Genomic DNA, 110,649 nt, shown 5'->3' on the forward strand with positions numbered 1-110,649 from the left:
TCTCCCCTTTACAACAGCTCCGCCCGTCCCGCTAGACCCCCCCCTGAATCTCTCCCCACCAAAACCACCCCTACCCCCTTCGCACTCCTTTCCTCCTCGAGTGACTCTCCACCCCTGTTCTCCCCCCGGCCCCCTTCTCCCTTGCTTCCTCCGCAGGGCCCCGCGCCGCCCGCCGACCCCGCCAAGCTGAAGGCCTCGGAGAAGAAGAAGCAGGAGTCTCGCAAGGATAGGAAATAGGATACGGGGCGGGGCTGGGGCGGGCTCGCAGGCCGGCTGCTCCAGCCCCTGCGCCAGGCGGTGGCCAGGCCCCCGCCTGGGCGTGGCGTGGCCAGTAGGGCGGATAACGAGGAGGGCGGCGGCCGGGTGCTGATGACCATCGAGCTGGAGATGACCCGCCAGAACGGCGCGGAGGGGCCCGGCAAGGGGAGCGCCCGACCTCCAGGCCTCCTCTCTCGGCTCGCCAACCAGCTCTCCTTCAAATAGGCGGGGGTTGGGGGGGGGGCGGGGGTGTTGATGCAGGGGCCGCCACCTATAATAAATGAGTCCAATGGTATCTCATCGACTGTACACGCAGATTTATGGGCCCCCTGTCGCCATTATCTTGTCGACTGGTCGTTTGATAACACCTCCTCGCTTAACCCTCCCCCTCCACACCCCCACGAGTGTCCGATACGCATCATGACGCCACTCCTCCAATTCCCCCCGCCAACTCCCTATGCCAATGTTTTTAACTGCTGTCCTATCTCTTTGTCTCACTCCCCGTCCCTTCTTCTTCTTCTTCTTCTTCCTCTTCTTGTGCTCCAGATAAAGGTCTGACTCCTCCGTGACGCCTCCGCCTCTCTAGCCTGCTCAACGCCACCCCCTCCCCTTCTGCGCTCTGCCGCCATTACTCGCCATTATCTCTCTTCCTTTCAAGCAGGCTATAAGAGGAATAGTCCCGCTCCGTCGGTGGCAGCAGTGTCAAATAATTCCCCGTCGCCTCGCCGCCGCCGCCCCTTTATGCACTCGTCGGGCAAAGTGTAAAAAGTGTTTAAGGCCTAACTGCGCTCGTAACCTCCGCCAGAGGAGCCTTCTAGGCGTGCCTCGGGGTTTTCCTCAATCTTCTCCTCCCCCCCCCTTTTTTTTTTTACGACTCAATCTGGCGCACATAGCGAGCCTCGACCGCACCTCCGCTAGAGAAATACGACGCCGGCTCGCAGCCGACGGGAGACGGCGGACGATCGGAGCTGCCGGCCGAACGCAGCTAATGGAGGTCGTTTTCCCCGGCTATTTCGGGCCTTACTGTAACAGCTGCGCATTTCTTGGAGGAGAGTGATCTTTAAGGGGGAGTGGGGGGGAGGGACAGCGTGGAGTGGGGGCTGGCGACTGACGAGCGGGGATGACGTCACAGGCCAGAGGGCAGGCGGCGGACGCCCCTCTGGGATCTTACAGTAACGAAGGCGCCCTCTTCAGTTCTTGAAGGTCCTCTTTGTGTCTTCACCTTTTATCTCTTCCACTTCCTGTCGTCTGGCATTATTAGCCCACAGAAAAGTCCGCCACACAATCCGCTCTGCTCGTTAAGCCGCTCCTTATCTGACCTCACAGCCCCGCCTCCCTCCCCTTCGTTGTCCTTCACCCCCCCACCCTCACCCTCGCAAGGCGCCATTTCAACCTCACCTTCCTTTTGAACTTTCTGTTTCCGCTGCGCTCAAATGCCGGAGCGCTCACCTCTGCCCCCTACTGGAAAAAACAAAACCCACCAGAGCGGGAACCCTTTGACTGAAGAACCCCGTTCCGACCAATGGCGGGATGTCAGGAATCGTTGAGTTCCGGAAGAAAAACCATGCAGAACTGGCGCGGACGTCATTTTTGTCGAGTAGAAACACAAACGAGCTTGATTCCTTTTCGTTATCGTCGTGGACAGCGATATTTTCTTTTAAAATGGTAAATTCTTGTATAGCGCTTCTCTACCTACAAGGTACTCAAAGCGCTTTGACACTATTTCCACATCCAACCATTCATTCACACACTGATAGCGATGCAAGGCGCTAACCGCGACCCATCAGGAGCAAGGGTGAAGTGTCTTGCTCGAGAACACGACGGACGTGACTGGGTTGGTAGAAGCTGGGGATCGAACCACCGACCCTCTGGTTGCTGGCACGGCCGCTCCCCCAACCCGCACCACGCCCTCACAAAGCGCCATTTCAACCTCAGCTTCCTTTTGACCTTTCTGTTTCCGCTGCCTCAAATGCCAAAGCGCTCACCTCTGCCCCCTACTGGAAGAAACAAAACACACCAGGGCGGGAAGCCTTTGACGAGGGTCCCTCCTGACTGACCAATGGCGGAATGTTAGGAATCGTTGTTGAGTCCCGAAAGAAAAACCATGCGGAATAAGCGCGGACGTCATTTTTGTCGAGTAGAAACACAAACTAGCTTGATTCCTTTTCGTTATCGTCGTGGTCCGCGGTATTTTCCTTTAAAAACGGTAAATACCTTTCTACCTTCAAAGTACTCAAAGCGCTTTGATGCTATTTCCACATTCACCCATTCATTCACACACTGATAGCGGGGAGCTGCCATGCAAGGCGCTGACCGCGACCCATCAGGTGCAATGGTGAAGTGTCTTGCTTGAGAACACGACGGACGTGACTGGGTTGGTTAGAAGCTGGGGATCGAACCAGGAACCCTCGGGTTGATGGCACGGCCGCTTTCCCAACCCACGCCACGCTGTCCCCAAACGAAAATTGTTCTGACTTGTGTCGGAACCCTTCAGAAACCTGGACAATTGAAAACCGAACTATGCTTTTTGGTGGAAACTTGGTCAAGCTAAGCTTAATGTAAAACAAAGCGACAAAACAAAAGTAGCTGACCCGAATAAAGATTAAAAATAAATAAACACGTTTTACAAGATGGAGGGCGGAGGTGGGACTAAGATCGGACATTCGTCTGCACACTTCCCTTGTCACAGTGCTCCCCACCCCTCCCCCCCAACGTTCACCACGAGCCACAGACGGATGGCGATCGGGGTGGACGGCCGAGACTTGAATGTTCCTTTCTAGTTCCCTAGCAGGAGGCGCTACGAGACGTCGTAACTGGAGATGTTTCTTTGACTTTTCACCCGGGCCTCATTTTTAAGGACACCACTGGCTTCGAGAACGCTCCATGCTTGACTTACCGAGCGTAGTCCAGAACCTCATCATTCATTTGGTCCTATGAACTGTCGCACCACCCTGATAGGACTTTCTAGAGCAGGGATATTCAAATTTTTTGGGGGCGGGTTCCACATTTCTATAAACCTAAGGACCAAGGGACCTTAGGTTTTTTGAACTGAATTCTCGGTCCACCAGTTGAATAGCCTAAATGATGAAAAAGAGAGGAACTAAAACGTAATTTTGAGGAACAACACCAGTATAACTAAAGTTGAACAAACAGCTACTGACTGCATCTCAACACCTTCGTTACGTAAATCACGTTCCGAAAAAAAATGTGCACCTGCCAAAAATGAGGGGATGCCCTGAGGAATGTCATTCACAAGTTTGAAACCCAGTGTTCTTTGTTTACTAGCAAAGTTGGATCTGCCAATGTGTTCATAGTGGTCCGAGTTCCTCTGTATAAAACGAGTACTCTAGTGTTTTTAGGGGTTTATTGCAAAAAAGTTTGAATTCTAAGTTTTGAGCTGAACTATTATAGTCCTGAGCCCCCAATTGAATAACCCTGTTCTAGATCCATCAGTACAGTATGAATTATTCCCAACATACATGAACATATGTAATTGCGTCCATGGAAACCGGACCTGTCCTGTATTTTAGCTTTAGCCCTCCAGCTAACAAATGAGAATGTTCACGCTAATTCCATTAAAACTTGTTTTCTTTGAATGTTTTATGAGCTGTGTTAAATAGCAATGTAACATTGACCCTCATTTGAAATTTGACTGGAGCTTCTGTTATGATTATTATTATTTTGACCTTTGTTTTAATGCTTGTCGTCATTCTTAATGGATGTGTAATATTATTGTAAAAAGAACGTGAATAAACATTTAAGTCTTGAGACACACGAGTGCACTTTGTTCCTCGTATGGTTCAAAATAAATCTGTATCTTTGAAATGTTATTTTAAAGGCATCAACACAACAGCAGCTTATTAAATGCTAAACATTCCTTTTCTTTTTTTATTTGGAAAGACTGATTTTAAGCCTGTTGCGTCCGACCAGTCTTCCTCTCAGGGAATATAACACACTTGTCAATCCCAAATTCTTTCAGATGACGTATACGTTGAGTAAGAAGGACAACAGAGAAAGAATAGCTATATTACCAAATTTTACTAAACCTTTAGGAGACCAGCCCTTACAATGCGTTAATAGCATTATTAAGAAACGGTCTGAAAATCAAACGGAAAGAGTCAGCTTATTTAGTACAAAAACAGCCCATTTTGTCCAGAAATAGTCTTTTTGTTCTAAACCGATAAGGAGTCCTCCACAAAAAGGGAGTATATTATACCCCACGCGGACATTCCAGGCCTTCAAGGTGAAACACAGAGTTCACTAACGATCATAAGGTAAAAAACACAAAGTGTACTCATGGGAAAATATGAGCTGCTTCAAACATGATTATGGACAAAGAAAGAACTCTTAAAAATATATATGCATTCTCCATAAGCCACACCCACTTTTTGTACACCCACGTGTCAAAAGAACTTATCATTTTTGTTTCTAGTTTGTATTTTTTCCCTCTTTGTCTTCTACCCCTGTAAATAAAATAGTAATATAAAAAAAGCAGACTGAAAACATCAGGAATAAAATTTTCAACGATCACATTTGCATGGTCACCTGGGCAGAATTCCATCCTTTGTGCCCTTCCAACTCCGGATTTGAACACCGGTTTATGTTTCCTTGGCAACTTGAGGCAGAGGGATGTGCTGCCTCACACACTGAGGAACGGATAGGGAGAGTCGTCGAAAACGACACCACTCTTTGGGAATAAAACCTAAGCTTTCTTCCCACCTCCAAAGACATGCACCTGCTGGGGTTAGGCCAGGGGTGTCAAAGTTGAGGCCGGCGGGCCCGATCAGGTTTGATCCGGCCCGCGGAATGAGTTTGCTAAGTATAAAAATTAGCCAAAATGTTTGAATGAAAGAAATTGCTGTTCTAAATGTGTCCACTAGATGTTGCAATAGCAATTGTTTATATCATTGTAAAAAAAAATAAACCACGTTAGTGCACCAGTCAAGGAAAATAAGCAAACTACATCAATAACATCCTGTAATTTGATTTTTATATTATTTTTTTCATCATGATAGATTGAAAATGAACACCAATGAGTTTATTGATGAACATTATCGCATCATTTATTCAGAAAATATATATAACGACAATTAAAGATAGGATACTATTAACCACAGCATATAAGCGTGAAGAAAAAAAATAAACATTAAGATTTGTCCATTTTCAGAATGTGCTTGTTCAATTTTTAAACAAAGAAAACAATCTAAAGTTGTCGTTATTTTTAAGTTATCATGCTGTGATTTTACCAATCCGGCTCACTCGGGAGTACATTTTCCTCTCCATGTGGCCCCTGATCTAAAATGAGTTTGACACCCCTGGGATAGGCTGATTGGCAACCTTTGAACAGGTTTTATCCGGCCCGCGGGATGAGTTTGCTCTGTATAAAAATGGGCTGAAATATTTGAATGAAAGAAACAGCTGTTCTAAATGTGTCCACTAGATGTCACAATAGCTATTATTTGTATCTTTGTAGATGATGATACATATGTAAAAAAAAAAACACATGTTAGTGCACCAGTCAAGGAAAATAAGCAAACTACACCAATCACATCCTGTAATTTGATTTTGATATTTTAATTATCATGATAGATTGAAAATGAACACCAATGAGTTGATTGAAGAACATTATCACATCATTTATTCAGAAAATATATATAACAACAAATAAAGATAGAATGCTATTAACCACAGCATGTAAGTAAATAATAATAAAAAAACATTAAGATTTGTCCATTTTCAGAATGTACTTGTTCAATTTTTAAACAAAGAAAACAATCTCAAGTTGTCTTTATTTTTGAGTTATCATGCCAGGATTTTACCAGTCCGGCGCACTTGGGAGTAGATTTTTCTCCATGTGGCCCCCCATCTAAAATGAGTTTGACACCCAACCCCCTCCTACGCCATCCCGTGAGTGACAAGCGGTAGAATATGGATGATATTTATTTTATTGTGCAACTTAATTAGAACAACAGTTTTTTTCCACCACACCTTCTGGCGACGTGGATGCAGAAATTATCATTGCAACTCACCTTAAACTGCATTTCTTTTTGCACGTTGAAACACAAATCTTCAGTTAATAATCAATACTTCACAAGAAATCAAGCGAAAGCAGTATTTTATCTAAGGAGAACGTGAGTTTGTGAGTGAGAACCACACTGGTGGCGCCTTATTGACGACACTAGTGGAAGTATGTTTTACAGGGAGCGCGGAAAGTAGCGAGTGGTGTGAAAATATGCATCGCTGGTGTCACGGTGGCACCTGCGGCATCTGCCGTGTGGGCCCGCCGGCGCTGCCCGGCTCGCCGTATGCTGCTCGACACGCGGCGCTGATATCAGCTGCTCTTGAGCACGCACAAATAAACTTGTCGGCATGTTTGAGACCCACTGTGGTAAAAGAAAAACCAAAAAAAAACCTGTAAATTTGGACAGGTTGTAGAAGTGCATTTATAATGTTTTAGCTGCATTTAAAATGTGTTTAGGTGTGGTAAGTGACCCCCTCAGTCGCCTTTGACATTTTCTGGTCTTTGAGGAAATGGATGTTGTCATCCTCAGGAACCTGGCAAGTAACTCCTCTGACACCTGGTTCTATTGATTAAATTTGAGCACTTCTGGTTTCTGTCAGCTTCAAACACTGATGACATCTATTAAACAAGACAAGAAGCAAGGAATTGAACAGAGACGTAATCAAATTTGGCTCAATTGAGGAGAGACGTCTGGGCTGTACTCAATAGTTCCTCAGGAACATTGCAAATCACTCCTCCTACACCTGGTTCTATTAATTCAATTTGTGCACTTCTGGTTTCTGTCCGCTTCAAACACTGATGACATCTATTAAGACAAGAAGCAAGGAATTGAACAGAGACATAATCAAATTTGGCTCAATTGAGGAGAGACGTCTGGGCTGTACTTAATAGTTCCTCAGGAAACTTGCAAGTCACTCCTCTGACACCTGGTTCCATTGATTCAATTTGAGCGCTTCTGGTTTCTGTCGGCTTCAAACACTGATGACATCTATCAAACAAGACAAGAAGCAAGGAATTAAACAGAGACGTAATCAAATTTGGCTCAATTGAGGAGAGACGTCTGGGCTGTACTCAATAGTTCCTCATGAACCTCGCAAGTAACTCCTCTGACACCTGGTTCTGTTGATTAAATTTGAGCGCTTCTGGTTTCTGTCAGCTTCAAACACTGATGACATCTATTAAACAAGACAAGGAGCAAGGAATTGAACAGAGACGTAATCAAATTTGGCTCAATTGAGGAGAGACGTCTGGGCTGTACTCAATAGTTCCTCAGGAAACTTGCAAGTCACTCCTCTGACACCTGGTTCCATTGATTCAATTTGAGCGCTTCTGGTTTCTGTCGGCTTCAAATACTGATGACATCTATTAAACAAGACAAGAAGCAAGGAATTAAACAGAGACGTAATCAAATTTGGCTCAATTGAGGAGAGACGTCTGGGCTGTACTTAATAGTCCCTCAGGAAACTTGCAAGTCACTCCTCTGACACCTGGTTCCATTGATTCAATTTGAGCGCTTCTGGTTTCTGTCGGCTTCAAACACTGATGACATCTATTAAACATGTCAAGAATCAAGGAATTAAACAGAGACATAATCCAATTTGGCTCAATTGAGGAGAGACGTCTGGGCTGTACTCAATAGTTCCTCATGAACCTCGCAAGTAACTCCTCTGACACCTGGTTCTATTGATTAAATTTGAGCACTTCTGGTTTCTGTCAGCTTCAAACACTGATGACATCTATTAAACAAGAAAAGAAGCAAGGAATTAAACAGAGACATAATTAAATTTGGCTCAATTGAGGAGAGACGTCTGGGCTGTACTCAATAGTTCCTCAGGAACCTGGCAAGTCACTCCTCTGACACCTGGTTCCATTGATTCAATTTGAGCGCTTCTGGTTTCTGTCAGCTTCAAACACTGATGACATCTATTAAATAAGACAAGAAGCAAGGAATTAAACAGAGACATAATCAAATTTGGCCCAATTGAGGAGAGACGTCTGGGCTGTACTCAATAGTTACTCAGGAACCTTGCAAGTCACTCCTGACACCTGGTTCTATTGATTCAATTTGAGCGCTTCTGGTTTCTGTCAGCTTCAAACACTGATGACATCTATTAAACAAGACAAGAAGCAAGGAATTAAACAGAGACATAATCAAATTTGGCTCAACTGAGGAGAGACGTCTGGGCTGTACTCAATAGTTCCTCAGGAACCTTGCAAGTCACTCCTCTGACACCTGGTTCCATTGATTCAATTTGAGCGCTTCTGGTTTCTGTCAGCTTCAAACACTGATGACATCTATTAAACAAGACAAGAAGCAAAGAATTAAACAGAGACATAATTAAATTTGGCTCAATTGAGGAGAGACGTCTGGGCTGTACTCAATAGTTCCTCAGGAACCTGGCAAGTAACTCCTCTGACACCTGGTTCTATTGATTCAATTTGAGCGCTTCTGGTTTCTGTCCGCTTCAAACACTGATGACATCTGTCAAACAAGACAAGAAGCAAGGAATTAAACGGAGACGTAATCAAATTTGGCTCAATTAAGGAGAGACGTCTGGGCTGTACTCAATAGTTCCTCAGTAACCTGGCAAGTAACTCCTCTGACACCTGGTTCTATTGATTTAAATTTGAGCGCTTCTGGTTTCTGTCCGCTTCAAACACTGATGACATCTATTAAACATGACAAGAAGCAAGGAATTAAACAGAGACATAATCAAATTTGGCTCAATTGAGGAGAGACGTCTGGGCTGTACTCAATAGTTCCTCAGGAACCTTGCAAGTCACTCCTGACACCTGGATCTATTGATTCAATTTGAGCGCTTCTGGTTTCTGTCAGCTTCAAACACTGATGACATCTATTAAACAAGACAAGAAGCAAGGAATTAAACAGAGACATAATCAAATTTGGCTCAATTGAGGAGAGACGTCTGGGCTGTACTCAATAGTTCCTCAGGAACCTTGCAAGTCACTCCTGACACCTGGTTCTATTGATTCAATTTGAGCGCTTCTGGTTTCTGTCCGCTTCAAACACTGATGACATCTATTAAACAAGACAAGAAGCAAGGAATTAAACGGAGACGTACTCTTTGTACTGTCACGTCTGGGTCGTTCCTCCAATGCAACACGGACACTCCGGACGAAAATGTAAAGATAGGATATGATTTGATAAATAATACACCGTATCAAACAGACAGGAACACAAACAAAAGAAAAGCATGCCGAACGCACAGGAAGCTAAGGCAACAACTTAGCACAGAGTGTAGAACAGGAATACGTGACTGTTGCTTACCGCAAACAAGGAAGCCAGGACGAGTGATCAAAAATGCAGGTGTGTCCCCAAAAAACGAGGCAGGTGAAAATCATAAGTAACCATAGTGACAAAACAAACAAGGAAGTGCAACCAGGAACTAAAGAAGTCCAAAACTAACAGAACATAACTAAGCTGAACATGATCCGGACCACAGATCAGAAATTGTACTGTGTCCCATCACTCTCTGACGTAAGATTGTACGCCTCCTCTTTTATTTGGACTTTCCCTGATGACATGGCAACAGCCGTTTCTAAGGGAGTGGGGTCATAAACAGCTGTCGCCTTTGGTTACAAAACAGTTCAAAGAAAAGTTTGGTTTAAAGAAAATGTCGTAAACAGCCGTTGCCCTCGGTCACAAAACAGTTCAAAGAAAAGGTTCCTGGAGCAGGGGGGTCAGGCCCTGCCTCCTCGCCGCTTTGTAGATCTCTGGTCAAGACAAAATCAATACATTTTTATTCATATAGCCCTAAATCACAAGTGTCTCAAAGGGCTGCACAAGCCACAACGACATCCATGGTATAGATCAATCAATCAATCAATCAATGTTTATTTATATAGCCCTAATTCACAAGTGTCTCAAAGGGCTGCACAAGCCACAACAACATCCGCGGATCAGCGCCCACATAAGGGCAAGGAAAAACTCACAACCCAGTGGGACGTCGATGAGAATGACTATGAGAAACCTTGGAGAGGACCGCAAATGTGGGAGAATGACTATGAGAAACCTAGATCCCACATAAGGGCAAGGAAAAACTCACCCAGTGGGACGTCGGTGACAATGACTATGAGAAACCTTGGAGAGGACCGACGTTGTGGGCAACCCCCCTTCACCCCCACTTCTAGGGGAGACCGAAAGCAATGGATGTCGAGCGGGTCTAACATGATATTGTGAAAGTCCAGTCCATAGTGGATTCAACATAACAGTGAGAGTCCAGTCCATAGTGGATCCAATAAAGTAGCGAGAGTCCCGTCCATAGTGGAGCCAGCAGGAGACCATCCCAAGCGGAGATGGGTCAGCAGCGCAGAAATGTACCCAACCGATGCACAGGTGAGCGGTCCATCCCGGGTCCCGACTCTGGACAGCCAGTACTTCATCCATGGCCACCGGACCTGTGTCCCCCCTAAACCCCCCTCCACAAGGGAGTGGGGGGCAGAGGAGAAAAGAAAAGAAACGGCAGATCAACTGGTCAAAAAAAAGGGGGTCTATTTAAAGGCTAGATTATACAAATGAGTTTTAAGTCTTTCTGTGGATTACAATACATGAAAGAAACCGACACCATCATGTCGCTTGCCATCCTACACAGTGGAGTTTGACAACCCTTTTGATTAGTAAGATCAAAGACAGCTTTTGCCTGCTCGCCGGGAACTCATTGAAACACCAAGTTTTCGGATAACTTCGATACAATTATTCTGACAGTTTCCGTAGTAAATCATTTTTTTTCCGGGACATCCAGTCATTGTCTACCGCTTGTCCTTTTTGGGGGTCGGTGGGAGGTGCAGGAGCCTATCTCAGCTGCATTCGGGCGGGAAGGCGGGGTAGACCCTGGACAAGTCGCCACCTCATCACAGGGCCAACACAGATAGACCATCCAGTCCGTTTTCATTAGGGTCGCGGGTAAGCTGGAGGCTATCCCAGCTGACTTCAGGTGTTATTGCAAAGTAATATAATAATTATTACCTTAAAAAAAATTTGTTATGTGGAAACACACCCCCGGAAGTTTCTTCAGTGCAGTCATAGGATTTCAGTCAAGAGGGCCCCCCTTCCATCAATCAATCAATCAAAGTTTATTTGTACAGCCCTTAATCACAAGTGTCTCAAATGGCTGCTCAAGCCACGAAAGCTCAGATCCCACGTCAGGGCAAGAAAAAACTCAACCCAATGGAATACAACGAGAAACCTTGGAGGGGGATCGCAGATGTTTACACAAATTGAATTCTGTCTCTGTTTAATTCCTTGCTTCTTGTCTTGTTTAATAGATGTCATCAGTGTTTGAAGCTGACGTTTAGTAAACATAATTGCCTTGTTTTTAATGAATACTAAGGCCTACTATGGTACTTGAATGTGAAAAATTTGGGAATGTTATATAAAGAAAGTAGGTGGGTCCGGGGGGGCTCCTTATTGCCACGGTAATTTCTGCATGCCTGCTTCCATGTGATGGCATGTTGTTTTCTGAAGTGTGTGTGTGTGTGTGTGTGTGTGTGTGTGTGTGTGTGTGTGTGTGTGTGTGTGTGTAGGGCAGGGGTGTCAAACTCATTTTAGATGGGGGGGGCCACATGGAGAAAAATCTACTCCCAAGTGGGCCGGACTGATAAAATCACGGCACGATAACTTAAAAGTAAAGACCACTTCAGATCTTTGTTTAAAAATAGAAAAAGCACAATTTGAAAATGCCCAAATCATAATGTTGTTGTTTTTTTACACTTACATGTTGCAGTTAATAGTATTCCATCTTAATTTGTCGTTATTTATGTTTTCCGAATAAACGACGTGATAATGTTCATCAGTCAACTCATCCATCAAGATAAATTACAGAATGTTATTTATGTGGTTTGCTCATTTTCCTCGACTGATGTACTGACATCACGTGGTTTATTTTGTACATATGGAGCGTCATCTACAAAGATACAAAGAATTGCTATTGTGACATCTAGTGGACACATTTAGAACAGCAGTTTTTTTTTGTTTTTTTAAATTTATTTTATTAAAGGCCTACTGAAAGCCACTACTAGCGACCACGCAGTCTGATAGTTTATATATCAATGATGAAATATTAACATTGCAACACATGCCAATACGGCCTTTTTAGTTTACTAAATTGCAATTTTAAATTTCCCGCGTAGTGTCCTGTTGAAAACGTCGCGGTATGATGACGCGCGCGTTTGACGTCTCGGGTTGTAGCGGATATTATTTTCCAGCCTGATCCAAGCTATAAGTAGTCTGCTTTAATCGCATAATTAAACAGTATTCTTGACATCTGTGTTGCTGAATCGTTTGCAATTTGTTCAATTAATAATGGAGAAGTCAAAGTAGGAAGATGGAGGTGGGAAGCTTTTAGCCTTTAGCCACACAAACACACGGTGTTTCTTTGTTTAAAATTCCCGAAGGCGAAGCTTTACCATGGATCAGAGCGGTCAAGCGAACATGGATCCCGACCACATGTCAACTGGCAGGTTTTGGTGAGAAAATTGTGGTAATAAGTCGGCTCTTACCGGAGACATCAGCGGAGCTTCCGTCCTGCTGCGGCTGCGTGACTTCCCTCAGAGACTCTGGCCGTCCGTGGCCACTCCCCTCTGACTTTCACGTACTATTTAATCTCACTAAAACACTAGCAACACAATAAGCAGATAAGGGATTTTCCAGAATTATCCTAGTAATTGTGTCTAATAACATCTGAATCGCTCCCACTGCAATCGCCTTTTTTTTTCTTTCTAGTCCTTCACTCTAAATTTCCTCATCCACGAATCTTTCATCCTCGCTCAAATAAATGGGGAAATTCTCGCTTTCTCGGTCCGAATAGCTCTAGCTGCTGCTGGCTATGATTAATAAATACATAAATAAATGGGTTGTACTTGTATAGCGCTTTTCTACCTTCAAGGTACTCAAAGCGCTTTGACATTACTTCCACATTTACCCATTCACACACACATTCACACACTGATGGAGGGAGCTGCCATGCAAGGCGCCAACCAGCACCCATCAGGAGCAAGGGTGAAGTGTGTTGCTCAGGACACAACGGACGTGACGAGGTTGGTACTAGGTGGGAATTGAACCAGGGACCCTCGGGTTGCGCACGGCCACTCTTCCACTGCGCCACGCCGTCCCTAAACAATGTGCGGATGTGAGGAGCCCTACAATCCGTGACGTCCCAGCACATCGTCTACTACTTCCGGTAAAGGCAAGCCTTTTTTTTATTAGCGACCAAAAGTTGCGAACTTTATCATCCTTTAATCCTTTCAGCAAAAATATGGCAATATCGTAAAATGATCAAGTATGACACATAGAATAGACCTGCTATCCCCGTTTAAATAAGAAAATCTCATTTCAGTAGGCCTTTAAAGCATTTCAGGTACATTTTTATACTTAGTAAACTCTGCCCCCGGGCCAGATAAAACCTGTTCACGGGCCTGATACGGCCCCCGGGCCGTAGGTTTGACACCCCCGCTGTATGGGCTTTTTTGAACAGGTGGAGGTATATGTCACCCCCCCTTGGGAGTGATGAGATTCATGTTACCCTCACATGCCGGAGGGGCTAACTGTGTGTGTGTGTGTGTGTGTGTGTGTGTGTGTGTGTGTGTGTGTGTGTGTGTGTGTGTGTGTGTGTGTGTGTGTGTGTGTGTTTCCAGGCCCCCCCCCAAAAAAGCAACAAGTCTCTCCCACACGTGGTGGTGGTCAATGTCAGACGTGGGTCTCAGCCGTGTGCCCTTGTTGTCTTCCTTCACGTCCTGACCTGCCGTCTTGTGGATATCCAACATGGGCGGAGGGGTGAGTGCTTGTCTATATTTTTTGATTTCACGTCATTATTTGTCAAATAAACAAGCAGGGGGGGTTGAGGCCGTAGGCTTGTATAAGATGTTTTTGTATGAGTAAAAAAAAAAGAAAGAAGTTATCTTTAAAAATGTAATGTGAGGCAAATGAGCGAAGTTTTAGATGCGGGGATCGACAGGACGGCGTTGTTTTAATGAGGGATCGGTGACCGCGTTCACCTCCTGCTGCACGCGCCGGGCCGACATGCGCACGTGTGTCCTGGTGACGGCTGAGTGTCAGCAGCAGGTGACTTCAATGTGTGTGTGTGTGTGTGTGTGTGTGTGTGTTCCTGTATTTCTACCCTTCTTGAGACATCAACAGGGAAAAGTACCGTCCATATGAGGACCGGTGGACAAGTGAGGACCGCAATCGTGGTCCCAATACGGAAAAACCATTGCATCTAATAGAGAATGTCTCATTTGCACCCCTGGTGGTGAAATATATATATATACATATATACAGCTGTATGAATAACATGCAACAAATCATTTCAAACCATCCATCCATCCATTTTCTACCGCTCTTTCCCTTTCGGGGTCGCGGGGGGCGCTGGCGCCTATCTCAGCTACAATCGGGCGGAAGGCGGGGTACACCCTGGACAAGTCGCCACCTCATCGCAGGGCCAACACAGATAGACAGACAACATTCACACTCACATTCACACACTAGGGCCAATTTAGTGTTGCCAATCAACCTATCCCCAGGTGCATGTCTTTGGAAGTGGGAGGAAGCCGGAGTACCCGGAGGGAACCCACGCATTCACGGGGAGAACATGCAAACTCCACACAGAAAGATCCCAAGCCTGGATTTGAACCCAGGACTGCAGGACCTTTGTATTGTGAGGCAGACGCACTAACCCCTCTGCCACCGTGAAGCCCATTTCAAACCACAACAAAGCAATTGCAAAAGGACTGCCTACCCCCAGACTAAACGACTCTGAAACCAATAATGAATGTAACTGTCGCAAGAAACCTGATTGCCCTCTCAACGGAAGGTGCTTACAGACATCAGTCGTTTACCAAGCAAAGGTAACACGCAAGGACATTAACACATCCGACACGTACGTAGGATTAACCGAAGGAGCGTTCAAAACAAGATGGAATAATCACAACGCCTCCTTTAGAAACCAGACTTTGCAGAATTCTACAGAACTCAGCAAACACATTTGGAACCTCAAAGACAATAATGTTGAATATTCAATAACATGGCAAATTCTTGCATCCAGCACACCTTACAACAGTGGTAATAAAAGATGCAACCTATGCTTAAAAGAGAAACTGTTTATTATATATCATCCAGATCTATCATCCCTCAACAAGCGCAGTGAAATGATTTCAACATGCCGCCATAGACGGAAACACCTCCTAGGTAACACATGAGCCAATCACCACACCCTACGCCTGCTTGTACCCACCCACTCTGTGCCCTATATAAACTATTGTATGTGAATGCTTCCATTAAAATCTCCTGATGATTGAGGGAACCCCTCATGAAACAGATCTGTAGAGATGAAGTAGTCTTGTGATTTTTTCCCACACCTACATATATACATATATATAATTTAAATGGACTGTGTGTCGGTTTTAAAAGTGCTCCCCCTCTGGTCAACATATGAAATAACAAGTGTGCGTAGACATTTGAAATGCTGCCCCTTAGGTCAACATATGAAATAACAAGTGTGCGTAGACATTTGAAGTGCTCCCCCTCTGGCCAACATATGTACTAACAAGTGTGTGTGAGAAATTGAAATGCACCCCCCTGTGGCCAAAATTAATAAAGGAATAATGTGTGACTTTTGTCATAATTTTGACATTTTTGTCATATTTGACCAAAATTATTACAAAAATGTTGACCAGAGGGGGAGCACTTTTAAAAAATATACATATATTTTTGACAAAATGTATTACAAATTGTGCCAAAAAACAACAATTTGTCATATTCTTTCTGGTTCTGTATTATGGCATTATTTTCTCATAGAATTATTACTTTTTTTATTTAAAATTGTGACAAAAGTCCTAATTTTACTCAAAAAATGTCAATTTTTTTCACAAGATCCACAAGAAAATTGGCAATATTGTGATTGAAGTCAGAATTTTATATGGCAAATGTCACAATTTGTGTTAAAAAGTAACTATTTTAAATAAAAACGAAAACATTTTATGAGAAAATACTGCAATATTACAGAACCAGGAGGAATATGAGAAATTGTTCCCAGTTTTACAAGAAAGAAGTGAACACACTGTGAGAAAAAAACTGCTTTTATTTTTTATTTTTTTTAAATTGACTGTGTCGGTTTTAAAAATGCTCCCCCTCTGGTTATCATATGTAATAACAAGTGTGTGTAGACAAAATTATGACAAATTGTGACAAAGGTCATAATTTTACTCAAAAAATGTCACTTTTTTAAAAAGAACAACAAACCAATTGGCAATATTGTAATTAAAGTCAGAATACTATGTGACAAATGTCACCATTTTGCATTAAAAAGTAACCATTTAAAATAAAAAAGTAATAATTTTTTGAGAAAATATTGCAATATTACAGAACCTTGTTGTTGTTTTAAATTGACTGTGTGTCGGTTTAAAGAATGCTCCCCCTCTGGTCAACATATGAAATAACAAGTGTGCGTAGACATTTGAAGTGCTCCCCCTCTGGCCAACATATGTACCAACAAGTGTGTGTGAGAAATTGAAATGCGCTCCCCTGTGGCCAAAATTAATAAAGAAACAATTTGTGACTTTTGTCAAAATGATGACAAATTGTGACAAAAGTCCTAATTTTACTCAAGAAATGTCAATCTTTTTACAAGATCAACAAGAAAATTGGCAATATTGGGATTAAAGTCAGAATTTTATGTGATGAATGTCACAATTTGCTTTAAAAAGTAACACATTTCAATAAAAAAGTAACAATTTTCAAAAGAAATAATGCAATATTACAGAACCAGAAAGAATATGAGAAATTGTTCCCAGTTTTATAAGAAAAAAGTTGAAACATTGTGAGGAAAAACGGCTTTTAGTTTTTTGTTGTTGTTTTTTTTAATTGAATGTGTGTCGGTTTTAAAAGTGCTCCCCCTCTGGTCAACATATGAAATAACAAGTGTGTGTAGACATTTGAAGTGCTCCCCCTCTGGCCAACATATGTACTAACAAGTGTGTGTGAGAAATTGAAATGCACCCCCCTGTGGCCAAAATTAATAAAGAAATAATTTGTGACTTTTGTCATAATTTTGACATAATTTTTGTCATAATTTTGACAAAAATTATGACAAATTGTTACAAAAAATTAATTTGTCATATTCTTTCTGGTTCTGTAATATGGCAATATTTTCTCATTAAATTATTGCTTTTTTATTTAAAATTGTGACAAAAGTCATAATTTTACTCAAAAAATTTCAATTTTTTTACAAGATCAACAAGAAAATTGGCAATAATGTGATTGAAGTCAGAATTTTACATGGCAAATGTCACAATTTGTGTTAAAAAGTAACTATTTTAAATAAGAACGTAAACATTTTATGAGAAAATACTGCAATATTACAAAACCAGAAGGAATATGAGAAATTGTTCCCAGTTTTTTAAGAAAAAAGTCAACACACTGTGAGAAAAGGACTGCTTTTAGTTTTTTTTAGTTTTTTTTTAAATTGACTGTGTGTCGGTTTTAAAAGTGCTCCCACTCTGGTTATCATATGTAATAACAAGTGTGTGTAGACATTTGAAGTCCTCCCCCTCTGGTCAACATATGTAATAACAAGTGTGTGTAAGAAATTGAAATGCGACCCCTTGGGCCAAAATTATTAAAGAAACAATTTGTGACTGTTGTCAAAATTTTGACATCATTTTTGTCAAAATTATGACAAATTGTGACAAAAGTCTTCATTTTCCTCCAAAAATGTCTATTTCATTACAAGATCAACAAGAACATTGGCAATATCGTGATTAAAGTCTGAATTTAATTTTATGTGACAAATGTCACCAAATTTGCATTAAAAAGTAACAGTTTAAAAATAAAAAAGTAATAATTTTATGAGAAAATATTGCAATATTACAGAACCATAAGGAATATGAGAAATTGTTACCAGTTTTATAAGAAAAAAGTTGACACATTGTGAGAAAAAGACTGCTTTTCGGTTATTGTTTTTTTGTTTTGTTTTTTTTAAGTTGACTGTGTGTCGGTTTTTAAAGTGCTCCCCCTCAGGTCAACATATGAAATAACAAGTGTGTGTAGACATTTCAATTTGCTCCCCCTCTGGCCAACATATGTAATAACAAGTGTGTGCAGGTAATTGAAATGCGCCCCCTGTGGCCAAAATTAATAAAGAAACAATTTGTGACTTTTGTCATAATTTTGACATAATTTTTGTAAAAAATTATGACAAATTGTAACAAAAGTCATAATCTTAATCAAAAAATGTCACTTTTTTGAAAGGACAACAAAAAAATTGGCAAAATTGTGATTAAAGTCAGAATTTCATATGACAAATATCACCATTTTGCATTAAAAAGTAACAATTTAAAATAAAAAAGTAATAATTTTACGAGAAAAAATTGCAATATTACCAAAACAGAAAGAATATGAGAAGTTGTTCCCAGTTTTACAAGGAAAAAGTCGACACATTGTGAGAAAAGGACTGCTTTTAGTTAATTTTTTTGTTTCTTTTGGCCAAAAGGGGTGCATTTCAAGTTTTAACACGATATTGCCATTTTTTTTGTTTTTCCTGTAAAAAAAGTGACATTTTTTGAGTAAAATTATGACTTTTGTCACAATTTGTCATACTTTTGACAAAAATCATGACAAATTAGACAAAAGTCACAAATTGTTTTTTTATTAATTTTGGCCGAATGGGGCGCATTTACATTTCTAACATACACTTGTTATTACATGTGTTGGCCAGAGGGGGAGCACTTAAAATGGCAACACACACTTGTTATTTCATATGTTGACCAGAGGGGGAGCAGTTTTAAAACCGAAAATATTGCTACTATGGTAAATTTTTTGTCTACTTTATACCTGCATTGTACTTTCCACCCTTTGGAACTGAGCTACTGTTCGGAACAATTTCCCTTGTGGATCAACAATGTTTGTCTAAATCTAAATCTAAGGTGAATCACAACATCTAAGTGTGCCTCTTAAAGAAGCTATCATCAAAAATCAAAAATAAAAACAGTGACAATGATTGCACATCACGCAATTAAGAAAATACCGACCGGCGAGGGGACGAAGGATCCTGACGGCCATGTTGTTTACGTCCCTTGCAATAATGCTGACTCAGCCGTCTGCTTTTACAACATTGGTTCTGTTGCTGCCGCTGATGATGTGTCCTTGTCCCGGTGTGCAGCGTGGTGCGGAGAATGGCGGCAAGAAGAAAAAGAAGGCTCGGGATTTAGAGGAGCTGAAGAAGGAGGTGTCCATGGTAAGTTGTTAACTTTGTATTTTACTTCCTGGAATGTATTGACCCTTTCGGCTTGTTCGTACCCTCAAAGATTCTACTTTTCTATACACTTCTCAACTTTCTCGTACCTTTTGGGGCCTGGAAAAAAGTAAAAAATAAGTTCAGTAGTTTAGATTACATTTCTTTTGAGGTGCGGTGTTTCCATTGCTAGTATTTAGTTGAATCAAATAGCAAATATTAGGGAAATTCTGATCAGGGTTTTAATTAAACGGTATTTGCTGTACTGGAGAGGAGGCTACGCCGGATAGTCGAACCTCGGATTCAGGAGGAACAGTGTGGTTTTCGTCCTGGTCGTGGAACTGTGGACCAGCTCTATACTCTCGGCAGGGTTCTTGAGGGTGCATGGGAGTTTGCCCAACCAGTCTACATGTGCTTTGTGGACTTGGAGAAGGCATTGGACCGTGTCCCTTGGGAAGTCCTGTGGGGAGTGCTCAGAGAGTATGGGATAGCGGACTGTCTTATTGTGGCGGTCCGATCCCTGTATGATCAGTGCCAGAGCTTGGTCCGCATTGCCGGCAGTAAGTCGAACACATTTCCAGTGATGGTTGGACTCCGCCAAGGCTGTCCTTTGTCACCGATTCTGTTCATAACTTTTATGGACAGAATTTCTAGGCGCAGTCAAGGCGTTGAGGGGTTCCGGTTTGGTGACCGCGGGATTAGGTCTCTGCTTTTTGCAGATGATGTGGTCCTGATGGCTTCATCTGACCGGGATCTTCAGCTCTCACTGGACCGGTTCGCAGCCGAGTGTGAAGCGACCGGAATGAGAATCAGCACCTCCAAGTCCGAGTCCATGGTTCTCGCCCGGAAAAGGGTGGAGTGCCATCTCCGGGTTGGGGAGGAGACCCTGCCCCAAGTGGAGGAGTTCAAGTACCTAGGAGTCTTGTTCACGAGTGAGGGAAGAGTGGATCGTGAGATCGACAGGCGGATCGGTGCGGCGTCTTCAGTAATGCGGACGTTGTACCGATCCGTTGTGGTGAAGAAGGAGCTGAGCCGGAAGGCAAAGCTCTCAATTTACCGGTCGATCTACGTTCCCATCCTCACCTATGGTCATGAGCTTTGGGTCATGACCGAAAGGATAAGATCACGAGTACAAGCGGCCGAAATGAGTTTCCTCCGCCGTGTGGCGGGTCTCTCCCTTAGAGATAGGGTGAGAAGCTCTGCCATCCGGGAGGAACTCAAAGTAAAGCCGCTGCTCCTTCACATCGAGAGGAGCCAGATGAGGTGGTTCGGGCATCTGGTCAGGATGCCACCCGAACGCCTCCCTAGGGAGGTGTTTAGGGCACGTCCAACCGGTAGGAGGCCACGGGGAAGACCCAGGACACGTTGGGAAGACTATGTCTCCCGGCTGGCCTGGGAACGCCTCGGGATCCCCCGGGAAGAGCTAGACGAAGTGGCTGGGGAGAGGGAAGTCTGGGTTTCCCTGCTTTGGCTGTTGCCCCCGCGACCCGACCTCGGATAAGCGGAAGATGATGGATGGATGATGGATGGGTATTTGCTGTAATGGAGGGGATTATTGTTAACTTGGTTAGTTAGTTGCTAGCAGCTTCTTGTCAGGCGAGGATAGTGTTGTCCTGATACCAGTACTTTGGTACCTGTAACAAAACAATACCGGTACTTTTTAGAGGTGGTATAGTACCGAATATGATTCTTTAGTATCGCGGTACTATATTAATACCGGTATACCGTACAATCCTAGTCGAGGACCAACAGTAAATCGACATTTAAAGGCATTAATCGGCAATGCCCCATCATGTACGTTTTTCTGGAAAAAAATGTGGTCGTCTTGGTTTGCTTAATCCAGTGTTTTTCGACCACTAGTGTACCGTGAGATACAGTCTGGTGTATCAAAATTCACCTATTTGGGTTAGAAATATTTTTTGCAAACCAGTAATTATAGTCCCCAAATGATGTGTTGTCGTTGAGTGTCGGTGCTGTCTAGAGCTCGGCAGAGTAACCGAGAAATACTCTTCCATATCAGGAGGTGGCAGCAGGTAGCTAATTGCCTTGTAGATGTCGGGAACTTAGTCGGTCGTGATCACAATATGCAGACGACAGCAGGAGGCAGGGTGCAGGTAAAAAGGTGTTTAATGCTTAAACCAAAAATAAACAAAAGGTGAGTGCCCCTCAGAAAAGGCATTGAAGCTTAGGGAAGGCTATGCAGAACCAAACTAAAACTGAACTTGCAACAAAGTAAACAAAACCAGAATGCTGGACGACAGCAAAGACTTACTGTGGAGCAAAGACAGCGTCCATAATGTACATCCGAACATGACATGACATGACAGTCTGCAAATGATGTGTTGTTGAGTGTTGGTGCTGTCTGGGGCTCGGCAGAGTAACCGTGTAATACTCCTCCATATCAGTAGGTGGCAGCAGGTAGCTAAATGCTTTGTAGATGTCGGAAACAGCGGGAGGCAGAGTGCAGGTAAAAAAGTGTCTAATGCTTGAAACAAAAATGAACAAAAAATGAGTGCTGCTAAGAAAAGGCTTTGCAGTTTAGGGAAGGCTATGCAGAACCAAACTAAAACTGAACTTGTAACAAAGTAAACAAAACCAGAATGCTGGACGACAGCAAAGACTTACAGTCGAGCAAAGATAGCGTCCACAATGTACATCCGAACATGACATGACAGTGTGCAAATTGTGTGTTGTTGAGTGTCGGTGCTGTCTAGAGCTCGGCAGAGTAACCGTGTAATACTGTTCCATTTCAGTCAGTGGCAGCAGGAAGCTAATTGCTTTGTAGATGCCGGAAACAGCGGGAGGCAGTGTGCAGGTAAAAAGGTGTCTGATGCTTAAACCAAAAATAAACAAATGATGAGTGCTGCTAAGAAAAGGCATTGAAGTTTAGGGAAGGCTATGCAGAACCAAACTAAAACTGAACTTGCAACAAAGTAAACAAAAACAGAATGCTGGACGACAGCAAAGACTTACAGTGGAGCAAAGATAGCGTCCACAATGTACATCCGAACATGACATGACAGTGTGCAAATTATGTGTTGTTGAGTGTCGGTGCTGTCTAGAGCTCGGCAGAGTAACCGTGTAATACTGTTCCATTTCAGTCAGTGGCAGCAGGAAGCTAATTGCTTTGTAGATGTCGGAAACAGCGGGAGGCAGAGTGCAGGTAAAAAAGTGTCTAATGCTTAAACCAAAAATGAACAAAAAATGAGTGCTGCTAAGAAATGGCTTTGCAGTTTAGGGAAGGCTATGCAGAACCAAACTAAAACTGAACTTGCAACAAAGTAAACAAAACCAGAATGCTGGACGACTGCAAGGACTTACAGTCGAGCAAAGACCGCGTCCACAATGTACATCCGTACATGGCATGATAGTGTGCAAATTATGTGTTGTTGAGTGTCGGTGCTGTCTAGAGCTCGGCAGAGTAACCGTGTAATACTGTTCCATTTCAGTCAGTGGCAGCAGGTAGCTAATTGCTTTGTAGATGTCGGAAACAGCGGGAGGCAGTGTGCAGGTAAAAAGGTGTCTGATGCTTAAACCAAAAATAAACAAATGATGAGTGCTGCTAAGAAAAGGCATTGAAGTTTAGGGAAGGCTATGCAGAACCAAACTAAAACTGAACTTGCAACAAAGTAAACAAAAACAGAATGCTGGACGACAGCAAAGACTTACAGTGGAGCAAAGATAGCGTCCACAATGTACATCCGTACATGGCATGACAGTGTGCAAATTATGTGTTGTTGAGTGTGGGTGCTGTCTAGATCTCGGCAGAGTAACCGTGTAATACTCTTCCATATCAGTAGGTGGCAGCCGGTAGCTAAATGCTTTGTAGATGTCGGAAACAGTGGGAGGCGGTGTGCAGGTAAAAAGGTGTCTAATGCTTAAACCAAAAATAAACAAAAGATGAGTGCTGCTAAGAAAAGGCATTGAAGTTTAGGGAAGGCTATGCAAAACCAAACTAAAACTGAACTTGCAACAAAGTAAACAAAACCAGAATGCTGGACGACAGCAAAGACTTACAGTCGAGCAAATACGGCGTCCACAATGTACATCCGAACATGACATGACAATCAACAATGTCCCCACAAAGAAGGATTAAAACAATACGGGAAAATGGTGGTGACAGTACACCTACTTTGAGACAAGAGCTACAATGATGCATGCTTTGTTATGGTTTTAAATTCAAACCTAATATTTGCGACAACAACTTTTGACTGTCAACTTAGTTTCGTTTTTTAAGGATTTCTGCAGGTGGTGTGCCTTCAACGCCAAAAATATGCCTCGGCTTAAAAAAAGGTTTTTTTGATCGGGCTTGAACCCTTTGAGTGCAAATACGCTCTGTGACAGGATTAGCATGTAGTATTTTCCCCTGGTAGTTCGGCATGAAGCCAGTTATCATGGACTCGCAGTCGGCGCAAGAAGTCTGCAAACAAACACTGTCCTGCCATCCGAGGAAAAGCAACCAACCCTCCGGCTGGGCGTCTCTGTGCTCGCACTGCGGCTGAATAATTTGTGATGCCACCAGCGGCGAGCCGGCGCTCTCCGAGCTTCTGTCAAAACGTGGCCTCCCCGGCGTCCAAATGCGTCATCTTTGAGGCGAGCGAGACGCAGGGAAGTTTGTGACAAGCTGTTGCGCCGCACTTTCGTCAGGCTGTCGTCGCCTCCGCTGACTTTTTCCCTGCGTTGTCTGTCAGACGTGATTTATGGCACACTTTAAGACCGCCGACGCTGTCGAGTGTGGTTTCAAGTTGGAATCTCCTGCGAGCGGCGACAAACTACAGTTTTCCACGTCAACATGAGGTGCACGAAAAAGCCAGCGCGGCGCTAAAAGCCGTCGAGTTAACAAGAGTAGGGAACATTTACAAACGTATATGCATATATATGTATATGTGTATGTGTAAATATGAATACAGTATGTATAAAAATGTCTATGTGTATGTATGTATATATGTTTATATACAAACCCTGTTTCCATATGAGTTGGGAAATTGTGTTAGATGTAAATATAAACGGAATACAATGATTTGCAAATCATTTTCAACTCATATTCAATTGAATGCCCTACAAACACAACATATTTGATGTTCGAACTCATAAACTTAGGTTTCTTTTGCAAATAATAATTAACTTAGAATTTCATGGCTGCAACACAAGCCAAAGTAGTTGGGAAAGGGCATGTTCACCACTGTGTTACATCACCTTTTCTTTCAACAACACTCAATAAACGTTTGGGAACTGAGGAAACTAATTGTTGAAGCTTTGAAAGTGGAATTCTTTCCCATTCTTGTTTTATGTAGAGCTTTAGTCGTTCAACAGTCCGGGGTCTCCCCCTGTCGTATTTTACGCTTCATAATACGCCACACATTTTCGATGGGAGACATGTCTGGACTGCAGGCGGGCCAGGAAAGTACCCGCACTCTTTTACTACGAAGCCACGCTGTTCTAACACGTGGTTTGGCATTGTTTTGCTGAAATAAGCAGGGGCATCCATGATAATGTTGCTTGGGTTAAACAAATGTTGCTCCAAAACCTGTATGGACCTTTCAGCATTAATGGTGCCTTCACAGATGTGTAAGTTACCCAAGCCTTGGGTACTAATACACCCCCATACCATCACAGATGCTGGCTCTTGAACTTTGCGCTTATAACAATCCGGATGGTTATTTTCCTCTTTGTTCCGGAGGACACCACGTCCACAGTTTCCAAATATAATTTGAAATGTGTACTCGTCAGACCACAGAACATTTTTCCACTTTGCATCAGTCCATATTAGATGAGCTCGGGCCCGGCGACATTCCTGGGTGTTGTTGATGAATGGCTTTCGCTTTGCATAGTAGAGTTTTAACTTGCACTTACAGATGTAACGACCAACTGTAGTTACTGACAGTGGTTTTATGAAGTGTTCCTGAGCCCATGTGGTGATATCCTTTACACACTGATGTCGGTTTTTGATGCAGTACCGCCTGAGGGATCAAAGGTCCGCAATATCATCGCTTACGTGCAGTGATTTCTCCAGATTCTCTGAACCTTTTGACGATTTTACGGCCCGTAGATGGTAAAATCCCTAAATCCCTTCCAATAGCTCGTTGAGAAATGTTGTCCTAAAACTGTTTGACAATTTGCTTACAAATTGGTGACCCTTGACCCATCCTTGTTTGTGAATAACTTAACATTTCATGTAAGCTGTTTTTATACCCAATCATGGCACCCACCTGTTCCCAATTAGCCTGCACACCTGTGGGATGTTCTAAATAAGTGTTTGATGAGCATTCCTCAACTTTATCAGTATTTATTGCCACCTTTCCAAACTTCTTGGTCACGTTTTGCTGGCATCAAATTCTAAAGTTAATGAATATTTGGAAGAAGAAAAAAAATGTTTATCAGTTTGCACATCAAATATGTTGTTTTTGTCGCATATTCAACTGAATATGGGTTGAAAATGATTTGCAAATCATTGTATTTTGTTTATATTTACATCTAAGACAATTTCCCAACTCATATGGAAACGGGGTTTGTATATGTCTTTGTGTATGTATGTCATGTTTTGTATAGTTATGTTCTGTTTTGTTTACGACGCCATTGTTTCCTGTTTTTGCGCTTCCTTGTTTGCTTTGTTTCCATGCCAACCCGTTAGTTTTCACCCGTCCCCATGTCACGCACCTGTTTTGGTTTTTTTTGTCCATAGTTCTGCCTTTGTGCTAGTTTTTGTTTTTATAGCCATGTTTTGTACTTCCGCCCTTGTGTGCGCCTTTTGTTTATTCCTTTTATTAGTGTTAAAATAAAGATGTCATTACCTTCGCACCAAGTTCACTTGCATCTCGGGAAAATAACCACCCCATAGTCCACGTTCTGACAATATATGTATTTGTATATGCATATATGTATAGTTATGTATGTTTACATATTTGTTTTTATTTATATGTATATACATGTATGTGTACATATGTTCTTTTTACATAAATGTGTATAATGTACACATATGTATGTATATGTTTTTATATATAAAATGCATATACATGGGGCGGTTTAGCTCGGTTGGTAGAGTGGCCGTGCCAGCAACTTGAGGGTTGCAGGTTCGATTCCCGCTTCTGCCAACCTAGTCACTGCCGTTGTGTCCTTGGGCAAGACACTTTACCCACCTGCTTCCAGTGCCACCCACACTGGTTTGAATGTAACTTAGATATTGGGTTTCAGTATGTAAAGCGCTTTGAGTCACTTGAGAAAAAGCGCTATATAAATATAATTCACTTCACTTCACATATGTATAGATATAATGTATATATTTATATATCAATCAATCAATCAATGTTTACTTATATAGCCCTAAATCACTAGTGTCTCAAAGGGCTGCACAAACCACCACGACATCCTCGGTAGGCCCACATAAGGGCAAGGAAAACTCACACCCAGTGGGACGTCGGTGACAATGATGACTATGAGAACCTTGGAGAGGAGGAAAGCAATGGATGTCTAACATGATACTGTGAAAGTTCAATCCATAATGGATCCAACACAGTCGCGAGAGTCCAGTCCAAAGCGGATCCAACACAGCAGCGAGAGTCCCGTTCACAGCGGAGCCAGCAGGAAACCATCCCAAGCGGAGGCGGATCAGCAGCGCAGAGATGTCCCCAGCCGATACACAGGCAAGCAGTACATGGCCACCGGACTGGACCAGACCCCCTCCACAAAGGAGAGTGGGACATAGAAGAAAAAGAAAAGAAACGGCAGATCAACTGGTCTAAAAAGGGAGTCTATTTAAAGGCTAGAGTATACAAATGAGTTTTAAGGTGATGTATGTATATATGGTAGTGTTTTTGGCTCATCCATAAACATGTTGTAAGTTATTGATTATTCATTTGTCAAACCTGGAAAACTCATAGAACTTATGAACCCTTTTTGTCTCTTCAGGATGACCACAAAATATCAGTGGATGATCTTGGGAAGCGTTATGGACTGAGCCCTACACAGGTACACGGACTCCATTTTTTTCTGCTGACAATTTTAAAGCGGAAACAGTTGATCAGTCCTCACGGGGATTGTCTGCAAATCAGAGCATCACACACACACACACACACACACACACACACACACACACACACACACACACACACACACACACACACACACACACACACACACACACACACACACACATTGACAAAGGCAAATTTACATTTTCCAGCTGATTTTATTGTGCATAAAAAGCGTGCAAAATGTTCAATAAAGTTACATGCAGCAGTTTTACGGCGCAGACGGGAAGCCTCGCCAGTTTATGACAGTCGGGCTGTTAAACAGGCCGGGCAGGAACAGTCGTAAAGTGCTTTCTAAGCTCAGGTAAAAATGGTCCCGGTCTCGCTTCTCTCCTCCAGGGCCTCACCAACGCCAAAGCCGCAGAGGTTCTGGCTCGGGACGGACCCAACGCGTTGACACCTCCCCCCACCACGCCCGAGTGGGTCAAGTTCTGCCGCCAGCTGTTTGGCGGATTCTCCATGCTGCTGTGGACCGGCGCCATCCTCTGCTTCCTGGCCTACGGCATCCAGGTGGCCACCGAGGACGAGCCGCCCAATGACAACGTGAGGGGAGAACCACCATTTTTTTTTTTTTTTCATTCAATGTTTACTTATATAGCCCTAAATAACTAGTGTCTCAAAGGGCTGCACAAACCACCACGACATCCTCGGTAGGCCCACATAAGGGCAAGGAAAACTCACACCCAGTGGGACATCGGTGACAATAATGACCCAGTGGGATGCAGTCATGCCGATGCTGCACATTATCACACTGCAAAAACGGAAATCTAAGTAAGATACTGAAATTAGCCGACTGAAATTAAATGTTCTTATTTAAAAGGGGATAGTACGTCCATTCAATGTCTCATACTTGATCATTTCGCGATATTGCCATATTTTTGCTGAAAAGATTTAGTAGAGAACATCCACGATAAAGTTCAAAATTTTTGGTCGCTAATAAAAAAGCCTTGCCTGTTCCGGAAGTCGCAGACGATGACGTCACAAGTGTGAGGGCTCCTCACGTCCTCACATTGTTTATAATGGGAGCCTCCAACAAAAAGAGCTATTAAGACCGAGAAAACGACAATTTCAATCAATCAATCAATCAATCAATCAATGTTTATTTATATAGCCCCAAATCACAAATGTCTCAAAGGACTGCACAAATCATTACGACTACAACATCCTCGGAAGAACCCACAAAAGGGCAAGGAAAACTCACACCCAGTGGGCAGGGAGAATTCACATTCAGTGGGACGCCAGCGACAATGCTGACTATGAGAAACCTTGGAGAGGACCTCAGATGTGGGCAACCCCCCCCCTCTAGGGGACCGAAAGCAATGGATGTCGAGCGGGTCTAACATGATACTGTGAAAGTTCAATCCATAGTGGCTCCAAGACAGCAGTGAGAGTCCCGTCCACAGGAAACCATCTCAAGCGGATCAGCAGCGTAGAGATGTCCCCAACCGATACAGGCGAGCGGTCCATCCTGGGTCCCGACGAGCGGTCCATCCTGGGTCTCGACTCTGGACAGTCAGTACTTCATCCATGGTCATCGGACCGGACCCCCTCCACAAGGGAGGGGGGGACATAGGAGAAAGAAAAGAAGCGGCAGATCAACTGGTCTAAAAAGGAGGTCTATTTAAAGGCTAGAGTATACAGATGAGTTTTAAGATGAGACTTAAATGCATCTCGAACTGTTACCGGGAGGGCATTCCAGAGTACTGGAGCCCGAACGGAAAACGCTCTATAGCCCGCAGACTTTTTTTGAGCTCTAGGAATCACTAATAAGCCGGAGTCTTTTGAACGCAGATTTCTTGCCGGGACATATGGTACAATACAATCGGCAAGATAGGATGGAGCTAGACCGTGTAGTATTTTATACGTAAGTAGTAAAACCTTAAAGTCACATCTTAAGTGCACAGGAAGCCAGTGCAGGTTTCCTCATTATTCTGAGCGAGGATTAAAGATTTGTGGCTGAGGATATTGATAGCGAAGGACTACAAAAAAAAAAAAAAAAGGCGATTGCATTGTGAGCGATTCCATCCATCCATCCATCATCTTCCGCTTATCCGAGGTCGGGTCGCGGGGGCGACAGCCTAAGCAGGGAAACCCAGTCTTCCCTCTCTCCAGCCACTTCGTCTAGCTCTTCCCGGGGGATCCCGAGGCGTTCCCAGGCCAGCCGGGAGACATAGTCTTCCCAACGTGTCCTGGGTCTTCCCCGTGGCCTCCTACTGGTTGGACGTGCCCTAAACACCTCCCTAGGGAGGCGTTCGGGTGGCATCCTGACCAGATGCCCGAACCACCTCATCTGGCTCCTCTCGATGTGAAGGAGCAGCGGCTTTACTTTGAGTTCCTCCCGGATGGCAGAGCTTCTCACCCTATCTCTAAGGGAGAGCCCTTAGAGAGCGATTCAGATGTTTTTAGACACATTTACTAGGATACTTCTGGGAAATCCCTTATCTTTCTATTGTGTTGTGAATGTTTTTGTGAGTTAAATAGTACCTGATAGTCGGAGGGGTGTGTTGACGCCAGTATCTGAGGGAAGTCACGGCAGCTACATGGACGGCGCAGGCTCCGCAGATCTTTGGTAAGAGGCGACTTTTTACCACAATTTTCTCACCGAAGCCTGCCGGTTGACAAGTGTTTGGGATCCTTGTTCGCTTGACCGCTCTGATCCATCGTAAAGCTTCACCTCTGGGAATTTTAAACAAGGAAACATCGTGTGTTTGTGTGGCTAAAGGCTAAAGCTTCCCAACTCCATCTTTCTACTTTGACTTCTCCATTGTTAATTGAACAAATTGCAAAAGATTCAGCAACAAAGCTGTCCAGAATACTGTGTAATTATGCGATGAAAAGAGACGACTTTTAGCCGCAAGTGGTGCTGCGCTAATAGGTCCCCTACAACTCGAGACGTCATCATTCCGCGACGTTTTCAACAAGAAACTCCGCGGGGAATTTAAAATTGTAATTTAGTAAACTAAAGCGGCCGTATTGGCATGTGTTGCAATGTTAATATTTCATCATTGATATATAAACTATCAGACTGCGTGGTGGGTAGTAGTGGGTTTCAGTAGGCCTTTAAATATCTCAAATAAGGGTGATATTTGCTTATTTTCTGTCTGATAAGATAATTCTTCTCGCTAGGCAGATTTTATGTCAGAGTGTTTTACTTGTTTTAAGTGTTATGGTCCTAAATGATCTCAATAAAATATTATAGCTTGTTGCTGAGATTTGATGACCTATATCAGGGGTGTCAAACTCAAATACAGAGTGGGCCAAAATTTGAAACTGAACAAAGCCACGGGCCAAGGCTGAACAAATTACCTTTTTAAAAGGGACCTGCGGGGTTTGGTGGTAGTGGGGGGGTGTCCAGGAAGAGTTAGTGCTGCAAGGGGTTCTTGGTAATTGTTCTGTTGCGTTATGGTGCAGGTGTTCTCCCGAAATGTGTTTGTCATTATTATTTGGTGTGGGTTCACAGTGTGGCGCATATTTGTAACAGTGTTTGCATTGTTAATACGGCCACCCTCAGTGTGCCCTGTATTGTTGATCAAGTATGCATTGCATTCACTTGTGTGTGTGCTAAAGCCGCATGTATTATGTGACTGGGCCGTCACGCTGTTTGTATGGAGGAAAAGCAGACGTGACCACAGGTTGCAGAGAACGCTAAAGGCAGTGTCTTTAAGGCAAGCCCCCAATATTGTTGTCCGGGTGGAAATTGGGAGAAATTCGGGAGAATGGTTTCCCCGGGAGATTTTCGGGAGGGGCACTGAACTTCGGGAGTCTCCTGGGGAAATTGACATGTATGAGTATTAGCAGTGAATGCGGTGTTACAGCGAAACTGCCGCTCTAATGTTAATTTGACATTGCCTCAAGGGCCAAATGAAATTACAGGGAGGGCCAAATTTGGCCCGCGGGCCAGAGTTTGACACCCATGACCTATATTGAGTAAAACATGGTTGAAACTAGAATATCAACTGTTGCAAAGCTGTGTCATCAACACTCACAAGGGACGGCGTGGCGCAGTGGAAGAGTGGCCGTGCGCAACCCGAGGGGCCCTGGTTCAAATCCCACCTAGTACCAATCTCGTCACGTCCGTTGTGTCCTGAGCAAGACACTTCACCCTTGCTCCTGATGGGTGCTGGTTGGCGCCTTGCATGGCAGCTCCCTCCATCAGTGTGTGAATGTGTGTGTGAATGGGTAAATGTGGAAGTAGTGTCAAAGCGCTTTGAGTACCTTGAAGGTGGAAAAGCGCTATACAAGTACAACCCATTTATTTATTTAAGTATAAAACTACTGTTTAAAAGTAATTTCTTCCTTCAAGCATGAAAAAAAAATCAGGATGCCGAGCGCATATCATTATGTCCAGATGATGGCACTTGCATTTACTTAATTTAAGAATATTTTTCATTATATTGAGCGAAAATGTCTTTTTTTTTTCCACCAAAAAAAGGTATTTTTGGGTTCATTGAGGTTAGCTAATTTGACTTGTTTTGGAAAGTCTTGACATGCCCAATTTTTTCGTTCTATTGACGGATAAGTTTGCTTGGTTCAAATAAAATACCCCTCATTTTTGTATGTTTTCCCCTTGTTTTTGAACACTGACTTTTTGCTGTGCAGACACACTTGCTCGAATCAAGACAAGGTTAACTTCAAAGTCCCATAAGAAGGTGATAGACTAGATAAGTGCAAGTGTTGAATTCTGGAATTTAGACCGTTTAAAGTGGCTTTTAATAAGCCTGACTGGGAACACACCCTTTTGTGTGTCTGTCCCTTTAATGCTAATGATCTATTTTTATCACTGACAAGCGCTATAGTGCAGTGGTCCCCAAGCACCATTGGTACCGGGCCGCAGAATAATTTTTTATTATTTTATTATTATTATTTTTTAATTAAATCAACATAAAACACAAGATACACTTACAATTAGTGCATCAACCCAAAAAAACTCAATTTTTAATGAAAAAACAAACAAAACAAAAACAAATAAAAAACAAATAAAATAAAAAAAGGTTGGGGACCACTGCTATAGTGTAGTTAAAGTACCAATGATTGTCTCACACACACACACACACACACTAGGTGTGGTGAAATGTGTCCTCTGCATTTGACCCATCCCATTGTTCACCCCCTGGGAGGTGAGGGGAGCAGTGAGCAGCTGCGGAGGCAGCGCCCCGGAATCATTTTTGGTGATTCAACCCCCAATTCCAACCCTTGATGCTGAGTGCCAAGCAGGGAGGTAATGGGTCCCATTTTTATAGTCTTACCGATCTCAGGGCGGACACTCTAACCACTAGGCCACTGACTAGGTTAGTCAATCTATTTTTAACACATACACTTTAACGCTGCACTTGCCCAACATAATAGATGCCATATGTCACAAACAACAATGTAACGCTAAGGAGTAAACACAAACGTTAGTGGCAGTAGCACATACTTGCCAACCCTCCCGGATTTTCCTAGAGACTCCCGAAATTCAGCGCCCGGAAGAAATTTTCTCCCGAAATTCAGCCGGAGCTAGGGGCCACGCCCCCTCCAGCTCCATGCGGACCTGAGTGGGGACAGCCTGTTTTCATGTCCGCTTTCCCACTATATAAACAGCTTGCCTGCCCAATCATGTTAAAACAGGATTGCAGGATGGACCGCTCGTCGGGACCCAGGATGGACCGCTCGCCTGTATCGGTTGGGGACATCTCTACGCTGCTGATCCGCTTGAGATGGTTTCCTGTGGACGGGACTCTCACTGCTGTCTTGGAGCCACTATGGATTGAACTTTCACAGTATCATGTTAGACCCGCTCGACATCCATTGCTTTCGGTCCCCTAGAGGGGGGGGGGTTGCCCACATCTGAGGTCCTCTCCAAGGTTTCTCATAGTCAGCATTGTCACTGGCGTCCCACTGGATGTGAATTCTCCCTGCCCACTGGGTGTGAGTTTTCCTTGCCCTTTTGTGGGTTCTTCCGAGGATGTTGTAGTCGTAATGATTTGTGCAGTCCTTTGAGACATTTGTGATTTGGGGCTATATAAATAAACATTGATTGATTGATTGATTGAAACATCTACAGATATTAATAAAAAACTGCACACACAAGGAGACGAAGTATAAGAACGAGGAAGTTACAGCCATGGCGACGCCGTCTGTAATAGAGCGATCTATGTTGTCTGTTGCCACCTCCTGGTGATTGTTGGCTATAGCGTTATGGGGTTGCCTTTTGATTGGCCAACGATTTATGTGGTGTTGCGCACCTGACTGCAAGTGAGGGAGTCTGTTCTGAAGCCCACAGTGAAGAGACGTAACTTCATCACCTCGCCTGGTTATTGAGTACAGTTAGTAGAACAACTGTGGTTTTATTACTGTATATTTGATAGGTGCCGTCTGAAATTCAACTATATATTTTATTTATATATATAATAAAATAAATATATATAGCCATCCGGGAGGAACTCAAAGTAAAGCCGCTGCTCCTTCACATCGAGAGGAGCCAGATGAGGTGGTTCGGGCATCTGGTCAGGATGCCACCCGAACGCCTCCCTAGGGAGGTGTTTAGGGCACGTCCAACCGGTAGGAGGCCACGGGGAAGACCCAGGACACGTTGGGAAGACTATGTCTCCCGGCTGGCCTGGGAACGCCTCGGGATCCCCCGGGAAGAGCTAGACGAAGTGGCTGGGGAGAGGGAAGTCTGGGTTTCCCTGCTTAGGCTGTTGCCCCCGCGACCCGACCTCGGATAAGCGGAAGATGATGGATGGATAGCTAGAATTCACTGAAAGTCAAGTATTTCATATATATATATATATATATCTATCTATATATATATATATATATATATATATATATATATATATATATATATATATATATAAATATAGATATATAGATATAGATAGGCTTCACGGTGGCAGAGGGGTTAGTGCGTCTGCCTCACAATACGAAGGTCCTGCAGTCCTGGGTTCAAATCCAGGCTCGGAATCTTTCTGTGTGGAGTTTGCATGTTCTCCCCGTGAATGTGTGGGTTCCCTCCGGGTACTCCGGCCTCCTCCCACTTCCAAAAACATGCACCTGGGGATAGGTTGATTGGCAACACTCAATTGGCCCTAGTGTGTGAATGTGAGTGTGAATGTTGTCTGTCTATCTGTGTTGGCCCTGCGATGAGGTGGCGACTTGTCCAAGGTGTACCCCGCCTTCCGCCCGATTGTAGCTGAGATAGGCGCAAGCGCCCCCCGCGAACCCAAAAGGGAAGAAGCGGTAGAAAATGGATGGATATATATATATATATATATATATATATATATATATATATATATATATATATATATATATATATATATATATGTATATATATATATGAAATACTCGAGTTGGTGAATTGTAGATGTAAATATACTCCTCCCCTCTTAACCACGCCCCCGCCACAACCACACCCCCAACCACGCGTCCCCCCCACCCCCGACCACGCCCCCCACCTCCCGAAATCGGAGGTCTCAAAGTAGGCAAGTATGCAATAGCAAACAGTAGATGCGATCGCCGTCGACCTATGAATGGTAAATGGGTTGTACTTGCGCTTTTCTACCATCAAGGAACTCAAAGCGCTTTGACACTATTTCCACATTTACCCCTTCACACACTGATGGCGGGAGCTGGCATGCAGAGCCCTAACCAGTACCCATCAGGAGCAAGGGTGTAGTGTCTTGCTCAAGGACACAACGGACGTGACGAGGTTGGTGGAAGGTCGGGATTGAACCAGGAACCCTCAGAGTGCTGGCACGGCCACTCTCCCATTATCTTGGTCATGATATTGGCAGCATAAAACCCTGTTAAAAAGTTTACATACACTTGTAAAGAACATAATGTCATGGCTGTCTTGAGTTTCCAATCATTTCTACAACTCTTATTTTTTTGTGATAGAGTGATTGGAGCACATACTTGTTGGTCACAAAAAAACATTCATGAAGTTTGGTTCTTTTATGGATTTATTATGGGTCTACTGAAAATGTGACCACATCTGCTGGGTCAAAAGTATACCTATGGACAAAGAAAAAAACCTTCTGGAGGAAAGTTCTGTGGTCAGATGGAACAAAAATGTAGCTGTTTGGCCATAATACCCAGCTTTATGTTTGGAGGCCTTTAATCCAAGGAACACCATACCTACCGTCAAGAATGGTGGTGGTAGTATTATGCTCTGAAGTACCTATCCTGAAGGTCTGAACAAGTGTGCTTCAAGAATCTACAGTACCTCACCGTGACATACAGCACCTTTGAGAAGCAACTCACGATTCAATTCCATTAGGATTCACGGGATTCAATTTAGAATCGATACTCAATTCAACTCGATTCTGACAGTATATCATTTGGTATTTAAATTATACTAATTAAAAAGCTCCTCTTTAGGACTACTGACACATTACATTACATTAGTATAAAATACTACACGGTCTAGCTCCATCCTATCTTGCCGATTGTATTGTACCATATGTCCCGGCAAGAAATCTGCGTTCAAAAGACTCCGGCTTATTAGTGATTCCCAAAGCCCAAAAAAAGTCTGCGGGCTATAGAGCGTTTTCCGTTCGGGCTCCAGTACTCTGGAATGCCCTCCCGGTAACAGTTCGAGATGCCACCTCAGTAGAAGCATTTAAGTCTCACCTTAAAACTCATTTGTATACTCTAGCCTTTAAATAGACTCCCTTTTTAGACCAGTTGATCTGCCGTTTCTTTTCTTTTTCTTCTATGTCCCACTCTCCCTTGTGGAGGGGGTCCGGTCCGATCCGGTGGCCATGTACTGCTTGCCTGTGTATCGGCTGGGGACATCTCTGTGCTGCTGATCCGCCTCCGCTTGTGATGGTTTCCTGCTGGCTCCGCTGCGAACAGGACTCTCGCTGCTGTGTTGGATCCGCTTTGGACTGGACTCTCGCGACTGTGTTGGATCCATTGTGGATTGAACTCTCACAGTATCATGTTAGACCCGCTCGACATCCATTGCTTTCCTCCTCTCCAAGGTTTCTCATAGTCATCATTGTCACCGACGTCCCACTGGGTGTGAGTTTTCCTTGCCCTTATGTGGGCCTACCGAGGATGTCGTGGTGGTTTGTGCAGCCCTTTGAGACACTAGTGATTTAGGGCTATATAAGTAAACATTGATTGATTGATTGATATACATCTGACCACATAACTTTCCTCCAGAAGGTCTTATCTTTGTCCATGTGATGTCAGATGAAACAAAAACTGAGCTGAATGACCACAATACTCAGCAATATGTGATCCCTTTAAACCCAGGAACACCAAACCTACTGTCACGCATGGTGGTGATAGTGTTATGCTCCGGGCCTGTTTTGCTGCCAATGGAACTGGTGCTTTACAGAGAGTAAATGGGACAATGACAAAGGAGGATTACCTCCAAATTCTTCAGGACAACCTAAAAATATCAGCCCGGAGGTTGGGTCTTGTGCGCAGTTGGGTGTTCCAACAGGGCAATGACCCCAAACACACGTCAAAAATGGTAAAGGAATGACTAAATCAGGCTGAAAGTCCTGTCTTAAACGTGTGGACAATGCTGAAGAAACAAGTCCATGGCAGAAAACCAACAAATTTAGCGGAACTGCACCAGTTTTGTCAAGGGGAGTGGTCAAAAATTCAAGCAGAAGCTTGTGGATGGCTACCAAAAGCGCCTTATTGCAGTGAAACTTGCCAAGGGACATGTAAGCAAATATTAACATTTCTGTATGTATACTTTTGACCCAGCAGATTTGGTCACATTTTCAGTAGACCCATAATAAGTTCATAAAAAAAAAAAAAAACATCAAGAATGTTTTTTTTGTGACCAAGTATGTGCTCCAATCAATCAATCAATCAATCAATCAATGTTTATTTATATAGCCCCAAATCACAAATGTCTCAAAGGACTGCACAAATCATTACGACTACAACATCCTCGGAAGAACCCACAAAAGGGCAAGGAAAACTCACACCCAGTGGGCAGGGAGAATTCACATTCAGTGGGACGCCAGTGACAATGCTGACTATGAGAAACCTTGGAGAGGACCTCAGATGTGGGCAACCCCCCCCCTCTAGGGGACCGAAAGCAATGGATGTCGAGCGGGTCTAACATGATACTGTGAAAGTTCAATCCATAGTGGCTCCAAGACAGCAGTGAGATCCCGTCCACAGGAAACCATCTCAAGCGGATCAGCAGCGTAGAGATGTCCCCAACCGATACAGGCGAGCGGTCCATCCTGGGTCCCGACGAGCGGTCCATCCTGGGTCTCGACTCTGGACAGTCAGTACTTCATCCATGGTCATCGGACCGGACCCCCTCCACAAGGGAGGGGGGGACATAGGAGAAAGAAAAGAAGCGGCAGATCAACTGGTCTAAAAAGGAGGTCTATTTAAAGGCTAGAGTATACAGATGAGTTTTAAGATGAGACTTAAATGCTTCTACTCTATCACAAAAAAATAAGAGTTGTAGAAATGATTGGAAACTCAAGACAGCCATGACATTATGTTCTTTACAAGTGTATGTAAACTTTTGACCACGACCGTACACAAATTTCTTACTCCACACATTTTGTAGTAAAAATGATTAAAGATATGGTAAAACAGGCCAAATATCACACAATTAGCCTTGAAAGTATTTGAAAAATGTTTAGTGAAGCCTGCTATTTTTTTTTTTTTGCAATGTAGTGCGGTGCATACATGAAGAGGCTTATCAAGCTAGAGACGAGACCTAAGTTGGCTCCTGAAACATTAACGTTGAACGCCCTTCTTCTCAAAAGTGGAGTTTGTTGTTTTTAAACAGACTTTAGAGATTGGGGGACAGCGTGGCACGATTGGGAGAGTGGCCGTGCTAGCAAGCTGAGGGTTTCTGGTTTGATCCCCGCCTTCTACCAACCTAGTCACGTCCATTGTGTCCTTGAGCAAGACACTTCACCCTTGCTCCTGATGGGTCGTGGTTAGGGCCTTGCATGGCAGCTCCCGCCATCGGTGAGTGAATGGGTGTGTGAATGGGTGAATGTGGAAATAGTGTCAAAGCGCTTGGAGTACCTTGAAGGTATACAACAATAATAATATATTCTATTTTTAAAAAGCACTTTACATTGAGCAAACAACCTCAAAGTGCTACAGTGCATTAAAAAAATTTAATAACATAAAAAAAATTAATAATAATAATAAAAAAATAATTAAAATAATAAATAAAAATAAAAACTAGCTAGAACTAGTATGCATAGGCTTTTTTTTAAAGAAGGGTTTCAAAGCCTTTTTTAAAAACATTCACAGTCTGTGGTGCCCTCAGGTGGTCAGGAAGAGCGTTCTACAGACTGGGAGCGGCGGAGCAGAAAGCCCGATCAAGTATAAGCGTAACCCATTTACCATTTAAAATTCAAATTACGGTTAGAACAGGGGTGTCCAACTCATTTTAGATCGGGTGGCCACATGGAGAAAAATGTACTCCCAAGTGGGCCGGACAGGGAAAACCACGGCACAATAGCTTAAAAATAAAGACAACTTCCGATTGTTTTCGTTGTTTAAAAATAGAACAAGCACATTCTGAAAATGTACAAATCATAATGTTTTTTTTGTTTTTTTTACACTTACATGCTGCAGTTAATATTTATTTGCCGTTATTTATACTTTCTGAATAAATTACATGATAATGTTAATCAGTCAACTCATTGGTGTTCATTTTCAATCAAGACAAAAAAAAGATATCAAAATCAAATTACAGGATGTTATTTATGTAGTTTGATCATTTTCTTCGACTGGATCACTAACATGTTCTTTTTTTTTTTTTTTACATATGTAGCATCATCTACAAAAATGCAAAGAATTGCTATTGGGACATCTAGTGGACGCATTTAGAACAGCGGTTTTTTTCATTTAACAATTTCGGTTTATTTTTATACCTAGCAAACTCCTCCCTCAGGCTGGATAAAACCTGTTCGTACGTTTGTTAACCCTGGGTTAGAACATCATAAAAAAAAAAGAAATAACATGATTAAAAAGTCACTTTTACGTGATAAAGGGTGTCTTTTGCAGTGCACTACTAAGCCAAAAAGACGCCCAGCCGAGAATCCTCATGGCTTACTTTGCTGCGTTCAACACTCCCAGCCAGCAAGCAAGCTCCAGGCGGGCCGCCTATAGACTCCTTTTTGCAGCCGCCAGTCATTACGTCGCCATTATTCAGCATTTAAAGGCTTCTGTTGCATAATGGAAGCGTCTGGCGCGCCGGATGGACGCACACATGCACACCAGCGATAACTTTAATCTCCCCCCTGCGATTGCATCTCCACATTCAGGGGCCTGCAGCTCCCTCGGCATGCATAATGCGCACGCTCGCTTTGGGAGATGAAACGACGCGCTAACGGGACTTCACACGACGACTCTTGTCAAGCGCTAATAAGACATACAGAGTGATTACATAGACCGTAAAAAAAAAAAAAAAAAAAAAAAAGATGGTGTCCGAACTTCTTTTAGCCAAGCAAATATTGTACATTATGGTCCTGATCTACAAACCCCATTTCCATATGAGTTGGGAAATTTTGTTAGATGTAAATATAAACGGAATACAATGATTTGCAAATCCTTTTCAACCCATATTCAGTTGAATGCACTACAAAGACAACATATTTGATGTTCAAGCTCATAAACTTTATTTTTTGGGGCAAATAATAATTAACTTAGAATTTCATGGCTGCAACATGTGCCAAAGTAGTTGGGAAAGGGCATGTTCACCACTGTGTTACATCACCTTTTCTTTTAACAACAATCAATAAACGTTTGGGAACTGAGGAAACTAATTGTTGAAGCTTTGAAAGTGGAATTCTTTCCCATTCTTGTTTTATGTAGAGCTTTAGTTGTTCAACAGTCCGGGGTGTCCGCTGTCGTATTTTACGCTTCATAATGTGCCACACAATTTCGATGGGAGACAGGTCTGGACCACAGGCGGGCCAGGAAAGTACCCGCACTCTTTTACTAAGAAACCACGCTGTTGTAACACGTGGCTTGGCATTGTCTTGCTGAAATAAGCAGGGGCGTCCATAATAACGTTGCTTGGATGACAACATATGTTGCTCCATTCAGCATTAATGGTGCCTTCACAGATGTATAAGTTACCCATGCCTTGGGCACTAATACACTCTCATACAATCACAGATGCTGGCTTTTCAACTTTGCGCCTATAACAATCCAGGTGGTTATTTTCCTCTTTGTTCCGGAGGACACCACGTCCACACTTTCCAAATATAATTTGAAATGTGGACTCGTCAGACCATAGAACACTTTTTCACTTTGCATCAGTCCACCTTAAATGAGCTCAGGCCCAGCGAAGCCAGCGGCGTTCCTTGGTGTTGCTGATAATTAAGTTTTGCCCTTCATAGTAGAGTTTTAACTTGCATTTAGATGTAAAGACCAACTGTAGTTACTGACAGTGGTTTTATGAATTATTCTTGAGCCCACATGGTGATATCCTTTACACACTGATGTCGGTTTTTGATACAGTACCGCCTGAGGGATCAAAGATCCGTAATATCATCGCTTATGTGCAGCAATTTCTCCAGATTCTATGAACCTTTTGAGGATTTTACGGACCGTAGATGGTAAAATACCTAAATTCCTTGCAATAGCTCGTTGAGAAATGTTGTTCTAAAACTGTTCGACAATTTGCTTACAAATTGGTGACCCTCGCCCCATCCTTGTTTGTGAATTACCTAGCATTTCATGGAAGCTGCTTTTATACCCAATCATGGCACCCACTTGTTCCCAATTAGCCTGCACACCTGTTGGATGTTCCAAATAAGTGTTTGATGAGCATTTCTCACCTTTATCAGTATTTATTGCCATCTTTCCCAACTCTTTTGTCACGGTGGCTGGCATCAAATTCTAAAGGTAATGATTATTTGCAGAAAAAAACTGTTTATCAGTTTGAACATCAAATATGTTGTCTTTGTAGCATATTCAACTGAATATGGGTTGAAAATGATTTGCAAATCATTGTATTCCGTTTATGAACTCTACTGAAGGAATCAATAAAGTACTATCCATCTATCTATCTATATTTACATCTAACACAATTTCCCAACTCATATGGAAACAGGGTTTGTACTAAAGATCCAAATACCACACGCCAAACAGCACGTGCAAAATATTAAATAGCGTGTACAAATAGTGGCCGTGTTGCATGTGATCTACTAAAACTGCGTGTACAATTTGAAAAGTGGTGCGGACTGTCTTATTCAAAATTTTTGCATGAGCTGCACCTCCATGTTGTGATGCTCCGACCTGTGGTCTTTTTCGATGTTTTCACACAAGCAGGAGACATGTACCACTTTTTATGGGCATTTTAGACGCAGTTCTGCAGTGCATCTACAAGTTCAGCGTTGACTATGCACGTAGTATGTTAGAGCAGCATTATTCAATTTTATTTATTTTTTGTCCTGTCCAGCTTCTCAGGCAAATCATATACTGTATAGTTGATGTGGTGCACGGGTGTCCAAACTTTTTCCACAGAGGGCCGCACACGGAAAAATTTAAGCATGCGGGGGTCATTTTGATATTTTTCATTTTCAAACCACAACAAAATATATGGATTATTTTTTTAATCCTTAGGGCCCCTGTGCAGCATAAAGGGTCTCAGTCACTAACATGTTAAAAATAAGTCAAATTATTATTATTTTTTTTTATTTTATTTCATGCTTACAGTAAATCTCTATATCAACTTGAGGTTGATATAAAGTAAAACAACTTTGTTTTTTTATAGTAAAACTGAAATATGCAGTATTTAGTACTTTATTGATTCCTTCGGGAGAGTTCCTTTATTTAGCAATTAAAGCCCTCAAAGATCAAAAATGCAGGAAACCATTGATTTTAATTGTTTAATATTTTTGGGTAATCACAGTGAAAAGTCAAATAAAATCCTACGAAATATATTTGAGATCCGAAAGGTTCCCCACTCATAAAGTGATACACTTTGATTAGTTTATTTTTTACTTTTAACACTTAAATTTCAGGATCAACTTCCGATATATACGTCAATTTTAAGTTTGAACTATTATTTTGTTTGTTTTATGCTCTTTTGTGAAAACTTTGATGTTTTTATATGGCAACCACACAACATATGAAATGTTGTTTCCACATAAAACATTTTAAAGTGATAATTTTTAAATAATTCATTATACCAAAGATTTTTTTGTCCTTTTTTCTTTTTTTGAGCAATGGAAACAAAGAAAATAAAGACAAAAGGAACAAAAAACTGCCCGCATGGCAGCTTTGTGTCAACATTGCCACTTTTTACTCATTAGATTTCACCTCATTCCACTTTTTTAAAATGTTTTTATTTTTATTTTTTGCAATACTATTAATTTTGCAATTTTTGCAGAATGTGTGGTGGGCCGCAAATGGCCCTCGGGCCGCACTTTGCACATCCCTGCTGTAGTGGTTCTCAACCTTTTTTCAGTGATACCACCTGTGAAATTTTTTTCAATTCAAGTAAATAAATAAATGATAAATGGGTTGTACTTGTATAGCGCTTTTCTACCTTCAAGGTACTCAAAGCGCTTTGACACTACTTCCACATTTACCCATTCACACACACATTCACACACTGATGGAGGGAGCTGCCATGCAAGGCGCCAACCAGCACCCATCAGGAGCAAGGGTGAAGTGTCTTGCTCAGGACACAACGGACGTGACGAAGTTGGTACTAGGTGGGATTTGAACCAGGGACCCTCGGGTTGCGCACGGCCACTCTTCCACTGCGCCACGCCGTCCCCCCTAATCAGAGCAAAACATTTTTGGTTGAAAAAAAGAGATGAAGAAGTAAAAATACAGCACTCTGTCATCAGTTTTTGATTGATTAAATTGTATAAAAGTGTAAAATATTGCTCATTTGTAGTGGTCTTTCTTGAACTATTTGGAAAAAAAAGGTATAAAAACTACTAAAAACTTGTTGAAAAATAAACAAGTGATTCAGTTATAAATCAAGATTTCTACACATAGAAGTAATCATCAACTTAAAGTGCCCTCTTTGGGGATTGTAATAGAGATCCATCTGGATTCATCAACTTCATTCTAAACATTTCTTCACAAAAAAAAAAAGAAATCTTTAACATCAATATTTATGTCCACAAAAAATCTAGCTGTCAACACTGAATATTGCATTGTTGCATTTCTTTTCACAGTTTATGAACTTACATTCATATTTTTTTGAAATATTAGTCAATAATTATATTTATGAAGGATTTTTGAATTGTTGCTATTTTACAATATTTCTAAAAAAATCTCACGTACCCCTTGGCATACCTTTAAATACCCCTAGGGGTACGCGTACCCCCATTTGAAAACCACTGATGTAGATGCCCATATCGGCCGTTCAGATTTACTTTACAAAAGAGAAGTGTAGGATACTTCTCTTGATGCCTTATTTGTATTTGACTTTATTAAATGTATTTATATTATTATTTGGTGCAGCCGGGCCGGAGCAGGGGGGATAAAAAGAGAAAAAAAAGGAAGACAGAAGGGGGAAATTGTGGGGACAAGAGAGGGATAAGACAGAGAGACAAAAGCAACAACAGTAAACACAAATGTGATTTTGATATAATTTTGTTATCTTCATAGATTGAAAATTAAAAACAATGAGTTGACTGATGAACATTATCACAGAATAACAACAAATAAAGATAGAATACTAATAACCGCAACATGTCAATCAATCATCAATCAATCAATGTTTATTTATATAGCCCTAAATCACAAGTGTCTCAAAGGGCTGCACAAGCCACAACGACATCCTGGGTTCGGAGCCCACATAAGGGCAAGGAAAAACTCACAACCCAGTGGGATGTGAATGTGAATGACTATGCGAAACCTTGGAGAAGACCGCAGATGTGGGTGTCCCCCCTCTCTCTAGGGGAGTCAGGATGCAATGGACTTCGAGTGGGTCTAACATAATATTGTGAAAGTCCAGTCCATAGAGGATTTAAAATAATAGTGAGAGTCCAGTCCATAGTGGGGCCAGCAGGAGACCTTTCCGAGGGGAGAGGGGTCAGCAGCGCAGGGATGTCCCCAACAGGCGAGCGGTCCACCCCCGTGTCCCGACTCTGAACAGCCAGCACTTCAACCTGTGAGAGAGAGGGGGGCAGAGGAGAAAATAAAATAAACGGCAGATCAACTGGTCTAAAAAAGCTAGAGTATACAAATAAGTTTTAAGATGGGAGTTAAATGCTTCTACTGAGGTAGCATTTCTAACTGTTACCGGAAGGACATTCCATAGTACTGGAGTCTGAATAGAAAACGCAGACTATTTGGGGGGTTCTGGGAATCACTAATAAGCCGGAGTACTTTGAACGCAGATTTCTTGCCGGGACATATGGTACAATACAATCGGCAAGATAGGATGGAGCGAGACCATGTGGTATTTTATACGTAAATAGTAAAACTTAGTGTAAGTGTAAAAAATAAAAAAAAGCCCTAGCAACATTATGATTTGTACAATTTCAGAATGCGCTTGTTCCATACTTGCCAACCTTGAGACCTCCGATTTTGGGGGGGCGTGGTTATACATTTCATATATATATATATATATATATATATATATATATATATATATATATATATATATATATATATATATATATATATATATATATGTATATGTATGAAATACTTGACTTTCAGTGAATTCTAGCTATATATATATATACATATATATATATATATATATATATATATATATATATATATATATATATATATATATATAAATAAATCAAATAAATAGTTGAATTTCCGACGGCGCCTATCAAATACACAGTAATAAAAACACAGTTGTTCTACTAACTGTACTGTGCTTGCTGGTTACTAAAAAAAACAACAACAACACTTACCTTTCACAATTTTAGTAACCTTTGTTCTGCCGTTTGCGTATTGGCGAGCGATCTATGAATCCGGGAACATATCCTTCACGGATTTGTTGTAGACATCCGCAAATGAGAATGGGATGTTGCTTCCAGCTATCAGCATAGCCATCTTTGTCTCAGCATAAGTTCCACCATCGGGTCTCCATCTTTGCGAGGTGGCCCATAATACCGGGTTGTGAACGATGCTGCGCTGCGGACGTTTTGTGCTTCACTGACCGTTCATGCCTGAGTATATCCGTTCGGCCACCGTGTTCAATGGAGAAGTCTCTTCTACAAAATTTACAGGCAACATACCCCTTCCCCTTCGAACTCTCTTGGTTGAACTGAAATTCTTGTTTCCATTCGTTTTGGAACTTGCAAGCGTATTTCTTCATTTTGCTCGTCGACGGTGTAATATATTGGGTTGTAGTCAATAACCAGGCGACGTGATGAAGTTACGTCTCTTTACTGTGGGCTTCGGAACAGACTCCCTAATGCATGTTCCTTGACTGCACTTAAATGTAGAATATATGTAGAATATATTTACATTCCATTCTATTCTATTTACAGTAGATGGCAGTATTGTCCTGTTTAAGAGGGCCATAACATTGCTGAGTCAGGTTCTCATGGAGCTGGAGGGGGTGTGGCCTCCAGCTCCGCCTGAATTTCGGGAGATTTTCGGGAGAAAATTTGCCCTGGGAGGTTTTAAGGTTAAAGTAGTTAAATTACCAATGATTGTCACACACACACTAGGTGTGGCGAAATTATTCTCTGCATTTGACCTATCACCTTTGACCACCCCCTGGGAAGTGAGGGGAGCAGTGGGCAGCAGCGGTGCCACGCCCGGGAATCATTTTATGGTGATTTAACCTCCAATTCCATCCCTTGATGCTGAGTGCCAACCAGGGAGGCAATGGGTCCCATTTTTTTTTATAGTCTTTGTTATGACTCGGCTGGGGTTTGAACCCACAACCTACCGATTTCAGGGCGGACACTCTAACCACCAAGCCACTGCGTAGTTTTCGGGAGAGGCGCTGAATTTCGGGAGTCACACGGAAAATCCGGGAGGGTTGGCAGCCTTGTTCTATTTTTAAACAAAGAAAACAACCTGAAGTTGTCTTTATTTTTAAGTTATCGTGCCGTGATTTTACCAGTCCGGCCCACTTGGGAGTAGATTTGCCCCCGATCAAAAATGAGTTCCACACCCCTGCACTAAATGCATTGCGCTCCTTATTCTGCTCACTAAAGAGACACAATCTTCTGTGCACATGTTTAGTGGATCAGCTCTGCGAGTGCTATCAAGTTTGCACCTGTTTTAGTACACGATAACCTTTTGTAGGAGTCTAAATGCTGTTTAAGTTCATTTACATTTTATGGAAGGTGCTTTATGTTTATTCAGCCAAAATGGGACTATTTACTTTTTGCATGCTTAGAATAATTATTAGGTACACTTTATTTGTAATTATTACATTTGTCTGAATAATTTGATGACGTCACTGTTTAATTGCATTTATGGCGGAAGGATATGTGTGGTTATTAGGTTTGGACACAATGTATTATGGGTAATGGCAGTCAGGTACGGTGGAACCGAGCCACACCTTACTTGTTCTAGCTCTTTCTTCGCTTCATTTTGCCATTCATTTGTTCCCACGTCGTTATTGTTTTACGTTTTTGGAAGGATTAAGTTGACAAGAAAACGATACAAAACGAAGAGAAGCGTCTGGAGGTTTGTTGGTTGTTGTCTCAGCAAGCGGGAGAAAGTGGAGGAGCGTCGAGCTAGGGCTTCATTTGGAAACTATACCTTTTTTATAGATCATATATGCTCAAAGTAGGCCAATATATGCTAATTTATTTGAACAAAACATTTTAGACTTAGACAAACTTTAATAATCCACAAGGGAAATTGTTCCACACAGTAGCTCCGTTACAATGATGGAAAGTGTAAGGATGGAAAGGACAATGTAGGTATAAATAGACTCAATATAGCGATGTATAATATATGTACGTACATAATATATGTACAGTGTATTATATATACAGATATATAATAATATGTTTTATCCATCCATCCATCTTCTTCCGCTTATCCGAGGTCGGGTCGCGGGGGCAGCAGCCTAAGCAGGGAAGCCCAGACTTTCCTCTCCCCGGCCACTTCGTCCAGCTCTTCCCGGGGCATACTTGCCAACCTTGAGACCTCCGATTTAGGGAGGTGGGGTTTGGGGGCGTGGTTAAGAGGGGAGAGTATATTTACAGCTGTTGTGTGCGCAGTTGTACACTGCACTCTCTAAAAGCCGTAGACGTTTTTGTCACATATGCATGATTGATTGAAACTTTTATTAGTAGATTGCACAGTACAGTACATATTCCGTACAATTGACCACTAAATGGTAACACCCGAATAAGTTTTTCAACTTGTTTAAGTCAGGGACCATTTTAATCAATTCATGGTACAAATATATACTATCAGCATAATACAGTCATCACACAAGTTAATCATCATAGTATATACATTGAATTACTTACATTATCTACAATCCCGGGGGTGGGATGAGGAGCTTTGGTTGATATCAGTACTTCAGTCATCAACAATTGCACCAACAGAGAAATGGACATTGAAACAGTGTAGGTCTTACTTAGTAGGATATGTACAGCGAGCAGAGAACATAGTGAGTTCAGATAGCATAAGAACAAGTATATACATTAGAAATACATTTGATTATTTACATTAGGTTATTTACAATCCGGGGAGTTGGGGTGTGAATGGAGGAGGATATTAGTAAAGGGTTGAAGTTGCCTGGAGGTGTTGTGGTGCATGTACAGTAAATGGCAGTATTGTCCTGTGTAAGAGTGTCACAACATTGCTGTTTACGGCAGACAAACTGCTTTACGGTAGACGAAAACGTGACTGCTGTTGTTGTGTGTTGTTACCGCGCTTGGAGGACGTTAATGAAACTGCCTAACAATAAACCCACGTAAGAAACCAAGAACTCGCCCTCGATCATTCTACAGTTATAACGTCATTGGGCAGACACGCTGTTTATATTGTGGGAAAGCGGACGTGAAAACAGGCTGCCCTCACTCAGGTCCGCTTGGAGCTGGAGGGGGCGTGGCCTCCAGCTCCGCCTGAATTTCGGGAGATTTTCAGGAGAAAATTTGTCCCGGGAGGTTTTCAGGAGAAGCGCTGAATTTCGGGAGTCTCCCAGAAAATCCGTGAGGGTTGGCAAGTATGTCCCGGGGGTTTTATTTGATCTTGATATCAAAAACATGTCCACTTTGTTTGTGCAGCTCTATCTGGGCGTGGTCCTGGCCGCCGTGGTCATCATCACCGGATGTTTCTCCTACTTCCAAGAGGCCAAGAGCTCTCGCATCATGGACTCCTTCAAGAAGATGGTACCGCAGGTGAGAACAATTTTTCTTCTCTTCCTTTTTTGCGGTTCTGTGGCCTGCATTTTATCCCATACGTGCCAACCTTGAGACCTCGGAATTCGGGAGATTCGGGGGGTTAAGGTGGGCGGGGTTAAGGGAGAGGAGTATATCGCTAGAATTCACTGAAATTCAAGTATATCTTTTATATATATATATATATATATATATATATATATATATATATATATGGATGTATGTATGTGTGTGTGTGTATATGTATGTATATATATATGGGTTGTACTTGTATAGCGCTTTTCTACCTTCAAGGTACTCAAAGCGCTTTGACACTACTTCCACATTTACCCATTCACACACACATTCACACACTGATGGAAGGAGCTGCCATGCAAGGCGCTAACCAGCACCCATCAGGAGCAAGGGTGAAGTGTCTTGCTCAGGACACAACGGACGTGGCGAGGTTGGTACTAGGTGGGAATTGAACTAGGGACGCTCGGGTTGCGCACGGCCACTCTACCACTGCGCCACGCCGTCCCTATATATATATATATATATATATATATATGTATGTGTATATATATGTATGTGTATGTATATATGTGTGTGTGTGTATATATATATATATATATATATGTGTGTATGTGTATATATATGTGTGTATGTGTATGTATATGTGTATGTATATATATATATGTGTATGTGTATGTATATATATATGTATATATATATATACTTATATATATATATTATATTATATATATATATATATATACATATATATATTATATTATATTATATCATTCAAACGTTATGTATCACGTTTGAAGGATGTAATTACTGCCAAAGGGTGTTCTACTAAGTCCTAAAGATGCATGTAAGTAGGGGGTTGAATAATTTTGTCAATGAGATATTAAGAAAAATGTCCTTTTTTGGTATTTTGTAAAATACAGTGTTACAATTTAAGTTGCATTTGTCTATTTGACACATCTTTATTTGATATGACTATAAACAAAATACGGAATAAATGTCCAACTTGCTAAAACACCAAAATTGTGTGGGGGTTGAATAATTTTGATCACAACTGTGTGTGTGTGTGTATATATATATATATATATATATATATATATATATATGAAATAAATACTTGACTTTTAGTGAATTCTAGCTATATACATTTTTTTTATTTTTGTTGTTGTCCTTCCTCGTTACATTCTCAGTCACTATCTTTCTAACCATGCTGAAGACCCTCTGATGACTTGCAGGCGTACTTCTTGTTCTTACTCGTCGTCACCATGACTGTCTCTTCTTCGTTCTTCTGCTTCATCTCTTTTTTAACATTACTACTTGCCGTAGTTTTGAAGAAATGTATGATGGGAATCTTTCCGGATCTTGTGTGTCAGTGTATTAACGTGCCGGCTGGAATAAACACACGCTGAGAAATAGCTGTGTGCCTGCCTATTTTGTGTGTTATAGATAAACCTATGGATAACGGAGACATATATAATAGTCTTCTTGTTGTTGTGTGTGCAGTTGTGCACTCTCCAAAAGCCATAGATGTTATAACGTGACTGGGCCGGCGCGTTGTTTATATGGAGAAAAAGCGGACGTGACGAAAGACTGTCCTCACTCAGTCCGCATGGACCTGGAGGGGGCGTGCCATGTTGTCCGGCTAGAAAGCGGGAGAAATTCGGGAGAATGGCTGTCCCGGGAGATTTTCGGGAGAGGCACTGAAATTCGGGAGTCTCCAGGAAAATTCGGGAGGGTTGGCAAGTATGTTTTACCCTCTCTTCTTTCCCCAGCAAGCCATGGTCATCCGCGAGGGGGAGAAGATGCAGATTGACGCCGAGTTGGTGGTGCAGGGAGACCTGGTGGAGATCAAAGGTGGAGACCGCGTCCCCGCCGACCTGAGAATCATCACCTCTAGTGGATGTAAGGTAAGGAAGAACTCCTCCAAAAAGTTGGTCTTCTCTTCAGTTTGGGAGACATTCTTCATCCTTTCACTTTTTTCTTCTGCTACGTCTTCTGCGCCACACCTAATGTGCTGGCTGTCAATACAAAATATTTGAAAGGAACAAAAACATTGAAAGCTCCTTTCTGACCTTCACAAAAAGCACTCCCAAAATTAAATCCTGTTTTTTAATTTACAAAGCTGACTTTTAATTCTCAGCAGGATAGATTTATTGTCACCTCCTCCGCTTATTAGTTGCTGCACCTTTTTTTTAATTTTCTCTATCCCTTTTTAAGCCATAATATACAATAATAATAATAACTAGATGAGGCAATTCCTGAAGGAATTGCGTGTGAATGCTCCAATGCTGAAGTTCAACTGAAATCCTGGATAGTACACTGCAAAAACCAGAATCTAAGTAAGATTAAATATCTCAAATAAGTGTGATATTTGCTTATTTTCTGTCTGATAAGATAATTCTTCCCACGGAGCAGATTTTATGTTGGAGTGTTTTGGTCCCAAATGATCTCAGTAAGATATTACAGCTTGTTGCTGATATATTATGACCTAATATTGAGTAAATCATGCTTGAAACTAGAATATCAACTGTTGCAAAGCTGTGTCATCAACACTCACAAGTATAAAACTACTTTTTTTAAATAATCGATTCTTATTTCAAGCATGAAAAAAAAAATCATTACTTTGACATATTTGTGTCTCATATTAAAACAGATGACAGCCAAATGGACTTTACCTATTTTCTATTGTTTTATGGAAAATAAAACAGCACTCATATAGTAGTACAGTTGTTATTAGTGAGAATATACTTCTTTTAAGGTATTGTTGCGTTCACGAGGTTAGCTAATTTTACTTGTTTTGGAAAGTCTTGACAAGCCAAATTTTCTTGTATTATTGGCAGAAAATTTTCCTTAATTCAAATAAAATACCCCTAATTTTTGTAATTTTTATTATTGTTTTTGAACACTAACTTTTTGCAGTGTAGAGACCACACAATTCCCAAACAGGCTGAATATTTTGAAGTTGGAACAGTTTCAATCAGATGAAAAATGTGGGAGTTTTCAATTGTTTCAATGGGAATTTCCCAAAAGTTTCGGTAAAATGGTAAAAGAAAATACTTGAATGGTTTGAATGAGTTGAAATGGTTGTTGTTGGAATTTTTCAAATCGGTCGAGAGATGTTGAAGTAGTAACATGTTAAATAGAGAAATGGTATTACAGAATTCCTGCAATTTCGGGAAAACCTGGAATTTTTCCAGTCAAAAAAAACAACTTTGTTTTTTTCTCGTGATTAGGAGGAATGTTTTGACGGTGGAACGGTTGAAATGCGTTGAAAAATGTGGAAGAAGTAGTCGCCAGAAAAAAGGGTGGAAATAGGGCTTTGAAAAAGCAAGAATGTTGGAAAATCCTAGAATTTTTTTAACTTGAAAAAAAGTAGTTTGAATTTCAAGGGTGGTGGAATGTGTTGAAAGTGGAAAAGTTTGAATGGGTTGAAAAATGTGGAAGCAGTGAAATTTAAAGTTTCATTTTGAATGGAGAAAAATGTCCCGAAAAAAACCTGGAATTCTGGGAAATCTGGGAATATTTGGGAATTTGTCAAGAAAGAGCCCACGATTCCCGAATAGGCTGAACTTTTTGAAATTGGAACTGTTTGAATCGGTGGGAAAATGTGGAAGGTAGACCGCGCCAATTCTGGAGAAGAATAAGATGAAGTTGTAGAAAAAATGAATTAATTTTGGTGAAGAAAACCATATGATTTGGAGCATTCACACACGAATACATATCAATAATCTGTAATAACGACGCAAAAACAGCGAACGCAAGAGTAAACGCATTGCTTTAAGACAAGAGCTATTTTGCTCATTTAAGAGTCACAATTCTCTGTGGAGGACCTTCGTAGATCAGTTTTGCATTTACTCTTAAATTTGCACATCTTTTAGTACACACTAGGGTTGTACGGTATACCGGTATTAGTGTAGCACCGTGATACCAATAAATCAAATTCGTCACTATACCGCCTCTGAAAAGTACTGGCCTTTGGTGGATCGACACCTGACATCCACTGTAATGATACCAAGTACAGGAGAGTATCTAGTCGATACTACTATTATTACATCGGCATTAAAATGTATATTATGTTTATAAACTCAGGAAATATGTCACTGGACACATGAGGACTTTGAATATGACCAATGTATGATCCTGTAACGACTTGGTATCGCATTGATACCCAAATTTGTGGTATCACTTAAAACTAATGTAAAGCATCAAACAACAGAGGAGTAAGTGATTATTACATTTTAACAGAAGTGTAGATAGAACATGTTAAAAGAGAAAGCAAGCAGATGTTAACAGTAAATGAACAAGTACTTCATTTTCTACCACTTGTCCTTAATAATGTTGACAAAATAATAGAATGATTAATGGCACAATATGTTACTGCATACGTCAGCAGACTAAATTAGGAACATTTGTTTGTTTACTTACTACCAAAAGACAAGTTGTCTTGTACAAACTCTGTTTCCATATAAGTTGGAAAATTGTGTTAGATGTAAATATAAACGGAATTGTAAATCATTTTCAACCCATATTCAGTTGAATATGCAACAAAGGCAACATATGTGATGTTCAAACTGATAAAAAGTTTTTTTTGTTGTTGCAAATAACTATTAAATTTAGGGGGCTTCACGGTGGCAGAGGGGTTAGTGCGTCCGCCTCACAATACAAAGGTCCTGAGTAGTCCTGGGTTCGATCCCGGGCTTGTGTGGAGTTTGCATGTCCTCCCTGTGAATGCGTGGGTTCCCTCCGGGTACTCCGGCTTCCTCCCGCCTCCAAAGACATGCACCTGGGGATAGGTTGATTGGCAACACTAAATTGGCCCTAGTGTGTGAATATGAGTGTGAATGTTGTCTGTCTATCTGTGTTGGCCCCGCAGACCCAAAAGGGAATAAGCGGAATAAAATGGATGGATGGGCATTAACTTTGGAATTTGATGCCAGCAACACCAGGCAAAGAATTTGGGAAAGGTGGCAATAAATACTGATAAAGTTGAGGAATGCTCATCATACACTTATTTGCAACATCCCACAGGTGTGCAGGCTATTTGGGAACAGGTGGGTGCCATGATTGGGTATAAAAACAGCTTCCCTAAAAATGCTCAGTCTTTCACAAGAAAGGATGGGGCGAGGTACACCCCTTTGTCCACAACTGTGTGAGCAAATAGTCAAACAGTTTAAGAACAACGTTTCTCAAAGTGCAGACGCAAGAAATTTAGGGATTTCGACATCTACGGTCCATAATATCATCAAAAGGTTCAGAGAATCTGGAGAAATAAATCCACATAAGCGGCATGGTCGGAAACCAACATTGAATGACTGTGACCTTCGATCCCTCAGACGGCACTGTATCAAAAACCGACATCAATCTCTAAAGGATATCACCACATGGGCTCAGGAACACTTCAAAAAAACAATGTCACTAAATACAGTTGGTCGCTACATCTGTAAGTGCAAGTTAAAGCCCTACTATGCAAAGCGAAAGCCATTTATCAACAACATCCAGAAACGCTGCCGGCTTCTCTGGGCCCAAGATCATCTAAGATGGACTGATGCAATGTGGAAAAGTGTTCTGTGGTCTGACGAGTCCACATTTCAAATTGTTTTTGGAAATATTCGACATTGTGTCATCCGGACCAAAGGGGAAGCGAACCATCCAGACTGTTATCGACGGAAAGTTCAAAAGCCAGCATCTGTGATGGTATGGGGGTGCATTAGTGCCCAAGACATGGGTAACTTACACATCTGTGAAGGCACCATTAATGCTGAAAGGTACATACAGGTTTTGGAACAACATATGCTGCCATCTAAGCGTCGTCTTTTTCATGGACGCACCTGTTAATTTCAGCTAGACAATGCCAAGCCACATTCAGCACATGTTACAACAGCGTGGCTTATTAAAAAAAAGAGTTTGGGTACTTTCCTGGCCCGCCTGCAGTCTAGACCTGTCTCTCATCAAAAATGTGTGGCGCATTATAAAGCGTAAAATACGACAGCGGAGACCCCGGATTGTTGAATGACTGAAGCTGTACATAAAAGAAAAATGGGAAAGAATTCCACTTTCAAAGCCTCAACAATTAGTTCCCTCAGTTCTCAAATGTTTATTGAGTGTTGTTAAAAGAAAAGGTGATGTAACACAGTGGTGAACATGCCCTTTCCCAACTACTTTGGCACGTGTTGCAGCCACAAAATTCAAAGTTAATTATTATTTTTAAAAAATAATTAAGTTTATGAGTTTGAACATCAAATATCTTGTCTTTGTAGTGCATTCAACTGACTATGGGTTGAAAAAGATTTGCAAATCTTTGTATTCCGTTTATATTTACATCTCACACAATTTCCCAACTCATATGGAAACAGGGTTTGTATGTTCACTATTTTATTTAAGGATAAACTTGCAATAGGAAACATATGTTTAATGTACCCTAAGAATGTTTTGTTAAAATAAAGCCAATAATGCCATTCTTTTTGGTCCCCTTTATTTTGAAAAGTACAGAAAAGTTTCGAAACATTTTTGGTAACTGTACTAAAATATTGGTATTGGGAACAACACTAGCACACACAAATCTTTAGTAGATCAAGCCCTTAATGTACTGAACCTATTTTTTGCATTCATTCTTTTAGATTTGTTTGTATTAGTCTTGTCACCAAATATTTTATGACATTGTTTTATGTGTAGGTGTATAGAAAGAAGCTTATAACTAAAATGTATTGTTATTGGTGAAAAACAATAACTGTTAGAAATCATTGTACAGTGTAGTATTTTAACCAATAAGACGAACACACAACAGATGTGTTGCATTGAAGATAAAAAGTGAGAAGAAAAAAAAAAGACTTGCGACCTAACAAGTGTCTTTCTTTTCGTGTCCTTCCAAAGGTGGACAACTCGTCTCTGACCGGCGAGTCGGAGCCTCAGACCCGCTCTCCAGAGTTCACGCACGACAATCCCTTGGAGACGCGCAACATCTGCTTCTTCTCCACCAACTGTGTCGAAGGTCTGTGGGTCACACCTGGCCACTATTGTTTCTCATTAGCGCCTCTTCATCGCCATTTTTTTCTCTTTTCTTTATAACACTGTGCCACGCTTCATCAGAATCAGAATCAGAAATACTTTATTAATCCCTGAGGGGAAATTAAAATTTTCAGTATAATCCCATTCAAGACAATACAAACAATACAGGGAGACAGAACAGGATCAAACAATACAGGGAGACAGAATAGGATCGCTGACTGGTCTGCCAACTTCCGGCGCCCCTTACAAAAATGTGAGAAACCGGTAAAAAAATAAAAATTGGTCTAAGCCTGGGCCCTTGGAGAGGGGGTCCAGACTGAGGCCAAGGGGGAAAAAAACTTCATAGCCATAGCACACATACATCTTACGTGTGAGTAAAAGGGAAACATCAAAGAACACAAAGGACATTTAAAGGCCTACTGAAAGCCACTACTACGGACCACGCAGTCTGATAGTTTACATATCAATGATGAAATATTAACATTGCAACACATGCCAATACGGCTGGGATAGTTTACTAAATTGCATTTTTTAAATTTCGTGCCGAAATATCCGGCTGAAACGTCTCGGTATGATGACGCATGCGCGTGACGTCACGGATTGTCGAGGACATTTTGTTCCAGCATCGTTCCCAGCTATTAGGTCGTCTGTTTTCATCGCGAAATTCCACAGTATTCTGGACATCTGTGTTGCTGAATCTTTTGCAATTTGTTCAATGGACAGTGGATGTTAAATATGGTGAATAAACAAGACGTCTATTCTGGTTCACAACTTTTAATCAACTGCAGCACAGAGGAAAAACCGGAAACACTTTTTCCTTCCCGCCAATCAACACTACGCATGCGTTAACTCCGTATATGGAGAAACATGTTAACTGGAGACATCAAAGAAGAAAGCTGTGGGTGGGAAGCGGTGTATTGCGGCCGGCTTTAGCAACACAAACACAGCCGGTGTTTCATTGTTTACATTCCCGAAAGATGACAGTCAAGCTTTACTATGGAACAGAGATGTCAAGCCGACACGGTTGGATTGGACCACACTCACAAAGTACAGTGTATTTTGCAGCGATCGTTTCGAAAGATCGTGTTTCGAAGAGGGTCTCTTGCGAAGGGCAGATATGGGCATCACCACCACCTGTCGACTGGTGCTAAAAAAATGTGCGGGGCCGACCTTCAGGTTGTACAGGTACGACCATATAATCTCACTAAAACACTAGTAAAACAATGAGCAGATGAGGAATTTTTCAGATTTATCCTAGTAAATGTGTTTAATAACATCTGAATCGCTCCCACTGCCCTCGTCTTTTTTTTCGACCAGAACGTCACTCTCACTTTCCTCATCCACGAATCTTTCATCCTCGCTCAAATTAATGGGGAAATCTTCGCTTTCTCGATCCGAATCGCTCTCGCTGCTGGTGGCCATGATTGTAAACAATGTTCAGATGTGAGGAGCTCCACAACCCGTGACGTCACGCGCATCTCGTCTGCTACAGGCAAGGCTTTTTTATTAGCGACCAAAAGTTGCAAACTTTATCGTCGATGTTCCCTACTAAATCCTTTCAGCAAAAATATGGCAAAATCGCGAAATGATCAAGTATGACACATAGAATGGACCTGCTATCCACGTTTAAATAAGAACATCTCATTTCAGTAGGCCTTTAAAGTCATTAAAAGAACAGAGCAAATGCAACCAGCCACTTCTACATACAGCTATGAATAAAAAGTAAAAGAAACATATACACTGTGGTGGCCTCTGCGGTGTTCCACGCCATCGTCTGCTGGGGTGGGGAGAGCATGGAGCAGACCCAACAAAGCAACCAAGAGAGCACGACATCTTCTCTGACATCCAGTATTCAAATGTATCATCCAGCGTTCAAATGCCCGCCGGATGTTTTGTTTGACGGCAACCAACTAACGACTTCCTGGCCACAGGCACGGCTCACGGCGTGGTCATCGCCACGGGAGATCGGACGGTGATGGGCCGCATCGCCACGCTGGCGTCGGAGCTGGAGGTCCGCCGCACGCCCATCAACATCGAGATCGAGCACTTCATCCACCTCATCACCGGCGTGGCCGTCTTTCTGGGCGTCAGCTTCTTCATCCTGTCGCTCATCCTGGGTTACTCCTGGCTGGAGGCCGTCATCTTCCTCATTGGCATCATCGTCGCCAACGTGCCCGAGGGTCTCCTGGCCACCGTCACTGTGAGTTCTTTATTCTTCTTCCAGGCATCTGCTGCTGTGTAGTGCGAACTGCTTTCTCTTCACACCTTTTCTGTACATACTGAGTTATTTTTCCTCACTCCTATTTGAATGCTCTTTTTTTGTTGTTATTCTTTTCATTTTTTCTTTGCATTGGGATCCTATATCGACATAGGAAGAAGGATAAGCGGAAAATTAATGAATTATAATTTGAATCAAATCTTTTACAGGAAATTTAATTATTTATTTATATATTTTATACCCTGGCATAGGCTCCACTCCCCCAAAGGTTTCATCCACGACCCGAGTTAGGAAAATTGTTTAAAAAATGGATGGAGGGATGTTTAAAATATGTATTTTATATTGTATGCCCTGGGATATGTATGCTCCAGCCACTATTTGAATCTCCCCAAAAATATGTGTTTGATATTTCGAAAATATGTTTTTAATTGTTTTTTTTTTCATTCTTTGATGGATAAAACTAGGTTTTATTGATCCCAATGTTTTTTTGTATTCTAGGATAGGCCCCAGCCCCCTCATAGAAGATGAAAAACCCACAAAGATTTACTTTGATATGATTGACTGGAGACCTTCCTATACAACATACTAATTAGTCAGCTGAGGTAGACTCCTGCTCACCCCTAAGCCTGAGTAGCCTAAGCAGAAAATAAAATGACAATCTGGATCAAACATTGACAGGAAATGCATTTATTTTTTAACCGAAGTTTAAAATACATACATTGTATTGTATACCCTGGGATAGGCTCCAGCCCCCCCTCAAATCTATTTAAGATATATGTATATATATATATATATATATATATATATATATATATATATATATATATATAATATGTGTGTGTATATATATATGTGTGTATAAATATTTATACATATATATTTGTGCGTATATATGTATATATATACTTAGACATATATATGTGTGTGTATATACAAAGTATATATATATGTATACATATATATGTACATATATATGTATATATCTATATATATAGATACATATACATGTATCTATATATATACATAGATGTATATATGTGTATATATATATACATATATACGTATTTGTATATACAGTGTGTGTATATATGTATATATATCTATATGTATACATATATATATGTATATATACAGTATATATATCTATATATATATGTATATATGTGTATACATATTTAATATATATCTATATACATACATATATATATGTATGCATATATATGTATGCATATGTATGTATACATGTGTGTGTATATATATATGTATATATACATGTATATATATATATATACACCTGTGTATATATGTATATATGTATATATACATGTATATATATATATATATATACACCTGTGTATATATGTATATATGTATATATACATTTATGATATGTGTATGTATATACTGTATATATGTGTATATGTGTATATATACAGATATATATACGTATATATACGTGTGTGTGTGTGTATACATGTAATTAATATATACATAATATGTATGTATGTGTGTGTGTATATATATATATATTTTTTTAATTTTATTTTTTTCAAAATGTTTAGTTTGTTTTCATTCTTAAGTAGACAAAAAAGGTGTTCTATTCATCTCAGTGTATTTTTGTATTCTGGAATAGGCTTTGGCATCCTTGAAATTGAACCACATATGCTTCAATGTATTTAGTTTTGAACAATTGATTAAATATTTGTTCTTATTTTCAAATAAACACAAAAATTATATAGGTTGATCTCAATAGTTTCTAATCTAGGCTGGGCTCTAGCGCCCTCCGGGAAGTGGAATAAATTTGATGGATGGTTCAAAGTCAAGCGTGCGTGTGTGAGTGTGTGTGTGTGCGTGCATGCGTGTGTTGCATTATACAACCATATGGAATGAGTGCATTGCATATTTCTGTCCCACCTGGCCAACACATGCTTTCCCTCGCACAAACACTTGAACGCATCATTGCCTCCACCTGCTCCTCTTCATCATTCACCTTCCTCACCATCCTCTTCCTCTCCTCCCCCTCCACCAGGTGTGTTTGACGCTGACGGCCAAGCGGATGGCCAAGAAGAACTGCCTGGTGAAGAACCTGGAGGCCGTGGAGACGCTGGGCTCCACCTCCACCATCTGCTCGGACAAGACGGGCACACTGACCCAGAACCGAATGACCGTGGCCCACATGTGGTTCGACAACCAGATCCACGACGCTGACACCACCGAGGACCAGAGCGGTGAGAAGCGGGGGGGGGGGGGGGGGGGGGGGGGGGGCGGTGGGAGGGTGGTTGGGTGGAGGGCACTGCGAGGAGGCGGAGAGGTTGTAACCACCTGCTCAAATTCATCTACTCAGCGTTCACTCAGCCAGCCAGGCTGCAGAACACACACACACACACACACACACACACACACACACACACACACACACACACACACACACACACACACACACACTCCGAGCAACAGGCAGGGGTCCACACCACCATCACACAATTGCTCTATTTATTTTAATCTTCTATTCTGCTTTCCTATTCTTTGAATCCTCTATTCCTTCTTATTTGCTATTATACTTTTCCAATATTTATGTCTACTATTAATCCACTATTCTATTGTTCCTCTCTTCCACTGCTCTTGTATTGCACTGCTTCCGTATTCTTTTCTTCTATTCTGCTGTTGCTCAGTTCCTCTTTTCCACTATTTCTGTGTTCTTCTTAATTCTTCTATTTCACTGTTCTTCTGTTCCTCTATTCTTATAGTCCACTGTTCCTCCAACCCCCTGTTATTCTTTTCCACTATTCCTCTATTACAATATTCCACTGTCCCTCTATTCCAGTGTTCTTTTGTCTGCTCTGCTCCTCTATTCCACTTCTGCAATGTTCTTCTATTCCTCTGTTCTGGGGTTCTTTTGTTCCACTGTTCCTGTCACCCTGTTCCACTATTCCTCTATTCCACTGTTCTTCTGTTGCTCTGTTCCTTTAGTACTGTAATCCACTGTTCCTCCATTCTTATACTCTACTGTTCCACTGTTTCTCCACCCCTCTGTTCCACTATTCCTCTATTACAATGTTCCTCTATTCCACTTTTCCGTTGTTGCTCCGTTCCTCTATTCCACTGTTCCATTGTTGCGCCGTTCCTCTATTCCATTTCTCCAACGTTCTTCTATTCCTTTGTTCTTTCGTTCCACTGTTCCTCTATTGCTCTGTTCTTTTAGTACTCTATTCCACTGTTCCTCTATTCTTCTATTTTGCTGTTTTTGTGTTCCATTTTTCCTTTGTTCCGTTATTTTTCTATTCAAGTGTTTCTACATTCAGTTGTTCCTCTTTACCTCTATTCCTCTGTTTCTCTATTACACTGTTCCTCTTGCCTACTATTCCACTGTTCGTCTGTTCCACTGTTTCTCCATCCCCCTATTCTTCCATTCCTTGATTTCACTGTTCGTCTGTTCCTTTATATCCTTATATTCCACTGTTGTTCTCTGTCCCTGTTCTCCTGTTCCACTGTTCCTCTATTCCACTGTCCCTATGTTGCTCTGTTCATTCACTCTTTTTTTACACTGTTCCACTGTTTGTCTCTTCCACTATTCCTCTATTTCACTTTTCCTCTATTTCTCTATTCTATTCTATTGTTCCTCTATTCAAATATTCTTCTTTTACTCTTGTCCACTGTTCCTTTATACCCTTCTTCACCCGTTCCACTATTCCTTTCGTCTGTTTTTCTTCTATTCCTCTGTTGCTTTGTAACCTTTCCTCTCCTCCTCTTGTCTTCTATTAGACTGTTCCACTAGTCCTCTTGTCCACTTTTCTTCTTGCCCTTATGTGGGTTCTTCCGAGGTTGTCGTAGTCGTAGTGGTTTGTACAGTCCTTTGAGACATTTGTAATTTAGGGCTATATAAATAAACATTGATTGATAGATTGATTCTATTTCCCTGTTACTTTGTAACTTTTCCTCTCCTCCTTTTGTCTTCTTTTAGACTGTTCCTTTATTCCACTGTTCCCATGTTGCTCTGTTCATCCATTCTTCTTTTACACTGTTCCACTCTTTGTCTCTTCCACTATTCCTCTATTTCTCTTTTCCTCTATTCTAGTGTTCCTTTATTCCATCATTCTTATTTTACTCTATTCCACTGTTCCTTTATCCCCTTGTTCACCCGTTCAACTATACCTTTAGTCCACTTTTCTTCTATTCCTCTGTTGCTTTGTAACTTTTCCTCTCCTCCTCTTGTCTTCTATTAGACTGTTCTACTGTTCCACTAGTCCTCTCTTCCACTGTTAATTTATTGTACGCGCGCTATATTTATTTGTTCCACTTTTCCACAATTCTGTAGAATGTCTGGCCCAAACAGAAATATCGTGTGTTCGAAGCACAACGAGTCGGCACATTAAGCTGATTAAATGGAACGCGATTTAAGGTTGTATATATATCAGTCTTTCTTAATCATAGTGTCAGGGCCCACTGCTAGGCCGCAAGCTACCCCTAGAGAGCCGCCGTATAATATCTGTTTCTTAGCTGTCATACTTTTCCGCCACTTGTGTCAGTAATGACAACCTCTGACAAAGAAGAAGTCTGTAGAATTTTCTTAAGGCTAAAAAATACGACGACAGTGTCGAAGTTGTTTTTATTTGTGCTTTCATTTTATTGACAGTTTAGTTCAGAAACATCTTTATTATTAGTTTACTTGTTTTAGCAAATAATTGTAGGCAAACATATTTTTCGCCAGTTATTTATGAATCCCTTCTTATGCAGTATATTTGGTTAGTACTTATTTTTCTAATCAGCCTGACATAAAGTTTTTGTGTTAAATAAATAATAATCCTTGTGATTAGCATGTTTTCATAAAATTCATAAGGTTGTAAACTGTTTGTAGGTTAAATATAATCATTTAATATGATTAAAATTAAAAGTAAGATTACTAATTCTGTGTCAATATTTCAGAGGTCCAAAAAGGTTGAGAACCCCCGGTGTATTATATTTAACATTAATCAAACTTTGTACATTAGTTGTATGTAACATGGTATATTTTGTTATATTTAACGTTGTATATAAAGTTTTACATATGTTGTATTTAACATTGTATACAAAGTTGTACTGTTTGTAGCGTGTAAATCAGAGGTGTCAAATGTACAAACAGGTTTTATCCGGCCCGCGGGATGAGTTTGCTAAGTATTAAAATGAGCCAGAATTTTTTAATGACATAAACTGCAGTTTTAAATGTGTCCACTAGATGTCGCAATAGCAATTATTTGGATCTTTGTAGCTGATGCTACAAATGTGAAACAATACAAAACCACATGTTACTGCACCAGTCGAGGAAAATGAGCAAACTACATAAATAAAATCCTGTAATTTGAATTCTATATTCTTTTTTTATCTTGATAGATTGAAAATTAACACCAGTGAGTTGACTGATGAACATTATCACATCATTTATTCAGAAAGTATTAATAACGACAAAAAAAGAAATAATACTATTAACTCCAACATGTAAGTGTAAAAAACAACAGCAATATTAAAATTTGTACAATTTTCAGAACGTGCTTCTTCTATTTTTAAACAAAAAACAATCTGAATTTGTTTTTATTTTTAAGTTATCGTGCTGTGATTTTACCAGTCCGGCCCATTCGGGAGTAGATTTTTCTCCATGTCGACCCGATCTGGTGTAAATGAATGAAGGCAGTGCCAATAATCGCTACAAATAATAAACATGATTCCGAATTTCTTCTGCTATATAACAACCACAAATTGCAAGATTTTTTAAAAATGTATATTTTCATTAGGGATGATGTTTAAGAAATTATCGATTCCGATGCCATTATCAAATCCTCCTATCGAACCGATTCCTTATCGATTCTCTTATCGAATGCAGATAGGTTGTTGTATGTGGAAAAAAACACACAATACTTGGCTGAACAAAAACTCACTTTTGGCAGCCTCCACTTATATTTGTTCGGAAAAAAATAAAATAAATAAATAAATATTGACTGTTAGTGCCCCTTTAATTGGGTCACATGAAAACAATTAATGCAGGGAAGACCCTGCATCAATTTTTATTATTTATAAGACAGAACTGGAAACTCTGGAGTGGTGTAGGCTACAAGATACCATTAACGTTATCAGACACATACAAAAAGGCTAACGTTACCGTTAGCCACTGACTATGCTTAGGTAACGTTTGTCTAGCGTTCCTGGTTGACATAAGAGGTAATGTTATTTTAGCCTAAAGGCTACAAGTGAGCAGATATGGAAAGTAACCGGCAACAGTTAACGTAAGTTAGTCACAGGGATTATCACTGGGACTGCAGGTTGAAGCAGAGGAAGAGAGGCGTGCTTCGTCATCTCTGTCGCTGCTTCTCCACGTGTCAAAGACACGACACATTTCTCTAATCTTCAGGTTATGTACGACCTGAACATGTTTCAACATGTTTGTTGTACTGCTCCCTTTACAGGAAGGCGAAGCCTGGCAATAATTTCAGATAGCCGTTTCCTCGCCGTATTTCTTAGTAAAGTGAAGCCATGCCTTGGAGCGTTTTTTTGTCCGGTCCATTGTTGTTGCTGCTTCTGTATCTGCCGCCGAAGGACTGAGCTACGTCATTTCTTGTGAGGTGTCACAGGACATTTCCTGTGACACGGGATTTGTTCCCAGGGATTCGAATAAAGAACCAAACCTTTTTATTTACTATAGTGGCTTCGATAACTGGAACCGTTTCTCAAAAAGGGATTCGAACCCATTGAATCGGTTTGGTTCTTATCGAACAATCGGGAGAACCGGTTTTCAAACATCATCCCTAATTTTCATACTTTAAAAAAATTAGTTATTGCAGCCTACAGGGCTGGACGGACCTATAGCCATCCATCTAGCTGTCTATATCTACAGTATATTTGATCTCTAGTATGTATGCCTATGTACAGTCGCTATGTATAGCTACAGTTGGGTGCAGGAATGCTATGATGATGTATCTGGCTGAAATTAATTCATAAAACAGCGCAGACTTCTCACCAATATGTCGCTTGGCATGTCGAGCACTCTGCAGAGCACCAGACTGAAATGAAAAATGAATGCAGGGTGCCAGCACCAAAGCGAAGGTCATTTCTGGAAAGATTACTCGAAAAGGACGGGATATGCGATCTAAACAGCTCTAACGCCGTGTTCAAAATTAAATCATTGTCATTCTTCAAATTGGTGAAATGAAAAATCCACATCAAAGATGTTGTGTTACTTAGCTGCTGTACTGACAGCGCACATATTGCAGGAATACACTTTTAGAAGAATCATCATGAGGAGAGGAAAAAACAAACGCTCTCGCTGACATTCTTCTTGCAGGTTCGTGTTTTGACAAGAGTTCTGCGACTTGGTTAGCCTTGTCCCGCGTGGCTGGCCTGTGCAACAGAGCTGAATTCAAAGCTGGACAGGACAAAGTGGCCATCTTGAAGGTAGAAGCAAACACTCCAGTAAAGTTTCAACCTTTGGAATAACAACCCCTCTGTTGGAATATCTCTCTCTCTATATATATATATATATAAAGTTTACATACACTTGTAAAGAACATAATGTCATGGCTGTCTTGAGTTTCCAATCATTTCTACAATTCTTATTTCTTTGTGATAGAGTGATTGGAACACATACTTGTTGGTCACAAAAAACATTCATGAAGTTTGGTTCTTTTATGAATTTATTATGGGTCTATTAAAAATGTGAGCAAATCTGCTATCGATTAGCATTAGCAATTTTACACGGCAAGTTCGACGCCTCCAAATTTGGTTAAAAAAATTACAACTTAGAAACATGTTACAAACAGCTGGCGCATAATAAGCACAATACTTAGAGTGTAAATGCCTTTTAGGACTCCACAAAAGAATCGACTGTCACATTAAACTTAATGGCAAATACTACTTTCCGGTTAAATGCATTCACTAAGTCTATGCACTACTGCCGTCTAATGTCTTGGAATTGCAATTACAAAACCCAAAACCAGTGAAGTTGGCACATTGTGTAATTTGTAAATAAAAACCGAATACAATGATTTGCAAATCCTTCTCAACTTATATTCAATTGAAGATACTTAACGTACACACTGAGAAACTTTTTTTTTTTTTTTGCAATTAACCATTAACCTAGAATTTAATGGCAGCAACAAATTGTAAAAAGGTTGACACAGGGACATTTTTACCTCTGCGTTACATGGCCTTTCCTTTTAACAACACTCAGTAAACATTTGGGAACTGAGACCAATTTTTGAAGCTTTTCAGGTAGAATTGATAAAAAAGTTAAAGTACCATTGATTGATTGATTGATTGATACTTTTATTAGTAGATTGCACAGTTCAGTACATATTCCGTACAATCGACTACTAAATGGTAACACCCCAATAAGTTTTTCAACTTGTTTAAGTCGGGGTCCACGTTAATCAATTCATGGTAAATGATTGTCACACACACACTAGGTGTGGCGAAATTATTATCTGCATTTGACCCATCACCCTTGATCACCCCCCGCGCCCGGAAATCACTTTTGGTGATTTAACCCACAATTTTAACCCTTGCTGCTGAGTGCCAAGCAGGGAGGTAATGGGTCCCATTACCTCTTCATTCTCTGAACCTTTTGATGATACTACGGACCGTAGATAGTGAAATCTCTAAATTCCTTGCAATAGCTGGTTGAGAAATGTTTCTCTTAAACTGTTCGACAATTTGCTCAGGTATTTGTTCACAAAGTGGTGACTCTCGCCCCATCCTTGTTTGTGAATGATTGAGCACTTCATGGAAGCTGCTTTTGTACCCAATCATGGCACCCACCTGTTCCCAATTAGCCTCTTCACCTGTGTGATGTCCCAAATAAGTGTTTGATGAGCATTCCTCAATTTTCTCAGTCTTTTTTGCCACTCGTGCCATATTTTTTGAAACATGCGGTGGGCATCAAATTCCAAATGAGCTAATATGTCCAAAAAACCCAAAGTTTTCCAGTTCGGATGTTGATAAATGGCTTTTGCTTTGCATAGTAGAGTTTAAACTTGCACTTACAGATGTAGCGACGAAATGTAGTTGCTGACAGTGGTTTTCTGAAGTGTTCCTGAGCCCATGTGGTGATATCCTTTACACACTGGTGTCGGTTTTTGGTGCAGTACCGCCTCGAAAGTCATGGGCATTCAATGTTATGTGCAGTGATTTCTTCAGATTCTCTGAACCTTTTGATGATATTACGGACCATAGATCAGTGGTCCCCAACCACCGGGCCGTGGCCCGATTGGTACCGGGCCGTGGCCCGATTGGTACCGGGCCGCAGAAGAATTTTTTATTAAAAAAAAAATATAATAATATTTTTTATTAAATCAACATAAAAAACACAATATACACTTACAAATAGTGCACCAACCACAAAAAACTCCCTTTTTCAAGACAAAAACGTCCGTTTTTCATGACAAAGAATAAAAAAGAAAAAAAAAGGACACCCCCGCGGGACAAATTATTTAGCGGATACAAAAAGGTTGGGGACCACTGCCATAGATGGTGAAATCCCTAAATTCCCTGCAATAGATTGTTGAAAAATGTTGTTCTTAAACTGTTCGACAATTTGCTCACGCATTTGTTCACACAGTGGGGAAACTCTTTCCTCCCTTGTTTGTGGATGACCCATCAATTCATGCCAATCATGGCACCCACCTGTTCTCAATTAGCCTGCTCACCTGTGGGATGTTCCAAATAAGTCTTTGATGAGCATGCCAGAACTTTCTCTGTCTTTTTTGCCACTCGTGCCAGCTTTTTTGATACATATTGCAGGTATCAAATTCCCAATGAGCTAATATTTGCATAAAACAACAATGTTTTGGAGTTTAAATATTAAATATCTTGTCTTTACGGTCTATTCAATCGAATATAGGTCGAAAAGGAATTGCAAATCGTTGCATTCTGTTTTTATTTACGATTTACACAACGTGCCAACTTCACTGGTTTTGGGTTTTGCATATGGAAAATCTACTATATAATAATACGGTACAGTCAAGTACTTGCAAATGACACAGAAGTGTAAGAAAAGCAAGATAGTGAAGTGAATTATATTTATATAGCGCTTTTCTCAAGTGACTCAAAGCGCTTTACATAGTGACACCCAATATCTAAGTTACATTTAAACCAGTGTGGGTGGCACTGGGAGTAGGTGGGTAAAGTGTCTTGCCCAAGGACACAACGGCAGTAACTAGGATGGCACAAGCGGGAATCGAACCTGCAACCCTCAAGTTGCTGGCACGGCCACTCTACCGACCGAGCTAAGATAACAACTGGACAGCACAGCTCAGTGTTAAATGTTAAATATATTTATTTTTAACAATTGGGAATTTTCAACACATTTGAACACACATTTATGTGCTGTTCAGTGCCGGTATTTATTCCCAGATACTTATAATTGGTACCGTGGGAATTCCAACGTGAAAGGTACATTTCTATGCCTGACACACAAGGCAATTGGAGCGCTGACGCTTTGTCCAACTGCGAGACATGTTTACCATTTGTAGAACATTAACAAATTATGCTACATCCGATTATAAATATTGTTCGAAAATTAGTCATTTCAAAGACCGTTAACATTGGCTCTCGTGCGGCGCTGTGAGCACTACAGGTGTACCCAGCCAATTAAAAAGACATTTTAACGGCGTACTTTTACACTTGGTCGACACTTGAATGTAAGCATCAGCTGGGAGCGATTATGCAGCAGAACGACTCTTAACAGAAGTCTATTATTAGGATCTAAATAGCACTTTAATGGAGTCGGTCGAGTGTGCCTTAATTGCTTTACATAATGCTGTAACATCACTTCCTTCAATAACATGTCTTCTTATACGTGGGTAATAGGCTTAGTGGAGAATCTGAAGGAATTATGTTGTCAAGGCATGAAAGGGCAGCCTCCACTATTTAATAATACTTTTGAGAATTGTGTCTGAATAACAAATAAAGCCTAAAAAAAATAAAACATTGAGGAAATTCTGAATAATAAAGTAAAATGTGTTGTAAACACTAGCATAGCAATGTAGTGCGAACGTTCCATTTTAGCGGCAACATCATGCTAAGTTAATAATAATAATGGTACTAATTAGCTTTATTGTCTCCGAGGGGCCAATTTAGTGTTAACAATCAACCTGTCCCCAGGTGAATGTTCTTAATGTCTGTCTATCTGTGTTGGCCCTGTGATGAGGTGGCGACTTGTCCATGGTGTACCCCGTCTTCCGCCCAAATGCAGCTGAGATTGGCTCCAGCACCCCCCGCCACCCCAAAAGGGACAAGCGGTAGGAAATGGATGGATGGATGTCTCCGAGGAGAAAATGGTTTTGGACATCAAGGCACCGCGTTTTACATACCGTATTTTTCGCACTATAAGTCGCAGTTTTTTTCATAGTTTGGCCGGGGGTGCGACTTATACTCAGGAGCGACTTATGTGTGAAATGATTAACACATTACCGTAAAATATCAATTATTATTTAGCTCATTCACGTAAGAGACTAGACGTATAAGATTTCATGGGATTTATGGACTAGGAGTGACAGATTGTTTGGTAAACGTATAGCATGTTCTATATGTTATAGTTATTTGAATGACTCTTACCATAATATGTTAGGTTAACATACCAGGCACCTTTTCAGTTGGTTATTTATGCCTCATATAACGTAAACTTATTCAGCCTGTTGTTCACTATTCTTTATTTATTTCAAATTTCCTTTCAAATGTCTATTCTTGGTGTTAGGTTTTATCAAATACATTTCCCCCAAAAATACGACTTACACTCCAGTGCGACTTATATATGTTTTTCTCCTTCTTTATTATGCGTTTTCGGCAGGTGCGACTTATACTCCGGAGTGACTTATACTCCGAAAAATACGGTACATACATGCACTGTATTGCCAAAAGGATTTGGCCACCCATCGAAATGATGATAATCATGTGTCCTAATAACCTGGCCCAGTGTATAAAATCAAGCACTTAGGCATGGAAACTGTTTCTACAAACATTTGTGAAAGAATGGGCCGCTCTGAGTGATTTCCAGCCTGGAACTGTCATAGGATGCCACCTGTGCAACAAATCCAGTTGTGAAATTTGCTCGCTCCTAAATATTCCAAAGTCAATTTTATTATAAGAAAGGTGAAGAGTTTGGGAACAACAGCAACTCAGCCACCAAGTGGTACATAAACCACGTAAACTGAAAGAGAGGAGTCAGCGGATGCTGAAGCGCATAGTGCAAAGACTTTCTACACAGTCAGTTGCTACAAAGCTCCAAACTTCATGTGACCTTCCAATTATCCCACGTACAGTACTCAGAGAGCTTAATGGAACGGGTTTTCATTCCCGAGCAGCTGCATCTAGCCATACATCACCAAGTCCAATGCAAAGCGTGGAATGCAGTGGTGTAAAGCATGTCGCCACTGGACTATAGAGCAGTGGAGACGCCTTCTCTGGACAGATTAATCACGCTTTTCCATCTGGCAATCTGATGGATCAGTCTGGGTTTGGAGGTTGCCAGGCTGAGGTGGGTAGAGTAGCCAGAAATTGTACTCAAGTAAGAGTACAGTTACTTTAGAGATTTATTACTCAAGTAAAAGTAAGGAGTAGTCACCCAAATATTTACTTGAGTAAAAGTAAAAAGTATGTTGTGAAAAAACTACTCAAGTACTGAGTAACTGATGAGTAACCTGTTTGTTTAATGATTACGGCAACAAATAATGCACAAAAACATAAAAATAGCAATGAGCAAATTCAGAGCCAGGAATATCTCTTAAGCAACTAAAACAATAATATATATTAAATAATAGTACATTAAAATAAAATGAAAAAAATGGCACATTGAGCCACAATAACTTAACAGCACCATAGCCTCAGTAGGCATTCATTGATTTGATTGATTGATTAACACATGTATTAGTAGATTGCACAGTACAGTACATATTCCCTACAATTGACCACTAAATGGTAACACCCCAATAAGTTTTTCAACGTTTATCAATTACTTAATAAATGACCAAGTTGAGGTGATCTACCTCATATATACATATACATACACACACATCATATACATACACACACATATCATACATACACACACATCATATACATACACACACATATCATACATACACACACAAATCATTTATACACACACATATCATATATATATATATTTATATATATATACATTTATACATACAGTATATAATTTATATTTATTTATTTTGCCGTTTTTGTTCACATGTTGAAGGTGTTTTAATGAATATACATGCATGTTTAACATATAGATTCCTATCTTTCATGAAGACAAGAATATAAGTTGGTGTATTACCTGATTCTGATGACTTGCATTGATTGGAATCAGACCTTCACGTTTTCAAATGGAGGAGAAAAAAAGTTCCTCTTTTCTGTCTAATACCACATGAAAGTCGTTGGTTTTTGGCATCTTATTTGTCCAGCTCCCATATTCGTTTTTATAGACTTTACAAGAAATACATTGGCGGCAAACTCCGTAGCTTGCTCGCTTGTTTGCGCTGGCTTTTGGAGACTCTTATTTTGTTAACGCAGGCGCGATGGAGCGGCACTTTTATTGTGAAGACAGGAACTGTGCGATCAGTCTTTAGGCTTTTGACGGGAAGTACGGTTGAAATAAAAAAGTGTCTTTTTTCCTTTACACTTTTGATTGATTGATTGAAACTTTTATTAGTAGATTGCACAGTACAGTACGTATTCCGTACAATTGACCACTAAATGGTAACACCCCAATAAGTTTTTCAACTTGTATAAATCGGGTCATGTGACCGCCTGGCTCTGTTTGATTGGTCCAACGTCACCAGTGACTGCATGTGATTGGTGAAACGCAGGCATGCGTAGTTCCTACTTTGAAGCTCTGTCATTAACCAAAACAAACATTAATAGACTGATAAAAAAAAAGTAGCGAGTAGCGAGCTGAATGTATATAAATGGAACGGAGTAAAAGTAGCGTTTCTTCTCTATAAATATACTCAAGTAAAAGTAAAAGTATGTTGCATAAAAACTACTCGTAGAAGTACAATTTATCCCAAAAGTTACTCAAGTAAATGTAACGGAGTAAATGTAGCGCGTTACTACCCACCTCTGTTGCCAGGAGAACGCTACTTTTCGGACTGGATTGTGCAGAGTGTGAATATTGGTGCAGGATACATGGCCCCATTCATTCTTTCCTTAACACGGTTCAATCGTCCTGTCTCCTTAGCAGAAAAACAGCCCCAAAGCATGATGTTTCCACCCCCATGCTTCACAGTAGGTATGGTGTTCTTGGGATGCAACTCAGTATTCTTCTTCCTCCAATCACAACGAGTTGAGTTTATACCAAAAAGTTCTATTTTGGTTTCATCTGACCACATGACATTCTCCCAATCGTCTGCTGTATTATCCATGTATCCATTTTGGTATAAACTCAACACGTCGTGTTTGGAGGAAGAAGAATACTGACTTGCATCCCAAAGACACCATTTCAGCTATGCCGGGAACGGCATAGCTCAGTTGGTAGAGTGGCCGTGCCAGCAACTTGAGGGTTGCAGGTTCGATTCCCGCTTCTGCCAACCGAGTCACTGCCGTTGTGTCCTTGGGCAAGACACTTTACCCACCTGCTCCCAGTGCCACCCACACTGGTTTAAATGTAACTTAGATATTGGGTTTCACTATGTAAAAGCGCTTTGAGTCACTAGAGAAAAGCGCTATATAAAATATAATTCACTAAAATATAATAATTCACTTCCCATTCTGTCTCTCACAGTTGAAGTGTACCTATGATGAAAATTACAGACCTCTGTCATCATTTTAAGTGGGAGAACTTGCACAATCGGTGGCTGACTGAATACTTTTTTGCCCCATTGTAATTGTTGAAGCTTTGAAAGTGGAATTCTTTCCCATTCTTGTTTTATGTAGTGCTTCAGTCGTTCAACAGTCCGGGGTCTCCGGTGTCGTATTTTATGCTTCATAATGCGCCACACATTTTCGATGCGAGACAGGTCTGGACTGCAGGCGGGCCAGGAAAGTACCCGCACTCTTTTTTTACGAAGCCACGCTGTTGTAACATGTGCTGAATTTGGCTTGGCATTGTCTTGCTGAAATAAGCAGGGGCCATGAAAAAAATGGCGCTTGGATGGCAGCATATGTTGTTCCAAGACCTGTATGTACCTTTCAGCATTAATGGTGCCTTCACAGATGTGTAAGTTACCCAAGCCTTGGGCACTAATGCACCCCCATACCATCACAGATGCTGGCTTTTGAACTTTGCGTCGATAACAGTCTGGATAGTTTGCTTCCCCTTTGGTCCGGATGACACCATGTCGAATATATCCAAAAACAATTTCAAATGTGGACTTGTCAGACCACAGAACACGTTTTCACATTGCATCAGTCCATCTTAGATGATCTCAGGCCCTGAGAAGCCGGCGGTGTTTCTGGATGTTGTTGATAAATGGCTTTCACTTTTCATAGTAGAGCTTTAACTTGCACTTACAGATGTAGCGACGAACTGTATTTAGTGACAGTGTTTTTCTGAAGTTTTCCTGAACCCATGTGGTGATATCCTTTAGCGATTGATGTCGGTTTTTGATATACCGTATTTCCTTGAATAGCCTCCGGGGCGCTAATTAATTTAAAACCTCTTCGCACTCCTGCGCTTATTCAAAGCGTGCGGTAAAAGTAAGCAGGCGCTAATAACTTTAAAACCTTTTCTCACTCCTGTGCTTACGAATGGTATGCAGTAAAAAATTGGTTATGATACAAAAAAAAAACAAAACGAAATTTTTCTGCGGCCACGGCCCGGTGGTTGGGGATCGCTGCTCTACAACATGTCATCGCGCCCACTTTTACACCATGCTATCTGCGTGCCGGCCGGACGCATGCATTTCGCTTCTTCTCATACGAGATTGCAATGCATACTTGGTCAACAGCCATACCTTTTACAGTGATTGTTGTGATATAAACAACTTTAACACTCTTAATAATATGTGCCACACTCTGTGAACCCACACCAAACACATTTCTGGAGAACATTGGCTCTGTAACACATTATAAACGCAACATAAGAATTACCCATAATGCTGTGCATCCATGACTCTTGGCTATATTATACACGCGCCCCTAACCCCGCCCACCTCAACCGACGCACGGGGGGGGGGGTTGTTGCTACCGATGTATAATATAGCCAAGACTCATGGATGCACAGCATTATGGGTAATTCTTATGTTACGTTTATAATGTATTACAGAGCCAATGTTCTCCAGAAATGTGTTTGGTTAGGGTTCACAGAGTGTGGCGCATATTAAGAGTGTTAAAGTTGTTTTATATCACAACCATTAGCGTGATATGTATGGCTGTGGAACAAGACCCCTGGTTTACACATAGTAAAAGCAAAAAAAAAAAACTTCCGCCATTTTGAAAAAGCGTCACTCATGATGTCACGAATATGACACGGCGGTAAAAGTAAGCATGCGCTTATTAATTTAGGGGGAGAGTTTGACCCGGTAGTAATTCAAGGCAGGCGTATATTACATACCCGGCGGCTATTCAAGGAAATACAGTAGTGCCATCAGAGGGATCGAAGGTCACGGTCATTCAATGTTGGTTTCCGGCCATGCCGCTTACTTGGAGTGATTTCTCTAGATTCTCTGAACCTTTTGATGATATTATGGACCGTAGATGTTGAAATCCCTAAATTTCTTGCAATTGCACTTTGAGAAATACTGTTCTTAAACTATCGGGCGGAAGGCGGGGTACACCCTGGACAAGTCGCCACCTCATCGCAGGGCCAACACAGATAGACAGACAACATTCACACTCACATTCACACACTAGGGCCAATTTAGTGTTGCCAATCAACCTATCGTGGTAGAAAATGGATGGATGGATGGATGTTCTTAAACCGTCTGACTATTTGCTCACGCAGTTGTGGACAAAGGGGTGTACCTCGCCCCATCCTTTCTTGTGAAAGACTGCGCATTTTTTGGGAAGCTGTTTTTATACCCAATCATGGCACCCACCTGTTCCCAATTAGCCTCCACACCTGTGGGATGTTGCAAATAAGTGTTTGATGAGCATTCCTCAACTTTATCAGTATTTATTGCCACCATTCCTAACTTCTTTGTCACGTGTTGCTGGCATCAAATTCTAAAGTTAATGATTATTTACAAAAAAAAAAAAGATTATCAGTTTGAACATCAAATATGTTGTCTTTGTAGCATATTCAACTGAATATGGGTTGAAAAGGATTTGCAAATCATTGAATTCCGTTTATATTTACATCTAACACAATTTCACAACTCATATGGAAACGGGGTTTGTAAAATCATCAGCGCCGAGGTTGACCCCAAACACAAGTCAAAAGTGGTAAAGGAAATGCTAGATCAGGCTAGAATTAATGTTTTAGAATGATCCGACTCAAACGTGTGGACAATGCTGAAGAAACAAGTCCATGTAAAAAAAACAACACATTTAGTGGAACTGCACCATTTTTGTCAAGAGGAGTGGTCAAAAATTCAACCGGAAGCTTGTGGAATGTGGATGGCTACCAAAAGTGCCTTATTGCAGCGAAACTTGCCAAGGGACATGTAAGCAAATATTAACATTGCTGGATGTATACTTTTGACCCAGCAGATTTGGTCTCATTTTCAGTAGACCCAAAATAAATTCATAAAAAAACCAAACTTCATGAATGTTTTTTGTTACAAGTACCGTATTTTTCAGAGTATAAGTCGCTCCGGAGTATACGTCGCATTTGCTGAAAATGCATAATAAAGAAGGAAAAAACATATATAAGTCGCACTGGAGTATAAGTCACATTTTTGGGGGAAATTTTTAAAATAAAACCCAACACCAAGAAAAGACATTTCAAAAGCAATTTAAAATAAATAAAGAATAGTGAACAACAGGCTGAATAAGTGTACGTTATATTAGAGGTACCCAACCACCGGGCCGCGGCTGGATTGGTACCGGGCCGCAGAATAACTTTTTATGAATTTAAATTTTTTTATAAAAAATTTTTTTTTTATTACAATTAGTGCACCAACCCAAAAAACCTCCCTTTTTCATGACAAAAAAAAAAAAAAAGAATCCTCCCCCCAGCGTGAATGAGCTAAATAATATTATTTGATATTTTACGGTAATGTGTTAATAATTTCCCACATAAGTGGCTCCTGAGTGTAAGTCGCACCCCCGGCCAAACTATGAAAAAAAACTGCGACTTATAGTCCAGAAAAATACGGTATGTGCTCCAATCACTCTATCACAATAAAATAAGAGTTGTAGAATCAATCAATCAATCAATGTTTATTTATATAGCCCTAAATCACCAGTGTCTCAAAGGGCTGCACAAACCACAACGACATACTCTGTAGAGCCCACATAAAGGCAAGGAAAACTCACCCCAGTGGGACGTCGGTGACAATGATGACTATGAGAAACCTTGGAGAGGACCGCATATGTGGGCAACCACCCCCTAGGGGATCGAAAGCAATGGATGTCGAGCGGGTCTAACATGATATTGTGAAAGTCCAATCCATAGTGGATCTAACGTAACCGTGAGAGTCCAATCCAAAGTGGATCCAATATAGTAGCGAGAGTCCCGTCCAAAGTGGAGCCAGAAGGATGGGAAACTCAAAACAGCCATGACATTGTGCTTTACAAGTGTATGTAAACTTTTGATTACGACTGTATATCAGGTAGTTATGAAATCACATATTACACTCCCCCTACCTTATTGCAGTTTTCCAATATTGCACTCCTTATTATTGCATCCGGTTATTACAGTACTTTTCTATAATTAAGTGTTAAGAATTAGCTTATTTGCAGAATAAAAATGATGAAACCTAACATCTTCCAGGTCTGCAGGTGGCTTACAGTCGGAGAAGCTTTGCTTTAAGACGTTTAGCGAAGCCTCGTAACCGGTCAGTGGCATCTACAGTACATGTCCATGAAAAAGGAGTTTTTTTTTTGTTTTTTTTTTTCAAAACCAGTGTAGCAGCCCTTCCAAACATCTAAAAGCATCGAGATGGAATTTCCTTCATCTGTTTATTCATTCATGGAAAAACAAGGACAAATGTGGGCAAGCATGCGTCCTTGTTGTGCTGCTGTTCATGAATGAATAAACAGCGACCAAAAGTCATCTGCTGTCGCGCTTTGACCCCCTTCTGTGCCTTCCCTCCAGCCCGCGCTCTCATTTTCTATGTCGTATATGAGCTCCAACAGGCCGGCGCACATTTGAATGCATTGTTGTGTTTGGAGATGCTAAGATGTGCTATCGCATATATTTGCAGCTGAGAAGATTGTTCACAGGTTGTAAACAAGACAAACACCTCCGCCAATTCTTTCAATCTTTATCCTCAATTACTAATAATTCAAATCAAATCAAACAACTTTGTTAGTCCCTTGAGGGGGCAATTCAATTTGAGCAGCGCACTGAAAAAAGTCAGTGTTTAAAAACAAGAAAAAAATATATACAAAAATGAGAGGTATTTTTTTTTTCTACCGCTTATTCCCTTTCGGGGTCAACCTATCCCCAGGTGCATGTCTTTGGAGGTGGGAGGAAGCCGGAGTACCCGGAGGGAACCCACGCATTCACGGGGAGAACATGCAAACTCCACACAGAAAGATCCCGAGCCTGGATTTGAACCCAGGACTGCAGGAACTTCGTATTGTGAGGCAGACGCACTAACCCCTCTGCCACCGTGAAGCCCAAGTCCAAAGACATGCACCTGGGGATAAGTTGATTGGCAACACTAAATTGGCCCTAGTGTGTGAATGTGTCTGTCTATCTGTGTTGGCCCTGCGATGAGGTGGCGACTTGTCCAGGGTGTACCCCGCCTTCCGCCCGATTGTAACTGAGATAGGCGCCAGCGCCCCCCGCGACCCCGAAAGGGAATAAGCGGTAGAAAATGGATGGATGGAGAGGTATTTTACTTGAACCAAGCAAAATTATCTGCCAGTAGAACAAGAAAATTCGGCTCGACAAGACTTTCCAAAACAAGTAAAATTAGTTAACCTCAATGAACCCACAAATACTTTAAAATAAGTATATTCTCACTAATAGCAAGTGCACTTTTCGTGGTAGAAAAAAAAAAAGACAATTTTGCTCAATATGTTGAAAAATATTCTTAAATTAAGTAAATGCTAGTGCCATTATCTTGACAGAATGAGATGCGCTCGGCATCATGATTTTTTTTTCATGCTTGAAGTAAGAGATTATTACTTTAAAAGAGTAGTTTTATACTTGTGAGTTTTGATGACACAGCTTTGCAACAGTTGATATTCTAGTTTCAAGCATGTTTTACTCAATATAGGTCATCAAATCTCAGCAACAATCTGTAATATCTTACTGAGATCATTTAGGACCAAAACCCTTAAAACAAGTAAAAACCTCTAACACAGTGGTCCCAAACCACCGGGCCGTGGCCCGCTACCATGTTAGTGTTAGGGTTACCGGGCCTCAGAATAATTTTTTTAATCAATTTTTAAAAACATTTTTTTATTTTTATTTTTTATTATATATATTTTTTTATTAAATCAACATAAAAAACACAAGATACACTTACAATTATTGCACCAACCCAAAAAAAACCTCCCCTTTTCATGTAAAGAAAAGAAAAGAAAAAAAATAACCCCCCCCCCCTTTTTAGTAACCCTAACCCTTATATGTTCCCCTAGTGTCCAATTAACTCTAAATGAAGTCTTTGTTACTTAAATAAGCAACTAATTAGCGGTGAATATTAAAGTGTTACCACAATTTTTTTACATAATAACCGTTGTCATAACATCTTAAATAAACACAGGGAATGAGAACGGGAACTGCATGTTTAGAGATGTCCGATAAGTTTTTTTTTTCTGATATCCATTATTCCAATATTGTCCAACTGTTAATTACCGATGCCGATATATGCAGTCGTGGAATTAACACATTATTATGCCTAATTTTGTTGTGATGCCCCGCTGGATGCATTAAACAATGTAACAAGGTTTTCAAAAATAAATCAATTCAAGGTATGGAAAAAAAAAAAACATGGCACTGCCATATTTATTATTGAAGTCACAAAGTGCATTATTTTTTTTAACACGTTTCAAAACAGCAGCTTGGAATTTGGGGCATGCTCCCTCTGAGAGAGCATGAGGAGGTTGAGGTGGGCAGGGTTGAGATGGGAAGGGGGGCGGGGGGGGTGTTGTGGTTAGCGGGGGTGTATATTGTAGCTTCCCGGAAGAGTTAGTGCTGCAAGAGGTTCTGGGTATTTGTTTCGTTGTGTTACGGTGCAGATGTTCTACCGAAATATGTTTGTCATTCTTGTTTGGTGTGGGTTCACAGTGTGGCGCATATTTGTAGCAGTGTTAAAGTTGTTTATACGGCCATCCTCAGTGTGACCTGTATGGCTGTTGACCAAGTATGATTTGCATTCACTTGTGTGAAAAGCCGTAGATATTATGTGATTGGGCCGGCGCTCAAAGGCAGTGCCTTTAAGGCACGCCCTCATTATTGTTGGCTGGATGGAACACGGGAGAAATTCGGGAGAATGGTTGCCCCGGGAGATTTTCGGGAGGCACACTGAAGTTCGGGAGTCTCGGAAGGGTTGGTAAGTGTGCCTGGGAGACACACCTGCCTACATCCGTGTACCACTTCGCACAGCGGCGTTTAAAAAGTCATAAATTTTACTTTTTGAAACCGACTCCGATAATATCCGATATTACATTTTAAAGCATTTATCTGCCAATAATATCGGCAGTCCGATATTGTCGGACATCTCTATGCATGTTGCATGTACTGTTTACATTGTAGACATTTGTGCCATCTTAATCACATCTGGATTGAAACGTACAGCTTTTACCACACAAAACACATTTTTTGTTCAAGTTTTTGTGCTAGTTTGTGCAGTCTCAAGACAAGCATTTGTGCTATTACGATTGGAATATTATCAATGTTTTATTCATACGTGTGTGCTGGTTTATGGGGGTGAAGTTGGGGGCTGTGTGACTTCACTGGTCAGAAAACGTATCCTAGAATTACTTCAAAGCAGCACAAAGGTAGCACAAATGAATGGCAGTGCTTTTGTTTTTATTTATTTGGTATTTACAGTGCTTCCAGCAATTATTTAAAACGCTTCACTGTCCCCCATTTTGTTATGTTACAGTTTACTCCATAAGGGAATACATTCATATTTGTTCTCAAAATTTTACAGACAATACCCCATAATAGCAATTTAAAAAGTTTTTTTTGCAAATGTGTTCAATCAATGAATCAATGTTTATTTTTATAGCCGTGAATCACAAGTGTCTCAAAGGGCTGCACAAGCCACAACGACATCCTCGTTTCAGATCCCACATCAGGGCAAGGAAAAACTAAACCTAGAGGACCGCAGATGTGGGTGACCCCCCCGATCTAAGGGAGACCGTTGCAATGGACGCCGAGTGGGTCTAGCATAATATTGTGAAAGTCCAGTCCATAGTGGATCTAACATAATACAAACCCTGTTTCCATATGAGTTTGGCAATTGTGTTAGATGTAAATACAAACGGAATACAATGATTTGCAAATCATTTTCAACCCATATTCAGTTGAATGCACTACAAAGACAAGATATTTGATGTTCAAACGCATAAACTTAGTTTTTTTTGCAAATTATAATTAACTTAGAATTTCATGGCTGCAACACGGGCCAAAGTTGTTGGGAAAAGGGCATGTTCACCACTGTGTTAATTCACATTTTCTTTTAACAACACTTAATAAACGTTTGGGAACTGAGGACACTAATTGTTGAAGCTTTGAAAGTGGAATTCTTTCCCATTCTTGTTTCATGGAGAGCTTCAGTCGTTCAACAGTCCTGGGTCTCCGCTGTCGTATTTTATGCTTCATAATGCGCCACACATTTTCGACGGGAGACAGGTCTGGACTGCAGGCGGGCCAGGAAAGTACCTGCACTCTTTTACTACGAAGCAACGCTGTTGTAACACGTGGTTTTGCTGAAATAAACAGGGGCGTCCATGATAACGTTGCTTGGATGACAACATATGTTGATTCCAAAACCTGTATGTACCTTTCAGCATCAATGGTGCCTTCACAGGTGCCTTGGGCACTAATACACCCCCATACCATCACAGACGCTGGCTTTTGAACTTTGCGCCTACAACAACCCAGATGTTTTTTTTCCTCTTTGTTCCGGAGGACACCACGTCCACAGTTTCCAAATATAATTTGAAATGTGGACTCGTCAGACCACAGAACACTTTTCCACTTTGCATCAGTCCATCTTAGATGAGCTTGGGCCCAGCAAAGCCGGCGGCTTTTCTGGATGTTGTTGATAAATGGCTTTCACTTTTCATAGTAGAGCTTTAACTTGCACTTACAGATGTAGCGACCAACTGTAGTTACTGACAGTGATTTTATGAAGTGTTCCTGAGCCCATGGAGTGATATGTTTTACACACTTATGTCCATTTTTGATGCAGTATCGCCTAAGGGGTCAAAGGTCCAGAAAATCGTCGCTTACGTGCAGCGATTTCTCCAGATTCTTTGAACCTTTTGATGATTTTACGGACCGTAGATGGTAAAATCCCTAAATTCCTTGCAATAGCTCTTTAAAAAATGTTGTTCTAAAACTGTTCGACAATTTGCTTACAAATTGGTGACCCTCGCCCCATCCTTGTTTGTGAGTTACTTAGCATTACATGGAAGCTGCTTTTATACCCAATCATGGCACCCACCTGTTCCCAATTAGCCCGCACACCTGTGGGATGTTCCAAATAAGTGTTTGATGAGCATTCCTCAACTTTATCAGTATTTATTGCCACCTTTCCCAACTTCTTTGTCACGTGTTGCTGGCATCAAATTCTAAAGTATATGATTAATTGCAAAAAAAAAAAATGTTTATCAGTTTGAACATCAAATATGTTGTCTTTGTAGCATATTCAACTGAATATGGGTTGAAAAGGATTTGCAAATCATTGTATTACGTTTATATTTACATCCAACACAATTTCCCTACTCGTATGGAAACGAGGTTTGTAGTGGGAGTCCAGTCCATAGTGGGGCCAGCCGGAGACCATCCCGAGCGGAGACAGGTCAGCAGCAAAAAGATGTCCCCAGCCGATGCACAGGCGAGCAGTCCACCCCAGTATTAAAATAAAAAATATCACATAAGTATTCACAGCCTTTGCTCAGTACTTGGTTGATGCACTCTGGGCAGCAATTACAGCTTCAAGTCTTTTTAAATACGACGCCACAGACTTGGTCCACATATCATTGGGCAGTTTTGCCCATTCCTCTTTGCAGCACCTCTTTAAGTTTCATCAGGTTGGAATGGGAAGCATTGGTTTTCGTCCAGGATGTCTCTGAACATTGTTGCATTCATCTTAGTCTAGTCAGGGAGGTGACCTAGAGCCCGATGGTCACTCTGTCAGAGATACAGCATTCTTTTGTGGAGAGTGTAGAACCTTCCAGAAGGACAACCATCAGGCCTTTGCCAAAATGCACCTGAAAGTCTCTCGGACCATGAGGAACAAAACTCTTTGGCGTGAATGCCAGGCGTCATGTTTGGAGGAAACCAGACCAATATCATCCCTACAGTCTAGTATGGCGGCAGCAGCATCATGCTGTGGGGGTGTTTTTTTTTTTCAGCGGCAGGAACTGGGAGACTTGTCAGGCTAGAGGGAAAGAGGAATGCAGCAATGTACAGAGACATCCTGGAAGAAAACCAACGTTACCTGTCCAACCTGATGGTGCTGGAGAGGTGCTGCAAAGAGGAATGGGCGAAACTGCCCAATGATAGGTGTGCCGAGCTTGTGGGATTGTATTTAAAAAAAGACTTGAGGCTGTAATTTCTGCCAAAGGAGCATCAACCTAGTGTTGAGCAAATGCAGGGAATAGTTATGTACATGTGATTTTTCTTTTTTTTAATTTTCAATACATTTGCCAAATAAATGATCATAATGGGGTATTTTGAGGACAAAAATTAATGTATTCCATTTTGGAATAAGGCTGTATGTGGGGAAAAAAGTGAAGCGCTGTGAATCCTCTCCGAATGTACTGTACCTAATCTGTGGCCTAGTGGTTAGTGTCCGCCCTGATATCGATAGGTTGTGAGTTCAAACCCCGGCTGAGTCATTCCAAAGTCTATAAAAATGAGACCCGTTACCTCCCTGCTTGGCACTCAGCATCAAGGGCTGGAATTTGGGATTAAATCACCAAAAATGATTCCCTGGCGTGGACACTGCTGCTGTTCACTGATCCCCTCACTTCCCAGGGTGTGATCAAGGGTGATGGGTCAAATTGCAGAGAATAATTTTGCCACACCGAGTGTGTGTGTGACAATCATTGGTACTTTAACTTTAAGGGGGCCAAATTCACCGTGTTATTTAGCCCCATTTAAAGGGATGCATTTAAAATATTTGCACCATTTTTTGCATCTTTGCATGTTTTAACCCACATTTAGTTGCTACATCCTTGCAAGAACACCGAGATCAGAATATTTTTTATCAAAAACTGTGAACTAGAAGTTGACCAATAAGCAACCGTGGATGAAAGACATAATGAAAATTAAAGAAATATAAGTAAAAGACCAAAAGGTGAAGGTCCACATGTTCTCTTAGCAGAACATTTGCTATTATTTATGTCCACGCTGCTGTAGAACTCCAAGAGCGATGGTGTGTCTTGCCGACAACTGTTGTTATGCAGATGTTGCAGAGTTTGCTGCATTATTAAAGAGAGCCAAAATGGAAGCCAACAATGCTCTCTGGGGCGCAACTTTAATCAATTAAATACCACATGGAGGGGAAAGCTTTGACTGTACTGTGACAAACACAACTCTCCTCTCTTGCTGAGCTGCTGTGCTAATGTCCTCCATTATTTGTGTGTGTGTGTGTGTGTCTGTCCTCCAGAGGGAGACAGCAGGCGACGCATCCGAGTCTGCATTGCTGAAATGCATTGAGCTGTGTAGCGGGAGCGTGCGAGACATGAGAGCCAGGAACACCAAAGTGGCAGAAATCCCTTTCAACTCCACTAACAAGTACCAGGTACTACAAAGTGTCCCATATTATAGTACAGTCAAGTAGCAGGTACTACAAAGTGTCCCATATTATAGTACAGTCAAGTAGCAGGTACTACAAACTGTCCCATATTAGAGTACTGTCAAGTATCAGTTACTACAAACTGTCCCGTATTACAGTACAGTCAAGTATAAAGTACTAAAAATTGTCCTGCTTTTTCAGTACAGTCAAGTACCAGGTACCACAAACTGTCCTGTATTACAGTACAGTCAGGTACCACAAACTGTCCCGTTTTACAGTACAGTCAAGTACTAGGTGCTACAAACTATCGCGTATTAGAGTACAGTCAAGTACCAGGTGCTACAAACTATCGCGTATTAGAGTACAGTCAAGTACCAGGTACGACAAAATGTCCCGTATTACAGTACAGTGAAGTACCAGTTACTACAAACTATCCCGTATGACCGTACAGTCAAGTATAAAGTACTAAAAATTGTCCCGAATTACAGTACAGTCAAGCACCAGGTACTACAAACTGTCCCGTATCAGAGTACAGTCAAGTACCAGGTGCTACAAAATGTCCTGTATTACAGTCAGTCAAGTGTCAGGTACTACAAACTGTCCCGCATCACAGTACAGTCATGTATCAAGTGCAACAATTGTCCCGAAACAGTACAGTCAAGTACCAGGTGCTACAAACTATCGCGTATTAGAATACAGTTAAGTACCAGGTACTACAAAATGTCCCTTATTACAGTACAGTGAAGTACCAGGTACTACAAACTGTCCCAATATTAGAGTACAGTCAAGTACCAGGCACTACAAACTATCCCATATTACAGTACAGTCAAGTATGAAGTACTAAAAATTGTCCCAAATTACAGTACAGTCAAGTACCAGGTACTATAAACTGTCCCATATTAGAGTACAGTCAGGTACCAGGTACTACAAACTGTCCTGTATTACAGTACAGTCAACTACCAGGTACTACAAACTGTCCCATATTAGAGTACAGTCAAGTAACATGTACTACAAACTGTCCTGTATTACAGTATAGTCAAGTACCAGGTACTACAAACTGTCCCGTATTACAGTACAGTCAAGTACCAGGTACTACAAACTGTCCTGTATTACTATATAGTCAAAAACCAAGTCCTGCAACGTTGCAATAATTCTGTCCCATATTACTGTCAAGCACCAGGTACTACAAACTGTCCTGTATTACAGTACAGTCAAGTATCAAGTACTAAAAATTGTCCCGAATTACAGTACAGTCAAGTACAAGGTACTACAAACTATCTCATATTACAATACAGTCAACCACTAGGTACTACAAACGGTCCAATATTACAGTACAGTCAAGTACCAGGTACCACAAACTGTCCCGTATTAGAGTAAAGTCAGGTACCACATATTACAAACTGTCTCGAATTAAAGTACAGTCAAGTATTAAGTACTAAAAATTGTCCCGAATTACAGTACAGTCAAGTACCAGATACTACAAACTGTCCCAATATTAGAGCACAGTCAAGCACCAGGTACTACAAACTAGGTACTACACTAGGTACTACACACTGTCCCATATTATATTACAGTCAAGTGTCAGGTACTACAAACTATTCCATATTAGAGTACAGTTAAGTACCAGGTACTATAAAATGTCCCGTATTACAGTACAGTAAAGTACCAGGTACTACAAACTGTCCCGTATTAGCGTACAGTTAAGTACCAGGTACTACAAACTGTCATGTATTACAGTACTGTCAAGTACCAGGTACTACACATTATCCCAAATTAGAGTACAGTCAAGTACCAGGTACTACAAAATGTCCTGTATTACAGTACAGTCAAGTACCAGGAACAACAAACTGTCCCATATTACAATACAGTCAAGCACCAGGTACTACAAACTGGCCAATATTACATTACAGTCAAGTAAAAGGTACTACAAACTGTCCTATATTACAGTACAGTAAAGTACCAGGTACTACAAACTGTCCTATATTACAGCACAGTCAAGTACCAGGTACTACAAACTGTCCCATATTACAGTACAGTTAAGTACCAGGTATTACTAAACTATCCCGTATTACAGATAGTAAAAAAAACAGGTTCTGCAACGTAGCAATAATTCTGTCCCATAGTACAGCCAATCACCAGGTACTACAAACTGTCCCATATTACAGTACAGTCAAGCACCAGGTACTACAAACTGTCCCATATTACATACAATACAATCAATGTCAAGAACGTATACATTTTACGGTCACTTACCAGAGTTTCCCACATCGTCCACAAGATGGTGACACTTTGCCACCTGTCAGACCACTGGTTATTTACATTTAATATGAAAGAACGACCAGGTTGCTCATATAAATTGAACTCAAGCCGTCGTCTCGCGGGACTAAACTGAAGATGCCGGCAGGCTGCATTTGGCCCTGCGGGCCCGGGTTTGGACACCTTTGGTTTAGATGGACTCCATTTATGGTCACAATTCATTTAATCAAAAGATCGCCGAATGAAATGTAACTGGGGTCTATGCACCTTTAAATGGACTCACAGGCACGAGCAGTCGATTTAAGTGGATCCCTCCCTTCCCACTTTAAATGAACTTCAATAGATGTAATTGTTTCTCCCTGTGCTCTTCCCAGTGTCTCCGAGAGTAAATACATTACAGTTGTAAACATTTAACTTGTTTAATTATCTATTAAATCGAGTTTATGTTTATTCTATAAACCCCCATACTGTTATTTTTGATCGACTGATCTTCTCACTCGATCCCATTTAACTGTCATCTTCTTTTTCCTCCGAGCTCTCCGTCCACGAAGTGGAGGACAATCCTGCCGGTCACATTCTGGTAATGAAGGGAGCGCCAGAGAGAATCCTGGACAGGTTGGTTCATCAATAATAGATCAATGACGGCCCATAGGCCGCACAGCAGAGAGGATTTAGCTGGCGGCTGTCCTCTAGTTTATTCTGTGTAATGGCCAGCAGGGGGCAAAGTCCTGTTGAAAATTTAACCACTTCTTTCTTGATTTACAATGTCAATAATAACTCTTTGCTGTGAAAATGTTTTGGCTTGAATCGCATTCCATCACCTTCTTCAATGCGGCATCATGTTGATTTGATGAATCGCAGGCCGGTTCAGGCAAGATTAGACCAGTGTTTTTCAACCACTGCGCCTAGTGTGCTGTGTGATACAGTCTGGTGTGCTGTGGGAGATTATCTAATTTCACCTATTTGGGTTAAAAATATTTTTTGCAAACTAGTAATTATAGTCTAAAAATTATGTGTTAAGTGTCGGTGCTGTCTAGAGCTCGGCAGAGTAACTGTGTAGTACTCTTCTATATCAGTAGGTGGCAGCCAGTAGCTAATTGCTTTGTAGATGCCGGAAACAGCGGGAGGCACTGTGCAGGTAAAAAAGGTGTCTGATGCTTAAACCAAAAATAAACAAAAGGTGAGTGCCCCTAAAAAAAGGCATTGAAGTTTAAGGAAGAACAAAACTAAAACTGAACTGGCTACAAAGTAAACAAAAACAGAATGCTGGAGAACAGCAAAGACTTACTGTGGAGCAAAGACAATGTACATCTGAACATGACGTGACCATAAACAATGTCCCTAAAAAGAAGGATAAAAACAACTTCAATACTCTTGTTTGCTAAAACAAAGCAGGTGCAGGGAATAGCGCTCAAAGAAAGACATGAAACTGCTACAGGAAAATACCAAAAAAAGAGAAAAAGCCAGCAAAATAGGAGCGCGAGTCAAGAACTCAAACACTACACAACGAAATACAGCAAAAAAAAAAAAAAAAAAAGTCACAGCGTGATGCGACAGGTGGTGACAGCACGTCACTTTGAGACAAGAGCTATATAGATGCATGGTTGGTTATGGTTTGAAGTCACAATGACTTTACTGTCAACTGAGTTTTGTTTTTTAATGATTTCTTCTGGTGGTGTGCCTCCGGATTTTTTCAACGCAAAAAATGTGCTTTGGCTCAAAAACGGTTGAAAAACACTGGATTAGACGATCGACAACCTCCTGTTTCCTATGCAGCAGATGTGGTGCTACCTGTTTGCCTTTGCTCATTGATTGATTGATTGATACTTTTATTAGTAGATTGCACAGTTCAGTACATATTCCGTACAATTGACCACTAAATGGTAACACCCGAATAAGTTTTTCAACTTGTTTAAGTCGGGGTCCACGTTAATCAATTCATGGTACGAATATATACTATCAGCATAATACAGTCATCACACAAGTTAATCATCATAGTATGTACATTGAATTATTTACATTATTTACAATCCGGGGGGTGGGATGAGGAGCTTTGGTTGATATCAGAACTTCAGTCATCAACAATTGCACCAACAGAGAAATGTGGACATTGAAACAGTGTAGGTCTTATTTAGTAGGATATGTACAGCCAGCAGAGAACATAGTGAGTTCAAATAGCATAAGAACAAGTATATACATTAGAAGTACATTTGAGTTGTTTATAATCCGGGGAGATGAGATGTGAATGGAGGAGGGTATTAGTAAAGTGTTGAAGTTGCCTGGAGGTGGTGTTTTAGAGCGGTTTTGAAGGAATATAGAGATGCACTTACTTTTATACCTGTTGGGAGTGCATTCCACATTGATGTGGCCTAGAAAGAGAATGAGTTAAGACCTTTGTTAGATCGGAATCTGGGTTTAACGTGGTTTGTGGAGCTCCCCCTGGTGTTGTGGTTATGGTGGTCATTAACACAATATAACGGGACTTTCTATGAATGCAGTTTGTTGTCACAACCACGTTCAGAAGATGGCATCGTAACTTGGGGTCTCGTCTATAAAGCAGGGGCAAAAAATGTTTTCTTGCAAGGTGTCATTTTTATCGGACTATAAGGTGCACTTAATATCATTTCATTTTCTCAAAAATCGACAGCGTGCCTTACAACCCTGTGCGCATAATGTACGCATTAATTCTGGTTGTGCCTGCAGACCTCGAAATATTACTTGGTCCATCGTGCAATTTTAAGTGTGAACAGTAGATGGCAGTCACACATAAGAGATTTGAGTGGACTGTTACCTGACAGCCCCTGTTCAATAAATGACGCGAGTAAGCACAGTACAAGCAAGCAACGCCGAAACTTTGGTGTTTCGTTGAAAATATAGAAATTAGCACACAGCGCTCAAAAATCTGTCAAAATGTTTGTTTTTTGTAATTTAACTTTTATTTACGCCCAACATCAGATATTCTTATCCATTACATCATGTTTGCATATGTCATACATATATTGTCTGCTCTAAGCCTGCTCAGTGGCCTTGTGGTTAGAATGTCCGCCCTGAGATCAGTAGGTCGTGAGTCATACCAAAGACTATAAAAATCAGACCCATTACCTCCCTGCTTGGCACTCAGCATCAAAGGTTGGAATTGGGGGTTAAATCACCAAAAATGATTTCCGGGCGCGGCCACCGCTGCTGCTCACTGCTCCCCTCGCCTCCCAGGGAGTTAACATGGGGATGGGTCAAATGCAGTGAATAATCTTTAGTTTTTGTGTGACAATCATTGGTACTTTAACTTTAACTTTAAATGTCAAAATAATATATATTTTTTGTTCATATCCCAATGATGCCCTTCCTCCGCCAACAAACCCAAAAAAGTAATTTAAATTAAAAAAATAAAACAAAAATAAATACAAGAATATGAAGAGATTGTAAATAAATACATCAAAAAAATATAGGGAGGGATTTTTCTTACACAATACAATCACCAATTCGAGAAAATAAAATCAGGCTCTTGGTGTGGGACATAATTGACCCAGTTTTCCCCGTATGAAGTAATTTTCTCCAATTTATAATTAATAAATGCCATTATCATCTCCATTTGATAAATGTCCATTGTGATTTCCATCCCTAGCTTCAAGGTTGGGCTCTCCTATGATAACCATTTCCTGGTAATGGTCTTCTTACAAGCCACTAGTAGGATATTCATTAAGTGTTTATGTTTTTTCAGCCAATCCTGAAGTACATGTCCGATAAATAGTCGTACTTTTATGGGGTATTTTGCATTTGAAAATTTCCTGTGGAGCTCGGTGTATCTCTCTGCAATAACCCTTTTACGGCAGGGCAGTCACAGAAAACATGGTACTGGTTTGCATTTTGATTCCCACAATTTCTCCAGCAGACAGGGGGGTTGTTCTCATAATGAGACTTCTGAGAAGGTGTAGTAAAAAATCTGATCACACTTTTCCAGTCAAACTCCCTCCACTTGGGTGAGCTGATACAAGTTCATTGATATCTCCATATTATTTTCCATTCTTCCTCAGATATAGTTATCCCTCCTTCCTTCTCCCATTTTTGTTTTAATTTATGAAGATGAATATGATTTCAGATTCGGCAGAGCCTTTTACAAGCATGAAACAGTTCTATCAATAGTGGTTCTCCAGGCTGCTGCCGTACAGTCTTGGGCGACGTGGAGTCCCGTTGGCAAGTAATAACCAATCAGTGAGCATGAGAGCGGTCTGAAAGATCAGGCTTTAGCTTTTCAGGCTTTTCCGCTTGGTGCTACTGTTTGACTTGTCTCCATTTAATACTGTAACATTATTTTCTGAATTATACACACTAAAACATGCTGGGTTATTTTGATAACACAATTTATAAGTTGCTAGTGTTGGGTTGAATTTTGGAGTTAAGAGCAATCAATTTTTTGTGATATAAGGGTATTATTTTAACAAAATGTCTGGGTTTTTTAAAGCAATTAACCATTTTTAGGTTGTTTTTCAATGAGTAACACATGTTTGAGTAAAAGGCTTTTTTTATTGAATGGGTACTTTTTTAAAGTTAAAGTACCAATAATTGTCACACACACTAGGTGTGGTGAAATTTGTCCTCTGCATTTGACCCATCCCATTGTTCACCCCCTGGGAGGTGAGGGGAGCAGTGGGCAGCAGTGGTGCCGTGCCTGGGAATAATTTTTGGTGATTTAACCCCCAATTCCAACCTTTTGATACTGAGTTCGAAGCAGGGAGGTAATGGGTCCCATTTTTATAGTCTTTGAAGATAATTTTCTTATGGATTAAATTCATTACGATTATTTTCAATCACACATCTTATGTACATGAAAATATTTGAGCATGCTGTATAGGACTACTATGACCATACACAGCAATTATTGTAAAAAAAATGTCAGTCATATCTTGCTTTTGAGTGTATTTTAATGGAATAAAAATAATTTCGATGAGTAGTTAGGAAGGAGTAGGACAAACCAGCAGTAAAATGTATAACTTTTAACCAACTATTGGGTCAAGGAGAGCTAAATTTCACAACCCAATAGTTGGGTTTGGTATAACCCAACATTGTAGTGAGCGTAACTCGGCTTTCGTGTTAAATAAATTCAACTCAATAGTTGGGTTATGAATCAACCAGCATTGAGTTAGTATAACTCAACTTTTGGGTTAAATAATTCAACCCAATAGTTTGGTTGGGAATAACCCAACATTAAGTTATCATAACGCAACTTTTTAGTTGAATAATTCAACGCAAAATTTGGGTTGAAGAAATTAACCCAAAATGTTGAGTTGAAATAAAGCAAAAAGGGATTCGTCCTTTTCTGAACCAGGTTCAAATTGGGTCATTTTTTAACCCAACATTTTTTAATGTGTAGGCTTTTGTAAACAGTTCAATTAAACATATACTTGTCTTTGTTAAATTTTTCACCTTCATATTAACATAAGGCAGCGACAGCAAATGTCGATAAAAGTCTTGGTTTTCTAATAAATGTGTACTTTTAATAGTTTCAAAAGTTAGCATATTTTAATCCTTCATTACGTGTGAATGTGGAAATAGTGTCAAAGCGTTTTGAGTACCTGAAGGTAGAAAAGCGCTATACAAGTATAACCCATTTACCATTACACTACATAAAGCTGTCCAGTCCTTGACTCTTAAGTCCAATGTAATAGGTGTAAACTCTGAATCATAGGCCCACCATTTAAGAACTGTTATATCATTCTTGAGCTTGCATTCCTTTATGATCATTTTCCACACTTTAAAGGTCCATTTCACCCATGAGTTATCAATGTTACTTATGTGTGTTTGTAGTAGAGCTGGGCGATATGGCCTTTTATTAATATCTCGATATTTTTAGGCCATGTCTCGATACACAATATATATCTCGATATTTTGCCTTAGCCTTGAATAAACACTTGATGCATATAATCACACCAGTATAATGATTCTATGGGTCTACATTAAAACATTGTTGTTCGTACTGCATTAGTATATGCTACTTTTAAACATTCATGCAGAGAGGGAAATCACAACTAAGTCAATTGACCAAAACTGTCTTTATTAAACAGTTATTAAGCAATGGCAGAAACATTCATGTAATTTCCAAAACAGAAAATGCAAGATTTCCAGAGACATTTTAAAATAGGCTATAAGTGTACTTATGCGAATGATGTTAAGATTACATTTCAAAACAACACTACAACAAAGTTTACTTTTTGTAAGGAACGCCACTACAATAGTTCAAAACAAATAAAGTGCACTTTAGTGCATGATGTCTCACAAGATATTTCAATAACTGTCAAATAAAAATGATCTGCATAATAAAAAATCAAATGATGTTTGTCCTTCGCTATGTGGTAGGTTACTGTGGACATTATCTCCTTCTGACTATTTGTTTCATACGGTGTTGATCTGGAAATACTTGCTTATGCATTTTGTTGGTGTGGCACCGGCCGGAGATGTTGACATGCAGAGTTTCAAGCATTCCTCATTCTCTGGCGGGTGACTTTTCAAATGATGCTACATCAGCAGTGCTGCTACTTTTTGTAGCAACACTTTTGCTGCATAAATGTTGAACATCTTGCCGCTTGAAGCCAAACCACCGCCAGACGATGGATCCTGTGCTGTTTTTCTTGGGAAATAATTATTCCTCCATTTGTTACCAGATTCACACGTTTTCTCTCTCGTATTACCACCCGCACTGCACCGTTAGCATCACAGCTATCGTTACCATGTCGCTACCTCTCTGCTCCGCGGGAGCGTATGACGTTGCACGCATGACGTATGTAAGAAGGTGCGCTTGTTTTATGTCTCTGTGAGAAGGAGAGTCAAGAAAGATTGGGAAACGCATGCAGTGTAATGCTCGAAGCTAAAAGCAACTGCGTGAGAATGTATACTCGAACATCACGATATAGTCATTTCCTATATCGCACAGAGACAAACCTGCGATATATCGAATATATCGATATATCGCCCACTCCTTGTTTGTAGGTTGTTATCCACCAAGATTGGTTGTATGGGGATTTTTCTTCAATATTTTTTCATTGAGCAACATGTGACGGGTTGCACCAGCATACCACTGTTCTCATCTGCGCTGCAAAATAATACTATCTGAGGCAAGGTAAACCCCAATCTCCCTTTTGTTTGGCCAGCTGTCAAGTTTTGAGACGAACACTTGGCCTTTTACTTTGTCATATATACCTAGAGAGCATTTTGTCCCATTCATTGAATTGCTTTTGGTTCATCTCTTTGGGAAAGCTTGGAAATAAATACAACCGTCTTGGCGGTATATTCATTTTAATGGAATCAATTCTAGAACTAAGGCTAAAGAGAGGAAATAACTTCCATCGGGCTCTGTTATCCTTTATTTTTAAATATATGTGTTCTGATGATTTTGTAAGATCCTTTTATATATTGATGCCAAGGTATTTAAAAGACTGTTTTCCATGCCAAGTGGTAACTGCTTCTGATTTCTCCCGGTGGGCTATGATTATATGAGAGTACCGTAGTTGGGTTTTACCTAAATATGATTTATATCTTGATAATTGACCATACTGTTCAAATGTTGCATTAATTTAAGAAGAGAGTATGTTGGGTGCCCCACGTAGATCAAAATGTCATCCGCCTAACAAGCCAATTTATACTCTCTTCTTTTAGTAATAATTCCCTTGATGTCTTCATTTTGTCTAATGGACTGAGGTAGTGGCTCCAGATATAATGCAAGGAGTAATGGTGACCATGCACAGCCCTGTCTGGAACGCCTTTCTAAGGGAAAACTATTAGATAGATATCTATTGACCTTAATCTCAACAGTAATATTGTTAAATAGCATCTGTATGGTTTTAGTATATTTGTATACTGGAGGCCAAATCTCTGTGGAACTCTGTAATGAAAGTTCCCAATCGACTGAATAAAAGGCCTTTTCAGCATCTACACTTATAACAATTGCTTCAACTGTTTTTGTATTTGTAGTTGATCCATAATATGTAGTGTATTTCTTATACTGTCTGGTGTTTGGCGTTGTTTTCTAAAACCTGTTTGATCATTATGTATCAATATAGGCAAGAACTCTTCTAATCGTGATGGAGGTAGTTTATAATCTACAGTGAGAACAGATATTGCCCTGTAAGATCCACTCTCAATTCTATCCTTGCCTCCTTTTGGTATAGCGGAAATAATTGCCTCCTTCCAGCAAGGTGGTGTGTGTGCCATTTTTAAAGCCCAATTCAGTGTATTAATTATTTTTCAAATTCCTTATATCACTCTGCCGTGTGTCCGTCCGATCCTTGCGATGTATTTAATTTAAGCCTACTAATTGCAACTTTTGATTCATATTCAGTTATATCTGCAGACATTAATTGATTTAGTTCTTTATGTAGAGTAGGTAAATCTAGGGAGTTCAGGAAGTTATCAATTTGGGTTAAACTCCTACTAGAGACTTCAGAGTTGTATAAGAAATTTCATAAGCTTCCTGAATTTCGTTGAGTTTTTTTCACTTCTGTTCTTGGCTCCCTAATTTTATGAATTGTGTTTTCCGCTTTCTTTTTTTTTTTTCAGTTTCCAGGCCAATATTCTCATAGACCAGGGGTCGGGAACCTTTTTGGCTGAGAGAGCCATACAAGCCAAATATTTTAAAAGTATTTCCGTGAGACCCATATCATATTTTTTTTTAAGACTGAATACAACTAAATGTGTGCATTTTTAAGTAAGACCAACATTTTTAGAGTATAATAAGTGTCTTATTATTTTTAATACCATTGTTATTCTGAAGCTAACCAACAATAAATAAAATACTTCTTACCATTAATGCGACTTTTTGAACAGGTGCGGATTAAAATGCATGAGAATGTTTTAGATTTTTAAAGTTATTTTTGACACAAGCAGAATTATTCATTACTTATCGTGTTAAGCAATGTCAGCTAAGATTTATCTGAGAGCCAGATGCAGTCATCAAAAGAGCCACATCTGGCTCTAGAGCCATAGGTTCCCCACACCTGTCATAGACTTAGAGCCACTTTCATAGTGTGTCTGTTTCAGAAACATTAGACTTTTTAAATTTCTTGTGTGGCCAAATTATCAATTTATTTTCCAATATTTTTAATTTCCCTTAATGTGACATTGAGGGAAATTAAGGGAATACTAATTAAATTAGGCACGGATTACATTAAATTAATGTAATACGTGCCAAATTTTATTAGTTTTCTGTCTAATTCCTTTACTTGTTTTTTTTTTAGTCATCTGATTTTGTATTATTAGTTGTTTTCTAATATGAAGATATAATTATCCCCCTTAACCCTGTAAGACCCAAATATAGAAAAAACAACAACAAATATATTTTACCTTTCAGATGTTGTTGTAGGAGGCATTAGAGATAACACTTTTAAATCAGTCAAATTTGACCAGAACACACCACAAGGGTAGAATGTATACTATCCATGTATAGAGAAAATACTTCAGTCAGTGATGTAGTGGAGGGAATACAACCTGTTTGAGCCCACTGCAACAAGCCAACTATTTTGACTACCACATTCATCCAGTGTTGTATAATTACAACAATTATATATCAAGCTCTAAATGAAATTTGCTGCATCAGTTCCACAATAACTACATATGTACATGCTCTAGACATTCTAATTACAACCAGAAAAATATATAAAAGACATTTTGCTTACTTGAATCTGATGAATCCAGTCCAATGAAACAAATAGATGTTGTTCGAAGGAAACCTTGAGAGGTTGTGTGAGTTCATGGCCAGAAGGCGCGACTTATAAACAAATGTACGATCCAATAGCTTTGTGAGACTGAACAATAGGACACAATGACTATGTAAATGTGGTAAAAAAAAACAAAAAACAAATACAAACCCCGTTTCCATATGAGTTGGGGAATTGTGTTAGATGTAAATATAAACGGAATACAATGATTAGCAAATCCTTTTCAACCCATATTCAATTGAATGCACTAGAAAGACAAGATATTTGATGTTCAAACTCATAAACTTTATTTTTTTGGTGCAAATAATAATTACCTTAGAATTTCATGGCTGCAACCCGTGCCAAAGTAGTTGGGAAAGGGCATGTTACTGTGTTACATCACCTTTTCTTTTAACAACACTCAATAAACGTTTGGGAACTGCGGAAACTAATTGTTGAAGCTTTGAAGGTGGATTTCTTTCCAATTCTTGTTTTATGTAGAGCTTCAGTCGTTTAACAGTCCGGGGTCTCTGGAGTCGTATTTTACGCTTCATAATGCGCCACACATTTTCGATGGGAGACAGGTTTGGAATGCAGGTGGGCCAGGAAAGTACCCGCACTCTTTTTTTATGAAGCCACGCTGTTGTAACACGTGCTGAATGTGGCTTGGCATTGTCTTGCTGAAATAAGCAGGGGCGTCCATGAAAAAGACGGCGCTTAGATGGCAGCATATGTTGTTCCAAAACCTGTATGTTACTTTTCAGCCTTAATGGTGCCTTCACAGATGTGTAAGTTACCCATGCCTTGGGCACTAATGCACCCCCATACCATCACAGATGCTGGCTTTTGAACTTTGCGCCTATAACAGTCTGGATGGTTCGCTTCCCCTTTGGTCTGGATGACACAATGTGATTATTTCCAAAAACAATTTGAAATTTGGACTCGTCAGACCACAGAACACTTTTCCACTTTGCATCAGTCCATCTTAGATGATCTCGAGCCCAGAGAAGCCGGTGGCGTTTCTGGATGTTGTTGATAAATGGCTTTCGCTTAGCATAGTAGAGCTTTAACTTGCAATTACAGATGTAGCGACAAATTATATTTAGTGACAGTGGTTTTCTGAAGTGTTCCTGAGCCCATGTGGTGATATCCTTTAGAGATTGATGTCGGTTTTTGATACAGTGCCGTCGAGGGACCGAAGGTCACGGTCATTCAATGTTAGTTTCCGGCCATGCCGCTTACGTGGAGTGATTTCTCCATATTCTCTGAACCTTTTGATGATATTATGGACCGTAGATGTTGAAATCCCTAAATTTTTTGCAATTGCACTTTGACAAACGTTGTTCTTAAACTGTTTGACTATTTGCTCACACAGTTGTGGACAAAGGGGTGTACCTCGCCCCATCCTTTCTTGTGAGACTGAGCATTTTTTGGGAAGCTGCTTTTATACCCAATCATGGCACCCACCTGTTCCCAATTAGCCTGCACACTTACTGCCACCTTTCCCAACTTTTTTGTCACGTGTTGCTTGCATCAAATTCTAAAAAAAAAATCTTTATCGGTTTGAACATCAAATATGTTATCTATTGATCTGAATATGGGTTGAAAATGATTTGCAAATCATTGTATTCCGTTTATATTTACATCTAACACAATTTCCCAACTCATATGGAAACAGGGTTTTTATAACAGATTGTTTTTTAGGATGGTTAAAGGTAACGTTGTACTTTTACAACAAGGGATGTTACAGGGTTAAAACAGCCTTCAAGGTGTCCCATAACATGGGAGGTGAGGCCAGTGTCATTGAACTCCAAGAAGATAATTATTTTCAGATTTAATTTGTGCTTTAAAGGACAGGTCTTTTAACAAACTTGAATTTAGTTTCCATGTATTATTTTTTGCACTCATTAAAATCAGACAAGTATATTGGTGCATGGTCACTTAGGTCTATTGTCCCAATTTCACAAGTATGTATTTTGTCTTGATCCTTCCCAAATGTTAGAAAATAATCTATTCTTGTATAAAGAGAGTGGGGAGCAGAGAAATAAGTATAATTCCTTCTGTCAGGGAAAAGGTCTCGCCATATGTCAAGTAAGCCTACTTCCTCAAAAAGTGTGTTTACTTTCTTATATAGGGGCTTAGTGTTATGAGTTGTTATACTAGATGAGGCCAATTTTGGCTATAAATATATATTTAAATCCCCACCACAGATGACTAGACTTTTAGTTTCTGTTACCATAATACTGGTGATTTTTTGGCACAAACTAATATCACTCCTGAAGGGTGCGTAGACATTCAATAAGGTGTTCGAGTTCCCATCTAGCTTTCCCTTTACTAAAATAAATCTATTCTCCTTATCGCCAAATTCCAATACATTTTCAAAATGTAGCGTATTTGAGATGAGGATGGCAACTCCTCTCCTATGTCCTGATCAGTGACATGCGGTGAGGTTCATGGCTGGTGAGACACTGACTTCATCACAGTCAGATTTACAAACATATGAACACTTAAGAGTATCTTATTCACCGCTTGATTGGCAGCAGTTTACGGGTTATCTTTAAAAGCTCATACCAGCATTCTTCCCTGCTTGGCACTCAGCATCAAGGGTTGGAATTGGGGGTTAGATCACCAAAAATGATTCCCGGCTGCTGCTGCCCACTGCTCCCCTCACCTCCCAGGGGGTGAACAAGGGGATGGGTCAAATGCAGAGGACACATTTCACCACACCTAGTGTGTGTGTGACAATCATTGGTACTTTAACTTAACTTTAACTTTACACATACAAACTGTGGCACAGAAAAAAGCTAATTTAATAATAAAAAAATGTTATTATGGTCATACCTTTACTTATAAATGAAGTCAATGCGCCGCTCCTTTTGAACAAAAGCATCGATAACTTGTTTATAGAAGTCTTCCTTATCTTTCTTCAGTTTTAAAAGTCTCTCCGACTCGATGGAGATCTTCCTTTAATTATTACGTCCTGCTTCGATTGAAAGTCCAGTTTAGAAAACGGTTTTATTTGAGATATGTAATCCTCCATGTAAAAAGGCCAGGCGAGAGGAAAAAATAAACGATCGCTGCTAACTTTTGCTGCTTGTTGTCCCTTCTTCTGCAGCCGAGTAGTAGCAAGAATGATCTCTGGGATCAGTAGCGCCCTCTACCAACAGGAGGCGGGATTACAGTGAGCCTCACCCAGTGCGTCTTCGCAGCCGTTTTATGATTGCTCAGCACAAGAAATACGTTACACACATACAGTTGTTGACAAAATACACTGACATTATATGTACCTCAGCTAATTAAACTATGGAAATGTATAATATAATTCATATAGCAATACGGTCTCACTGCACAGCAGCCAGCAGTTAGCAGAGTCATTGCGAAATCCATGGTGAGGCTCAACTGGCTGTGACTCACCGCAAGTCTCTTCTCAGTATTTGAACGGCAAATGGGAAAATTCAGCGATTTCGAATTAAAATATTCTAAAACTGGTGAAGTTAAATGGAAAATAACTTTATAGTATAATCACTGTATACATATAACAATTTAATTATTTTTTTTTCTTTTTACATTTTTTTTCTTCCCATGATGGCAGGTGAGGCCCTGCCTCCCCTGACTGCTTGTCACTCTTCCTGATTTATATGAAGAAATAAACAAATTAGTGAAGCCCGTCCACTTTAGTTTTACATGCTCCTTGTCAGTCAAGTGGGTCTATTGTAAATACACCATGTAGGGTTTGTTCTGTCTTCACCTTTGATAAGAATTTACTGCGTTTAATTGGGTTTAACAGCCGATTAGCATTAAACGATACAAATATTTCTTTGTCACTAATGTCCGGGCTACATTATACACCCCCACTAGCACCCCACCCCCCTCTCCGTGCGTCGGTTGACGTGGGCGGGGGTGCAGGGGGTTTTATTTAACCCTGAAGAGTTAAGGATGCATGGGATTCTGGGTATTTGTTCTGTTGTATTTATGTTGTTACAATGCGGATGTTCTCCCAAAATGTGTTTGTCATTCTTGTTTGGTGTGGGTTCACAGTGTGGCGCATATTAGTAAGAGTGTTATCCATCCATCCATCCATCATCTTCCGCTTATCCAAGGTCGGGTCGCGGGGGCAACAGCCTAAGCAGGGAAACCCAGACTTCCCTCTCCCCAGCCACTTCGTCTAGCTCTTCCCGGGGGATCCCGAGGCGTTCCCAGGCCAGCCGGGAGACATAGTCTTCCCAACGTGTCCTGGGTCTTCCCCGTGGCCTCCTACCGGTTGGACGTGCCCTAAACACTTCCCTAGGGAGGCGTTCGGGTGGCATCCTGACCAGATGCCCGAACCACCTCATCTGGCTCCTCTCGATGTGAAGGAGCAGCGGCTTTACTTTGAGTTCCTCCCGGATGGCAGAGCTTCTCACCCTATCACTAAGGGAGAGCTCCAAACTCATTTCGGCCGCTTGTACCCGTGATCTTATCCTTTCGGTCATGACCCAAAGCTCATGACCATAGGTGAGGATGGGAACGTAGTGGCGCAGTGGGAGATTGGCCGTGCGCAACCCGAGGGTCCCTGGTTCAAATCCCACCTAGTACCAACCTCGTCATGTCCGTTGTGTCCTGAGCAAGACACTTCACCCTTGCTCCTGATGGGTGCTGGTTGGCGCCTTGCATGGCAGCTCCCTCCATCAGTGTGTGAATGTGTGTGTGAATGGGTAAATGTGGAAGTAATGTCAAAGCGCTTTGAGTACCTTGAAGGTAGAAAAGCGCTATACAAGTACAACCCATTTATCATTTATTTATTTATTTAAATTGAGAGCTTTGCCTTCCGGCTCAGCTCCTTCTTCACCACAACGGATCGGTACAACGTCCGCATTACTGAAGACGCCGCACCGATCCGCCTGTTGATCTCACGATCCACTCTTCCCTCACTCGTGAACAAGACTCCTAGGTACTTGAACTCCTCCACTTGGGGCAGGGTCTCCTCCCCAACCCGTAGATGGCATTCCACCCTTTTCCGGGCGAGAACCATGGACTCGGACTTGGAGGTGCTGATTCTCATTCCGGTCGCTTCACACTCGGCTGCGAACCGATCCAGCGAGAGCTGAAGATCCCGGTCAGATGAAGCCATCAGGACCACATCATCTGCAAAAAGCAGACAACTAATCCTGAGGTTACCAAACCGGAACCCCTCAACGCCTTGAATGCGCCTAGAAATTCTGTCCATAAAAGTTATGAACAGAATCGGTGACAAAGGACAGCCTTGGCGGAGTCCAACCCTCACTGGAAATGTGTTCGACTTACTGCCGGCAATGCGGACCAAGCTCTGGCACTGATCATACAGGGATCGGACCGCCACAATAAGACAGTCCGATACCCCATACTCTCTGAGCACTCCCCACAGGACTTCCCGAGGGACACGGTCGAATGCCTTCTCCAAGTCCACAAAGCACATGTAGACTGGTTGGGCAAACTCCCATGCACCCTCAAGAACCCTGCCGAGAGCATAAAGCTGGTCCACAGTTCCACGACCAGGACGAAAACCACACTGTTCCTCCTGAATCCGAGGTTCGACTATCCGGCGTAGCCTCCTCTCCAGTACACCTGAATAAACCTTACCGGGAAGGCTGAGGAGTGTGATCCCATGATAGTTGGAACACACCCTCCGGTCCCTCTTCTTAAAGAGAGGAACCACCACCCCGGTCTGCCAATCCAGAGGTACCGCCCCCGATGTCCACGCGATGCTGCAAAGTCTTGTCAACCAAGACAGCCCCACAGCATCCAGAGCCTTAAGGAACTCCGGGCGGATCTCATCCATCCCTGGGGCCTTGCCACCGAGGAGCTTTTTAACTACCTCAGCGACCTCAGCCCCAGAAATAGGAGAGTCCACCACAGATTCCCCAGGCACTGCTTCCTCATAGGAAGACGTGTTGGTGGGATTGAGGAGGTCTTCGAAGTATTCCTTCCACCTATCCACAACATCCGCAGTTGAGGTCAGCAGAACACCATCCGCACCATACACGGTGTTGATATTGCACTGCTTCCCCTTCCTGAGGCGGCGGACGGTGGTCCAGAATCGCTTCGAAGCCGTCCGGAAGTCGTTTTCCATGGCTTCCCCGAACTCCTCCCATGTCCGAGTTTTTGCCTCCGCGACCGCTGAAGCTGCACACCGCTTGGCCTGTCGGTACCTGTCCACTGCCTCCGGAGTCCTATGAGCCAAAAGGACCCGATAGGACTCCTTCTTCAGCTTGACGGCATCCCTCACCGCTGGTGTCCACCAAGAGGTTTTAGGATTGCCGCCCCGACAGGCACCAACTACCTTGCGGCCACAGCTCCGATCTGCCGCCTCGACAATAGAGGTGCGGAACATGGTCCACTCGGACTCAATGTCCAGCACCTCCCTCGTGACATGTTCAAAGTTCTTCCGGAGGTGGGAATTGAAACTTTGTCTGACAGGAGACTCTGCCAGACGTTCCCAGCAGACCCTCACAATGCGTTTGGGCCTCCCAGGTCTGTCCGGCATCCTCCCCCACCATCGCAGCCAACTCACCACCAGGTGGTGATCGGTACAAAGCTCCGCCCCTCTCTTCACCCGAGTGTCCAAAACATAAGGCCGCAAATCCGATGACGCAACTACAAAGTCGATCATGGAACTGCGGCCTAGGGTGTCCTGGTGCCAAGTGCACATATGGACACCTTTATGTTTGAACATGGTGTTTGTTATGGACAAACTGTGACGAGCACAAAAGTCCAATAACAAAACACCACTCGGGTTCAGATCCGGGCGGCCATTCGTCCCAATCACGCCTCTCCAGGTTTCACTGTCGTTGCCAACGTGAGCTTTGAAGTCTCCCAGTAGGACAAGGGAATCACCCTGTTTTCTAACATAATGTAGCATATAGTTGTAACTTACACTATATTGCCAAAAGTATTTGGTCACCCATCCTAATGATGAGAATCAGGTGTCCTAATCACTTGGCCCGGTGTATAAAATCAAGAACTTAGGCATGGAGACTGTTTCTACAAACATTTGTGAAAGAATGGGCCGCTCTCAGTGATTTCCAGTGTCGAACTCTCATAGGATGCCACCTGTGCAACAAATCCAGTCGTGAAATTTCCTCGCTCCTAAATATTGCAAAGTCAACTTTATTATAAGAAAAGTGAAGAGTTTGGGAACAACAGCAAGTCAGCCACCAAGTGGTAGGCCACATAAACTGACAGAGAGTAATCAGCGGATGCTGAACCACATAGTGCAAAGACTTTCTGCACAGTCAGTTGCTACAGAGCTCCAAAGTTCATGTGACCTTCCAATTAGCCCTCGTACGGTACGCAGAGAGCTTCATGGAATGGGTTTCCATGGCTGAGCAGCTTCATCTAAGCCGTACATCACCAAGTCCAATGCAAAGTGTTGGATGTACCGGGCCGCGGATCGAATGGTACCGGGCCGCAGAATAATTTTTTAATGAATTTTACTATTTTTTAATTAAAAAAAAAAAAAGTATTTTATTTTTTTTTTTTTTTATTCAAACAACATAAAAAACACAAGGTACGCTTACAATTAGTGCACCGACCCAAAAAAACCCTCCCTTTTTCATGGCCGCGGGACAAATTATTAAGCGTTGACCGGTCCACAACTACAAAAAGGTTGGGGACCACTGGTGTAAAGCACATTACCAATGGACTCTAGAGCAATAAAAACACCTTCTCTGGACTGATGAATCACGCTTTTCCATCTGGCAATCCGACTGACCAGTCCGGGTTTGGAGGTTGCCAGGAGAACGTTACATTTTGGACTTCATTGTTCAGAGTGTGAAATTTGGTGGAAAATAAATTATGGTGTGAGGTTGGTTTTTCAGTTAGTTCCAGTGAAAAGAACTTTGAATGCTCCAGGATACCAAAATCCGGTAAGAGGCGACTTATTACCACAATTTTCTCACCGAAAACTGCCGGTTGACAAGTAGTCGGGATCGATGTTCGCTTGACCGCTCTGATCCATAGTAAAGCTTCACCTCAGGGAATTTTAAACAAGGAAACACCGACTGTGTTTGTGTGGCTAAACGCTAAAAGCTTCCCACCTCCATCTTTCTACTTTGACTTCTCCATTATTAATTGAACAAATTGCAAAAGATTCAGCAACACAGATGTCCAGAATACTGTGTAATTATGCGATGAAAAGAGACGACTTTTAGCCGTAAGTGGTCCTGGGCTAATATGTCCCCTCCAACCAAAAACGTCACAAACACGCGTCATCATTCCGCGACGTTTTCAACAGGAAACTCTGCGGGAAATTTAAAATTGTAATTTAGTAAACTAAAAAGGCCGTATTGGCATGTGTTGCAATGTTAATATTTCATCATTGATATATAAACTATGAGACTTCGTGGTCTGTAGTAGTGGGTTTCAGTAGGCCTTTAAGCCACAATGCCTCCGTTCTCCCTTTTCTCTCTACACACTGTATCTGCTTGTAAGTACTCTGTGATTGTGCACTGCCGAACATGCTCTTCTGCTCGTAAAACCAGCAATGACACAACATGACGACGACGTGTCAGAGGCGATAGAATTACCAGAAATGAGTCATTAGTAGATTAGATTAGATTAGATTAGATAGTACTTTATTTATTCCGTCAGGAGAGTTCCTTCAGGAAAATTACAATTTTCAGCACAATCCCATTCAAGATCAGACAAACATTAAAGGGAGACAGAACAGGATCGCTGCCGGGTCTGCTGGCTTCCAGCGCCCCTTACAAAAAAGATGACATACAGGTAAACAAGAGGGGGGGGAGAAAAAAATTGAAGATTAAAATAAAATAAAAAAATAAAAAATCGGTCTTAGCCTAGGCCCTGGAGTGGGGGTGCAGACTGAGGCCAAGGGAAAAGAACAACTCATAGCCATAGTACACATCCCTCTTCCATGTGTGTAAGAGGGAAACATCAAAGAACACATAGGACATTAAAGACATTAAAGCAGCAGATACAACCAGACACTTCTACATACAGCTATGAATAAAAAGTAAAAGAAACATATCCACTGTGGTGGCCTCTGGGGTGTTCCACGCCATCGTCCGCTGGGGTGGAGGGAGCATGGCCAGAGACAGGAGCAGACCCAACAAAGCAACCAAGACAGCCGACTCCACTCTCGGCCAATGTCCAGTCCGCATGGATGAGCGAGGATACGTCCAAGGTGACTGAGGTGTCCGACACCTGCTCACCCAGTCAAGACACCGCGGAGCCTCTCCGTCCCAGCGCTCAGTGCCAGCTACGCAGCCCTGTCCCCTCATCCGCATCTCCTCCAGTCCCTCCAAACAGACTCTGGTGTAGCAGACACCCAGCAGCTGGTCTCCATGGCCAAAAGGCAGATCCAGAAGTCCACAAAAAAAGCACCACAGAGGTCACGAAAGTGCCACCCCTTGTCACACAGTCCCAAAGGGTCCCGGACCAAAATGCAAAAAAATATAATAACACATGAAAACAAGAGGGAAACACAAAAGGATGATACAAGAGCACAGAGCTCCTGCCTACAGCAGCCACTACAGCAGCGCCATCTTGGAAAAGTATCGCGGTACTATACTAATACCGGTATACCGTACAACCCTAATGGTCACCATCATTTGCAATCACCAGCACCTGATTCTCTTGTTGCACAGACATGCTCAATTCGCCAGGTTTAGTCACAAACGGGTCGAGGATCCATTAATTCGCAGTTCGGTTATCTTTTTTGGTTGAGTGCTGGCCCAGGTGACGTGTCATCCAAAATCCCCAGCTACTGTTCGAAACATGTCAAATATCCCTACGTCCACTCGCCCCCCCTCCACAATTCCAGTTTGGCTCTGAATGCTGCTATTTTATCTACCAACTTGAACACTGTCGTTAGTTTTCCCTGCAGTGACAATTTAAGTTTGTTGAGCAGATTGAATATGTCGCAAAAGTAAGATGGATTGGCGACCCATTCCTTGACACTAAAATGAGCCGCCAACGGCGACTATTTTTCCCGGAAATATCTATGCAGCGGCTCTTGAAACTCAAACACTCTGGCCAGTGATCTTCCTCTGGATAGCTATCTTATTTCGTTGTGTAAGAGACAATGTTTGTGCTCGGCAACCAATAAGGTGCAGATATAAATACATTGATTAATGTACATATAAATGTATTTATTGCACTTTTGCATATGCATATATGGATTGATTGACTGATTGAAACTTTTATTAGTAGATTGCACAGTTCAGTACATATTCCGTACAATTGACCACTAAATGGTAACACCCCAATAAGTTTTTCAACTTGTTTAAATCGGGGTCCACGTTAATCAATTCATGGTACAAATATATACTATCAGCATAATACAGTCATCACACAGGTTAATCATCATAGTACATACTTTGAATTATTTACATTAATTACAATCCGGGGGGTGGGATGAGAAGCTTTGGTTGATATCAGTACTTCAGTCATCAACAATTGCATCAACAGAGAAATGGACATTGAAACAGTGTAGGTCTTATTTAGTAGGATATGTACAGCCAGCAGAGAACATAGTGAGTTCAGATAGCATAAGAACAAGTATATACATTAGAAGTACATTTGATTATTTACATTAGGTTATTTACAATCCGGGGAGACGGGATGTGAATGGAGGAGGGTATTAGTAAAGGGTTGAAGTTGCCTGGAGGTGTTGTTTTAGAGCGGGTTTAAAGTAGGGTAGAGATGCAATTACTTTTACACCTGTTGGGAGTGCATTCCACATTGATGTGGCATAGAAAGAGAATGAGTTAAGACCTTTGTTAGATCGGAATCTGGGTTTAACATGGTCTGTGGAGCTCCCCCTGGTGTTGTGGTTATGGCGGTCATTTACGTTAAGGAAGTAGTTTGACATGTACTTCGGTATCAGGGAGGTGTAGTGGATTTTATAGACTAGGCTCAGTGCAAGTTGTTTTACTCTGTCCTCCACCCTGAGCCAGCCCACTTTGGAGAAGTGGGTTGGAGTGAGGTGTGATCTGGGGTGGAGGTCTAAAAGTAACCAGACTAGCTTGTTCTAGGATGTTTGGAGTCTAGATTTGAGGGTTTTGGAGGTGCTGGGATGTATGTTATATTCCAGCGAGTTAATCCATTTTGGGGGGAGTTTAGGGGATAATTTACTTATGATGCGTTCAAGAGTCTTACGGCCTGAGGGAAGAAGCTGTTACAGAACCTGGAGGTTCTGCTACGGAGGCTGCGGAATCTCTTTCTAGAGTCCAGCAGTGAAAACAGTCCTTGGTGGGGGCGGGAGTGGTCTCTGCAGATTTTCCGAGCCCTGGTCAGGCAGCGGCTTTTTGCGATCCCCTGGATAGGAGGAAGAGGAGTCCTGATGATCTTTTCCGCCGTCTTCACCACTCTCTGCAGACACTTCCAATCCGAGGCACTGCAGGCTCCTGCACGCACCTTGATAAGGTTAATAACTTCAACAACATCTTTCAGTACGCTGTGAAGATCATCTGACATTTTAAAAATCAATTATTTCCCTCACCTATAAAGTGAGTTTTAAAAATGAATTAAACCTAATTGAGAAGAACTCCTGTAGAACAACATTTAGGCTACGAAGCCCATTTCAGATTTTTTTGTTAAATCCGATCTTTTTGTGTAGTTGTTAACAATAAAAAAAAAATGCAATGTCTAAAATGAAGTGATTGCGTCTGTGAAGTGACCCAAATGTGGCAAAAAAAACATGACATCATTGGCGCTGCAATGCGTCAACCCAAAAGTAAATATAGCTTCATCTGATGTAGCCTGGGGCATTTCCAGCAATTTAAAGGATTTTGTGCGAACACAGTCCAATGTTCCCTCTAAGGTGCGCGCCTGCCCAATTGCGCACTGCTCCTGTCTCCTCCGAAAGGAATATGTTTGCCGTGCACATAATCCAAATCCCCAATAATACCAGAAGAATTTAACAAATTAAAAAGATGGTTTGACGAAAAAACAGACAATCTTTGAATTTCAGTAAAACTAAAATAATGCTGTTTGGTAACCGTAGAAGGGAAAGTCAAACACAAATACAAAGTTAAAGTACCAATGATTGTCACACACACACTAGGTGTGGTGAAATTTGTCCTCTGCATTTGACCCATCCCCTTGTTCACCCCCTGGGAAATGAGGGGAGCAGTGGGCAGCAGCGGTGCCGCGCCCAGGTATCATTTGTGGTGATTTAAAGGCCTACTGAAATGAGATTTTCTTATTTAAACAGGGATAGCAGATACATTCTATGTTTCATACTTGATAATTTCGCGATATTGCCATATTTTTTGCTGAAAGGATTTAGTGGAGAACATCGACGATAAAGTTTGCAACTTTTGGTTGCTAATAAAAAAGCCTTGCCTTTACCGGAAGTAGCAGACGATGAGCGCTTGAAGTCACGGGTTGTAGGGCTCCTCACATCCTCACATTGACAGGATATTGAGAGTGAAGGACTATCAAAAATAAAAATAAATAAACATAAAGGCGATTGCAGTGGGAGCGATTCAGATGTTATTAGACACATTTATGAGGATAATTCTGGAAAATCCCTTATCTGCCTATTGTGTTACTAGTGTTTTAGTGAGATTATATAGTACCTGAAAGTCGGAGGGGTGTGGTGACTGCCAGTGTCTCCGTGGGTGGAGGTAGTAGTCCGCGGCAGCTGCAGGAGGACGCAGGCTCCGCTCATAACTACGGTAAGAGCCAACTTATTACCACACTTTTCTTATCGAAACCTGCCGGTTGACATGTGGTCGGGATCCATGTTCGCTTGACCGCTCTGTTCCATAGTAAAGCTTCACCTTCGAGAATTTTAAACACGGAAACACCGGCTGTGTTTGTGTGGCTAAACGCTAAAAGCTTCCCACCTCCATCTTTCTACTTTGACTTCTCCATTATTAATTGAACAAATTGCAAAAAAATCAGCAACACAGATGTCCAGAATACTGTGTAATTATGCGATTAAAGCAGACTACTTATCGCCTGGATCGGGCTGGAAAATAATGTCCGCTACAACCCGAAACGTCACACGCACGTGTCATCATACCGACGTTTTCAACAGGACACTTCGCGGGAAATTTAAAATTGCAATTTAGTAAACTAAAAAGGCCGTATTGGCATGTGTTGCAATGTTAATATTTCATCATTGATATATAAACTATCAGACTGTGTGGTCGGTAGTAGTGGGTTTCAGTAGGCCTTTAACCCCCAATTACAACCCTTGATGCTGAGTGCCAAGCAGGGAGGTAATGGGTCCCATTTTTAAATAGACAGATTACATATTGAAAGGGCCTGCCTCCTCTCCGCTTTGTAGATCTCGGGTCAAGACGAAATCTTTCTTGTGGATAACAGTACATAAAAGAAACCGACGCCTTCATGTCGTTTCCCATCATACACAGTGGAGTTTTACAAGCCTTTTGCTTGGTAGGACCAATGACCGCTTTTCTCCTCTCGCAGGGCGAGCTGAATTCAATATAACACAAAGTTTTGTGATAACTTATATCCAATTAGGGAGACGCTCGTGAGGCATCCGCACGAGATGCCCGAACCACCTAAGCTGGCCTTTCCAAGCGAAGGAGCAGCGGCTCTATTCCGAGTCTCTGTCGGGTGACTGAAATTCTCACCCTATCTCTAAGGGAGAAGCCAGCCACTCTTCTGAGTAAACTCATTTCGGCCGCTTTTATCTGCGATCTTATTCTCTCGGTCATGACCCACACTTCATGACCATGAATTGATTAACGTGGACGCCGACTTATACAAGTTGAAAAACTTATTTGGGTTTTAACATTTAGTGGTCAATTGTACGGAATATGTACTGTACTGTGCAATCTATTAATAAAAGTCTCAATTAATCAATCAAGGTGAGAGTAGGAATGTAGATAGCTCGGTAGACCGAAAACTTTGCCTTCTGGCTCAGCTCTCGTTTCTTCACAACAGTGCGGCAGAGAGACTGCAACACTGCCCCAGCTGCTCCGATTCTCCGGCTGATTTCCTTCTCCCTCTTTCCCTCACTCGCGAACAAGACCCTGAGATACTTAAACTCCTCCACCTGGGACAGAGTCCCGTCCTGTATGCTCGTACAACACTTAAAACCTTAAGCATATCAGTTTGTGGAATTAATTTTTTTTATTTAGCCCTTATTTAACCAGGTAAACTCCCATTGAGATCAAAGATCTCTTTTCCAAGGGAGACCTGGCCAAGGGGGCAGCAGCAAGGTGACATTAAAAACAGTGAGCAACACATAAAACATCACATTTACAACATTAAAACTTGCTCAAATGACACATGTGCATACAGACAAGGTAGACTGCAATCCTTTCACAGAAGCTTTAAACTCATTTAATGGGTTTGAAGTTGAATATTCGATTGTAGGTTATTCCAAGCCTATGGTGCTGAAAACCTAAATGCTTTCTTGCCCAGTTCAGTTCTTACTTTGGGGATGACAAATTGAAGAACATTCATTGAACTCAGATTGGGACTTCCTTGTTTTTTTGTTAAAACACAAGATAGATGAGATGGAGTGATGATACAAATAATGGTTTTGTAGATGAAAACATACCAATGATTGAGGCGTCGAGCACATAAACATTATGGAATGGATTAACCAAAGAAATCCAACAAAGTACCAATATGATTCAGTTTAAGAGACGGTTCAAACTGCAAGTGCTGACAAAATACACAGAACAAGAATTATAATGAACATCT

General features: G+C 41.1%; 2 protein-coding genes across 4 annotated transcripts in view; both read left to right on the forward strand.

The window, feature by feature from the left end:
• The window catches only part of LOC133568801 (myelin protein P0-like), a 34,649-nt gene extending 30,623 nt beyond the window's left edge, over positions 1-4,026 (forward strand). The window contains exon 6 of one of the 3 annotated variants that reach the window (XM_061920944.1): positions 1-5. This exon is cut by the window's left edge and continues 117 nt beyond it. Coding sequence is in view for 2 of the 3 variants with exons in the window: in XM_061920943.1 (XP_061776927.1) it covers positions 157-237 (81 nt within the window). In the remaining variant the exon portion in view is untranslated. Of the gene's footprint in view, positions 6-156 lie in introns of those variants that run through there. The other 2 variants (XM_061920943.1, XM_061920945.1) reach the window with 2 other exon arrangements.
• Positions 4,027-13,911: 9,885 nt separating this feature from the next.
• LOC133568977 (sodium/potassium-transporting ATPase subunit alpha-2-like) lies at positions 13,912-86,977 on the forward strand. Its single transcript, XM_061921143.1, has 12 exons — positions 13,912-14,072; positions 19,453-19,527; positions 27,430-27,489; positions 27,891-28,094; positions 48,695-48,808; positions 50,593-50,727; positions 55,691-55,808; positions 57,757-58,025; positions 60,073-60,271; positions 65,353-65,462; positions 83,915-84,049; positions 86,835-86,977. The coding sequence occupies exons 1-12, from the start codon at positions 14,061-14,063 to the stop codon at positions 86,928-86,930; spliced, it is 1,527 nt and encodes a 508-aa protein (XP_061777127.1). The 5' UTR covers positions 13,912-14,060; the 3' UTR covers positions 86,931-86,977.
• The last annotated feature ends 23,672 nt before the right edge of the window (positions 86,978-110,649 follow it).

This window comes from Nerophis ophidion, linkage group LG14 (assembly GCF_033978795.1).
Source record: "Nerophis ophidion isolate RoL-2023_Sa linkage group LG14, RoL_Noph_v1.0, whole genome shotgun sequence".
NCBI lineage: Eukaryota > Metazoa > Chordata > Actinopteri > Syngnathiformes > Syngnathidae > Nerophis > Nerophis ophidion.

Bases quoted from the DNA above. Each gene is read 5' to 3' on its own strand.
- LOC133568977 (XM_061921143.1), top strand. The intron at 60,272-65,352 runs GTGAGAAGCGGG...TTCTTCTTGCAG, and splicing joins CACCACCGAGGACCAGAGCG to GTTCGTGTTTTGACAAGAGT. The intron at 84,050-86,834 runs GTACTACAAAGT...TTTTCCTCCGAG, and splicing joins ACTCCACTAACAAGTACCAG to CTCTCCGTCCACGAAGTGGA.